The 134275-nt window shown below is 41.5% G+C and overlaps 4 protein-coding genes across 7 annotated transcripts; all 4 read left to right on the forward strand.

The window, feature by feature from the left end:
- The first annotated feature begins 24864 nt into the window (after nt 1-24864).
- Nucleotides 24865-34126, forward strand: LOC115140886 (B-cell receptor CD22-like). The gene is made up of 11 exons (XM_029679330.2): nt 24865-24883; nt 25158-25228; nt 27666-27998; nt 28083-28313; nt 29118-29387; nt 29551-29811; nt 30198-30479; nt 30584-30671; nt 30758-30803; nt 31038-31402; nt 31517-34126. Exons 2-11 carry the CDS (start codon nt 25174-25176, stop codon nt 31581-31583), a joined length of 1998 nt encoding a protein of 665 aa, XP_029535190.1. The 5' UTR covers nt 24865-24883; nt 25158-25173; the 3' UTR covers nt 31584-34126.
- Nucleotides 34127-39097: 4971 nt separating this feature from the next.
- On the forward strand, nt 39098-57741 carry LOC115140887 (serine protease hepsin-like). Its single transcript, XM_029679331.2, has 13 exons — nt 39098-39660; nt 40136-40261; nt 45462-45560; nt 48570-48611; nt 48706-48844; nt 50386-50505; nt 50586-50626; nt 50930-51095; nt 51262-51458; nt 54917-55012; nt 56665-56807; nt 57098-57262; nt 57379-57741. The coding sequence occupies exons 2-13, from the start codon at nt 40243-40245 to the stop codon at nt 57430-57432; spliced, it is 1281 nt and encodes a 426-aa protein (XP_029535191.1). The 5' UTR covers nt 39098-39660; nt 40136-40242; the 3' UTR covers nt 57433-57741.
- A 19691-nt stretch (nt 57742-77432) lies between these two features.
- LOC115140888 (phospholemman-like) lies at nt 77433-93192 on the forward strand. Of its 4 annotated transcripts, none has more exons than XM_065027980.1 (9): nt 77433-77589; nt 78789-78875; nt 85021-85072; nt 85501-85539; nt 85747-85773; nt 85923-85997; nt 86118-86154; nt 86326-86369; nt 92418-93192. In XM_065027980.1, the coding sequence occupies exons 3-9, from the start codon at nt 85039-85041 to the stop codon at nt 92435-92437; spliced, it is 276 nt and encodes a 91-aa protein (XP_064884052.1). In that variant the 5' UTR covers nt 77433-77589; nt 78789-78875; nt 85021-85038; the 3' UTR covers nt 92438-93192. The 4 variants fall into 4 exon arrangements, with proteins under 4 accessions (XP_064884052.1, XP_064884053.1, XP_029535192.1 ...); XM_065027981.1 differs by having other exon boundaries at nt 77434-77589; nt 85504-85539; XM_029679332.2 differs by lacking the exon at nt 78789-78875 and having other exon boundaries at nt 77434-77589.
- A 4122-nt stretch (nt 93193-97314) lies between these two features.
- LOC115140889 (uncharacterized) lies at nt 97315-111779 on the forward strand. Its single transcript, XM_029679337.2, has 2 exons — nt 97315-97899; nt 111123-111779. The coding sequence occupies exons 1-2, from the start codon at nt 97519-97521 to the stop codon at nt 111273-111275; spliced, it is 534 nt and encodes a 177-aa protein (XP_029535197.1). The 5' UTR covers nt 97315-97518; the 3' UTR covers nt 111276-111779.
- The last annotated feature ends 22496 nt before the right edge of the window (nt 111780-134275 follow it).

Genomic DNA, 134275 nt, shown 5'->3' on the forward strand with positions numbered 1-134275 from the left:
GCGTGACAGGAGGTCTACAAAAAAAAATCGGAGATCTTGGCTTTCTTTTGATTTTCCCATGATGTCAAGCAAAGAGGCACCGAGTTTGAAGGTAGGCCTTGAACTACATCCACAGGTACAGCTCCAATTTACTCAAAGTATGTCAATTAGCCTATCAGAATCTTCTAAAACCATGACATAATTTTCTGGAATTTTCCAAGCTGTTTAAAGGCACAGTCAACTTAGTGTATGTAAACTTCTGACCCACTGGAATTGTGATACAGTGAATTATAAGTGAAATAATCTGTCTGTTAACAATTGTTGGAAAAATGACTTGTGTCATGCACAAAGGAGATGTCCTAACCGACTTGCCAAAAATATAGTTTGTTAACAAGAAATGTGTTAAGTGGTTGAAAAACAAGTTTTAATGACTCCAACCTAAGTGTATGTAAACTTCCAACTTCAACTGTATATATTCACAGTATTATGAATGAATTGTGGTTTATTTGGTAGCATTTCGTAGTGTGACTGATTTTACTAATTGCATTAGTACTGTACAAAGTTAGAGTTGCGCTATTTGATAGATTCCCCTGCTCCCCATACCTCTGGCTTCCAGTGGGGAGACCTGAGGTCAACCTACCTCCACCCCCCTCCCCATCTTGTACTTCTGAGTGGGTAGACCTTCCCAGTAGCCTGCCTAGCTCACAAACTAGAATTAGGGTGCCAACTACGCCAAGGTTAATTAACCCACAGTCCCACATGGTCAACTGCTGTGGGCAACTGCTCCGCCCACAACCGTAAGGCTCTCCAGAGGGTAGTGAGGTCTGCTCAACGCATCACCGGGGGCAAACTACCTGCCCTCCAGGACACCTACACCACCCGATGTTACAGGAAGGCCATAAAGATCATCAAGGACAACAACCACCCGAGCCACTGCCTGTTCACCCCGCTATCATCCAGAAGGCGAGGTCAGTACAGGTGCATCAAAGCTGGGACCGAGAGACTGAAAAACAGCTTCTATCTCAAGGCCATCAGACTGTTAAACAGCCACCACTAACATTGAGTGGCTGCTGCCAACACACTGACACTGACACTGACTCAACTCCAGCCACTTTAATAATGGGAATTGATGGGAAATGATGTAAATATATCACTAGCCACTTTAAACAATGCTACCTAATATAATGTTACATACCCTACATTATTCATCTCATATGCATACGTATATACTGTACTCTATATCATCTACTGCATCCTTATGTAATACATGTATCACTAGCCACTTTAACTATGCCACTTTGTTTACATACTCATCTCATATGTATATACTGTACTCGATACCATCTACTGTATCTTGCCTATGCTGCTCTGTACCATCACTCATTCATATATCTTTATGTACATATTCTTTATCCCTTTACACTGTGTATAAGACAGTAGTTTTGGAATTGTTAGTTAGATTACTTGTTGGTTATTACTGCATTGTCGAAACTAGAAGCACAAGCATTTCGCTACACTCACATTAACATCTGCTAACCATGTGTATGTGACAAATAAAATTGGATTTGATTTGATTTGGTGACATGATATCATTAACGTGACGTGCAAATGAGCGAAAGAAAACCGATCACGCAAATATCACCATTCCGAATTTCTTTGTGAGGGCAAGATGCCGCCTGGGCGGCTGTCCATGTCGCTTGTACCTAAATCCGCCACTGGATGTAGTCAATATAACTATTTGTTTTGCACTTTTGAAATCTACAGCGACAGAAATCAGAACATGGGTCATTCTTACAATGTTCTCCCTGTACACCAGGTCAGAACAGTAAGATAAATAAAGGGGGCATATAAGCAGACAATGGAAGCTTTTAGAAGGTCGAGTCATGATGATGTCATTGATCTTATGGTCATAGCTCTAAGAGGCCAGATTTACAATTCCGAGTTGGATGACCATTCAAAAGTTGTTTTCCCAGTTGGAGCTTGTTTATTCATGAATTCCCAGTTGTCTTGAACTCACTGAAGTCAAGTTTTCGCAGTTCCAAGTTGTTTTGAGCATGGCACAAATCATGCTTCATTGACAGCATGCCCAATGTTGAGTGTTTATCATTTTAAACTTGGAAAAGAGCTTCTTAATCCCAGACTTGGGACCAGACAGCCACTCCCCTGAATAGCAGGCTCGTGATTGCTTTCCAATGATTGCAGTTAGCCACTGTCACTGATTCCTTCCAAACCACTCATTGTTGAATTTGTGAATTACGATATGTTTTATCTAGAATTTTTCTTCATTATTTCTCCTCATATGACAAGGATTAAAAATAATTTGACAGTAGATTGTCGACTTGATTCATGATGATGACTGCTAGCTGAGATTTTGAAAGTGTTTATTTTATTTTTATTTAACAGGGCAAGTCAGTTAAGAAAAATTCTTATTTACAATGACAGCCTACACCAGCCAAACCCGGACGACGCTGGCAGAGACAGAGTGAGAGAGAGAAAGAGAGGGAGAATAGAAAGAGAGATTTCCTTGATGTAGTAGGAATATTCCTATATGCCATCATCACGGACTACTGTATTATTTAGAAACCTTTAGTTCCTCTTCCTCTCCACTGCAGCGGTTGGTATCTGCATGAGGAGGAAATCTAACTGAACAGTCTCATTGGCTGCTTTGGTCTCAAACCAATGAGAGGAGGGGAATCCAGCATCAAAGCATACACCCACTATTCCTTATCAAACTGATAAGCGTCTACATGCATACTAGGAAATACATGAATCTGGCTTGTCTTATTTTAGCACAATGTGTTTCTATTGACATGTTTAGCATTTCTCATTCGTGGTTGAGATCAAGTCCATTGGAAAATAATTAAATCAGTCATTTATTTGAACAATCTGCATATATTCTTTATTTGAATGGCAATTTATCCTAGATTGACAAAATCGAAGGGTTATTCAACCCAGACCTTGTAGCCTACTAGCAGCTCTTGTTAGCTTTTCAGGACATGACAGAGCCTCCAGCATAGGATTTGAGCATTTTTTATACAGCTGATTCAGTGTTTCTTTGTCTGTGTGGAAAGGCTATGAAGCCCTCTAGCGTCTGTTTGATACACTTTAATACACTCACCCCATCTAGTGTAAAGCAAGTTCAACTACCATTTTCCTCTGTGTTAGGAGGGCTGAGGAGCGGTCTTGACAAGGACAGCCCATGGAGTCTTTTTAACTTCATTAATTCATTGAAGTCTTAATTAAGACACATGATAATTATCATTGGAAGGTTTGAACTGTATGATTTGAAAATAAGGTGGCATCTGTGTAGCCTATCCCAACTCAGACTTTTTAAAGAATATACAACTTTTTATCAGCAAGTGACCTATGTTCACAATGGCAAATGAACACCCACAACCTCATGTGAATGATTATTTTATAGGTGAACTTTTTCACTAAATAGTCTGAAGGGAAATGTTTCCAATCAAGCTGCTCCATTTCTGCACTACTGTAATGTCAGTCAGATGTGTATACCTGCTGTTTGTAGACAAGGTGGACACAATGATGAGTTATCATTTTTGACTGATGAGAGTGTTACAGCAGGTGAAGGGCCTCAGTAAGTGTTACTGACTCATTCAACATGCTAATCCCTGATTCAGACGGAGGCTGTATCCACTGTAACAAAGACCTTCACTGGTAACACCTTCAGAGGATGGAGAATACAGTGGTTCCTGACGTATGGAAAGACTCTCAGTGAAAGTGTGTGTGAATGTGTGTATATGTGTGTTATTATCTGGGTCAGAGAATGACAGCTTTCCTCTGTACCAGTCCAGCTGCACTCTGACCCTCTTGGGTTTCTGTCTCACGGTTAGGCGATCGAGTCTGTGAACATGTGGCACCATTAGAACATACGTTAAATACCTATCCTTTAAAAACCACACACCCCAGGATCCTCTACACATGCTGAAGTCTCCCTTCCTCCGGCAAGACTCTGTGATCACACCCACGATCCGTCCTGTACTGTCCCCAACCTCATCGTGTGTTCCTGAGTTAAAGCCCTCAGAGGCCAGGACCATTGTATAGTCATCAAATATCTCTGGGTTGTCAGGAAGTTGCAGTATATCACTGTGGTTAGATCATCAGACAAGATTAGATGTACATTTGCAGTGCTGGGGTCAAGAGTCATTGGAACTGACAACACACACATACCATAATTAAATAAAAATTGAGGTAGGGACATAATCTTATTATTCAGCATAAATTTAATTCACTAAGCAAATTTCTTGTTTTCTGTGTTGGAACCTTTTAGTGGCGGTAAAGTTTTATCCCAATTGTATCTAATATTCACTGTATTGAATTATTGCCTGCATCTTCTCCCAGACCCTATAGTGCAGGGTTCTCATGTGCTTTACCACATCGATCAGTCCTCCTGAAACCCTCTCACGGTCCAGCAGTGTGCACTAGGTTCTGGAAGAACAGTCAGGAGTCAGTGGGGTTGGATACAGGACCACTGAGAAGAGAGAGACCGGAGGCAGATCACTTACCTTTCCAAGATGGCCCTGTAGCGCTGCAGAGAAACAAAAGACATGTTTATCCTCTTCTATGGCTCTGATTGTGTCTGAGAGTGATGATCTCTCTCTGCTCATCTCCTCAGTCTTCTCCTTCCATCGTCTGACTCTTCTGCTTCTCTTCCTCCCTTAGTGCAACTATCCTGATCTCTTGCTCTTGTAGGTACAGATGAAGCTTCTCAAACTCCTCCTTCGTCTGCCTCTCTGTGTGCTGAGCCTGGCTCTGGAGATAGCAAATAAGAATGTGTCCATAGTGTCCATAGTAACATCAGTCACCAGTTTATCATCCCTAATTCCACAGGGTAGAAATGTGGCTGTGATCATTCTGTATTCTTACCTTAATGTGCACTGCTGCTTGATCACAGGTCAGTTTAACGTCACTGAAGACATTCAGCTTCTCCTGAAATGAAAAAACATAGAAGTTGGGTGTAAAACATTGGATTATCAAAGACATAAAATGTCACAATTTTGATGTATTGACCGTATTGACTGATTATTTTCAGTCCATGAATAAGTCATACAATGTAAGTTAGTTAAATGGTGAATAGCTGAATGTCACAGGGCTGTTCTGTTCTTTAATCCATTTTACTTGGATCTCTCTTGCTCAGGTGACTCAGGGGTGGAGCTATAAAAAATAGCAGTACAAGGGTCATAGATTTCTGCAGTTATACTCTTCTCTGAATACTTATAATTAGTGTGCTTGGTTCACCATGAATAATACTGTGCTCTTGCATGCTTATTGTTTGCTTTGTAACTATAAACATCAAACCAACTTCAAAATGTGCAGGCTGGCAAAACTACAATCTAACTTTCTGAATTGTAAAGGCCTGCAAGCAGGCAATGGAGTGCATCCGATATATAAAGGAAACAGGGGAGGAGGAGTGGGAGGAGCAGAGAAACCTGTTATTATTCAAAAGGGAAAACTCCTAGCAAGCGCTAGTGAAAGGCAGGAACTGATCATCGTAGAAGGTCCTGTAGATAAGTTTACATGGAGGTAAGATCAATGTATTATTTTGTTTATTCTGGTTAACTTTTTTTAAACTGCAATGTTTCCATTGCAATGTTTCCATTGCACTCCACTAAAAGACATAAGTTGAAATGTTTGTCTCAATTCAGATAATTTGATTGATATGTGTTAGATTTAACTCGGTAAATTCAGATTTTTGAATTGAATGTTTATTTTTTTTGTTCAACTACATTATAAAACATAATTTGGCATCTGTGTAGCATATCCAACTCCAACTTTTTATTAGCCAATCCTATCTTCACAATTGCAAAAAATCCTCATCTATCTACACACAATACCCCATAACGACAAAGCGAAAACATGCTTTTACGTTTTTTTGCAAATGTATAAAAAACAAACAGATATACCTTATTTACATAACTAGTCAGACCCTTTGCTATGGGACTCGAATTTGAGCTCAGGTGCATCCTGTTTCCATTGATCATCCTTGAGATGTTTCTACAACTTGATTGGAGTCCACCTGTGGGAAATTCAATTCATTGTACATGATTTGGAAAGGTACACACCTGCCTATATAAGCTCCCACAGTTGACAGTGCATGTCAGAGCAAAAACCAAGCCATGAGGTCAAATGAATTGTCCATAGAGCTCCGAGACAGGATTGGGTCGAGGCACAGATTTGGCGAAGGGTACCAAAAAGTGTCTGCAGCATTGAAGGTCCCCAAGAACACAGAAGCTTCCATCATTCTTAAATGGAATAAGTTTGGAGCTACCAAGACTCTTCCTAGAGCTGGCCACCCGGCTAAACTGAGGAATCGGGGGAGAAGGGCCTTGCTCAGGGAGGTGACCAAGACCCCGATAGTCACTCTGTCAGAGCTCCAGAGCTCCTCTGTGAAGAAGAGAGAACCTTCCAGAAGGACAACCATCTCTGTAGCACTCCACCAATCAGGCCTTTATGGTAGAGTGGCCAGACGGAAGCCACTCCTCAGTAAAAGGCACATGCCAGCCCGCTTGGAGTTTGCCAAAAGGCACCTAAAGACTCTCAGACCATGAGAAACAAGATTCTCTGGTCAGATAAAACCAAGATTAAAGTCTTTGGCCTGAATGCCAAGTGTCATGTCTTGAGGAAACCTGGCACCATCCCTACAATGAAGCATGGTGGTGGGCAGCATCATGCTGTGGGGATGTTTTCAGTGGCAGGGTCTGGTAGACTAGTCAGTATCGAGGGAAAGATGAACAGAGCAAAGTCCAGAGAGATCCTTGATGAAAACCTACTCCAGAGCTCTCAGGACCTCAGACTGGGGCGTAGGTTCACCTTCTAACAGGAAAATGACCCTAAGCACACAGCTAAGACAACGCAGGAGTAGCTTCGGGACAAGTGTCTGAATGTCCTTGAGTGGCCCAGCTAGAGTCCGAACTTGAACCTGATCAAACATCTCTGGAGAGACCTGAAAATAGCGACGTTCCCCATCCAACCTGACAGAGCAGGAGAGGATCTGCAGAGAAGAAAGGGAGAAACTCACAAAATAGAAACTCACAAATTTCCTATAGGATAGAGGTCAGGACTTTGTGAAGGCCAAACAGTTTCGCACCAAAGTACGTTCATCTCTAGGAGACAGAACGCTTCTCCTTCCTGAGCAGTATGACGGCTGTGTGGTCCAGTGGTGTTTATACTTGCGTATTATTGTTTGTACAGATGAACGTGGTACCTTCAGGTGTTTGGAAAATGCTCCCAAGGCTGAACCAAACTTGTGGAGGTCTACAATTTTTTTCTGAGATCTTGGTTGATTTCTTTTGATTTTCCCATGATGTCAAGCAAAGAGGCATTGAGTTTGAAGGTAGGCCTTGAAATTCATCTACAGGTACACCTCCAATTGACTCAAATTATGTAAATTAACCCATCAGAATCTTCTAAAGCCATGACATCATTTTCTGGAATTTTCCAAGCTGTTCAAAGGCACAGTCAACTTAGTGAATGTAAACTTCTGACCCTCTAAAAAAATGACTTGTGTCATGCACAAAGTAGATGTCCTAACCGACTTGCCAAAACGATAGTTTGTTAACAAGAAATTTGTGGAGTGGTTGAAAAACGAGTTTTAATGACTCCAACCTAAGTGTATGTAAACTTCCAACTTCAACTGTAGGTAACATTGTTTTTACTGAAGCTATATCTGTACAGCATACACTGAGTGACTCAAACATTAGGATCACCTTCCTAATATTGAGTTACACTGCCCCCTTTTTCCCTCAGAACAGTCTCAAGTGCTTTGGGGCATGGACTCTACAAGTTGTCGAAAGCATTCCACAGGGATGCTGGCCCATGTTGACTCCAATGCTTCCTTCCCTCAGTTGTGGCTGGATGTCCTTTGGGTGGTTGACCATTCTTGACACACCTTGGAAACTGTTGAGTGTGAAAAACCCATTAGCGTTGCAGTTCTTGACACAAACCGGTTTGCCTGACATCTATTATCATACCCATTCAAAGACACGTATCTCACCATCTGAATGCCACACATACACAATCCATGTCTCAGTTGTCTCAAACCTTAAAAATCCTTCTTTAAACCATGAGTCTAAGTCCTGTCTATGCCGGTGAGGGTTGAGAGGGGACAAAAGATAGTCCCACCAAAAATCTAAAGGAAGTTTGGTCTGAAATGTCTGTCCTATATCTGAGAGATACATTACATGGTCAAAAGTATGTGGACAGCCCTTCAAATTTGTGGATTTGGCTATCTCAGCCACATTTGCTGAAAGGTGTATAATATCTAGCCCACCGCCATGCAATATCCATAGACAAACATTAATAGTAGAATGGCCAGTACTGAAGAACTCAGTGACTTTCAACATGGCACCTTCATAGTATGCCACCTTTCTAGCAAGTCAGTTCATTAAATGTCTGCCCTGCTAGAGCTGCCCCAGTCAACTGCAAGTGCAGTTATTGTGAAGTGAAAACATCTAAGAGCAACAACATCTTAGCCGTGAAGTGGTAGGCCACACAAGCTCACAGAATGGGACCGCCGAGTGTTGAAGCGCTTAGTGATAACAAATTGTCTTTTGCAACACTAACTAACGAGTTCAAAACTGCCTCTGGAAGCAATGTCAGAACTGTACGTTGGGAGCTTCATGAAATGGGTGTCCATGGCTGAGCAGCCACACACAAGCCTAATATCACCATGGCAATGCCAAGCATCAGCTGTAGTGTTGTAAAGCTTGCCGTCATTTGACTCTGGAGCAGTGGAAGCGCGTTCTCTGGAGTGATGAATCAAGCTTCCCCATCTGGCAGTCCGATGGATGAAACTGGGTTTGGCGAATGCCAGGAGTGTGCTACCCGCCCGAATACATAGTGCCAACTGTAAAGATTGGTGGAGGAGGAATAATGGTCTGGGGCTGTTTTTCATGGTTCGGGCTAGGCCCCTTAGTTCCAGTGAAGGTAAATTAACGCTACAGCATGCAATGACATCCTAGACGATTCTGTGCTTCCAACTTTGTGGCAACAGTTTGGGAAGGCCCTTTCCTGTTTCAGCATGACAATGCCCCCGTGCACAAAGCGAGGTTCATACAAAAATGGTTTGTTGAGATCGGTGTGGAAGAACTTGACTTGAGTCCTGTCCTCAACGCTGACCTCAAATCGCCAAACATCAGTGTCCGACCTCACTAATGCTCTTGTTGCTGAAAGGAAGAAAGTCCCCTCAACAATGTTCCACATCTAGTGGAAAGCTTTCCCAGAAGAGTGGAGGCTGTTGTCTTTTTTTTGGCACTAAACAGTCTTTATAAATACTTACATTCATTTTTTTCAACTGGTACATCCTAGAACAAAACTACTGACAAAACAACAAAACAAAAGTGGAGTCGCAATTCAACGGCTCAGACACGTGACGTATGTGGCAGGGTCTACAGGAAATCACAGACTACAAAAAGAAAACCAGCCATGTCACAGACACTGACATCACGCTTCCAGACAAACTAAACACCTTCTTTGCCCGCTTTGAGGATAATACAGTGCCACAATTGCGGCCCGCTAACAAGGACTGCGTCCACCCCTCTCCTTCTCCATTGCCGACGTGAGTAAAACATTTAAACGTGTTAATCCTCGCAAGGCTGCTGCCCCAGATGGCATCCCTAGCGCGTCCACATAGCATGCGCAGACCAGCTAGCTGGTGTGTTTACGGACATATTCAGTCGCTCCCTATCCCAATCTGCTGTCCCCACATGCTTCAAGATGGCCACCATTGTTACTGTACTCAAGAAGGCAAAGATAACTGAACTAAATGACTACCGCACTCCCTTCTGTCATCATGAAGTGCTTTGAGTGACTAGTCAAGGATCATATCACCTCCGCCTTACCGGCCAGCCTAGACCCACTTCAGTTTACATACCGCTCCAACAGGTCCACAGACAATGCTATCGCCATCACACTGCCCTATCCCATCTGGACAAGAGGAATACCTATGGTTGAATGCTGTTCATTGACTACAGCTCAGCATTCAACACCATAGTACCCTCCAAGCTCGTCATATATCCTTCCTGTTTGGCCCTGTCCGGGGGTGTCCTCGGATGGGGCCACAGTGTCTCCTGACCCCTCCTGTCTCAGCCTCCAGTATTTATGCTGCAGTAGTTTATGTGTCGGGGGGCTAGGGTCAGTTTGTTATATCTGGAGTACTTCTACTGTCCTATTCGGTGTCCTGTGTGAATCTAAGTGTGCATTCTCTAATTCTCTCCTTCTCTCTTTCTTTCTCTCTCTCGGAGGACCTGAGCCCTAGGACCATGCCCCAGGACTACCTGACATGATGACTCCTTGCTGTCCCCAGTCCACCTGGCCATGCTGCTGCTCCAGTTTCAACTGGCCTGGGCCCTAGGACCATGTCCCAGGACTACCTGACATGATGACTCCTTGCTGTCCCCAGTCCACCTGGCCATGCTGCTGCTCCAGTTTCAACTGTTCTGCCTTACTATTATTCGACCATGCTGGTCATTTATGAACATTTGAACATCTTGGCCATGTTCTGTTATAATCTCCACCCGGCACAGCCAGAAGAGGACTGGCCACCCCACATATGCTCTCTCTAATTCTCTCTTTCTTTCTCTCTCTCGGAGGACCTGAGCCCTAGGACCGTGCCCCAGGACTACCTGACATGATGACTCCTTGCTGTCCCCAGTCCACCTGACTGTGCTGCTGCTCCAGTTTCAACTGTTCTGCCTTATTATTATTCGACCATGCTGGTCATTTATGAACATTTGAACATCTTGGCCATGTTCTGTTATAATCTCTACCCGGCACAGCCAGAAGAGGACTGGCCACCCCACATAGCCTGGTTCCTCTCTAGGTTTCTTCCTAGGTTTTGGCCTTTCTAGGGAGTTTTTCCTAGCCACCGTGCTTTTACACCTGCATTGCTTGCTGTTTGGGGTTTTAGGCTTGGTTTCTGTACAGCACTTTGAGATATCAGCTGATGTACGAAGGGCTATATAAATAAATTTGATTTGATTTGATTAAGTTGAAGGAGGCCCTGGGTCCAAACCCCGCCCTGTGCAATTGGGTCCTGGACTTTCTGAAAGGCCGCCCCCAGGTGCTGTAGGAAACAACATCTCCACTTCGCTGACCCTCAACACTGGGGCCCCACAAGGGTGCGTGCTCAGCCCCCTCCTGTACTCCCTGTTCACCCACGACTGCGTGGCCATGCACGCCTCCAACTCAATCATCAAGTTTGCAGACAACACAACAGCAGTGGGTTTGATTACCAACAATGACGAGACAGCCTACAGGGAGGAGGTGAGGGCCCTCGGAGTGTGGTGTCAGGAAAACAACCTCTCACTCAACATCAACAAAACAAAGGAGATGATTGTGGACTTAAGGAAACAGCAGAGGCAGCACCCCCCTATCCACATCAAAGGGAAAGCAGCTGAGAAGATGGAAAGTTTTAAGTTCCTCAGTGTACACATCACAGACAAACTGAAATGGTCCACCCACACAGATAGTGTGGTGAAGAAGGCGCAACGCCTCTCAAGGACATCAGACTGCTATACAGTAATCACTAACTCAGAGAGGCTGCTGCCTACACCGAGACCCAATCACTTGCCACTTTAATAAATGGATCATTATTCACTTTTAACAATGCTACTTTAAATAATGCCACTTTAATAATGTTTACACATTTTACATTACTCATCTCATATGTATATACTATATTTTATACCATCTTGGCTATGCTGCTCTGCCATCGCTCCTCCACATATTTATATGCACATATTCTCATTCACCCCTTTAGATTTGTGTGTATTAGGTAGTTGTTGGGAAATTAGATTGCATGTTAGATATTACTGCACTGTCAGAACTAGTTGCACAAGCATTACGCTACACTCGCATTAACATCTGCTAACCATGTTTATGTGACCAATACAATTTGATTTGGAATTTGACTTGATTTGGACATGAACGTGTTAATGAGAGTCTCACCGTCATATTAATGTGTAGCCCAAACTGTTCGGATGCTACAGACAGAAGTTGGCAGATCAACTGTGCCGACCTCAGACGAGTCCGCTTGTGGCGGCCCTCGAGGAAAACAGAGAACAGAGTCTCTTCTTTCAATAGAGGGGTCATAATAGTTTGTAGGCCAAACCATTCAGACACTACAGACGATTTTGTGAGAAGAACCATTTTTGGATGTCTCAAGGTCTGGCAAACACCGCTCCAGCTCTGTCACCTTTCACCGCAGATGCAGAAGTGTGACATGCGATGGATTGAGATGCATCCAATGCAAAACAAACTGATGTCTCCAGCTTAAACTGAAGGAACATTATTGATTTTTTTTGTATTACCCTAATAGATTTTCTGCTGGGTGCGGATATTGAACTTAGGGTTTCACCTGTCTCCTCCCCTTCATCTACACTGATTAAAATTGATTTAAGAAGGGATCATAGGTTTCACTTGGTCAGTCAGTCATGGGGCGGCAGGGTAGCCTAGTGGTTAGAGCATTGGTCTAGTAACCGAAAGGTTGCAAGTTCAAATCCCCGAGCTGACAAGGTACAAATATGTCATTCTGCCCCTGAACAGGCAGTTAACCCACTGTTCCTAGGATGTCATTGAAAATAAGAATTTGTTCCTAAATGACTTGCCTAGTTAAATAAAGGTAAAAAAAATGGAAAGAGCAGGTATTAATATTCTTAATATTTTGTATACTCAGTGTATAATATAATTACATTGACAATTATCTCTTTTTCATTTTTCTCCTCAAGAAAAGGTTGTGGCTGACCCAGGTACAAGTATGTATCATGATAAACACACATCATATTAAGCATAACATCAGGACTGAGAGACACAATTTCCATATTTTTCACACACTGGGGACCAAAATAATCATATTTCCTGTCATTTTTCACCCATCCCACTCTTGTCGTCCGTCCCCTCTATCAGATAACCCGTCCTGCTACAGGATCGAACCTGGCTCCATGGCTGGCATTATCGCAGCAGATGTGATCCTGACCATTGCCGTTGTCATTGTCACGTACCACTGTGCCAGCCGATGCAGACGTCGAAAAGAGAGGGGTAAAAGTGCCATGTAGGGTTTTTTCACGAACATAATATTTCCCTACTGCTTCCATTGGATCAAGGGCCCCTGCCCTCCGCCCGCTATGAGCAATATTGTATTTATGAAAGTTTAGCTTCCCCCTTTCATTGTCATGGTTCCTGCAAAGATTCTATAGCTTCCCTTTTATCCTCATTCTAGAATTAGAAGGAACTATGAACAGCTCTATACTATTCAAGTTAAACACATAGACTCTGTAACACACGTACTGTTTATTGAGTGCTTGTAAACCATCACCTATTACCATCAGCCAACTGTAAATCACTAATATTCTGTATGTAAGAAAATGTTTGAGAACTCGAATGGTCTCTCTCTCTCTCTCTCTTTCTTTCTCTCTTTCTTTCTCTCTCTCTCTCTCTCTCTCTCTCTCTCTCTCTGTCTCTCATAAAGTCTACATGAATGTCAGGGCAAATGGCAAAACCTGAGAATCCTCAGCAAGCACCATTATACTTATTAGATATATTTGTGTATGCTGTGCAATCTTGTTTTACATCATATTTGTCAATACATTCCAGTGATTTGATTTGAAGTGTCTCATTGAACTGCTATTAACTGCCACCTCCTGGTGAAAACTCAACTCTACACCTTCAGAAGTAAAAAAGAAAAAATCACACTGAAAGTTGTAATTATTTAAAGATTTACTCAAATAAAAAGGTGACACACATACACATATATATTGTGTTGACCCAGTTAATATAGAGATGTACAGGAGGCTCCTAGCCACCATAAGCCTGACTAGAGTATTATGTATGTGTGGTTTAGATGGCTATCTGTCCTGTCTATGTCGCCTATGAGGTCAAATGCTGACTAAGTCAAAGAGGCCCAGAAACTACGCTTGGTTCTCAGATACTTTGTATCTCTGAACCATCTGTCTGCTCAGTGTCCTGTCTATTGATGTTTCTCTTTCTCTCTCATGGTTTTTCTCTTTCTCACACACTGCCCTTGTTGTTTCGTCATGGGTTGAAGGAAGCAGAGTAAAGATGATAACCCATTTGAGAAGCACAATGGAAACAAGTCACAGACGTCTTTGCGTTTATCCTGTAGGATTCTTAATCAAGTGTATCATTTTATAAATGTGGCTTGTTTTTAAAATATCAAATAAACAAAGACAAAATGTAATGTCCAGTTCCATGACAATATAGACAAAAACCTTAAGCATGTAGAAAACAGCCAAAGGAACCTGGGATTTTTTATTTTAATCATAAGTGTAGATTTGAGAGGAAGCAGCATGCTATACAGAGCATTCGGGAAGTATTCAGACCCCTTGACTTTCTCCACAAGATGTTACATTACAGGCATATTCTAAAATTGATTACATTGTTTTTTCCCCTCATCAATCTATACACAATACCCAGTAATGACAAAGCAAAAACAGGTTTTTAGACATGTTTGCAAATGTATTAAAAATGAAAAACTATTCAGACCCTTTTCTCAGTACTTTGTTGAAGCACGTTTGGCAGCGATTACAGCCTCGAGTCTTATTGGGAATAACGCTACAAGCTTGACACATCTCTATTTGGGGAGTTTCTCCCATTCCTCTCTGCAGATCCTCTCAAGCTCTGTCAGGTTAAATGGGGAAAGTTGTTGCACAGTTATTTGCAGGTCTCTCCAGAGATGTTCGATTGGGTTCAAGTCTGGGCTCTGGCTGGGCCACTCAAGGACATTCAGAGACTTGTGCTTAGGGTCATTGTCCTGTTGGAAGGTGAACATTCGCCCAAATCTGAGGTCCTGAGCGCTCTGGTTTTCATCAAGGATCTCTCTGTACTTTTCTCCGTTCATCTTTGCCTTTGACAAGTCTCCCAGTTCCTTCCGCTGAAAAACATCCTCACAGCATGATGCTGCCACCACCATGCTTCACCGTAGGGATGGTGCCAGCTTTCCTCCAGATGTGATGTTTGGCATTCAGGCCAAAGAGTTCAATCTTGTTTCTCATGGTCTGAGAGTCTTTAGGTGCCTTTTGGCAAACTCCAAGCGGGCTGTCACGTTCCTTTTACTGAGGAGTGGCTTCCGTCTGGCCACTCTACCATAAAGGCCTGATTGGTGGAGTGCTGCAGAGATGGTTGTTCTTCTGGAAGGTTCTCTCATCTCCACATAGAAACTCTGGAGCTCTGTCAGAGTGACCGTTGGGTTCTTGGTCACCTTCCTGACTAAGGCCCTTCTCCCCCGATTGCTCAGTTTGGCCGGACAGACAGCTCTGGGAAGAGTCTTGGGGATTCTAAACTTTGTCCATTTAAGAATGAAGGAGACCACTGTGTTATTAGGGATCTTCTATGCTGCAGACATTTTTGGTACCCTTCCCCAGATCTGCGCCTCGACAAAAACAACAACACAGAGTTACACATGGGGTTAACAAATGTACAGTCAATAACACAATAGAAAGTCTATGTACAGTGTGTGCAAATATAGATTAGGTAGGTAAGGCAATAAATAGGCCATAGAGGCTAAATAATTACAATTTAGCATTAACACCGGAGTGATAGATGTGCAGATGATGATGTGCAAGTAGAGATACTGGGGTGCAAAAGAACAAAAAAGATAAAGAACAATATTGGGATGAGGTAAATGGGTGTGCTATTTACAGATGGGCTCTGTACAGGTACAATGATCGTGAAGCTGTTCTGACAGCTGATGCTTAAAGTTAGAGAGGGAGATATAAGTCTCCAGCTTTAGGGATTTTAGCCACCCTTAAGCAGTGAGGTAATGGGAGCCGCTACCTGACCAAAGCCCTGGATAAACCTCCAGTAGTAGTTGGCAAACCCTAAGAACCGCTGCACCTCCTTTACCGTGGTTGGAGTCGGCCAATTACGCACGCCTGAAATACGGTCACTCTCCATCTCCACCCCTGGGGTGGAAAGGCTGTACCCTAGGAAGGAGACGGACTGTTGAAAGAACAGACATTTCGCGCGTGTAGCGGAGTATAGCAGAATGTCGTCGATATACACCACTACACCCTGCCCGCTCAGGTCCCGGAAAATCTTGTCTACAAAGGCCTGGAAGACTGATGGAGCATTCATCAACCCGTACGGCATGACGAGGTACTCATAGTGCCCAAAGGTGGTACTAAATTCCGTCTTCCACTCATCCCCCTCCCGGATACACACCAGATTGTAAGAGCTCCTGAGATCCATTTGGTTACCTGTTCAGGAGTCTTATGGCTTGGGGGTAAAAACTGTTGAGAAGCCTTTTTGTCCTAGACTTGGCACTCCGGTACCGCTTGCCATGCGGTAGTAGAGAGAACAGTCTATAACTGGGGTGGCTGGGGTCTTTGACAATTTTTAGGGCTTTCTTCTGACACTGCCTGGTGTAGAGGTCCTGGGTGGCAGGAAGCTTTGCCCCAGTGATGTACTGGGCCGTACGCACTACTCTCTGAAGTGCCTTGCGGTCGGAGGCCGAGCAATTGCAGTACCAGGCAGTGATGCAACCGGTCAGGATGCTCTCAATGTTGCAGCTGTAGAACCTTTTGAGGATCTCAGGACCCATGCCAAATCTTTTTAATTTCCTGAGAGGGAATAGGCTTTGTCATGCCCTCTTCACGACTGTCTTGGTGTGTTTGGACCAATCTAGTTAGTTTGTTGTTGATGTGCTCAGTGCTCCTTTTCCTGTAGTCCACAATCATCTCCTTAGTCTTGGTTACGTTGAGGGATAGGTTGTTATTCTGGCACCACCCGGCCAGGTCTCTGACCTCCTCCCTATAGGCTGTCTCGTCGTTGTCGGTGATCAGGCCTACCACTGTTGTGTCGTCAGTAAACTTAATGATGGTGTTGGAGTAGTGCCTGGCCATGCAGTCGTGGGTGAACAGGGAGTACAGGAGGGGACTGAGCACGCACCCCTGGGGAGCTCCAGTGTTGAGGATCAGCGTGACAGATGTGTTGCTACCTACCCTCACCACCTGGGGGCGGCCTGTCAGGAAGTCCAGGATCCAGTTGCAGAGGGAGGTGTTTAGTCCCAGGATCCTTAGCTTGGTGATGAACTTTGAGGGTACTATGGTGTTGAACGCTGAGCTGTAGTCAATGAACAGCATTCTCACATAGGTGTTCCTATTGTCCAGGTGGGAAAGGGCAGTGTGGAGTGCAATAGAGATTGCATCATCCGTGGATCTGTTTGGACTGTATGCAAATTGGAGTGAGTCTAGGGTTTCTGGGATAATTGTGTTGATGTGAGCCATGACCAGCCTTTCAAAGCACTTCATGGCTACGGACATGAGTGCTACGGGTCTGTAGTCATTTAGGCAGGTTGCCTTTGTGTTCTTGGGCACAGGGACTGTGGTGGTCTGCTTGAAGCATGTTGGTATTACAGACTTAATCAGGGACATGTTGAAAATGTCAGTGAAGACACCTGCCATTTGGTCAGCACATGCCCGGAGCACACGTCCTGTTAATCTGTCTGGCCCCGCTGCCTTGTGTATATTGACCTGTTTAAAGGTCTTACTCACGTCGGCTACGGAGAGCGTGATCACACAGTCGTCCAGAACAGCTGATGCTCTCATGCATGCCTCAGTGTTGCTTGCCTCGAAGCGAGCATAGAAGTGATTGAGCTCATCTGGGAGGCTCGTGTCACTGGGCAGCTCGCGGCTGTGCTTCCCTTTGTAGTCTGTAATAGTTTGCAAGCCCTGCCACATCCGATGAGCGTCGGAGCCGGTGTAGTATGATTCAATCTTAGCCCTGTATTGACGCTTTGCCTGTTTGATGGTTTGTCGTAGGGCATAGCTGGATTTCTTGTAAGCTTACGGGTTAGAGTCCCGCACCTTGAAAGCGGCAGCTCTACCCTTTAGCTCAGTGCGAATGTTGCCTGTAATCCATGGCTTCTGGTTGGGGTACGTACGTACGGTCACTGTGGGGACGACGTCCTCAATGCACTTATTGATAAAGCCAGTGACTGATGTGGTGTATTCCTCAATGTCATCGAGAGAATCCCGGGAAACATGTTCCAGTCTTTGATAGCAAAGCAGTCCTGTAGTTTAGCATCTGCTTCATCTTACCATTTTTTTATAGACCGAGTCACTGGTGCTTCCTGCTTTAGTTTTAGCTTGTAAGCAGGAATCAGGAGGATAGAGTTGTGGTTGGATTTACCAAATGGAGGGCGAGGGAGGACTTTGTACGCGTCTCTGTGTGTGGAGTACAGGTGATCTAGAATTTTTTCTGACTGAGTGCTGACTGAGTGCGGTCTTAGTGCCAGCATCTGTCTGTGGTGGTAAATAAACAGCCACAAAAAGTATAACTGAGAACTCTCTTGGCAAGTAGTGTGGCCTGCAGTTTATCACAATATACTCAACTTCAGGCGAGCAAAATCTAGAGACTTCCTTAGATTTTGTGCACCGGCGGTTGAATTTTACAAATATGTGCTGTTCTATCCTGCCGGTGCAGCCTGTATCCCGCTAGCTGAATATCCATGTCGTTATTCAGCCACGATTCCGTGAAGCATAAGATATTACAGTTTTTGATGTCCCGTTGGTAGGATATTCGTGATCTTACCTCGTCTAGTTTATTGTCCAATGATTGCACATTGGTGAGTAATATTGACGGTAACGGCAGCTTTCCTAGTTGTCTTCTGCGGGTCCAGACGAGGCATCCGGCTCTTCGTCCTCTGTGTTGCTTCCTTTTGCGAATAATTGGGATGTCTGCCCTGTGGGGTGTTTGGAGAATATCGTGTGAGTCCTGCTTGCTGCTGTTGTTGAAGAAATCTTCATGTAATCCGAGGTAGTGACCACTGTCCTGATATCCAGAAGCTCTTTTCTTCCGTAAGATACGGTTGCCGAAACATTATGTACAAAATAACTGACAAATATCGCAAAAAAACCACAAAATTGCACAATTGGTTAGGAGACCGTAAAACGGCGGTCATCTCCTCCGGCGCCATTTTGCTCTATCTCCCTCCTCTATCTCTCTCCCTCACTCTCTCCCCCTCCTCGCATTCTCCTCTCTCTATCTCCCTCTCTTGCCCTCTCTGTTTTGTCATTTCTCAAAAATCTTTCTGTTTCTCTAAATATTTGTTTAACTTTCATTGTTTCTCTCCCTCCCTCTCTCTCCTCCATCACCTTCACCTTGGCTCCCTGTTGCTCTGCTCCCCTCTTCCCCCCCTTCCCTCCTTCTCCTCTCTCTCTCTCTCTCTCTCTCTCTCTCTCACTCCTCTCTCTGCCCTTGGCTGTCTGTCTGTCTATCCTATTATCCTTTCTCTCTTTCACTCCCTGTCTGTATCCCCTCCATGCCACTATATTTTTTATCCTCTCCCCTATCCCTCTCTCTCCGCTTGCTCCCCCCACCCCACCTCTCCTCTTCTCTCCTCTCTCCCAGATGCCCTTAAGAACACGTCTGTGTTTGCGCAGCCCTCCAGTGTGATCGACGCGGGCCGTCCTCTGACTCTGACCTGCAGCAGCCAGGCCAACCCGGCGGTGGACAACTACACGTTGTTCAGGATCAATGCGGCTGACGCCTGGTAACGCGATCAGGCCCAAGCTACACCTTCGCTGAGGTCAGCCCCGGGGAGAGCGGCCAGTACTACTACAAGGCACGCATCCGTGTCCACAGCTCACCTGTCCTCACTGTCAGGGTCAGAGGTCAGTGGACTGGGCAGGATGGAGGGAGGGTAGAGTAGGAGGTGGGGAGTCTAAACTCAGTGACCCAGATGGCTTCTGTCTGTGTGTTTCTTAATTTATCACTACTGTAAATGTAATGTCTGTCTCACAGACATGTTTGGCAAGACACCGTGTCTAAATGTGTCACTGTATGCCCCTCAGTCTGCCCACTCACTATCCCAGAGTCTTTCTGATTTCAATTCTCTGACCTGTGAGTCATATATGGATAACTTTCACTAACTGTAAAAGGGGAAGAAGAGCTGAACTTTGATATCAGATAACAGAAGTCTAGAGATTTGATAATTGATTCATGGAGCTGACAAAAGCTGGATATTTGACTCTGTCTGTCTTCCTGTCTATGTCTGTCAATCTTTCTGTCCCTCTTTCCTTCGCATCCTTCTTGGCCTTCTCTTTCCTCTCCTTCACTCTCACTGTCATTACCCCAAACATCCTCATTCTCCCCTCTATAATGGTGACTACTGTCAGATTTACTCAGACTGAACCAGTTGTCTCTGATTGGCAAGCAGGCTAAAAGTTATCGCCCTGGCTTCAGCTGTGGGCGTGTCTGCTGGTCTCATCACTCTCACTGTGGCCATCATGATCAGGTGACGCACTACAACCATTATGTGATCAAATAATTAACAAATAATTGTCGTTGGTTGTATTTATATGGATTAACAGAGGCCATCGGTGACAGTTGACACACTGTTCTACGAATCAGTCCAACAGACCCTTCAGCTGAGGACTGGCAAGATGGCCGACATCCCGGTAGGTTGAACAACAACTCCCACTCTGCACCACTAGAGGGAAACACCATGGTCCACTTGTAATAATCAGGTCATGCCATTAGAATTACTCATGATTAGATTCCCATCTTCTTTTGAAAGATCAAAGGTAACAATATGTACTTACACTTTAATGACACTGCACCTACCATGTAAATACATTAGCACCTACCATCATTCGGCCCCATTTTAAACCCAGGTTTGGGTTCTCTCTATTGAAGTGACATCAACACTTCTTCAGTCCTCTCATAGGAATCCCCCTATTTTCTCTGTGTTTGATAGGAGGAGCCAGAGGAGGTGTGTGAGAGGGCCGATCCCTCCATCGTACCCCTGAAGGATGCTCCACGCTGCATAGAGGCAGACAGCATCCTCAACTACAACACCGTGCATTACTCCAGGATCCCCAGGTAACCAGCCATCCTCCATCTCTCACTTCCTCATCATTCTCTTTCTCCTCCTACCCTCTCCCCTTGATCTTCCATTCTTCTTTCCCCCTCTCTCTCCTTTCTACTCACCTTTCTCCTTCTCTCCTCTCCCTTGTATACTTTCTCCTCCCTCTTCTTCTTTCTCCTCCTACCCTCTCCCTTCCTCCTCATGCTTATCCTCTCTCAGTCCTATCCTTCTCTCTTCCTCTTTCTGACATACAGACCAGTGGCATTACCTGTCCCTCCGTCTTTTCTTTCCCAGTCTGGACCAGATTCAAGTTACAAATGTACCACTGGATGGCGATAAAGAGCCAAAAGATGCTGCCAATGTTGTTTCCACTGTCCTGGCCAGACCACACCAGTAGTGGTGCAGGTAAATTAGGGCATATTTTGATGTCACTAATTTATCTCGGCTAATATATGAACAGAGAGTTATATACACCTCACAATCGAATTAAATCATTTGCAATAAGTTCAAGTTTGTCCATAGAGACAATCATATTCTAAATGTGAATTCAGTGACCAACCTCCTATTTTTTTGCGCATACCTTCCAGATGAGAACTGTAGTGTCCTTTGCTCAGTTTATCAGTTGAGTGACATCGCCAGAAAGATCTCTACCATCGACCCCTGAACTGCTTCTGAGCAGGACTGCTCACTCTAAGCCAATTTACTGTTTATCTAACTTACTACAAAGTTAATTTACTAGGAATAGTTCAATTAGGGACTTGTAATTCACTTGGCATTATAAGTGGCATTATAACTAATTTATTAGCATTTAACTATCTCCTCCATAAGATATCCGTAAAATGTAACATACTTTACAAATGAAGTTTGGTATGCATCATCACTCATGCTAGTCTTCTGGAGGATGTGTGTAAATGTGTTACTGATCATATCTTATGTTTAGGGTATGGTTGGTATGTCCCAAATTGCTTGTTGAAATAGCTTGCTGTCAAATAAAAAAATGAAATGAAGAAAAAATGACTAGAGGTATTAAAGAAATATCTATCAGGTTGACACTTGCCCTGCTTATTCTGCTACATTTTTAATTCACACGTGTATAATACACACTTGTATGTGTGTGAAATAGGACAAAGACAAGCACCCAACGAATGATTATTATTATTATCTCTTCAACATACTGAATGTCTCTAAATCACTAAATCTATTCCCTGCTTACATAGAAAAGTTACATGACTTTCCCTGTCAACCTTCAGTCTCAACTCCTGCATTCTGCTTGTGAAATGGTTATTATCACATCAGTCCACGGTATTTGCATGGTCATTTTCTGACCAGTCTCCTTCTGTGGACATGCTCTGTCCATGAGTGAGTGACTGTTCAGTGATCCTGTTTCTTACTATAAACTTTCATGTGTTTCCTTTCATGCAGTTCATTTGTATGTTTACCAATGTTAATGTAGAATAGGATTTCTATTAAGAAATTGAAGCATAGTTCAGTTTATTTCATGTTTGGTGATGATTAAAAAAAACTCAGAAGGGCTAGATGATATAAAAGGTTGTGCTGTCTTATTGACAGCAGGGTTGGGCTCAATTCCATTTGAATTCCACTATATTCCAAATGTTCCTAATTGAAAAGCCTTGAAGATAATTGGAATTGGAATTTCAGTGTACTTCTTGAATTTAAATGGAATTGACCCCAACCCTGATTGACAGAGACAGTTACATCATATTTAAATTAAAACAATGTTGATGCTGCCACCATCATGCTTCACCATAGGGATGGTGCAAGGTTTTCTACAGTATGTTTGATGACTGGCTTTGTTACTGTCTAATGCTGTATAATTCCCTCAACCTGTGGTGTTGCAGTTGTTGGTGTTGCAGTTTGGCCCTTTGAAACAACCAGTGTGATTACTCTCAAGTTGCCAGGTGAATAGAATAAATATTTTTTGTTTGATACTCTATCTTTCTGTGGATGCCAGTATTCCGTTATGAATAAATGAATGATATAAAATGTATATTGTATGTGGCTCATTAGAGATGAACAAGGAACTGATCAGAGGGGATATTTGATATTGGTCTAATGTTATTGTGTTACCTTGATGGTGGAATTTATCAAATTATTTACCTCAAAGGAAAGTCATATATTATATGAGATTACAGAGTAACTCACTCTTTACATCAACAAAAATACAGAAGTGACTGATAGCCTGTTTGTGCACCAGCATGTGTAGAGTATTATCTTTCAAATGAACATATCTGAAGGGAGGGCACACATAGGAATGCTATATTATATTTTCTTACCTTAAAATGGCAAATGGGTACTGTACATATGAGTGTTGTAGATAAGTGTGATAACTGTTTTTTGTTTTGTTGTTTGTGGGTGTAATTGGAGGATGACATTCAACGATACAACACCATAGCTCCATGTGCATTAAGAGGGTCATCAGTGGTGTTTGGATGCACTTACGCCTAACCTCAGACCAGACTATTACAAATACCTTCTTGAAGTTCTGGAGTCAAGAGTGGGACAACTATCTTTGTCTGGCCCAGGAATACAGAGGGTGTAGAATACCTTGGAAATAGAAAGTGTTACGGTTTTCTTCCATCGAAAGAGAGGCGGACCAAAACGCAGCGTGGTACATCTTCAATAAAGATTAAAAAATGAACAATATACAAAAACCGGGGAAAAACCGAAACAGCCCTATCTGGTGTAAACAAACACAGAGACAGCAACAATCACCCACGAAACACTCAAAGAATATGGCTGCCTAAATATGGTTCCCAATCAGAGACAACGATAAACACCTGTCTCTGATTGAGAACCACTCTAGGCAACCATAGACTTACCTAGACTACTTCACTAAACCACAATCCTATAACCTACAAAAAAACCTAGACAAAACACACCACATAAATACCCATATCACACCCTGGCCTGACCAAAATAATAAAGAAAACACAAAATACTAAGGCCAGGGCGTGACAGAAAGCACAACTGCACCTTGAGAATGAATAACCTAATTAGTAGTGATGCAACACAATGCTACTTCAGATTTGAGATGGTTAATGAAAAAAAAGACAACTGCATGGAACAGTACAACATCAGCTTTACTCTGACAGGTCATTTTCATACCAGAAGTAAAGCCCACTCTCATAACACTACTTTATTTTATTTTTATTGATGACTGTTTTTCTTTCTCCTCTCTACAAGGGCTGACAGCTGAAGTTAACCCTGCCACTGTGAGAGAGGGAGAGAAGGTGACACTAACATGTGACACAACCTGTACACTGAGTGACCATCCCACTATTGTCTGGTTCAGGGATGGACACTCAGTACACAACACAGAGTTTCTGGCCAACATTGAGGATTCTGGTAGATACCGATGTGCTGTTCAAGGTCAAGATCTTCTCTCCTCTGCTCCAGTGTCTCTTGAGTTAATACCTGATCTAATTAACATGAGCGCATCATATTATTTGACTCATATTGGAGCAGCTATCTAGGTTCAAAACTCAGCACAAAGGATGTGCTGCTTCTGAAATGTGTTAAGTTAATTGCATTATATTCCAAAGAAAGGTCAATAAAAGGTATGTTATTATTTTCTGTAAAGATAGTAGGATTTTGAAAGAAGTATGTTGATAACATAGTGTTCTCACATATAACAGACCTTGTCTGTTTGTTGTGAATGTCAATGTGCCTGAAAGCAAATTTGAATTTGCCATGACACACGGCAGTGTCTATTTGCTGAGGATGACTATATGTGTTTGCATTGTGGTTACCTTTAGGGGAAGTTAAGCAGTTTGGGTTAGACTGTTGTTAACTGACTTGCCTAGTTACAGAGAGGTTAAATGAAATAAATAAAACATGTTACTGTAACGCCCTTAAATGCAATATAATATATCAGTTGTATAGTAACAGGAAGGGAAATAGCACCAAAAGGCTCAACAGACAAGACATTCTCAGCCCAACTTCTGCATTGTGGTTGTGACATGGTTATTATCACACCTCTCCATGGTATTTATTTGCATGGTCATTTGCTGATCAGTCTCTCTGGACACATTCTGCAGGAGGGTGAGTAGTGTTGTTTGTCTCTGTAGAGTTTCATGTTTTCTTTCCTTTAATTGGTGCAACATTGGTGCACAGTGATGTTCAATCTATCTGTTTAGTGAGAATTTAAAGACAGAATGACTACATCATCTAGAGTTGTGAGAAAACTCTTCCGAGACAGATAAATATTACACCTGTTTTAAGTGAAAACGCTGTTGAAGCTTGTTTCATGATTGACTTTGCTATTAAGTTAAGCAATTCCCTCCCCAATAGAACCCTGTGGTGTTTTTTATTGAAGTGTTGCAGTTGCTGCAATGTGGCTCTTTGAAACAACCAGTGTGATAATGGTGATTACTCTCACGTCGCCAGGTAACCATATTTTTGCTTTGATGCTCTATCATAATGTGGATGTCAACACTGACTTATGATTAATAATTGAGATATGAAATATGTACTACTACTATGTATTGCTCATAGGAGATAAACAGGGAAATACTGCAGAGGGAAGAGGGGATTTGTTATATTGTCATTATTGTCTTACCTTGATAGTGAAATGTACAGTACCAGTCAAATGTTAGGACACACCTACTCATTCAAGGGTTTTTCTTTATTTTTACTATAACACATATGGATTCATGTAGTAACCAAAAAGTGTTAAACAAATCAAAATATATTTTATATTTGAGATTCTTCAAAGTAGCCACCCTTTCTTTGCCTTGATGACAGCTTTGCAAACTCTTGGCATTCTCTCAACCAGCTTCATGAAGTAGTCACCTGGAATGCATTTTAATGAACAGGTGTGCCTTGTTAAAGGTTAATTTGTAGAATTTCTTTCCTTAATGCGTTTGATTCAATCAGTTGTGTTGTGACAAGGTAGGGTGTATCCAGACAATATCCCTAATTGGTCAAATATCAAGTCCATATTATGGCGAGAACAAATCAAATAAGCAAAGAGAAACGACAGTCCATCATTACGGACAAAAATGAAATAGTCAATATGGACAATTTCAAGAACTTTGAAAGTTTCTTCAAGTGCAGTTGCAAAAATCATCAAGCACTATGACGAAACTGGCTCTCATGAGGACTGCCACAGGAAAGGAAGACCAAGAGTTACCTCTGCTGCATAAGATAAATTCATTAGAGTTAACTGCACCTCAGATTGAAGCCCGAATAAATGCTTCACAGAGGTCAAGTAACAGACATCTCAACATCAACTGTTCAGAGGAGACTACGTGAATCAGGCCTTCATGGTCAAATTGCTGAAAAGAAACCACTACTTAAGGACACCAATAAGAAAAAGAGACTTGCTTGGGCCAAGAAACACGAGCAATGGACATCAGACTGGTGGAAATCTGTCCTTTGGTCTGATGAGTCCAAATTTGAAAATGTTGGTTCCAACCACCATGTCTTTGTGAGACGCAGAGTAGGTGAACGGATAATCTCTGCATGTGTGGTTCCCATTGTAAAGCATGGATGAGGAGGTGTGGGGGTGCTTTGCTGGTGACACTGTCAGTGATTTATTTAGAATTCAAGGCACACTTAACTAGCAGGTCTAACACAGCATTCTGCAGCGATACGCCATCCCATCTGGTTCGCGCATAGTTGGTCTATCATTTGTTTTTCAACTGGACAATGACCAAAACAAGCTGTGTAAGGGCTATTTGACGAAGGAGAGTGACGGAGTGCTGCATCAGATGACCTGGCTGCCACAATCACCCGACCTCAAACCAATTGAGATGGTTTGGGATGAGTTGGACCGCAGAGTGAAGGAAAAGCAGCCAACAAGTGCTCAGCATGTGGGAACTCCTTCAGGACTGCATTCCTCATAAAGCTTGTTGATGGAATGCCAAGAGTGTGCAAAGCTGTCATCAAGGCAAAGGGTGGCTACTTTGAAGAATATAAAATATATTTGTTTTAAAACTTTTTGGGTTACTACAGGATTCCATATGTGTTTTTTAATCGTTTTGATGTCTTCACTATTATTCTACAATGTAGAAAATAGTACAAATAAAGAGAAACCCGTGAATGAGTAGGTGTGTCCAAACGTTTGACTGGGTTAGGGTTAGGGTTAGGGTTAGGGTTAACCCTAACCCTACTGTATATTTCTCAAATGACAGGGTTGGGGGTAATTGATTATATTAACAGGACAATGATCACATTTAATCAGTTACATGTAATCTGACACATGTTTTTATGTTATCAGTTACGTTACCAGCTAAAATATTGTAATAATATTACAGATAGTTTAAAAAAAGTAATGGATTACTTTTAAATTCAGAAAGGATTTTTTGTGGAAAAAACAACATTGTGACATCTTTCTGTTTTCTAATGACATTCAATTCAGCATTGAAATAATGGAGAACTTTAAGTTTGTTCCACCTGAACGAGTCTGACCACAAGTCAGGGACCACTATGGTGACAAGGGGAAAACAAGGGGAAAGTAATTCAAAAGTAGTCAGATTATGTTACTGAGTTTTGGTAATCCAAAGGTTATGTAACTGATAACATTTTGGCACAGGTAACAAGTAACTGTACCAGATTCTATTTAGAAAGTAACCTACCCAACCGTGTCAAATTATAAGCCTCAAAGGGAAGGAAAATCTGATCTGAGATTACAGAGCAACTCACTCTTCTAATGAACAAAATACAGAAGTGACTGATTAGCATATCTGAAGGAAGGCCACACACAGGAATGCTATATTTTCCTATACCTTTAAATGGCAAATTGGCACTGTATCTATCAGTGTTGTAGATACATGTGATAACATGAACTCTTCTTTTGTTTTGTTGTTGTTGTTTTTTAAAGGTGATTGTGAGAGAGATTGGATGGTGACTTTCAACAATGCATATCCATGTGCCTTAAAAGGGTCATCAGTGGTGTTTGGATGCAGTTATGACTACCCCTCAGACCAGACTGTAACAAATACCTTCTGGAAGTTCAGGACTCAAACGGATGACACAAATTTCTTTGAGGCCCAGCAATACAGAGACCGTGTAGAATACCTTGGAAATGAAAAACACAACTGCACCTTGAGAATGAATAACCTAATTAGTAGTGATGTAAATTCCTATTTCTTCAGATTTAAGACAACTAATAATGCATGGAGCAGTACAACATCAGTTTCACTAACTCTGACAGGTAATTTTGATACCAGAAGTAAAGCCCACTCTCATGACTCTACAAAACATTTTCAGTATTTATTGTTTTTCTCCTCTCTACAAGGGCTGACAGCTGATGTAAACCCTGCCACTGTGAGAGAGGGAGAGAAGGTGACACTAACATGTAGCACAACCTGTACACTGAGTGACCCTCCCACTATTGTCTGGTTCAGGGATGGACAATCAGTATCAAAAACAGAGTTTCAGGCAAATAGTGAGGATTCTGGTAGATACCGATGTGCTGTTCAAGGTCAATATAATCTCTCCTCTGCTCCAGTGTCTCTTGATGTCCAATGTGAGTTAATACCTGATCTAATTAACATGAGCACATTATATCATTGTATGCATTTTAGCTTAAGGCTGTAACATAACAACGTGGAAAAAGTCAAGGGGTCTGAGTACTTTCCGAATGCACTGTACATTCAAAGCTCTGCATCAAGGATGCGCTGCCTCTGAATGGTGTTCATTTCATTTCATTATATTCATAAGAAAGCTAAAAGATAAGGTTTATTTCCGATAAAATAATAGGATGAATTTTGAAAGACGGATGTACAGTTGAAGTAGGACGTTTACATACACCTTAACAAGACATTTGTTGAGTGGTTGAAAACGAGTTTTAATAATGACTCCTACCTAAGTGCATGTCAACTTCTGGCTTCAACTGTAGATAGCATAGTGTTTTCACATACAACATCCCTTGATCGTTTGATGTGAATGTCAATGTGCTTAATAACAAATTTGCCGTGACACAAGGCAATGTCTATTTCCTGACCGTGGCTGTGTGCATTGTGATTACTTGAAGAGGAAGTTGAGCAGTTTGAGGATGATGTTCATGCTGGTAGGGTATGGTGAGAGCAAATAACACAATGATGGCTACTAACAAAATGCAAAACTGTTCTGAGAACGTTAAAAAAATATATTCTGACCCATTATATTTACTGGAACCACCAATTGGGATGAAAGTTCAGTCTTTTGGTTTTGTGAAGTGCACAGACCTCCAAATGTGTGGTGAGAGGTACTGTAGTAGTGTTGTGGTTCTATACAGAGAAATAAGTTCAGCATCATATAAACACTTGTAACCTTACTCCCTCTCCTACAGATGCTCCAAAGAATGTCACATTGTCGGTCCGTCCATCTGGAGATGTTACTAAGGGTAACTCAGTCACTCTCAACTGCAGCTGCAGTGCAAACCCCCCCGTGTTGGACTACCTCCTGTATAAGGAGAGTGGACAGGGCTTCACCACTGTGGCTGGGAGGCAGACTCACACCTTTTATAACATCCAGCCAGGGGACAGTGGATGGTACTACTGTAATGCCAGCAACAGTATCAACACAGTCAGATCTAATCTAACTACCCTCAATGTTCAATGTGAGTATTGGCAGTTTAATTCGGTGCTAACGAACAGAAGGCCAACGAGTCACTTTGTGATGCCAGTACCTTTTGGATGCAATGTATGCCTTGCTGAGGCTGTGTGAAAGAAAAAAGGCTGTTTTCCACTGATGTACTCGCAGCTATTTGTTTCCACTTGCAGACCCTCCTGAGGACACCTCTGTGTCAGTCAGTCCCTCTGGTCCAGTGGTAGAGGGAAGCTTTGTGAATCTGACCTGTAGCAGCCATGCTAACCCAGCAGTGAGCTACACCTGGTACAGAGTCAATGGGAAAAGCCCTATCCAGTCAGGGACTCAGTTGATACTTGAGAAGGTCTCTCCTGCTAACTCAGGGAGGTATTACTGTAAGGCACAGAACAAACATGGAGCCCTCAACTCATCACTCCTGTTTCTTGATGTTCTGTGTAAGTTAACTGTACATGCTATGTGAGGATGTCCGTTTTATGTGCAAAGTTGTGTTTGCTTTCTTTATAGGGAAGCAGGTTGTTAAAACTGTGTGGTTGCAGTATCTTGGAGTGTAATATCCAAGATATTGCAACAGTTTTTCACTACAATGTAAGCATAACAGATCTGCAGAGTTGGGGTAAATCACAATTAAATTCCTTTCAGTTGAATTAGACATGGAATGTACCATAGGAAAGCAATGCAATCTCAGTCTCACCTGGCATGAATGTAGATGAACTTGACACCAACCCTGTTGGCCAGGACTGTTTGTGTTTGGATTAATCGTTACTAAATATGGAGCAGATATCAAAAGCTAAATTGTTCAATTTTTTTCTGCTTACTTTAGATCCCCCAAGGAACACCTTGGTATCAATCAGTCTCTCTGTCCCACTGTTAGAGGGAAGTTCTGTGAACCTGACCTGCAGCAGCCACGCCAACCCAGCAGTGGAGAACTACACCTGGTTTAAGAAGGATGGAACAGACGCCTCACAGACAGGGTCAGGAGAGGTGTTGAGATTGACTTCTCTTACCTCCTCTGACAGTGGACAGTACTTCTGTGAGGCCAGGAACAGAGAAGGGGCTCACACGTCTACCGTGGTGTTTCTGACCATACAGAGTGCCAATCATGGTGAGTGTAGAGGGAAATGTCCTGTTCTCCTGAATCAATATGTTCTAAATGGGAATTCCCTTGAATGTATTTTTTTCATGTACTGTACCCTGCGTCATTTTCAGCTACAAATACTTTCCAAATAGCAGTTTACATTGGTTCCGCGGCCACAGTTTTCACGGTGATCGTACTTCTTGTGTTCTTATGGATGTGGTAAGTCTAGAAACATCATAATGCATAAGTATGATGGCCTTGTGGTACCTATTTGTCTCACCAAAGAAATGTGGTTTCTTTGACAGGAAGATCCCGTTCAAATTATGTCAAAGGACTGCTGTGGACATAGAGGTGAGTGGAACACAGCATATACACTCTAATTCACAATACCAATAGCATTTCAGTGCAATAGTGTTATATGAAGGTTTGAACACAGTAAGAGTTCATGGTATTTGAACAACATTCAAGCACCAGCTTCCATTCTTCCCCAGTAACATGATACTTAGTTTAACCAAAAGATGAAGGTATGTTGAGGAGTCAGTATTTCAAATGTTTTGTATTTTTTTGACTGATTGCATCTTTCAGGACGATCAAAACTCAGTCTTATCCAGAAAAAGGACCAGTAATGACCCAGCCACACAGGAAACTAGAACAGAGGAACAGGAAAATGCCCTCTATGCCAACGTTCAACTGCCTCCCTCTCACACCCACCACCAAGACAGTTATCTGTACTCTGTGGTCGAGCCACCAGCTCTGCAGAACCCTCCTGAACCTCATTACGCTACCTTTGACTTCCAACAGTTCCACAGCTCCATCGACGAGGCCCAATTCTCCCGATGCCATAAAGAGGATGATGTTGTATACTCCACAGTGAAAGCCATAGAGGCCAACGTGACAGACAACCTCCAGTACGCCAGCATCCATTTCCCCCTCTCCAGTCCTACTGCCAGGTAAGAGTGAACTCACTATCAGTTCAGTCCTTTTCCATATAACCTATTTCTGTAAGTCTGTTTATTTGAAATGTTTGAATATACTCATACAAAAACTCTATTTGCTTTTTGCAGGCTGGAAGAAAGATTAGAGGTGGACCATTCTGTTATCTACTCCACTGTTGCCAAACCAGAAGCCTGAACATATCCTTTCATAATGTTCAATAAACTAAGCTGCATTGGAACGCAAGTTAAGATATGTAAAGTGTGCAATTAATAAGTTGTTATGGTAATAGAGTTACAGTGCCTTCGGAAAGAATTCAGACCCCTTGACTTTTTCCACATTTTGTTACGTTATAGACGTTATTCTAAAATGGACTAAATACATACAAATTCTCAGCAATCTACACACAATACCCCATAATGACAAAGCAAAAACAGGTTTATAGAAATGTCTGCAAATGTATAAAAAATATTAAAAAACAGAAATACCTTATTTACATAAATATTCAAACCCTTTGCTATGAGACTCGAATTTGAGCTCAGGTGCATCCTGTTTCCATTGATCATCCTTGAGAGGTTTCTACAAATTGATTTCTACAACTTCACCTATGGTAAATTCAATTGATTGGACATGATTTGGAAAAGCACACGCCTGTCTATATAAAATCCCACAGTTGACAGTGCATGTCAGAGCAAAAACCAAGCCATGAGATCGAATGAATTGTTTGTAGGGCTCCAAGACAGGATTGTGTCGAGGCACAGATCTGGGGAATGGTACCAAAACCTTTCTACAGCATTGAAGGTCACCAAGAACACAGTGGCCTCCATTATTTTTAAATGGAAGAAGTTTGGAACCACCAAGACTCTTCCTAGAGCTGGCCGCCCCCCGGTCAAACTAAGAAATCGGAGTTCCTCTGTGGCGTATGGAGAACCTTCCAGAAGGACAACCATCTCTGTAGCACTCCACCAATCAGGTCTTTATGGTAGAGGCCAGACGGAAGCCACTCCTCAGTAAAAGGTGCATGACAACCCTCCTGGAGCTTGCCAAAAGCCACCTAAAGTGCTCTCAGACCATGAGAAACAAGATTCTCTGGTCTGATGAAACCAAGATTGAACTCTTTGGCCTGAATGCCAAGAGTAAAATCTGGAGGAAACCTGGCACCATCCATACGGTGAAGCATGGTAATGGCAGCATCATGCTATTGTAACGAGATTCGCCTTCCTCTGACGAGGAGTATGACAGATCGGACCAATGTGCAGCATGGTAAGTGTTCGTATTTTTTTATGAAAAGTCACTGAACACGAAAATACCAAATAACAAAGTGAAAGACAGAAACGAAAAACAAAACAGTTCTGTATGGTGAAAACACAGACAGAAAACAATCCCCCACAACTCAAGTGGGAAAAACAGGCTGCCTAAGTATCGTTCTCAATCAGAGACAACGATTGACAGCTGCCTCTGATTGAGAATCATACCAGGCCAAACACATAGAAAACCAAAACTAGAACAACACATAGAATAGAACACACTGCCAAGACAATGCAGGAGTGGCTTCGGGACAAGTCTCTGTGTGGCCCAGCCAGAGCCCGGACTTGAACCCAATCGAACATCTCTGGAGAGACCTGAAAATAGCTGTGCAGTGATGCTCCCCATCCAACCTGACAGAGCTTGAGAGGATCTGCAGAGAAGAATGGGATAAACTCCCCAAATACATGTGTGCCTAGCTTGTAACATCATACCCAAGAAGACTCGAGGCTGTAATCACTGCCAATGGTGCTTCAACAAAGTACTGAGTAAAGGGTCTGAATACTTATGTAAATGTAATATTCCAGTTCTTTATTTTTAATATTTAATAAACAGTTTTTGCTTTGTCATTATGGTATATTGTTTGTAGATTGGAGAGGGAAAAAATTATTTAATCCATTTTAGAATAAGGCTGTAACGTAACAAAATGTGGAAAATATTTTCCGAAGGCATTGTATATGTCTTGTACTGTACTTGTAATATACAGTATGTGTCTCAGGTGTGTCCATGAGCGTCCATTGCTTGTGCATGTTTCTATCTTGTTAAGACCTCTTAAGGATCAGACCCTTTTTTTCAATTTTCATCTGAAATGACATACACAAATCGAACTGCCTGTAGCTTAGGACCTGAAGCAAGGATATGCATAGTCTTGATACCATTTGAAAGGAAACACTTTGCAGTTTGTGGAAATGTGAAATTAATGTAGGAGAATATAACACTTTAGAAAGACCATTATCGGACTTAGGACTCTAGGTGCAATTAAGATTTTGGCCACTAGATGGCAGAAGTGTATGTGCAAAGTTTTAGACTGATCCAATGAATCATTGCATTCCTGTTCAAAATGTTAAAATGTCTGCCCAAATATGCCTAATTGGTCAATATATACATGTTAAGGTAGATAGCTGTGTACTCTTTAAACAATAGCATGGCATGTTTTCACTGTAATAGCTACTGTAAATTGGACAGTGCAATTAGATTAACACTCATTTAAGCTTTCTGCCCATATAAAATATGTCTATGTCTGGGAAATGTTCTTGTTTCTTACAAAGTCATGCTAATCACATTAGCGCACATCAGCTTAACCGTCCCGAGGGTGGGACACCGACCCGTAGAGTACTTTATTAACCCACTTAAGACACTACTCCTTCTTTCCAATCCTTACATTTTATGGCTCTACAAGAAACTAATAAAGAGGGTAACAGGATACCAAACATGTATTACTCTCTTAAGAGAATCTGTCCTCACCTCCTGGCCTCAACCCCTCTTTCATCTAATACACAGATGTCCATCTGTCTTTCCTGTATCAACACGTCACTCTCCTCTCCTCCATCAAACACATTCCAAAGCCTTCTTGCTTTCCACAGAGAACCCTTAATATTCTCATTTGATTCTATGCTTCTTCTCTATCATTTATTTAATATCTCAATGTTCAAATTGTCAAACCCAAGAACATCAACTGTGCCCCACCCTGTGGGACTTAGACCGCTGCGCCACTCAGAAGCCTATCACAAATTATACACAGGTTCTTCAAGTTTGGGTTGAGTGGCAAAATAAAGAAGTCAACAACAGGTTGCAAGTTCAAAAAATGATATTCCCCTTCATTAGTGAATACAAACTGGATTACTGAGGCCCTCTCAGCCTGGTCAAACAGGAGGTCATAACAGTACATAATTAATTAATAAGTAAGTAAGTAAGTAAATAAGTAGTAATAAGTAATTAATAAAACCAACAAACTAAACAACCAAAAATACAGGTTCTGGTGCAGTCGAGGGGAGATCAAACAAAATATTAATTCAACTTCAATTCAAGATAAATAAACAAGATTCTCTCAAACTTAATCAGATAGTTACAAACTAAACCAGTCACATGGCCACGTCCCTTTTACAATGTGAATCAGAGGCGGTGGGTGGTCACCCAAAGGATGATTCCATACTGACAGTCAAGACCATGTGACTTCCTGCTACAATTCCGCAACTTTTGCATACAGTCGTTGTTGTCGTGGGACATGCCACCATACCATCAGGATTTAAAGTACAATAACTTCTTAATTACAAGAGAGCTCTCAATGTTGTTGCCAACAGCTGGTACTGTACATACAGATATCAATATCACTGTCACTATTACTCAGAGAGTCTTTCAGGAAGTTAATGAGAAAATTGGTAAATATTGACAAACTTTCTGAGGAAGTGTAAGGACACTATGAGAGTCTCTCTGAATCATGTGATAATACTGAAACGAGGAAGCAATGGCTCCTCTCAGAGTGACTCAGAAATGATGATGACATTAACATTCACAGAGATCAGGCTTGTGGTTAGACCTGATCTCTGTGAAGACAAGCTGGTTGTTGACCACAACTTCAACAGCTCTCCTATTCTCATAGGTCAAATAGTTACACACTAAATGTACAGTACCAGTCAAAAGTTTGGGCACACCTATTCATTCAAGGGTTTTTCTTTATATTTACTATTTTCTACATTGTAGAATAATAGTGAAAACATCAACACTATGAAATAACACATATGGAATCATGTTAAACTTAAACATATATTTTATATTTGAGATTCTTCAAAGTAGTCAGCCTTGATGACAGCTTTGCACACTCTTGGCATTTTCTCAACCAGCTTCATGAGGTATGCATTTCACCCGGAATGCATTTCAATTAACAGGTGTGCATTGTTAAAAGTTAATTTGGGAATTTATTTCCTTCTTAATGCGTTTGAGCCAATCAGTTGTGTTGTGACAAGGTAGGGGTGGTACAGAAGATAGCCCTATTTGGTAAAAGACCAAGTCCATATTATGGCAAGAACAGCTGAAATAAGCAAAGAGAAATGACAGTCCATCATTACTTTAAGAAATGAAGGTCAGTCAATCCGGAAAATTTCAAGAACTTTGAAAGTTTCTTCATGTGCAGTCGCAAAAACCATCGAGCACTATGATGAAACTGGCACTCATGAGGACCGCCGCAAGGAAGGAAGACCCAGAGTTACCTCTTCTGCAGAGGATAAGTTAATTAGAGTTACCAGCCTCCGAAATTGCAACCCAAATAAATGCTTCACAGAGTTCAAGTAACAGACACATCTCAACATCAACTGTTAATGAGCGAGCTAGGACGGACGACAGAATTCAGAACATTGGCAGTATACATATCTCCCTGGCATATTACATCATTTATGCAGCAGCATACAATACATTTTTGGACTCACCTTGTTGTGCTGTGCTCACTTGAACAGGAACATGGCACGGCGGTCCTTCGTGGGCAAATTTTTCCTTCAAACTTTGTCATCAAAGTCTGACATTCTCTGGATTTATGGTGCTTTCAAGACAACTGCGTGTGTAGTTCTGTCCTTGAGCTGTTCTTGTCTATTAATGTTAATGTATTATGTCATGTTTCAGGTTTTTTGTGGACCCCAGGAAGAGTAGCTGCTGCTTTTGCAACAGGTAATGGAAATCCTAATAACAAAAACAAAATTCCAACTGGGAACTCAACAACAACAAAAAAGTTGAATCATGATGATGTCAGTGATCTTCGGGTCGTAGCTCTAAAAAGAGGCCTGAGTTCCGGATTTACAATTCCGAGTTCAAAACGTATTTTCCCAATTGTAGCTCGTTTTCCCCCAAGTTCCGAGTTGTCTTGAACTCACTAAAGTCAGATTTTGTAGTTCCGGGTTAACAGTTGTTTTGAGCGCGGAAAAAAATCATGCTTCATTGACAGCATGGCCAATGTTGAAAGGTTATCTTTTAAACTAGGAAAAGAGACCCTTAATCTTAGACTTGGGACCACACAGCCACTTCACTTTATAGCAGACTAATGATTGATTTGCAATGCTTGCAGTTAGCCACTGATTGCTTCCAAACCACTCATTGTTGAATTGGTCAATGAGCACTGATACGTTTTATCTATAATTGACCTTCATATGACAAGGATGGAAAAGGATTTGCCAGTAGATTGCCGACTTGATTCATGATGATGACTGCTTATCTAGCTTGCTAGCTACGATTTTGAAAGTATAATGTTGACATGATCAGTCCAATCAAAGCTACGGTAGATATAATGTGATTTAAAGTAATTTCGTCTGTGGCCAATGTGTTTTTTAACTTAAATTTTACCGTTATTGTACCAGGTAAGTTGACTGAGAACACATTCTCATTTACAGCAACGACCTGGGAGGAAGAATGAGCCAATTGTTAGCTGGGGATGATTAGGTGACCGTGATGGAATGAGGGACAGCGTGGGAATTTAGCCAGGACACCGGGGTTAACACCTCTACTCTTACAATAAGTGCCATGGGATCTTTAGTGACCACAGAGTCAGGACACCCGTTTAACATCCCATCCGAAAGACGGCACACTGCACAATGACCTTGAGCCTTCTTGGATGGGCACTTCTAATGTAAATCTATGGCAGCACCCAAGGTGAATGAATTTTAGAGCTCTCCCCTGTAGATTTTGTGGTGACATAGTGTCCCCATGAGTGACAGAACACTTAGCCAATCACGGCGCAACTAGAGAACATTACCAACCCCTATGCTCTGTATTTTCTGCTGCCTGTCCCACCACCACAGAAAGCACAGAGCTAGGCCGAAAAACACCTGCATTTTGGAGCTGCCTTACTTAGAAAGCAAAAAAGAGACTATGTTTGTATGAGGCTTTATTAACTCAATGCGGCTTTATTAACTCGCCACTGGTCAGTTGCTATCTACATATAATCATTGACCACAAGGCATATTTACACAAAATACTTGTAAAAAAACCAAACATATAATAAGTGCTGTGGTCTTACCTGCCACTAGCAGGGTTACTCCAGGCTGTCCAGGAGACTCCTCCACTGGGTGGTTGGTGATAAAATAGAAGACATATGTCCCACTATCAGACCTCCTCAGATCAGAGATCCTCAAGGAGCAGTTCCTGGTACTCCACTCTGCCCTGGGAGGCTGGCTCAGGGAAGATGCCTTGGCTATGGTACACGTATCTGGGGGTGATGCAGCGGCTCTGGTCCCGGCACCACATCTCAGACAGCACCCTGTAGGGCTGAGGGTAGCCGTAGGAGCAGAGGAAAACCACAGACAAGACGGCCACGGCACACAGGGGAGCGGAGGGAACACACACAGCAGCCTGGGATACAATACTTTGTTTGTCTATTCACATACCATACTAAAAGTGTGCTCCGTATAATAATGATGAATATGATGTCAGTCTTACCTTGCAGGATAAGTGAGAGCAGCCTCCTCCAGCCAGTCTAGAAGACTCCCAAAGCCATCTCTGACACTCCCCCACAACATTATAAGCCTGCAACAAAAAGCCAAGGCACTGTTGCTGGCTTATAATGTCACTGTCACTAAACAAGCCAGAGCCTGTTTTTGGTTCTGTCTATTGAGACCTTGTTTACAATGAGCATCCATTATATGCAGATCTATGCCTTTACCTCTGACCGTTCTGCCTACAGACCTGTCTAGTTCTAATCATATCCCAACCCCCTGTTTGTGTAACAATTGTTAAAGTACTATGTGAATTTCACCAGGTTCATTTATCAATATGTTGTGTTGATTTGTTATGCATGCCTGCATCCTGGGAGAAGGGGAGTGTGTACTTACGTTTTGCCCGGTGTGCTCGTGCTCAAATCATTTTGATGCACTGAGAGAGGTAGGCACGCTTTTTCTGTCTTCAGAAAAGTTTGATTCTTTTAAGTACAAAGTCATACACAGTGTTTTGTTCATGAATAATGATGTATATTTAGAGGTTACTCATAAGTGGATGGTATTGTTAAGATGCACTTGTAATTGTACTTTTTAGGATGATGTCAATATTCTGAATTCAACATGTGGTTAATAGCTAGCTAAGGTATTAGCAGGCTATTGTATGTGTGAACGATGGCTAGCTCCTCGAATGATCCCAGTCCCTCCTATTGTGCATCTGTTGTAGAAAGAGGCGACGATTCTCAGAACATATGTGCTCTACAAATGTTTTATTTCCTTTTGGATGCAGATGCAGGATGCAGAGAGTCAGTTTTGCTTGATTAAAACGACCTGATCTCCAAAGTCCACGTTTATAGTCTCAATCAACCACACACAACGCAGAGTTACAGCGGTGCAGTATAGCACCGGCTACATTTTCACCCTATTGTTTAGACAATAATGTTGCAAGGTCCATTTAAGCTCCTGTGGCATGGTTTAAGCCTAGGACTGGCCTACTCATGCCTCTACTTCAATGCACTTGGGTCTATTGCACCTGGAACATTACCTGAACTTAACACATAAATGTAAAACTAGGAAACGGTATATCAATTGAATGGGTTGTTAGCCTGTGCTCTGCTCTGCAGGTGCCATTTGACCGATATCTCATGACGTCACCTGTACACTACCTTAACGGTTTCTAAAAGGCTATGAGCGCAGATCTGGGAGTTGAACAAGTTGAACTGCTGAGCAGTCATGTTTTTACAGAAAAAACAACCGTGTAAATACGTTGATAGCTACACGTTTTATCTATAGGAAATTATATTTTATTTTCAGTTTTGAACGGAAAACTGTTTTCTTTCGCAGAAGGGGATAAAGTGGGGAACGTTTTCTTTTCGTACTCTTTGTAGCCATACAACCACTTGTCGAACTATTGGGAATATCTATGGTGGAGTATACAGCCTATTCATACTGCTACCCCAGAGGGAACAGTGAGCCTCGAGAGTAATCGCCGAGATTGTAACTTCATTTTTTCTCACGCTTGACTTGACAAGCAGTCGTACACCTGTTGCAAAAGAGAGGTGAGTGCTCTGCGAATGGTGTGGATTTTGAGTAACCTACTACTCTGTAATTTTAAAGCACATTGAGTTGTTTTTGATCATGAACATAGCTATGGTAAAGTAACAGTTACATTCTGTCCAGTGTTCACGTCTAATGGTGATTGTGATGAGTTTCTCGATATGAAAGGTATGTAGGCCTAATCATTCTATGCTGGATGGTAGGCCTGTTGGTAGCTAGCTAGTATGCATACTGGGGAGAAACAGCATATCCTAATTCTGTGGTAAATTACAATATAGCTACCACTCATCAGTAGAGACATGTTTATTACACATTTATTCCATAGAAAAATAACAATTTCCCCTTCAGCCTGGACTATTAGTCAAATCTGCTAAAAACAACTCACTTTGCCCTTTGGTTTATTTAACTTGTTTAACCCACCTCTCTCCAGTCAAAAAGTGTATTAACGTTTATGTTCTGTGCTATCTATTTATACAGGCTGGGGATAAGCCTGGGTGGCAAGTTGACCATCACAGGAGCTGTGAAGCAGGGCTACTCTGAACTTCAGCTACCTCTTTTCATTTTCTACTTTTGAGCTAGAAAACATGACTGAGAAAAAGAATGGTGAGTGTTCCGCACACATCCAGACATTGTGCTTGCCACATTTTTTCCCTCTATATTTGACATCAGAAGAACTCAGTGTTAAAGATTAATAGAACTGGCCACTGCTTGATGTTTGATGGGGTAAACTACCTTTTGTGGTGTCGAGTTTGTGATCTAGATTAGGAACCTTTTAAAAATGTTTTTTTTTCTTTGTACAGTCTGTTTTTGACGATGATCTTGCATATAATTTAGCTTTTATTAAAGTACACACACTCTTAGAAAAAAAGGTGCTGTCCCCATAGGAGAACCTTTTGAAGAACACTTTTTGGTTCCAGGCAGAACCCTATGGGTTCTATGTAGAAACCTTTACCAGAGGATTCTACATGGAACCCAAAAGAGTTCTACCTGGAACCTACATTAAAAGGGTTATCCTATGGGGACAGCCAAACAACCCTTAAGAGTTCAGTGATACTTTATCCATGCGTCTTTAATTCTGTTTAGAAATGTTTTGAGTATTGACAGTTGAAGTCGGAAGTTTACATACACTTAGGTTGGAGTCATTAAAAAATAGTACCGTTTGTAACTGCACATGGGGACAAAGATGGTACTTTTTGGAGAAATGTCCTCTGGTTATTCTGACATTTCACATTCTTCAAATAAAGTGGTGATCTTAACTGACTTAAGACAGGGAATTTTTACTAGGATTAATTGTCAGGAATTGTGAAAAACTGAGTTTAAATGTATTTAGCTAAGGTGTCTGTAAACTTCCGACTTCAACTGTATTATTATCTATTACACAAGGAACCTCTTTTATTATCTAATTGGGGCGTCTAGAGTTCTTTCTGAACGGAGAAAGTTATCTTTCACCATTATCACTCATTTAACAATGTTTACTAAATCCATTGGGTTCCTGCATTCACTTCTCATCTGTCTCTTCAGTTGTAGTGGCAGACCATAGACCTTATTTAACTACTCTCATTCTAACTACTTTACTACTTGAACTACTTTATGACACGGTAATGTCTTGTGTGATTATGTTTATGGAATGACAGATAAGATAAAGGCCCAAGTGTACCTGGCTTGGAACCATATCAGTATTTCTTTGTTATCTAATTATCACTAGTAGTAGGTGATCCTAAGCTATACCTGTATGTACTGGCAAATAATCAAAACAGTGGTAATAACAAGGGTAATCTTGAGTTTAAAATATTTTTTAGACCACAGTTATACTGTTTGCTTTTTACCAGACATAGACATCAGACACAGACATCATTTATTGTGTGGCGTTTCATTTGGAGAATTAAAAATGCTCCTAAGTTCTCAAGCATGGACACTTCCGTGTGTCTTGAGATGGAGATGCTCACCAGGACTCTCTGACAGATTCTATGTTTCAATGTAAAGCCATTGGCAAACCTGAGTCACAATCCAATGAACAACATCTCAGTCTCCTTCTGAGTTGATCCTGTACAGTATAGCTGAAACAGTTATAGCATGACTGGTGATTGTTGTGTTGTCTGGTTTCGTTTTGATCTGGGTTGAGGTGTGGGCTGAGGTGTACAACACTGTGGTCTATCTGTGGTTTAGTTGCTGGAACTGCTGATCTGTGGCATTCCATGACTCATTGATTGTTGTGTGAGACATTTTAGTCACATTTCTGAAACAGGTGTAGCTTTATGAAACAATATTTCTATTGTGAAATTAGGCAGAATACAATCTTCCTGAGAGAGACACAAGGTAACTAGGCCTTTCACCTTATAGAAGTATGTATCTCTCTTCAGCAAAGGAGATGTGTATTTCCCACACACTGGTTGTACTCAGGTAGAGGCTAAAACAATAGCAGGGCTTGTTCTCCAGCTCCAGGCCTATGACTCCAGGATCCACTGGAGTGGGTTTAGGAAATGTGGGGCTTTCTTGGAACCAGCAGCTGTAATACTGGAAGGGAGACTGGCCTGAGATAAAGTCAGCCCTTAGACAAGATCTGGTTATGTCAATAGGATCTGTGGTCCCTTCCTCACCCCTGTCATTACACAGAGTCCTGGGCAGGAACAATAACACATTAATCTACTGATACGGCCTCACAGGACATAGGTGGATGGGTTTTGTGGTTGTAGAACGTTTTTGTTCGAAGTAGAACGTCTCCTGAAAGTCAACAAGGTTGAGAATCGCTTTTGTACAGAGAAGGAATGTTCTAATTTAAATCTGTAGTGCAGGGTTCTGCAATGTGACTGGGTATGAAGGGTTCTGCTCTCTAGACCCTACCTGTTTCAAACAATCAACGAATCATGGTCTTCATGCGTGTTAGTGCTGGGTTGGAACAAAAGCCAGCACACCCACGAGCCAGTGTATCAGGGCTCCAGACTGATATCTGGAAAAGCCCTTGAATCAGCAGTCTATAACATGTGCTCAGTCAGGGTTCTCTGGTGTTGCCATAGGTGACTGCACCAAAACATCTGTTATTGTTTGGAAAAAGTCAATTTTATTATATAATGTACAGTCATCACACTACAGAGCTTCACTATATGTTATGCAGGTCAATTGTGTGTTTTAAAAACCGTACAGTATACAAAAGCCTTCAAATCATTTGTACATCTTCATTTTCACTGTGTTATTAAAGAGCAACAGTACTTGATGTTATTTTTTTAATGCCCTCTCAGTAGAAACCAATGTATCTTATTGTTGATGCATGGTCCACACTGATTGACAGTGGTGAGTAAGGGAGAAAAAACTGGAGGATTTCCCCATCACTCTCTGAAAAGCCATCAGCTGCCTGTAAACTGTGCCCATATCCTGAGGTAGGGAGTACAGACGGCAGACCCCATGGCCTTACAGGACCCCCAGTGTTTTCTCACTGAATTCCAGTCTCCCTCCTTTGTGTGCGATGTTGATTTTCCTCTCTTTTGATTGGCAGAGTATCAGGTTGATGCTTGTTTCCCTGCATAAGGCACAATGGGAAACAGTGTTATGTTGTTGATAAGAGACATGCTCATCCGGCAGACTCTGCTTGTACAGGCAGCTAGGGTGATCCAGGTAGTGGGTGGCAGGTAGCCTAGCGGTTAAGAGCGTTGGTAACCAAAAGGTCGCTAGTTCGAATCCCCGAGCCGACTAAGTAAAACATCTGTCTGTGCCTTTGAGCAAGGCATTTAACCCTAATTGCTCCTGTAAGTCGCTCTGGATAAGAGCGTCTGCTAAATGACTCAAATGTGAAATATAGTGCAACTGTTTGTGTTGTTGGTGTCGAATGGTTGAATGATGTCCTCACTATTGGGCATGTATTGATGCCCAATAGGAGATTAGGAGATTGTTCCTAAGTGTCTGTCAGACTGGTGTATTGCCCACATAGCAAGGGCCACATGACCAGATCAGTAAAATGTCTTGGTCCTATAGCATACATAAAGACTTGTGAATACCTACACAGTAATAACAGACTTATAGACCTGTGTATTACCTACAGAGCATTCTTATAACGTGTGTTAGACCTGAGTTGGATCCACACACAGACAGACAGTGTGTTTCTTTGCACTGAGTCAGGAGCTTATTATGCCTTGCAGTCAGTCAGTGTCTCTGCTGGTCTGCTCTGCTGGTTTGGTCTTGTATGTGGCATGTCTCTACACAGGCTGAAGCTGGCTGGCCAGCCTGCAAGGTTAATGACCACTCCAGAACTTCACTCTCTGCGCCTCAGATACCTGTCTGCAAACACAGCAGATTTACGCATGCTACCTGTGTGTGTGTGTGTGTGTGCGTGTGTGTGTGTGTGGTTTGGTTTTACTATCCTTGTGGGGACCAGAAGTCCTCACAAGGACAGTAAAACAAGTGTGTTTGTGTGTGTGTGCGGCGCATAAGTGTGACTTAAGTTGGAAACAGTGCTTGAATAATCAAGTGTGGCTTTGTTTTGGTTCAACCAAACTTTAACAGTTAGTGACTGGTCAGTTCATGGACCTTTCATCATCATCAGCAATTTAATGCAATGAAATGACCTCTCATTCTGCCCAACCTTGTGTTCTAGCTAGGGACACAGTGACAATTTGTTGGGGCTTGAGATGGCACTGAAATCAAGCTTGCAGTTTGTTTTAGCTCTATGGAAATGGAGCAGACTTTGGACTATTGATCCTATTCATTTGTACTTTTTCAATGTGCCAATTTGCCAGTGTGTTATTATGACACTCTCTCTTCCTTTTTACCTATCTGATTAAAACACTTTCACTTCTTCAAGATGTTCAAATGTTCATAAATGACCAGCAGGGTCAAATAATAATCACAGTGGTTATAGAGGGTGCAACAGGTCAGCACCTCAGGAGTAAATGTCAATCAATCAATCACATTTATTTATAAAGCCCTTTTTACATCAGCAGTCACAAATTGCTTATACAGAAACCGAGTCTAAAACCCCAGAGAGCAAGCAATGCAGATGTAAAAGCATGGTGGCTAGGAAAAACTCCCTAGAAAGGAAGGAACCTAGGAAGAAACCTAGAAAGGAACTAGGCTGTGAGGGGTGGCCTGTCCTCTTCTTGCTGTGCCTAATGGAGATTATAAGAGTACATGGCCATTAAGGCCAGATTGTTCTTCAAGATGTTCAAACGTTCATAGATGACCAGCATGGTCAGTTGTCTTTTCATAGCCGAGCATTGTCGAGACAGCAGGTGTGGTAGAGAGAAAGAGAGAGGGAGAGCGAGGGTCGAAACAGCAGGTCTGGGACAAGGTAGCACGACCGGTGAACAGATCAGGGGTCTATAACCACTGGCAGAACAGCAGAAACTGGATCAGCAGCACAACCAGGTGGACTGGGGACGGGGAATGCCAGGAGTCATCAGGCCCGGTAGTCCTGAGGCATGGGGCTCAGGTCCTCCGGATGGGGAGAGAGAGAGAGATTGAAGAATTAGAGGAAGCCTACTTAAGATCACACAGGGCACTAGATAAGACAGGATAATTACACCAGATAGGACAGACAGACCACCGAAAAAAGCCTGGCACAACGTGATGCACCCCTCCTAGGGACAGAATGGGAGAGTGCGTGTAAGCCAATGACTTAATAGAGTCAGAGGTAGAGAATCCCAGTGAAGAGAGGGGAGCCCGCAAGGCAGAGACAGCAAGGGTGGTTTGTCATTCCAGTGCCTTGCCGTTCACCTTCACACTCCTGGGCCAGACTACTTTCAGTGTGGCGTTGAACGTAATGGTATGTTTTTGTTGTGTGTGTTGTTTTTGTTGTGTGTATTGTCTTTTACAGGAGGCGCGGGGGTGACCTTCCTGACCCCATGTCGCGTGGCGGGCGTGTGTCTGACCGTGGTGCTACTTGGGGGGATTGGAGCTGCTGTCTGGGCTGTAGGTGAGAGACCTCTGCATCTGCTCTCACATAGTAGTGATGTGTACCTTTTGGCAATGAGCAGTGCTTTTGTGGGCAATGTAGTTTTAGTTTTTTCATAGTACAGACAGAGACGAAAGAGGAAGCGAGATATCCCACTCCCTCATTGTTTTCTGTTTGAATGGAAGTCAATTAACTAAGTACACCAGAACCCGTTTCTATCACATTGGTGTCTATGGGAGAGCCACCCCTTTAAGTAGACAGGAACTGAATGGCCGATTAATTAGGGCCGATTTCAAGTTTTCATAGCAATCGGAAATCAGTATTTTTGGGCGGCGATTTCCGATTATATAAAAATAAATATATATTTATAATATTTTTATTTTTTATACCTTTTATTTAACTGGGCAAGTCAGTTAAGAACACATTCTTATGTTCAATGACTGCCTAGGAACTGTGGGTTAACTGCCTTGTTCAGGGGCAGAACGACAGATTTTCACCTTGTCAGCGCAGGGGTTCCAATTTTGCAACCGCACAGTTAACTAGTCCAACGCTCTAACCATTGCACTCCACGAGTAGCCTATCTGTTACGCGAACGCAGTAGAAGCCAAGGTAAATTGCTAGCTAGCATTAAACTTATCTTATAAAAAACAATCAATCATAATCACTAGTTATAACTACTAATCCAGTTTAGCAGGCAATATTAACCAGGTGAAATTGTGTCATTTCTCTTGCGTTCATTGCACACAGAGTCAGGGTATATGCAACTGTTTGGGCTGCCTGGCTCATTGCGAACTAATTTGCCAGAATTTTACGTAATTACTATGACATACATTGAAGGTTGTGCAATGTAACAAGAATATTTAGATTTAGGGATGCCACCCGTTAGATAAAAAAAAATACAGAACGGTTCCGTATTTCACTGAAATAATAAACGTTTTGTTTTCGAAATGATAGTTTCCGGATTCGATCATATTAATGACCAAAGGCTCGTATTTCTGTGTGTTATTATGTTATAATTAAGTCTGATTTGATAGAGCAGTCTGACTGAGCAGCAGCAGGCCCGTAATCATTCATTCAAACAGAACTTTCGTGTGTTTTGCCAGCAGCTCTTCGCAAGCACAGCGCTGTTTATGACTTCAAGCCTATCAGCCGAATGGCTGGTGTAACCAATGTGAAATGGCTAGCTAGTTAGCTGGGTGTGCGCTAATACTGTTTCAAACGTCACTCGCTTTTAGATTTGGAGTAGTTATTCGGCTTTTGTGGAGCGATGGGTAATGATGCTTCAAGTGTGGCTGTTGTCGATGTGTTCCTGGTTCGAGCCCAGGTAGGGGCGAGGAGGGGGACGGAAGCTATACTGTTACACTGGCAATACTATAGTGCCTATAAGAACATCCAATAGTCAAAGGTATATGAAATACAAATGGTATAGAGAGAAATAGTCCTATAAATACTATATTAATTCTTGGAACTCCCTCTCCCGGATCCGGGAGAATTGTCATCAACTGACACTAATTAGCATAACGCAACGGACAAAAAATATTACTAAAAAATATTCATATTCATGAAATCACAAGTGAAATATATTGAAACATAGCTTAGCCTTTTGTTAATCACCCTGTCATCTCAGATTTTGAAATTATGCTTTACAGCCAAAGCAAGACAAGCATTTGTGTAAGTTTATCGATAGCCTAGCATAGCATTATGCCTAGCTAGCAGCAGGCAGCTTGGTCACGAAAAATCAGAAAAGCAATCAAATTAAATCGTTTACCTTTGATGAGCTTTGGATGTTTTCACTCACGAGACTCCCAGTTAGACAGCAAATGTTAATTTTGTTCCATAAAGATTATTTTTATAGCTGAAATACCTCCGTTTGTACTTCACGTTTGGTTGAGAAATCCACCGGAAACTGCGTTCTCGACAACGCTGGAAAATATTCCAATATAGATCCATAATATCGACAGAAACATGGCAAAGTTTTTTATAATCAATCCTCAAGGTGTTTTTCAAATATCTATTCGATAATATATCAACCGGGACAGGTGGCTTCTTAGTAGGAAACAGAGAAACAATGGTCGCATTTGTCTATTACGCACAAAACACTCTGAGAGCCTCCAGCTGACTACTGACGCAATGTTGTCGTTCAGGCTCATTTATCAAAATAAAAGCCTGAAACTATGTATTGTGACACTAGACACATTAGGGAAGCCATAGAAAAAGGAATCTGGTTGATATCCCATTCACTGCTCAATAGGGACGCATAGGAACGCAGAGCTTTCTAAATAAGAGTCCCTTCCTGATTGGATTTTTCTCAGGCTTTCGCCTGCAATATCAGTTCTGTTATACTCACAGACAATATTTTTACAGTTTTGGAAACTTTAGAGTGTTTTCTATCCTAAGCTGTCAATTATATGCATATTCTAGCATCTTGTCCTGGCAAAATAGCCTGTTTACTTTGGGAACGTTATTTTTCAAAAAATGAAAATAGTTTCAAGAGGTATTAACTACAACCTAAAACCTCTTACCTTGGAATATTGAAGTCTCATGTTAAAAAGAACCACCAACTGTCATATGTTCTCATGTTCTGAGCAAGGAACTTAAACGTTAGCTTTTTTACATGACACACATTTTTACATGGCACATATTACTTTCTTCTCCAACACTTTGTTTTTGCATTATTTAAACCAAATTGAACATGTTTCATTATTTATTTGAGGCTAAATTGATTTTATTGATGTTTTATATTAAGTTAAAATAAGTGTTAATTCAGTATTGTTGTAATTGTCATTATTACAAACAAAAAAATCTGAATTTTGGTCCTCCAATAATCGGTATCGGTATCGGCGTTGAAAAATCATAATCGGTCGAACTCTAGTACAGATATTACCAACATTGTTTGATTGCAGTCAGTGGATTTGTTTGCAGTCTCTGTGAGGTTTGCTGTTTCATCAACAGAGTGTGTATGCACTTTACAGTTTTATATTACATGTTGTTGACTTTTGTTTGTTTGTTTGTTTGTTTTTCAAATCCTAGTAACATTTTGTATCAGAGAAGAAGACACAGGATTATATGATGGTAAGTGAGAGGGAAACCACCAAAGCCAACCTCATATCGTCTCTGAATCGATAGAATGGTTTGTTTGATCCAGTATTTCATTTCTCCAACCCAGTCCAGGTGAACTCCAATCCAAGCTCGGACCTACGTCTCCGGGTGTTTGACTCGGCCGAGCGACGGTGGAGACACCTCTGTTCCTCAGAGGCCAACCAGCTCCTGGCCAACATCAGCTGTGAGGAGATGGGCTTTGTCAGGTGAGGAGATTGATGGATTGTGATATGAAAGACTTTAGATTAAATCCCAAAGTGGGAGTCACTATCTACAGCATCATAAAAGGAAAGGGAAGCAGTACCTAGTCAGTTGTACAACTGAATGCACTCAACTGAAATGTGTCTTCCGCATTTAACCCAACCCATCTGAATCAGAGAGGTGTGGGGGGCTGATACCCCTATGCCATGCAAGAAGGCTGCACAGAAAGTGCTCCACCCTTGCCTGGTTGCTAAAATTCTAATGGTTTGCCTAATTTCAGTTTATGTCCACAAAGCAAGCAATGTATAGTTTAGAGAATCTAAACAGCTGTGAAATATATTTTCAAAAACAAAAAAGATTGTATTTTCAGCTGAAAATAAAAGGAGGCGAAAACTAAACTTATGGACAGGAAGTATAAAAAATAGTGCATATAGAATGGATCTACCACTTCTCAGACTTCCTTTCAATGAGAGATCTTTATTTATTTATTTATTTCACCTTTATTTAACCAGGTAGGCAAGTTGAGAACAAGTTCTCATTTCAACTGCGACATGGCCAAGATAAAGCAAAGCAGTTCGACACATATAACAACACAGAGTTACACATGGAGTAAAACAAACATACAGTCAATAATACAGTAGAAAAATAAGTATATATACAATGTGAGCAAATGAGGTGAGATAAGGGAGGTAAAGGCAATAAATAGGCCATGGTGGCGAAGTAAATACAATATAGCAATTAAAACACTGGAATGGTAGATTTGACCGGAGATGAGTGTGCAAAGTAGAAATACTGGGGTGCAAAGGAGCAAAATAAATAAATAAATGCAGTAGGGGAAGCGGTAGTTGTTTGGGCTATTTATAGATGGGCTATGTATAGGTCCAGTGATCTGTGAGTATTTATAGATGGGCTATGTATAGGTCCAGTGATCTGTGAGCTGCTCTGACAGCTGGTGCTTAAAGCTAGTGAGGGAGATAAGTGTTTCCAGTTTCAGAGATTTTTGTAGTTCGTTCCAGTCAATGGCAGCAGAGAACTGGAAGGAGAGGCGGCCAAAGGAGGAATTGGCTTTGGGGTTGACAAGTGAGATATACCCGCTGGAACGCATGCTACGGGTGGGTGCTGCTATGGTGACCAGCGAGCAGAGATAATGCGGGACTTTACCTAGCAGGGTCTTGTAGATGACCTGGAGCCAGTTGGTTTGGCGACGAGTATGAAGCGAGGGCCAGCCAACGAGAGCGTGCAGGTCGCAGTGGTGGGTAGTATATGGGGCTTTGATGACAAAACAGATGGCACTGTGATAGACTGCATCCAATTCGTTGAGTAGGGTGTTGGAGGCTATTTTGTAAATGACATCGCCGAAGTCGAGGATCGGTAAGATGGTCAGTTTTACGAGGGTATGTTTTACCTTACATTGCTATGTGGATTTGGTAGGGTCGCCCAAAAAAGTTATACAACTTCATCTGGTTTAGGCCAGGGATCTTTCAACTGATCTGTCAGTGATAGAAGTCTCTGTAATAAAGAGATGCATGCCTTATGTCCCCTCCAGCGTGGTGAATTACTCTGTGTCCAGTATCCCTGAAGGCAGTAACGACCGTGAGGAGTTCTTCTGTGTCAAAGAGAAGGAGCTGACCTATGGAAAGAAGATCAAAGAGTCTCTATATCCCTGGTCAGACATTCTTATAACACTCATATCTCATAGATGGGTTCCAGGCTGCTGTGTCTGACTGTTGTCGTTTTGTTTTTCAGTGACTGTGAAACTGGCCAGGTCCTAAGTCTGCTTTGTCAAGGTAGGTTCTGCTGAGAGCTTTGGTTTGGTCCTGACACCGTGATACAGTTTTTACACAAAGTGATGAAGAACAACCTGAGAGTTGTACAAGATGGCTTAACTCTCTCTCTCCTGCATCCCCCCATTACCTCTCTCTTTACTCCTCCCTATCTCTCTTTCTCTCCTCCTGTATCTCTCCCTCTCTTACCTCTCTCTTTATTCCTCCCTCCCTATCTCTCTCTGTCTTCTCCCTCCCTCCCTCCCCATCCATATCTCTTTCTCCTCCCTATCCCTCCCTCCCCTCTCTTTCTGTCTGTCTGTCTAGACTGTGGCAGGCGTAGTCTGACAGCGGACCGTATAGTAGGTGGTGTAGATGCTAGGCAGGGTAGCTGGCCGTGGCAGGTCAGTCTGCAGTATGACGGGGTGCACCAGTGTGGAGGCTCCATCATCTCAGACCGCTGGATCGTCAGCGCAGCCCACTGCTTCCCAGAGTAAGCCCTGAATATTTCTCTCCATCTGTCTCCCTCTCTGTCTCTCTGTCTCTCTCTCTCTCTCTCTCTCTCTCTCTCACACACACACACACTGTCTCACTTGCTCTCTCTCTATCTCTTCTCTCGCTTACACACACTTCTTCTCATGGATTCTGTTTGTCCTCAGGAGGAACCGTCAGGTGTCTCGATGGAGGGTGCTACTGGGCTCCATCTACAACAAGCTCACCCATAAGAATGTTAGAGTTCTTGAGGTAAAGACTGTGGTGTACCACAGCAGCTACCTGCCCTTTGTAGACCCCAACATAGACGACAACAGCAGAGACATCGCTGTCCTTGCTCTGGCCCAGCCTCTGCACTTCACAGGTAAACACATCCGGGACCATATTGTTATATTCTTATTATACTGTGATGATTTGTTGTTCTTTTTCAAGGCACATCAGACGAAGCCACAGTGTGCTTAGAGGTAGAATAGGGAGAGAGAGAGGGAGGGAGAGAGAGAGAGAGAGAGAGAAGGGGAGTAGAGAGAAGTGATAAAGCCAGATAGAGATGAGGGACGAGTCACTATGGTAATTCCCTTCTTCAGTGTTCAGGTTTCCAGTCAGACTACCAAACAAAGGCCCTCTTTACTGCCTGCCTGCTGTCCCCTGGACAAAAGACAATGATATCAGAACCGGACAGAATAGTTTGCCCTCTGTTTTACTGTCATTTTTCCTGGAATCGCTGGACGTACATAGAAAAACATTACATTGTTATAATGTGAGAGAGAAAACTCTCTAGGACAGCGTTTCCCAAACCCCAAGGGGTGCACATTTTGTCTTTTGTCTTAACACTATACAGCTGTTTCAAATTATGAAAGCTTTATGATTAGTTGATTATTTGAATCAGCTGTGTAGTGCTAGGGCATTAAACAAAATGTGCATCCCCGATTTTGGGAAACTGATCTAGGATGTAGTTGTTATGCAGTGAACTTCCTGTTGTTTATCAAGGACATATATATTGGGCCTTGTCTGACATCTAGTGTTTGGACTCAGAATTGCAGCTATTCTCATGATAATAACTCACTGGTGGGTAAATTGAGAACATGCAACATCAGCCGCCAAGATGAACATTATCCACAGTGAATACAACACACATGCCCGCAAGGAAACTATCTCAATTTTTGTGCAAGTATATATTTAACCTCTCTGGTACAAGCGTCCCACCTCGACAACAGCCAGTGAATTTCAGCAGCTAGTCACAGAAAACCATACAGCCATTTTCCAGCCAAGGAGAGGGCTCACAAAAGTTTGAAATAGCGATTAAATGAATCACTAACCTTTGATGATCTTCATCAGATGGCACTCACAGGACTTCATGTTACACAATAAATGTGTGTTTTGTTCGATAAAGTTAATCTTTATGTCCAAAAACCTCAGTTGAAATTGGCGCGTTATGTACAGTAATCATTGTCTCAAACATACATCCGGTGAAAATGCAGAGAGCCACGTCAAATTACAGAAATACTCATCATAAGCATTGATTAAAGATACAAGTGTTTAGCATACATTTAAAGATAAAATTCTCCTTAATGCAACCGCTGTGTCAGATTTCAAGAAGGCTTTACGGCGAAAGCACACGACGCGATTATGTTAGGTCAGCGCCTAGCCACAAAAACCATACAGCCATTATCCAACCAAGGTCAGAAATAGCGTTCAAATTAATTACTTACCTTTGATAATCTTCATCTGGTGGCACTCCCAGGTCTCCATGTTAGATAATAAATGTTTGTTTTGTTCGATAATGTACCTCTTTATGTCCAAAAATCTTGCCATAAATAATCAATAATATTTCAACCGGACAAAAGCTACGTCAATAGAGAAGCAGAAACATGAAATGGGCGCTCATGGCTGGAAATTTCCACTGGCATCTCATTGAAAGTGCTGTATCTCCCTCATTTTTCAGAGTAAACGACTGGCCACATGTAGGGGAAGCCATAGAGATCGTGTACTGAGTCCTAAGTCTTTGTATGGTGGATAGGTACTTCCTGGTTGGATCTTCCTCAGGTTTTCGCCTTCCATATCAGTTCTGTTATACTCACAGACATTATTGTAACATTTTTGGAAACTGTATAGTGTTTTCTATCCAAATCAACTAATTATATGCATATCCTAGCTTCTGGGCCTAAGTAGCAGGCAGTTTAATTTGGGCACGCTTTTCATCCAAAATACCGAATGCTGCCCCCTACCCTAGTGAAGTTAAGTATAATTCAATCTCATCTCTCGCTCCCTTCTCTTCACCTTATCATAACCGCCATCGATAACAGACAATACTGTGCAGCTGTATTCATCGACCTGGCCAATGCTTTTGACTCTGTCAACCACCACATTATTATCGGCAGACTCAACAGCCTTGGTTTCTCAAATGACTGCCTCATCTGGTTCACCAACTACTTCTCAGACAGAGTTCAGTGTGTCAAATCGGAGGGCCTGTTGTCCGGACCTCTGGCAGTCTCTATGAGGGTGCCACAGGGTTCAATCCTCAGGCCGACTCTTTTCTCTGTATACATCAATGATGTCGCTCTTGCTGCTGGTGACTCTCTGATCCACCTCTACGCAGACGACACCATTCTGTATACTTTTGGCCCTTCTTTGGACACTATGTTAACTAACCTCCAGACGAGCTTCAATGTCATACAACTCTGCCTGCCCGCCCAGCACCACTACTCTGGACAAACTAGAATGGTCCAAACACACCAAGACAGTCGTGAAGAGGGCACGACAAAGCCTATTCCCCCTCAGGAAACTAAAAAGATTTGGCATGGGTCCTGAGATCCTCAAAAGGTTCTACAGCTGCAACATTGAGAGCATCCTGCTGGTTGCATCACTGTCTGGTACGGTATTGCTCGGCCTCTGACCGCATGGCACTACAAAGGGTAGTGTGTACGGCCCAGTACATCACTGGGGCTAAGCTGCCTGCCATCCAGGAAGGCCCTACAAATTGTCAAAGACCCCAGCCATAGATTGTTCTCTCTACTACCGCATGGCAAGTGGTACCGGAGTGCCAAGTCTAGGACAAAACAGTTTTTACCCCAAAGCAATAAGACTCCTGAACAGGTAATCAAATGGCTACCCGGACTATTTGCATTGTGTACCCTCCCCAAACCCTCTTTTTACGCTGCTGCTACTCTCTGTTTATCATATATGCATAGTCACTTTAACTATACATTCATGTACATACTACCTTAATTGGGCCGACCAACCAGTGCTCCCGCCCATTTGCTAACCGGGCTATCTGCATTGTGTCCCGCCACCCACCAACCCCTCTTTTACGCTACTGCTACTCTCTGTTCATCATATATGCATAGTCACTTTATCCATATCTACATGTACATACTACCTCAATCAGCCTGACTAACCGGTGTCTGTATGTAGCCTCGCTACTTTTATAGCCTCGCAACTGTATATAGCCTGTCTTTTTACTGTTGTTTTATTTCTTTACTTGCCTATTGTTCACCTAACACCTTTTTGCACTATTGGTTAGAGCCTGTAAGTAAGCATTTCAATGTAAGGTCTACCTACACCTGTTGTATTCGGCGTACGTGACAAATAAACTTTGATTTGATTTGAGTGTTTAATTACTATATTGTAATTATTTCGCCACTATGGCTATTTATTACCTATTGACCGTATGTTTGTTTATCCCATGTATTGTTGTTTGTGTTGCACTGCTTTGCTTTATCTTGGCCAGGTCGCAGTTGTAAATGAGAACTTGTTCTCAACTAGCCTACCTGGTTAAATAAAGGTGAAATTAAAAAAATATAATAAACATTCTGTTTTCTGCAGACTACATCCAGCCGGTGTGTTTACCCCACTACGGCCAGCGCCTGATTGACGGCCAGATAGGGACAGTGACAGGCTGGGGAAATGTAGGTTACTATGGTGAGTGACTGTGTTGGCTTCTACATCCTTAAACTTACATCTGGTCCCATAGACAGATACTGTAGGAGCTGGGTTTAAAACGTAATCTGGTCCCAGAGACAGATACTGTAGGAGCTGGGTTTAAAATGTAATCTGGTCTCAGAGACAGATACTGTAGGAGCTGGGTTTAAAACGTAATCTGGTCCCAGAGACAGATACTGTAGGAGCTGGGTTTAAAACGTAATCTGGTCCCAGAGACAGATACTGTAGGAGCTGGGTTTAAAACGTAATCTGGTCCCAGAGACAGATACTGTAGGAGCTGGGTTTAAAACGTAATCTGGTCCCAGAGACAGATACTGTAGGAGCTGGGTTTAAAACGTAATCTGGTCCCAGAGACAGATACTGTAGGAGCTGGGTTTAAAACGTAATCTGGTCCCAGAGACAGATACTGTAGGAGCTGAGTTTAAAACGTAATCTGGTCCCAGAGACAGATACTGTAGGAGCTGGGTTTAAAACTTAATCTGGTCTCAGAGACAGATACTGTAGGAGCTGGGTTTAAAATGTAATCTGGTCTCAGAGACAGATACTGTAGGAGCTGGGTTTAAAACGTAATCTGGTCCCAGAGACAGATACTGTAGGAGCTGGGTTTAAAACGTAATCTGGTATCAGAGACAGATACTGTAGGAGCTGGGTTTAAAACGTAATCTGGTCTCAGAGACAGATACTGTAGGAGCTGGGTTTAAAATGTAATCTGGTCTCAGAGACAGATACTGTAGGAGCTGGGTTTAAAATGTAATCTGGTCTCAGAGACAGATACTGTAGGAGCTGGGTTTAATCGTATTCTGGTCCCAGAGACAGATACTGTAGGAGCTGGGTTTAAAACGTAATCTGGTCCCAGAGACAGATACTGTAGGAGCTGGGTTTAATCGTATTCTGGTCCCAGAGACAGATAGTGTAGGAGCTGGGTTTAAAACATCATCTGGTCCCAGAGACCGATACTGTAGGAGCTGGGTTTAAAACATAATCTGGTCCCAGAGACAGATACTGTAGGAGCTGGGTTTAAAACATAATCTGGTCCCAGAGACCGATACTGTAGGAGCTGGGTTTAAAACATAATCTGGTCCCAGAGACAGATACTGTAGGAGCTGGGTTTAAAACATAATCTGGTCCCAGAGACCGATACTGTAGGAGCTGGGTTTAAAACATAATCTGGTCCCAGAGACAGATACTGTAGGAGCTGGGTTTAAAACATAATCTGGTCCCAGAGACCGATACTGTAGGAGCTGGGTTTAAAATGTCATCTTTTCCCAGAGACAGATAGTGTAGGAGTTGGGTTTAAACCATTATCTGGAACTATGGAAAGACAGTAGGTGTATCATTGTTATCATTGGACAAGACAGCCTCTCCCTATCTCTTTTCTTTCTCTCCCTCCTCTCTCTCGCTGTATGACCTTTGAGTATGTAAATAGGGACAGTGTCATAGTGTGCAGATGTGCCAAGCACTATTGACCAGGAATCGACAATCTTTTGGTCAGATATGGTTGTCGGATCACGCCATCATTAATGTGAATAGAGGGATTAATAGCTTTTCTCCTCTCTCTCTCTCTCTCTCTCTCTATCTCTTTCTATCCCTCTCTCTCGTTCTCTCTATATCTCTCACTCTTTCTCTCTTAGGTACTCTTGCTGACGTTCTTCAGGAGGCTAACGTGCCGATCATCAACGACGCTGTCTGTAACGCCCCTGATTACTATGACAACCAGATTACCACCAGCATGTTCTGTGCTGGCTTTGAGAAGGGTGGTACCGATGCCTGTCAGGTAACCAGCTATAGTGACATCTCATTTCCCTGCCCTGACAGTCAATTAATAAACTTGAACAAAAAATGTCACCTTCCATCCGTATTCTGTCTTCCACTTACAAACATGTCAATTATTGACGTCATCTATTGACATCTGAATGTGTCGGATATGAGCAAGTCTGTACCGTTGCTCTCTATCCAGATTCTAGCTTTTACATGAGAAATTGTTAATATTTATATAATCCATTCACCCAAGTGAGACTGATTTTACAATGTACTGTATGTGAGTGGTTGACTTTCTTATCTCAGGGGGACAGCGGGGGCCCGTTTGTGGCTGAGGACTCCCTGTCCAAGGCCAGCCGCTACCGCCTGCTGGGGGTGGTGAGCTGGGGAACAGGCTGTGCCATGGCCAAGAAGCCTGGCGTCTACACCAGAGTGTCCCGCTTCCTACCCTGGATCTCCTCAGCCATGAGGGTGAGTACAGTACATAGACATACACATGTACGCACACACACACACACACACACGCACACACACACAGATGCACACAGGTGGATGTATAATCTTCTTTTCCTGTCTTATCTTCACAGACGTATCACAATTCACCAGGAGTGCACAAAATGGCGCGTACATGGGAGCACTGACCTTTAAGTATTATCCATTCAGACTTACTGCACTTCACCTGTCCAAAAACCCATCCTATTAGGGGAACCTTGTGCAGAAATTGGATGTATAGGTAAATTCAGCTAGATTACCTGAGGAAACCCTTGATATGATAGCTTGACCAAAGAATAATCAATAGGTGTATGGTCTTGTGAAATGAGAAAGCATCAAATGAAAAGACTTATGGGACTTGCATGACAAAGTCATAGAAAATCACCACTCTGCCAGCCAATGTGCAGATTGTACTGTCATGGGGATTAGTTGATTGTCATTAAAGGTTTTCATTTTTGTATTCAGAGTTTTCTTACAGTTTGACTCTTTTCAGGTGCAACCAACTTATGATACACATCAAGTCTGTGTATCAAAATGTAAGGCTCAAACAGATGTTAAATAACATTCTGGCTGGTTTTGCCGTGAAGTTTCTCCTTTATATGATTCCCTTGAACAAATAATGCCAAAGTTACTGAAGAGATTTTAACACAGACAACATGTAGCTGAAATTCCCTAAGACCTCAAATGTTCGTCACAAATAAAAACATTAGTGTCAGATATTCCGCTCTTGAATTGTCTCTATCCTTTGTTTGTATCACAGATTGCAGTTCAGAGTGACTGTTACCTTCTATAATGATACATGATGTTTCTTAGTTTTGTTTTTGGTGGGGACATGAATTTAGGGACAAGTAAACAGGTGAAATGTAAAGGATCTGTGTAGATTAGAAATTGAGCTGTTGAACGTATGAGATATGCGTAGTTAAATCAGTGTTGTATTTGTTTGGCTTTATTGTAAATATTAGTCACAGATTTTTTTGAAAAGGGATGTTTATTTGTAAGCGATCCATGGATTTCAATCTCAAATGTGCAATAACAACCAGAATGATGTTCTTATTTGCCATTTCAGCTTCACAAGTTACTAGGGATTAACGGTGAACAACACCAAGTCATATAACATATTCATCACAAGATGATGCACTACACTACAGAGATCATACTCAGCTGGGTGTTGTCAGTTAAGGGCCTATTAACTGCTGAGAACCACAACTACCTTATTGGTAGAGAATTAGCTACACAGCAACACGAGAAAAACTCTGTATTGTCTGTTGATCATCATGACTCAATTTGCTGTAGTTTATTGTGATGTAGTTTATCAAGCTTATTTGACGGTCTTTATGCTTTCATTTCCTCGTTTTATATTGTTTGAAGTCGAGTCTCTGCAGATGACTTCAACAGATGTGAATGTATATATATTTTCTGTGAAGAAATTATGAAATTCTTAGTAAGAATGTTATTATTACTGATTTAAACTCTGTTCCTTCTGTAAATGTAAATTGTCTATTGAATATTGTATTGAAATAAAGATTTAATTTAACAAACTGGATGATGTATGTCAAATGTCATCTACAGATATGTGATCTTAATTTGAGCCAGTTTGCTACAGAAGGAAACCAATCCTGAAGCAACAGGAAATATGAATTATGTGGATTATAATTCATGGATATTTTTGTAGTAGTAGATACATTTTCTGTAAGGGAAAATCAAGTCTGAAATTTCAAAGTGGAAATGACAAACTCCAGAAGCCTTTTTCAAGTTGTACATTTCCTTCAAAAGGGTGATCAAATTAAGATCCTACATCTGTACCAGTATTATATTCTGCGGCTAAAGCCTCAGTAAAAAGCCTGTCATTTCCGCAACACATAACACTTTGTATCTGGACACAGTTGTGGAACTGGTTTTATGGAATCTAAACATTCCTGGTTTACAGGAACTGAACTATTCAGACATCCTGAAAGGTGATACTATAAATGGCTCACTATATGATCAGTTCTACAGTCAATGTAATCTAACGTATCATTACATTATTGGGTAACTCTGCATGACCCCTGCCAGGCAACCCCATTAGCCTGTGTATTTTCCCAGACCCAAATGTGCTAGACTTATGTCCACTGGCCATGCAAATACATCTGTTGTTAGTAAACATAAAGGGTTTTTAAAGTACATAAGAACCTTTCACCTTAAAGTCTTTAGCATTAATTGTGAACTGTATACTGTGTGGTATAGTGAGACACTGTCTCTTTTTCCCTTGGTAAAAAGAGGACAATATTGGGTGTCTGCTTTGGAAGTGAAATGTCTTTACTCAAATCACAGGTGTGCTCTGAGAAGCAATGAGAGAGAGAGACACAGAGAGAGAGAGAGAAAGGAAAGGAAATAACCTCATCGCTTTCTATGCTAAATGCGGCCCAGCCCTGCTCAACCTGTTCTCATTATCTTAATTCCCAGGAATCTTTCTTGCAAATCAGTCCAGGGAGTTCATTTGTTTTTCACCATAGATAAAGTTGTTTGTTAATTTGTTTAGGTCGTAGCTCAAGGAGAGTTGTATGTCCTCTCTCTCTCTGTGTTTTCAGGCTGGAATCATTGGCAGCAGCTAGAGTCTCAGGACATGAATGTCCACTGAAGCGAATGTCTTGGAGGGGTTGGTAGAAAGTTGTTTTGTTGATGAAGAGAAGAATAATGTCTGTATGTGGGATGACGGGACCAGGGCTTGGTCTGTCTGTGTTCCTGTTGGCTCTGCTTCATCTTCAATGCTCAGGTAGGACTGACTTGGTTGACCGTTGGGTCTGTCTTGTACATGTAAAGCTACCATATTGTGTTTATTTTAGCCAAGATTGGTTGGGCTCAAGAGCAGCCATGCAGACCTAGAATGTAGACAGAGAGCAATATTTGCAGTGGTGCCTTGGTTTCACTGATGTCCCTTGTATCAGGAAAATACAATCTCAGACCAATTCATATTGGAATAGTCAAACAGTCAAACAACCCTTTTCATGAGAACTAGTGCGCTTTGCCTCCTAGGCAAATGAGGACTAGGCTGTGTCACAAGCTATGACTGATTATGTTGCATTTCTCTCCTTGCTGTCTCTTCTCCCCTCCCATTTCTCTCATTCACTGTACCCATCTCTTCCTAATACCCCATCATCATCCATCCTCCAGCCCTGAACAACTACACTACGCTCCCAAATAACGTATCAGTGGCTGTTGGCAAGCCTGCTGCCTTCCAGTGTGGTGTGTCCCCTCCTCCTAGACAACTCAACTTCACCCTCTATGGTAGCCATAGAAACATAACCCTCATCTGCCCAGGAGACCACACTGAGTATCTGGCTGCCCAGGTGAGTGGCACAGCCTTAGCTTATATTATACCAACCATCCAGGTTACAGGTATTTGCTCTGTACAGGCCTGGATGACGCAGGTGACCTAATTAGCATGACCATTGGTACAGCTGAAATCACTGAGAAATCCATACAGTAGCTCAATTCAGCAGGCCTGTTGGGAGTGCAAAACTATGACTTTCATTGCCTCTTTATTACTTGCTAATTGGAGTCTTTATGCATCACCAGATGAGATAAGATATAATCTCTCCCCCTTCCTCTCTCTCTCTCCTCTCAGTCAATAAAAGGGTACTGTGATAACACAGGTAAGGAGCTCTTTGCAATATGGCTTATCAGTGGGACGTCCCGCTCTGACAACAACACACGTGTGGTATGTGAGAGCTCAGGACGACCACTAGTGGATGGATACCTCTGGGTGTACGGTAAATACATCTCTCTAATACACCTTCCCTGAGCATATGGTATTTGACGTTGTCATCATTAGCTAACCATAATCTCTTTGTCTGTCTGTCTGTCTGTCTTTCCTGTCTATCCTGTCTGTCTATCCCATCTGTCTCTCTATCCTGTTTGTCTGTCTGTCCTCTTCGGATACATTTTCAGAGGACGGCAGTTACTTTGCCACCCTCATTGGCTGCGTCATTGGTGGTTTCTTTGGTATCCTCATCGTCTTTGGTCTGTCATACACTGTGCTCAGGAGATCTGAGAGGTTCCAGCTCTGTTTCAGTAAGTACCTCTCTCCTTCAGCCCTAATAGAGGATGGACCAGAGAATGATGCAGCGTGACGTTCATATGGTTCTCTTCTCTTTTCTGTGTTTGTGTCAACAGGGGGGAAAGATCGTGAAGATGACGTCACCACAATGGTGACAAAGGATTAAACACACACCTTTCACTTATTCAACTTCTTAAAGGTGGCAATTTGTTTTGTTTTTTGCATATGCAGAATTTTGATTGTAATTTCTATTTTGTTTTACTGTTCTATTATTTGCTTATCTAGCAGTATGCAGTATCTGATACTGGCATCAGTTTCCTGTGTTTTTTATCTTATTAAATGTAGCTAAACATAGGAAATTAAACAAAATGTTGCATTTTGAAAACTTCTTACAAAAGTCCCATATATCATATTCTCACCCATAAGCTTTTAGATTTGTTTTGCCTTGGTTTGGTCAGTCGCAGTTCTACTATTTGTCCAACAGAGAGCAGCCATGACAGTACAGAAACTGAAGTTCAATGATGCTGGGATACTACTAAAGCGTTTGATCATGTACTATAATTGTGCGTCTCTGACTCTTCCTCTACTCCGGAATACTGAAGTTTATGTTCCTTTTTTATACTGCGTTTTATAGCTCCATTAATTGTTTTACAGTTATGCTGGCAGCCAGCTAACACCTGTTTTCACTGCATAAACAATAGAGAGCAGGACGTCTGAGTAGCTGTCTAAAGTGTTCCAGTGGAGGATCAGTAGAGGTGGTGCGATGTTGACTCAGCTGGCCTGCTATGCTCTGCTATGACTCTGACACAGACACATCTCACATCACTTCAAATCCCACAATCCCACATTGCTAATTTGTTTAGAATTACATACATTCTCTGAGATGTATTTATATTTTTATGCATGCTCCCCATCTTCAGAGTGGCTTGTCAGAGGATATGAGATGTATTTATATTTTTATGCATGCTCCCCATCTTCAGAGTGGCTTGTCAGAGGATATGGTCAAATGCTCAAAGACCCTTAGATGGTTTGTTTAGTGACAAATATGCCTCCTAACAAGTAAGAGTAGTGTACGTTTTGAGTGTTCCAGCACGAGCGTGCTTGTGTCAGTGCATGCAGGCATACTTACATACCACACTTTTGTTTAAGTCTAAGCTATGCACCGGAGTTGTGTCAGTGATGATGCATTCATATTATATTAATACAGTGTGTTCCATTTGTATTGGGGCAGTGAAACGTGTTGTTTTGGCTCTGTACACTTTGGATTTGAAATGATTCAATGACTATGATGTTAAAGTGCTGACTGTCAGCTTTATTTTGAGGTTATTTTCATCCATATCGGGTGAACCGTTTAGAAATGACAGCACTTTTTGTAAATAGTCCCCCCATTTGGACAAATGCACTTATATGTGTATTAAAGTAGTAGAAAGTTAAGTATTTGGTCCCATATTCATCGCACACAATGACAACATCAAGCTTCTGACTCTACTCATTTATTGAATGCATTGGTTGTTTGTTTTGGTTGTGTTTCAGATTATATTGTGCCCAATAGAAATGAATGGTCAATAATGTATCGTGTCATTTTGGAGTCACTTTAATTGTAAAATAAGAATAAAATATGTTTCTAAACATTTCTGCATTAATGTGGATGCTACCATGATTACGGATAATCCTGAATGAATCGTGAATAATGATGAATGAGAAAGTTACAGACACAATCCATGATTCCTATGTATTGGGCGCAAAATAATCTGAAACACAACCAAAACAAACAGCAAATGCATCCAATAAATGTGTAGAGTCACAAGCTTGATGTAATCATTGTGTGCTATGAATAGGGGACCAAATACTTCACTTCTTACTACTTTAATACACATACAAGTACATTTGTCGTAATACTTTTGGTGCCTTATAACGGGGGAACTATGATGAAAAAGTGCTGTAATTTCTAAATGGTTCACCCGATATGGATAAAAATATCCTCAAATTAAATATGACACTCTGTACGTCAACCTCACAGTCATGATATAATTTAAAATCCAAAGTGCTGGGGTACAGAGCCAAAACAAACCAAAAATGTGTCACTGTCTCAATACTATTTTAAAGAGATGTTGTGCAAAGAAGAGAGCAGGGTTTTTGTAGAGGGAATGTCTTATGTGTGTGTTGTACCTGTGTGTCAGCTTTACTCTTTGGATAGCCCACCCTGACTGTCTCTTGTGTGTGTTGTACCTGTGTGTCAGCTTTACCCTTTGGATAGCCCACCCTGACTGTCTCTTGTGTGTGTTGTACCTGTGTGTCAGCTTTACCCTTTGGATAGCCCACCCTGACTGTCTCTTGTGTGTGTTGTACCTGTGTGTCAGCTTTACCCTTTGGATAGCCCACCCTGACTGTCTCTTGTGTGTGTTGTACCTGTGTGTCAGCTTTACCCTTTGGATAGCCCACCCTGACTGTCTCTTGTGTGTGTTGTACCTGTGTGTCAGCTTGACCCTTTGGATAGCCCACACTGACTGTCTCTTGTGTGAGTTGTACCTGTGTGTCAGCTTTACCCTTTGGATAGCCCACCCTGACTGTCTCTTGTGTGTGTTGTACCTGTGTGTCAGCTTTACCCTTTGGATAGCCCACCCTGACTGTCTCTTGTGTGTGTTGTACCTGTGTGTCAGCTTTACCCTTTGGATAGCCCACCCTGACTGTCTCTTGTGTGTGTTGTACCTGTGTGTCAGCTTTACCCTTTGGATAGCCCACCGACTGTCTCTTGTGTGTGTTGTACCTGTGTGTCAGCTTTACCCTTTGGCTAGCCCACCCTGACTGTCTCTTGTGTGTGTTGTACCTGTGTGTCAGCTTTACCCTTTGGATAGCCCACCCTGACTGTCTCTTGTGTGTGTTGTACCTGTGTGTCAGCTTTACCCTTTGGATAGCCCACCCTGACTGTCTCTTGTGTGTGTTGTACCTGTGTGTCAGCTTTACCCTTTGGATAGCCCACCCTGACTGTCTCTTGTGTGTGTTGTACCTGTGTGTCAGCTTTACCCTTTGGATAGCCCACCCTGACTGTCTCTTGTGTGAGTTGTACCTGTGTGTCAGCTTTACCCTTTGGATAGCCCACCCTGACTGTCTCTTGTGTGTGTTGTACCTGTGTGTCAGCTTTACCCTTTGGATAGCCCACCCTGACTGTCTCTTGTGTGTGTTGTACCTGTGTGTCAGCTTGACCCTTTGGATAGCCTACCCTGACTGTCTCTTGTGTGTGTTGTACCTGTGTGTCAGCTTTACCCTTTGGATAGCCCACCCTGACTGTCTCTTGTGTGTGTTGTACCTGTGTGTCAGCTTTACCCTTTGGATAGCCCACCCTGACTGTCTCTTGTGTGTGTTGTACCTGTGTGTCAGCTTTACCCTTTGGATAGCCCACCCTGACTGTCTCTTGTGTGTGTTGTACCTGTGTGTCAGCTTTACCCTTTGGATAGCCCACCCTGACTGTCTCTTGTGTGTGTTGTACCTGTGTGTCAGCTTTACCCTTTGGATAGCCCACCCTGACTGTCTCTTGTGTGTGTTTGTACATGTGTGTCAGCTTTACCCTTTGGATAGCCCACCCTGACTGTCTCTTGTGTGTGTTGTACCTGTGTGTCAGCTTTACCCTTTGGATAGCCCACCCTGACTGTCTCTTGTGTGTGTTGTACCTGTGTGTCAGCTTTACCCTTTGGTTAGCCCACCTGACTGTCTCTTGTGTGTGTTGTACCTGTGTGTCAGCTTTACCCTTTGGATAGCCCACCCTGACTGTCTCTTGTGTGTGTTGTACCTGTGTGTCAGCTTTACCCTTTGGATAGCCCACCCTGACTGTCTCTTGTGTGTGTTGTACCTGTGTGTCAGCTTTACCCTTTGGATAGCCCACCCTGACTGTCTCTTGTGTGTGTTGTACCTGTGTGTCAGCTTTACCCTTTGGATAGCCCACCCTGACTGTCTCTTGTGTGAGTTGTACCTGTGTGTCAGCTTTACCCTTTGGATAGCCCACCCTGACTGTCTCTTGTGTGTGTTGTACCTGTGTGTCAGCTTTACCCTTTGGATAGCCCACCCTGACTGTCTCTTGTGTGTGTTGTACCTGTGTGTCAGCTTTACCCTTTGGATAGCCCACCCTGACTGTCTCTTGTGTGAGTTGTACCTGTGTGTCAGCTTTACCCTTTGGATAGCCCGCCCTGACTGTCTCTTGTGTGAGTTGTACCTGTGTGTCAGCTTTACCCTTTGGATAGCCCACCCTGACTGTCTCTTGTGTGTGTTGTACCTGTGTGTCAGCTTTACCCTTTGGATAGCCCACCCTGACTGTCTCTTGTGTGTGTTGTACCTGTGTGTCAGCTTTACCCTTTGGATAGCCCACCCTGACTGTCTCTTGTGTGTGTTGTACCTGTGTGTCAGCTTTACCCTTTGGATAGCCCACCCTGACTGTCTCTTGTGTGTGTTGTACCTGTGTGTCAGCTTTACCCTTTGGATAGCCCACCCTGACTGTCTCTTGTGTGAGTCTACGACAACCCTTTCCCTGTGGCCACTGGTTCTGTAGACTATGTAGCTGAGGTATGTGTAAGGTACCCAATTGTCATACTTGAGTAAAAGTAAAGATACTTAACATGAAAGGACTCAAGTAAAAGTGAGTCACCCAGTAAAATCCTACTTGAGTAAAAGTCTAAAGGTATTTGGTTTTAAATATACTTAAGTATCAAAAGTCAATGTAATCTCAAAAATGTACTTAAGTATCAAAAGTCAATGTAATCTCAAAAATGTACTTAAGTATCAAAAGTCAATGTAATCTCAAAAATGTACTTAAGTATCAAAAGTAAAAGTATAAATAATTTCAAATTCCTTTTATAAAGCAAACCAGACGGCACTCATATTTTTATTACATATTTGTTTTACAGATAGCCAGGAGTGCCCTCTTACACTCAGACGTAATTTACAAACAAAGTATTTTTGTTTAGTTGGTCTGCCAGATCAGAGGCAGTACATATGACCAGGAACGTTGTCTTGATAAATGCGTGACTTGGACCATTTTCCTGTACTGCTAAGCATTCAAAATGTAATGAGTACTTTTGAGTGTCGGGGAAAATGTATGGAGTAAAAAGTACATGATTTTCTTTAGGATTGTAGTGAAGTAAAAGTATACATTGTCAAAAATATACATAAATAGTAAAGTAAAGTACAGATACCAAAGACAAAACTATGTAGGTAGTACTTTAAAGTATTTTACATCACTGGGTATGCAGGTATGCAGTCTTCCAATCAATTAGTTTGCACTATATGGTCAGTTTTGAACATTGTGGAAAAGTTGTGTTATCATCAGTAATAAATGTCTTAAAACTATTCTGGTTGCATGGAATGCTGTTGTGCTTGAACGTACAACAATGGAACACACATATGTTGGACACAGTACACACATAGACATGGACAGCACAGAATGGACTTTATCTCACAGTTTTATCAGTCCTTCATGGTGGTAACCACCTCAGTCTCATGTCAGGTCTTCAATATGTCACTGATGGTCCCTCTAACTAGGATATAGTCACTCACATTATTGTATTATCACTTGTGAAGAACTGGATACGTATTGCTCCGCAGATGCCGCGGGGATATAAATAGTCCCAGATAGCAGCACGTCACCATGCCAATAATGTGCAGAGGTTCAGTCATGTGTCCCCTCTGAGGAGCCACCATAGAGGTGTGAGCCTTAGGTTCTTGACTCTGTTGTTCAGTTCACTGTGTTAGCCTTTTTCAAGGCTTTGTGTTTTCATTTACTTTCCACACTACTCCAAATGAGAAGCACATGATCACACAGGCAGGCAGGCAGGAAGACAAAACCTGTTGTTGACAAAGCATGTGACAAATACATTTAAATTTTATTTGTTTTGACAGGCAGAAAGACAGAGAGACAAGAGTGCCACTGACATCACCAGTAGTGAGTTCTGATCTCTGAGCTATGATAGCTGTCTCTTTGAGTTGGGAATAGATGTGGAATATTCCAAAGCATTATATTGTATTTAAGGCATCTCCCTCTCTGTGAGGTGAGCATGATCTCAATCTGACGGTTGTCATGTTTCTTTTTACTCCAAAACTGGCTTGGGAGGGACACTTATAGATCTGTGTGTGATTTTCTATACAGTTGTCATTTATGTATAACAATAGAGCCATATGGACAAGGTGCACTATATATACTAAAGTACATGGACACCCCTTTAAATGTGTGCATTCGGCTATTTCAGCCACAGGTGTATAAAATCTCCATACACAAACATTGGCAGTAGAATGGTCTTATTGAAGAGCTCAGTGACTTTTAGCATGGTACCGTCATAGGATGCCACCTTTCCAAAAAGTCAGTTAGTCAAAGTGTTGTTATTGCGAAGTGGAAATGTATAGGATAAACAACGGCTCGAAGTGATAGGTCCCACAAGCTTACAGAACAGGATGCAGAGTGCTGAAGCATGTAAAAATCGGCTGTCCTTGGTTGCAACACTCATTACCGAGTTCCAAACTGCCTCTCAAAGCAATGTCAGCACAAGAACTGTTCGCCGGGAGCTTCATGAAATGGGTTTCCATGGCCGAGCAGCCGCACACAAGCCTAACATTACCATGCGTAATGCCAAGCGTTAGTTGGAGTGGTGTAACGCTCACCGCCATTGAACTCTGGGGCAGTGTAAACACGTTCTCTGGAGAGAATAATCACGCTTCACCATCTGGCAATCCGACGGACGAATCTGGGCTTGGCAGCTGCCAGGAGAACGCTACCTGCCCCAATGCATAGTGCCAACTGTAAAGTTTGGTGGAGGAGGATTAATGGTCTGGGGCTGTTTTTCATGGTTTGGGCTAGGCCCCTTAGTTCCAGTGAAGGGAAATCGTAACACTACAGCATGCAATTACATTCTAGATAATTCTGTGCTTCCAACTTTGTGGCAACAGTTTGAGGAAGGCCCTTTCCTGTTTCACCATGATAATGACCCTGTGCACAAAGCGAGGTCCTTACAAAAATGGTTTGTCGAGATCGATGTGGAAGAAATTGACTGGCCTGCACAGAGCCCTGACCTCAACCCCATCGAACATCTTTGGGATGAATTGGAACGCCGACAGAGAGCCAGGCCTAATCGCCCAATATCAGTGCTCGACTTCACTAATGCTCTTGTTGCTGAATGGAAGCAAGTCCCCACAGCAATGTTCCAACATCTAGTGGAAAGCCTTCCCAGAAGAGTGGAGGCTGTTATAACAGCAAAGAAGTGCTGCAAGGTATACTGGTAACACGGTAATATTATGATACTTATAATACCAACATTTTAGAATACTGTAGTACATTTTCATATGATACTACCGAATTTTTAAACCTACCGATATAAAAAAAACACTGCTAGCGCCTGTTATGAAATGTTTGTGAAGTCAGTTTTGCTTCTAAACTTTCATGTGCATATCAGCGGGGATGCAGACCCAAACTCTGGTGAGTGGTATCTTGTTAGATGTGTTACATTGGAGCTGCGCACAAAGCAAGCAATGTTAATATGGAAGTTCACTGTCATGCAGCCTCTGGGCGTCAGAGGGGAAATGGAGCACGCGACAGGCATGTCGGCAGCTTTACAGCAAAGAAAACGGCTTGTCTCTAGCCTAAACTGTTAAGAGAAGATACATTTTTTAAATATAATTTAACAAACTAATCCCGGTCGCTAATTATTAGTTTGATAACAAATGACGTTGTTCAGTCATGTTACCTAGCTAGCTAACAACGTGCTAACTTGCCAGTAGGTTTAGGCAAATTTGACTGGCACAGGAAGAAAGGAAAAGGGTCTGCTACTCATGAGATGTGTTTCAAAAGGTAGGGTTCATATTGGCCTAATGGAAGCCTAAACTATAAACACAATCAATGTATTTCTGGTGCTCCTTAAATGATGTTTGGTGCCTAATGTTTTAAAAGTTGAGAGCAGAGTGCCTACAGTGCATTCGGAAAGTATTCAGACCCCTTGTCACGCTTGTCAAAAGGAGTAGACCATGGCGCAGCGTGCGTAGAGTTCCACATATTTTAATTAATATAAACTCACCAGACAAACAAAAAAGCACAAACGAGGAAATGTGAAGCTACTGGTGTGCACACAGGCAACTAACTGTAGACAAGATCCCACAAACACAATGGGGAAAATGGCTACCTAAATATGATCCCCAATCAGAGACAACGATAAACTGCATCTGATTAGGAACCATATCAAGCCACCATAGAAATACAATTCACCTAGATGACCCACCCTAGTCACTATCACACCCCAACCAACATAGAGAATAAACAGCTTTCTATGGTCAGGGCGTGACACCCCTTCACTTTTTCCACATTTTGTTACATTACAGCCTTAGTCTAAAATGGATTAAATAAATAAAAATCCTCATACATCTACACACAATACCCCATAATGCAAATGTATACAAAATAAAACACAGAAATACCTTATTTGCATAAGCATTCAGACCCTTTGCTATGAGACTCGAAATTGAGTTCAGATACTGTACATCCTGTTTCCGTTGATCATCCTTGAGATTTTTCTACAACTTGATTGGATTCCACCTGTGGTAAATTCAATTGATTGGACATGATTTGGAAAGGCACCTGTCTATATACAGGTCCCACAGTTGACAGTGCAGTCAGGGCAAAAACCAAGCTATTAGGTGGAAGGAATTGTCCGTAGAGCTCAGAGACAGGATTGTGTTGAGGCACAGATTTGGGGAAGGATACTAAAACATTTCTGCAGCATTTTAGGTCCCCAAGAACACAGTGGCCCCCATCATTCTTTAATAGAAGAAGTTTGGAACCGCCAGGATTCTTCTTCGAGCTGGCCGCCCAGCCAAACTGAGCAATCAGGAGAGAAGGGCCTTGGTCAGGTAGGTGACCAAGAGCCCGATGGTCACTCTGACAGAGCTCCAGAGTTCCTCTGTGGAGATGAGAGAACCTTCCAGAAGGACAACCATCTCTGCAGCACTCCACCAATCAGGCCTTTATGGTAGAGAGGCCAGACAGAAGCCACTCCTCAATAAAATACACATGACAGCCTGCTTGGAGTTTGCCAAAAGGCACCTAAAGGACTCTCAGACCATGAGAAACAAGATTGTCTGGTCCGGTGTAACCAAGATTGAACACTTAGGCCTGAATGCCAACCATAACATCTGGAGGAAACCAGGCACCGCTCATCCCCTGGCCAATACCATCCCAACGGTCAAGCATGTTGGTGTCAGCATCATGCTGTGGGGATGTTTTTCAGCAGCAGGGACTGGGAGACTAGTCAGGATTGAGTCAGGATCGAGGAAAAGACGAATGGAGCAAAATACAGAGAGGTCCTTGATGAAAACCTGCTCTTTAGACTGGGGCGAAGGTTCACCTTCCAACAGGATAATGACCCTAAGCACAAAGTGAAGACAACGCAGGAGTGGCTTCAGGACAAGTCTCTGAATGTCCTTGAGTGGCCCAGCCAGAGCCCGGACTTGAACCCGATCGAACATCTCTGGAGAGACCTGAAGATAGCTGTACAGCGAATCTCCCCTTCCAACCTGACAGAGCTTGAGAGGATCTGCAGTGAAGAATGGGACAAACTCCCCAAATACAGGTGTACCAAGCTTGTAGTGTCATACCCAAGAAGACTCGAGAAGGTAATCACTGCCTAAGGTGCTTTAGCAAAGTACTGAGTAAAGAGTCTGAATACTTATATAAATATGATATTTCAGTTATTTGTAATAAATTTGCACACAAAAAATATTTGTTTTTGCTATGTCATTATGGGGTGTGTAGATTGATGAGGGAAAAAACAATTTAATCAATTTTAGAATATGGCTGTAATGTAACAAAATGTGGGAAAAGTGAAGGGGTCTGAATACTGCGCTGTATATGTGTTTGTGTGAGAGAGAGTGATGTGTGTGTGTTTATGAGAGTGAGGGAGACAGAGTGTGTGAGGAAGGGAGGGAGAGTGTGTGTGCGTTAACTGAAGAGTAAAGAAGGTTTCATGTAGTGTTTTCACCTTACTGACTCTGACATGCAGATCATTATGCATGTTTATTCCTTCCTCCCCATTCCTCCAGCCAAATCACAGGTAGGGCTCCTCCAGCCAAATCATAGGTAGGGCTCCTCCAGCCAAATCACAGGTAGGGCTCCTCCAGCCAAATCACAGGTAGGGCTCCTCCAGCCAAATCACAGGTAGGGCTTTGTGAATAGGAGTGAATCAGCCATTCTATGCAGTATTCTATTATACACTAAAAAGTGTGAAGTTAAATTCAATGTTTTGTATTGAGTAGCAGTGTGAATTTCAGTGACAGGTTTTTGGAGAACGTTTAGAAGACGTGAACAAGCGTCCCGGGGGCTGTGCAAAAAGGATGCTATGCCACAGATTTTTTTTCCACCGTGGGAAAAAAAAATATATATATATTTTTTTTACCTTTATTTAACTAGGCAAGTCAGTTCAAAATAAATTATTGTTTACAATGACGGCCTACACCGGCCAAACCCGGACTATATTTGTTTTGAACTGACTTGCCTAGTTAAAGAAAGGTTAAATAACATAAAATAAAAAGATTGTGCGCCGCTCTATGGGACTCTCAATCACGGACATTTGTGAAACAACCTGGATTCCAACCAGGGTGTCTGTAGTGAAGCCTCTAGCACTGAGATGCAGTGCCTTAGACTTCTGCGCCGCTCTATGGGACTCTCAATCACAGACAGTTGTGAAACAACCTGGATTCCAACCAGGGTGTCTGTAGTGAAGCCTCTAGCACTGAGATGCAGTGCCTTAGACTTCTGCGCCGCTCTATGGGACTCTCAATCACAGACAGTTGTGAAACAACCTGGATTCCAACCAGGGTGTCTGTAGTGAAGCCTCTAGCACTGAGATGCAGTGCCTTAGACTTCTGCGCCGCTCTATGGGACTCTCAATCACAGACAGTTGTGAAACAACCTGGATTCCAACCAGGGTGTCTGTAGTGAAGCCTCTAGCACTGAGATGCAGTGCCTTAGACTTCTGCGCCGCTCTATGGGACTCTCAATCACAGACAGTTGTGAAACAACCTGGATTCCAACCAGGGTGTCTGTAGTGAAGCCTCTAGCACTGAGATGCAGTGCCTTAGACTTCTGCGCCGCTCTATGGGACTCTCAATCACAGACAGTTGTGAAACAACCTGGATTCCAACCAGGGTGTCTGTAGTGAAGCCTCTAGCACTGAGATGCAGTGCCTTAGACTTCTGCGCCACTCTATGGGACTCTCAATCACAGACAGTTGTGAAACAACCTGGATTCCAACCAGGGTGTCTGTAGTGAAGCCTCTAGCACTGAGATGCAGTGCCTTAGACTTCTGCGCCGCTCTATGGGACTCTCAATCACAGACAGTTGTGAAACAACCTGGATTCCAACCAGGGTGTCTGTAGTGAAGCCTCTAGCACTGAGATGCAGTGCCTTAGACTTCTGCGCCGCTCTATGGGACTCTCAATCACAGACAGTTGTGAAACAACCTGGATTCCAACCAGGGTGTCTGTAGTGAAGCCTCTAGCACTGAGATGCAGTGCCTTAGACTTCTGCGCCGCTCTATGGGACTCTCAATCACAGACAGTTGTGAAACAACCTGGATTCCAACCAGGGTGTCTGTAGTGAAGCCTCTAGCACTGAGATGCAGTGCCTTAGACTTCTGCGCCACTCGGGTGCCTGAGTGGCATCGTAATACTTGGCCGGGTATCGTATCGTTTGTAAAATGTTGATATCGTGACGAGCCTACAGCAAAGGGGTGACCAACTCCAAGTTAATGCCCATGATTTTGGAATGAGAGGTTCAACGAGCATACTTTTGGTCATGTAGTGTATCTCTATTCGAGGGAACCTATTAGACTGCATTGATTCAATACATTCTGGCCAAAGGCTACTCCTGTTAATACTGTGTTGTGTGTTGGCCTTTTGTATTACCCATATAGCATTTTTTAACATCCGTTTATCAAAGAGACTACAAAAATATTTAGATTTTTCTCACTCCTATTTCAGACAATGCTAAAATTTGGGACGGTACATAATGTCTCTCTGTGTCCTTTTAGAATGTCCTCTTAGAATGTCCTCTTAGAATGACATTGAAAGGTTACTGGACTGGAAGGAAACTTCCTGGATTAATGTATCTCACTGTGGCATTCAAATATTTCAAGGACGCCCCAAATCCATTTCTCTCCAGCTCAAACCGTATGCTTCTCTAGCATTCATTCTGCTTATCAGTAGGTCATGCACAAAGTCTAATATAACTGACCATAAAGCGAATACACCGAAAGAGATCCAATGAAATAGTGATCAGTATGAGAGCTCAGTAGGTCTTGGTATGGCAACTCAGTACCTCGTCCCACCCAGTGTTTTTAACCCTGAACAGAAGGGCACAGGCCTGTGTTTGGGTCACAACAGTGCACCTGGATGCACCACACACATTCTGCACACGGGATCTCATCGTCCTATAGTGTGTTTTAGGTGACAACAAAAAGGAGGGGCTATTCCTCAAGGTAAAAGGAAAGAGTAAAGACTAGGTATGTGAAGTCAGCAGGACGACCTGAGCTACCCAGCAGACATCCTCAGACCCCTTGCCAAGACAGACCTCGTTCTCAGGTAAGAAGGGGATTCACTGGCTTTCCCAGGCCCTGTTTTACAACCATCTGTGTTGTTATGATCACATACACATCCATAGGGTGGGGTGTTGCTAAAGCACCATTAGGTTCTGAAGATTGTATGGATGTAATGGTGATTTTTGTATATATTTAAAATAGTCAATGTAAAATCACTTTGTAAAGTCAATATATTCTCAGTTGGTTGAGCTAGGTTGGTGTGTTCCCTGCAAAAGGCAGTTGTCAGGCAGTAAATATATGGATAGGTATCCTTGACCTTGAGGGATGACATGCTGATCAGCATGGTGACCTTCACTACTATTAGTCTGCAACAGGGAAAATGGCATTCTGGGCATATTGGAATATATATTGTACTATATATACTATATATTGGGATATATAGTACAATACGAATGGAAATATTCTGTTTCCCTCTATAAGTTCAAATGTATGTGTTATGTTTCAGTGTATGAATGCTCTAAGTGAATGCTCTGACGTGAACTATACACATAATAGTATTTCGACATAGGACTAATTCCCATCATTGTCAGTTGGAGTTGAGAGATAGAGTCATCTACGACCACATCTTACTGTGTATGAGGGCATTAGAAAACTAGAAAACTCATTCTAAAAAATCTGATAGGAAAAGTTGGATTACTAGCATTGACCTGGTCTTCAAATGGTGGAATTGTCTATTGTAAAACAAACTCGTTTTTACCAGAATGAAGGAGATGGGTGTCGTATTTCTATATTTCCAAAACATTGCAGTGTAAACACCAGTGAGTGACCAAGGTCGAGCCAAGGGTGTCCTGAGGCCTGTGGCGTCCGCCCCACATTTCCTCCCTCAGCTGTTTTCTGTCCAAACACCCACAATGCCCTCCTGCTGCGTCCCGGTGTCTGTCTCACACCATAAGGACATTCTGCCCCTTTATCCTCACTGTGTTTGAGAACAAGAATGGGACTGTGCAGGAGGGAAACATAGACACAATGGTTTTAATGATATTAGTTCATTATAGATCATACTAGTATAATCATACAGTATAATCCCTCTTCAGCTAGGAATAACAAGGGTTAATTCAAGATGGTGTTCAATTCTAGGAATGACCCCAATGGTTATTGGTATGTCAAATCAAACCTTATTTATCACATCCGTCGAATACTACTTACAGTGAAATGCTTAAAAATACCTTAAAAAAGTAACAAATAAAGTAACAAATAATCAAAGCACAGCAGTACCAATACAATAGTGAGGCTGTATACAGGGTGTACTGGTACAGAGTCAATGTGCGGGGGCACCGGTTAGTCAAGGTAATTGAGGTAATATGTACATGTAGGTAGAGTTATTAAAGTGACTACGGTATGCATAGATAATAACAAAGAGTAGCAGCAATGTAAAATAGGGGGCTGTTGTGAGTTGTGAGATTGTGAGATGTTATGCTGTTATAATAGATGCCTTTTCTCATTTTGCTCCCAGTCAGGTTGTGTACAAGATGGGCCAATTCTCAGTTCTGGTTTTGCTGACAGGTAAATCAGACATTTTCATGATAAAGATGCATGGGGTAATGCAACAGATCAATTCTGCAAAATGAAATAAATATTATTAAAGATTTTATGGACATTAGTATGGAAAGCTACAGTGGGAACTACAAATCTGTGATACGACAGACAAGTTCTGCTTTGTCTTAGAAGAATATTACAGGACTGTTTTGTTGCACTTGACATTTTGTGACCTTTTGTGTCCTTCCAAGAAAGGATTGTTGACCTTGACCCTTAACATGATCAAAACTACATATACACTTAGATCTATCCACCAAATGACAAACGTTTTTAAAATGTTTCTTCTTTTTCTCTCCTAGTTCTCTGTGCATTCTTCCAGGAAACTGAAGCAAGTAAGACACATCTGCTTTAGTGTTGTCTCTAGTTATCTGGCGGGTTGGTCAAAACTTGCTCTTTGTTAGACTCATCTGCTTTAGTGTTGTCTCTAGTTGTCTGACGGGTTGGTCAAAACTTGCTCTTTGTTAGACTCATCTGTTTTTCATGAGGTTCTTGTTTTCAGGTGACTGTAAATGAGAACTAACTATTTTCAGCAGATTTGATCACTGTCACTTAAACCAGAGTCACACACTGTGCAGCCAGTCAGAGCAACATGTGTTTTATTTGCTTGAGGTTAATTTTCTGTTCTCCCTTTCTCTCCTCCCCCCTCTCTCGTCTGCAGATCCATTTGTTTACAGTAAGTAGCTCATTCCTCTACACTCATTCAAATGGAACTGATAAATCACCACCAACAAACCAAATGAACGTAGTGGTATGTAAGTGGCCATATTCTTATTGGATATGAAATGACATGAGCACATCAGAAATATGCTTCTGACATTGGATGAATCATTGCACCTGTGTGATTCTTAGCTGTTGAATGTTGAATTTCCCAGACTATGAGAGACTACGAATTGGAGGCCTGATCATTGCAGGCTTGCTTGTAGTAGGTGGCTTGTTTGTCCTACTTAGTAAGTACACATAGTCCAATTACTAATACGTTCTTACATTATGAATGTAACTCAAGAGGATAGACTCACACTTTGTCAGTGTTTGTAGTAACATCTCATTATTCTCTCTTCAGATCCCAAATGCACTAGAAAGAACAAGTAAGAGCCTATTTTATATCCATGTCTTTATAAACCCTTTACTAGGCCTACATAAATGCTTCACAAATAGTTTATACTGCATAAGAAATGTCCTTTCATTTGATTGTTACACTGTACTGTTGTTATGTGTGTGTAATATTTTAAAAAAAATATTGTTTCTGTCTCCATTTTTTATTTTCTTTCTCCAACAACAAAAGAAAATCTGAAGATGACACAAGTGAACTCTAAGCATCTCTAAAGGATGGAATCTGGCTAACTGGTTGCTGTTATTCTAATGATGAAGATTCGGGGGTGGGAATGGGGCAGGGCTCTGGCCATGACAATGTAATGACACCTGAATGGATGTGAGAGCGGATGAAGGGTGGGCCACAATGCATCTATTTACTGTTTTGTTTCTTTATTGGCTCAAATATATGAGTTTATTTGCAGGTGTTTTACGGTGGTAGTGAGATGTATGATCGAACAACTGAAATACATTTCATTTAGCTATAGGCCCTGGGCATTATAGTCAAACAGAGTTGTATTGAGCTAAAACGATTAGCCTTCAATTGTTTGTGCAAATTCGTATTAATGAAAAGCCAAATAAATACCATTGTTAGAAGTAAACAACATGTTAAACTGTTTGTGTTCAGAGATGTGCACTGTGCATGCTCTCACGATACAATATGTAACCAAAGCAGGTACTGTACACAACTATTTAGAATATATTGATGTGATAATGTTCGATGTGGTACCTTCCATATCACCGTTGTTACATGTTGTTGCTATATTTGTTATAGCAACAACAGGTCATTGAAAGCAACCAATGACAAACAAATTATAAAATCCTCCTCCTCTCCAGCGCATGCAACTTCAATTTAAACTCAGCCTATTTTCAAGCTGAGCAAACCTGTTGAGCGTCAGTGAAAAAGGGTGTTGGCGTCTGTCTGACTCAAGAGTACGTTCGTCTATTGTGTGTCGCTCCATGCCCGACATTTCCTTTTTTTCCCCCCTACACACATCTCCATTTGGGTTTAACGCGTGTCGGAGGTAAGTTTGAATTTTCTAACAATTAGAGTTCGACTGAATGTTCAGCTGTAGTTTCATCAAAAGTATGAGTATGTTAACCGTTATTAATTCTATTTATTTCAAGAAAAGAATAGGCTAATCTTATTTTAAGTCATTTCTAAAATGTTGCTTAGCGCATCTTTGACCAAGACAAACGTATCACTCTATATGTTCTAGTAGTAGTAGCCGATCCCTAGTAAGACCTTAAAATATATGTAATTCCTTTATAAGGCATATCCTTTTCTCTATAGGCATATATTCTTTTCTTTCCTGGCAAGAGTTGCTCAGATTTGGGAAAAAGTTGAGTAGCCTAACTAAAATACTCCAAAGGGTACAGTCTTTATTAGGATATTAATTATGTTTATAGAACAAAGATCGAACCTGCATGTAATGTAGTTTCAGGTTGTAGCCTACAGTATAGGCCTATGCGAGACAGACAGAACGAGCGCATATGAGCCAGAGCCATGTGCAAGTATTATAGTGTTTCTGCGTCACGCAGATGTATTTGTTAACCTGCTTTTATGAATTCAGTTATTTACTCGGGCTGTTCTATAACAGTGTTCTGGATGTTGTTTGTAATATTCAAACAAAACGTCCATAACCTATAGGCCTAAAGCAACATTTTGGCCATCGGCAACTTTTCTTCTCCTTTCTATTCCGTTTAGCAAGGGTGTCCAGGCAGTCTTCTAAACGAGGGAGGACCCAATTAAATCCGCGTGATATTCAGTATTTTATCTGGCGCTCATGGAAAACAACGGAACATGTGGTCCTTCCTTTATTGTATTCAATACATTTTTCTAGAGCCAGATTGTTAATGTCTGTGGTGCTCATCATCCAGCTGTGCTTTGATGGGTGGAGGGGTGGTCAGGCTTAATGATGCGATACTAATGTTACATGTCCTCTCCCATTAGCACTTCTTTTTTTTACTGGATCAGAATATTCAGTATTTTATCAAATTAATGTGGCAAGATAATATGTTTGGGACTGGTAGACTAGTTGGTGTGCTGGCCTTCTGTAATGGAAAATGCATCAGTGTACATGCCCCTGTGTGTGGGGAATTACATTTGAATGACCAATTCTGTTCAACAGCTTGGTGGTACCCTTCACACACTATTATGCCAACCCAAACCATAGGCTACCGTGCTGGCTTGGATATTTTATTTTCACATTGTCCTTTTCAGCATGGCTCCTGCAACTATGGTGATGCGTAACCAGGCCAACACAGTACAGCATGGTTCAGTTATGTTCTGCTCACTAGTGTGACATGGGTAAGCTAATAGACATTTTGAAATGGTATGGATGATTGATCAGTAGACAGACATGCCATTATGAAATTGCTGTTCTATTTCAAGTCTGATACAAAAAGTGCCTGTCCCAAGTCTCCTGTAGGCTATGCTTATGGATCTGTGAGAACAGGGGTCTGGGGTTCTGGTACAGTGCAAACAGCTCAGCTGATAAGAAGCCTGATAAGAGCTGTTATCCTGGACTGATCTTTATTCACTGTGGTTACTCCAGCACAGTGCTGTTGCTAAGGTGATTGATACTGACAGACGGACTTAAAAACTGACATATAAATGTTATCTCACACTCAAAAGCTAAACGTATTCTACGGCCTTCAGTGGGTCGCCTACTGCCGGCTCTAATCATACACAATGTTTGTCTAGACCTCAAATACAGATGAGCAACGTTCAAAAGTGAGGCCCTTCGAGAGACTGCCTTATTATAAATGAGAGATTCACTGTGATCACAGAGTGTGACGCTTATTTATTCTGTGAGACATGTCAAATCACAAGAGATGATAGGTAAGCTATGGTTCTATTTTTCCGCAGTTTAAAGCTCATTTGACTCAGATTCAGATAATTAGGGTTCATCACACATTCACCATAGCAACACCACCACTCTTCACTTCAGATATATGAATAGCTTATTTCAAGGCCTCACTGCCTCAGAAGCACAGCAAAGCAACACCAAGGTCTTTCCCTTGAAGGGAAGGCCGCATGACTTCTTTAAACAGTGGAGCTGCTGTTGCTGCTATTGTTGACCTTGTGGCTGTGGGTAGGAGGGATGAGTCATGGCTATAGTATGCCACGTCCCCCCTCTCCATTGAGCAGCCAGAGGAACACATTGCCCTGCTTTGCTCCTGCAACTACTTCTTCAGCAAACACTAACAACAAGTAGTGGCTTCAATAGCCATCTATGGCTGACTGACAGAAAAACAACACTCTGTATGAGAAAATATCGACTACAGTTTACCCAGCTAACTTAAAACGTTCACAGAAATGTCTGGTACTCGTTTCTGTCTGGTTCGGTTTTGGTTGTGAGACAGCTTGGAAGAATGGACCCATAACATTTTTAATCTCAATTCTGACAGCATGAAAGAAATAGGTTAAATATCACATATTCTTTATTCCAGATGTAATATGAATACATACATGCACTACTGTATTGCTCTATCACAGTCCCTTACCACATTAGAATGGTTTCCCAGTGTGTGTGTGTTCCTATTACATCTCAACGGGTGCTGCCTATTCTCAGCGGCATGTTTTGTTCCAAAATTAGCTGCACACTAGATTCCTGTGTCCAGGCACCAATTCCTCTATGAGCCAGCCCATGGCCAGATCCCAGATCCTCTCTATGGGGGAGCAAAGAGTGAACCTGTATGAGTATGGAGAGGTGACTGGGTCATAGTGGGAGAAGTACACACACATCTAGACTCACCCACAGGACATGCTCAGCTGTCATTGAAGCTTTGCTCCTCAACCTGACAATCTTTCAGTGGTATTTTTGTATTTATTTAACTAGGCAAGTCAGTTAAGACCAAATTCTTATTTACAATGACGGCCTACCCCAGCCCGGATGATGCTGGGCCAATTGTGATACAGCCTGGAATTGAACCAGGGTCTGTAATGGCACCTTTAGCACTGAGATGCAGTGCCTTAGACCGCTGCACCACTCGGGAGCCCATATTGTGTGATTTGAAAAGACAAACTTTCCTGTTCCGAGGCCTCATGGAACTCTTAGATAAGTCATATGGCAGTGGACTCAACTGGCATTACGTCTCTGCCTCTGTAGTGGGGGAAACTTGATCTCCAGTCCTTGGTCTCCAATCCTCCTCATGTTGGTAGGCAGAGTGAATAGAGGGAAAAGAGAATAATAGAAGAGACTTCACAAACACAAAGAAAACCAAAAAATCCTAGATTTAATCAATTTCACAAGTAACTTTACACAAGTCATTTCCGGTAGTGCTAGGACGTCGTGACTGATTGAGATGGCCAGGTGGAATGACAGGAAATTAGGGAAAAAGAAAGGGAGTGAGTGTGAATAAGGGAGTAAGCACAGGTGTAATGAGTGAATGTGGGGGGGACTGGTGTGGGTGTGTACTCATCGTAAGTTTAGACAAGACCCTATTGTGAATGAGCAGGTTAGTGAGTGAAGTGGGATAACAGGAGGGCAGTGCAAGGCGAAGAGATAGGGGTGAACCGAGTCGTACTGTTACCACACAACGGACGATTCTTTCTTAGCTTCAGGCATTCAGTGGCAGGGAGGCCTGGTCTCCAGGGTGAATCTGCCTGGTGGGGAACTGAGGGGATGGCTAAGCACGATCCCACAGCGCTGCCTAGCATTGTCTTGAACAGACAACCAAGAGCCCTACACTTTGCTACATAAATCTCACAAGGTCGGCCGCCTCCACCCTTTGCTAACATTTACTCTGTAATATGATTCCCAACTTGAAAACGTGGAAAGAAAGAACCCCGGGAGAGTCTACCTCTCTCCCTGTATTGAATCGTAAACCATCCACGACCGATATTTTGGAGGGCTTCCCGCTTCTTGCATTCCCTCTCCCTCACCAAAATTGCTGGGGAGATGGAGGGTGCGCTTGGAAAGAAACCAGGGAGGGATTTTTTCCCTGGTTGCTGCCAAATGCCAAATAGTATGACACTGCTATAAGATAGAGGGAGGCTCTTTGTTTTAGCTGTGTGTTTATTATTTTTTTTATTTTACTAGGCAAATTCTTATTTTCAATGACAGCCTAGGAACAGTGGGTTAACTGCCTGTTCAGGGGCAGAATGACAGATTTGTACCTTGTCAGCTCGGGGATTTGAACTTGCAACCTTTCGGTTACTAGTCCAACGCTCTAACCACTAGGCTACCCTGCCGCCGTGTTATTGTAAAAGCTGTATTGTTGTTGTAGGATCTGTAGTGTTGTTATGGGATCTGCAGTGTTGTTATGGGAGCTGTAGAGTTGTTATAGGAGCTGTAGTGTTGTTATAGGAGCTGTAGTGTTGTTATAGGATCTGCAGTGTTGTTATGGGAGCTGTAGAGTTGTTATAGGAGCTGTAGTGTTGTTATAGGAGCTGTAGTGTTGTTATAGGAGCTGTAGTGTTGTTATAGGATCTGTAGTGTTGTTATGGGAGCTGTAGTGTTGTTATAGGATCTGTAATGTTGTTATAGGAGCTGTAGTTTTGTTATAGGAGTTGTAGTGTTGTTATAGGAGTTGTAGTGTTGTTATAGGATATGTAGTGTTGTTATAGGAGTTGTAGTGTTGTTATAGGAGCTGTAGTGTTGTTATATGAGCTGTAGTGTTGTTATAGGAGCTGTAGTGTTGTTATGGGAGCAGTAGTGTTGTTATAGCATCTGTAGTGTTGTTATAGGATCTGTAGTGTTGTTATGGGAGCTGTAGTGTTGTTATAGGATCTGTAATGTTGTTATAGGAGCTGTAGTTTTGTTATAGGAGTTGTAATGTTGTTATAGGAGCTGTAGTGTTGTTATAGGATCTGTAATGTTGTTATAGGAGCTGTAGTTTTGTTATAGGAGTTGTAATGTTGTTATAGGAGCTGTAGTGTTGTTATATGAGCTGTAGTGTTGTTATGGGATCTTTAATGTTGTTATAGGAGCTGTAGTTTTGTTATAGGAGTTGTAATGTTGTTATAGGATCTGTAGTGTTGTTATAGAAGCTGTAGTGTTGTTATTGGATCTGTAGTGTTGTTATAGGAGCTGTAGTGTTGTTATAGAAGCTGTAGTGTTTTTATAGGATATGTAGTGTTGTTACAGGAGTTGTACTGTTGTTATATGAGCTGTAGTGTTGTTATAGCATCTGTAGTGTAGTTATGGGAGCTGTAGTGTTGTTATAGAAGCTGTAGTGTTGTTGTAGGAGCTGTAGTGTTGTTACAGAAGCTGTAGTGTTGTTGTAGGATATGTAGTGTTGTTATAGGAGCTGTAGTGTTGTTATAGGAGCTGTAGTGTTGTTATAGGAGCTGTAGTGTTGTTATAGGAGCTGTAGTGTTGTTATAGCATCTGTAGTGTTGTTATGGGAGCTGTAGTGTTGTTATAGGAGCTGTACTGTTGTTATAGGAGCTGTAGTGTTGTTATAGCATCTGTAGTGTTGTTATGGGAGCTGTAGTGTTGTTATAGAAGCTGTAGTGTTGTTATAGGAGCTGTAGTGTTGTTACATAAGCTGTAGTGTTGTTGTAGGATATGTAGTGTTGTTATAGGAGCTGTAGTGTTGTTATAGGAGCTGTAGTGTTGTTATGGGAGCTGTAGTGTTGTTATAGCATCTGTAGTGTAGTTATGGGAGCTGTAGTGTTGTTATAGAAGCTGTAGTGTTGTTATAGGAGCTGTAGTGTTGTTACAGAAGCTGTAGTGTTGTTGTAGGATATGTAGTGTTGTTATAGGAGCTGTAGTGCTGTTATAGGAGCTGCCTTTACAAAACTTTACCATGGTAGTACAATGACAAAATAGTAGTTGTAGTTTTTTAATTATACTACCATGGCAGGAAAATACCAAGTGACCAAAAACAAAGTAATTTATGGTACTCACGTATTGTAACATTTACTACTCGCTATGCAATGGCAAAGTGTAAGCCTATTACACTGTTAAACCCCTTTTAGCTCATAGTGAAAAACCACAACACACATGGTCTAGTAGTGTAGTGTACCCTCTTAAACCCTGGAACCTGGATAGGATATAGTGAGAAGAATAATTGGAGTCTGAATCCTTGAAGATTGTATCTGGTGCTTGTCCAGTATGTGGCTGGTGGCGTACACCACATGACGGAAAATAAATGTAGCCTTATCATGAGCAGAAACCAAAGGGGAGCGTGAGACAGTTGTGACATAAGGGATTTAGCTACCAAATCTCCTCAAGACTCCATTCCTGTCCAAATCAGTATCCAGCCCTTCCATGACCATCATGTTAGGCAGAGTATGATCAAAGAAGGCCAAACCCCTGGAACTCTGCTCAAGCCCCAGCATGTTTGTTATGTGGTTCCCATTGTCTCTCTTTCCCTCATGGATACTTTAGAAACCTGTTTGTAGGTTGTTGTAAGTGTGTGGTTGCTGATGGGTGAGGTGATTTCCTCTCTTTGTCTTTTATTCATAAGGTGTGATGGAAAATCACTGGGGTCTAGTTACTTTATGTTTTGGTGCTGGAGCCATGCTCAATGATCCAGCATTTTCTCCCTTGTGGATTTTCTACTTCTTTATATAATTTGACAGTTATATGATTATAAAGACATTAATACCCAAAATATATATTGAACAAGTTTGACACTCTGACCATTATTTGCGTTGTTTGTTTCTATGTTTTGTTTGGTCAGGGTGTGATATGAGTGGGCATTCTATGTTGCATGTCTAGTTAGTCTGTTTCTATGTGTTTTGGCCTGATATGGTTCTCAATCAGTGGCAGGTGTTTGTCGTTGTCTCTGATTGGGAACCATATTTAGGTAGCCTGTTTTGTATTGTGGTTCGTGGGTTATTGTCTATGTTATGTTGCTTGTTAGCACAGTGTTTCTTTAGCAGTCTAGTTAGTGTACTTTGTGGTTTTTCTGTCTTTTCATTAAATCATGCATTCACACCACGCTGTGCCACGTCTACTCAATACGACGATCGTGACACAAGGAATAGCTGAAACATAATTAGGTTTGAAGGTTTGGCATGAGATGAAGCAAAGCACTCTGGGCAACATTCAAGATCACATGGGTTACGCTGCTTAGAAGCCATTTTGTACAAATCTAAATCAAATATGGGACTCCAGGGGAAAGCTAAATGTTGTGTCGGGTTTCTGTTGATATTGTAACTGGTGTGAGCCAGTTTTGGACACTGTATGAGCTGCCATTAGCTTCCCGGGTTTGAAAAGGTATAATCAAGTCAAATAGGTAGTGGGACAAGGGTAATTTAATTCTAACAAGTGGAGGCTTGATCAGACAATCAAGCGAGTACATTGTTTTTCTTCATTTTGAGCAGCAGAGCTCTTGCTTATGTGGGTGTGAAAAGGGCAGGGAGGATGAGTGCCAATTTGCTAGGGTGCACTGCAGTCATAATGCTCAGCTACTTTATCATATAAAGTCAGCCTAATATTATAATATGATCATATTATTATGCCATTACTCAATTGTTTATGTTCTGTCTTCTCCAGGTGAAAGAGAGTTTGAAGATGGCAAATATCTCTGCTTTGATTTTATTGACATGTGAGTGGAAGGTCTTAAAGACCAATCATACACACCTATTAATATCACCACTTCCTGCTTAGGTTTTCCCCAAAGCTACCATCTCTGTTCATCTTGTTTTGCCCAGTCTTCACTCACAACTCTGGCTCAGTATTCAGAACAGTAGATACTACTGTATGTTTTGAGTGAGAGAGAGAATATGTTTATGTAATGGTATGAAATACATATGGTTATGGATATGAATAGTATACCAATCTAGAACTAAATAGAGGAAGGATAGATTCATTGACCTTTTCCAGTGCTATTCAAGGTCAAAGCCGTTGAGAGACCACTAAAGTTACAAGTGCACTTGTCACAGGGACGGAAAGCTGACTTGTTTGGGACATTGTTGGGATGCCATGTTGTCAATGCATTATGCTGTGTGCTTACCATTGTGTGTCTTCTGTTAGCAGTTACTTCCCTTGTGTTCGCAGAGGAGCAGAAAGAAAGTATGTAACTGACAATACAGTTTTATTACTCTAAATCTTTTGACATGCATTAATATGGTCTCCAGATAAATCATTGATTCACAAATTAAAGTAGGCCATTTGCTATTTGCCCATTTTGAGGTTGGTTGCATTCCAGTTCTTTGTATTATTTTTGAAGGTGTCTAGATGCTGTATAAACTGACCTTTGTCATGTTTTTGCCCCTACAGTGGAGGAGGAGGATCCATTTACCTTTGGTGAGCAGAGAGATACATCTTTTAGAACACTCAACAACTCAACATTCCTGGCTTACTGTGTATGATTAATGCTTTTTTCCTTTCACTCTCTCTCCCATTATTCTCTCTCCTGCTTTCTCTCTCCCCGTCTCTCTCTCTCTCTCTCTCAGATTATCACAGGCTACGTGTTGGGGGGTTGATCCTGGCAGCAGTTCTGTGTCTGATCGGCATCACCATCCTCTTCAGTAAGACTCCATCACATAAACACATACATACTCACACACAGTGACACAGTCAGAGCATGTATTTACACATGCTCACATTAACATAGGACACAGATTACCTTGTGACCCTTCTTATAACAGGTGGACACTGCAGATGCAAGTTCAACCAAGACAAAAGGTAAATGATCTCTCATATCAGTGCATGCTCAGATCAGTCCAGATCAGGGCACACTCTTTGTGTGAAACTGTACGTTTCAGGTAGGTGTATGTGTGTGTGTGTTATGTAGCTAGGTGTCGTAATGTATAATGAAATGTAGTGTGAGTTGACACGCTGGTTTTCTCTCTGCAGGAGGAGGTCAGGAAGCAACGCCGCCCAGCCACTCAACGACCAAGGTCTGTTCCCCTGACCTCTCAATCTCCTCTCTGATTGGCCCACACTTTACACTGGATGATTCCTAGTCATCTGGATACATAAGTCTTGGCTAGGAATATAATGAACATATATAACTGACTGGCATGTTTGAGTGATCATTACAAAATATCCTCTTCAAGAAAAAGGATTAGAAATCCGTTAACCTATTCAGCGTCTCACAAAGACACGTGGCTGGAACCAAAAATCTCATATTTGGACTCATCAGACCAAAGGACAGATTTCCACCGGTCTAATGTACATTGCTCATGTTTCTTGGCCCAAGCAAGTATCTTATTATTATTGATGTCCTTTAGTAGTGGTTTCTTTGCAGCAATTCGACCATGAATGCCTGATTCACGCAGTCTACTCTGAACATTTGATGTTGATGTTACTTGAACTCTGTGAAGCATTTATTTGGGCTGGAATTTCTGAGTCTGGTAATTCTAATGAACTTATGGGTCTTCCTTTCCTGTGGCGGTCTTCATGAGAGCCAGTTTCATCATAGCTCTTGATGGTTTTTGCGACTGCACTTGAAGAAGCTTTCAAAGTTCTTGAAATGTGAGAATGTAGTGTCGTTCCAAAAAGTGATCAAATTCAACATCTACTCACAGACTCCAACCTTGACTTTCTCTGCCTCTCAGAGACATGGCTCCATAAACACTCTCCATATGCTGCTTTGATTGTGCCTGGCTACAATGTTTTCAGGAGAGACAGGATTGAAGGAAGAGGAGGGGGTGTGATGATTTACATTAAAGAACATATCCGATGTAAACAAATTGAGTGGTCATGTGATAATGAACTAGAATGTATCGGCCTGAACGTTACACTGTCTCCCCAAATGTCTTTTACCCTCATTGGAATGTATAGGCCACCTTCCACCAAAAGTGTGTTTTTTGATCAGTTTAATACCATGCTTAGGGAATGTGATTTTGGGAAAGAGGTCATCTTAATGGGAGATTTTAACATTAATTATGAAGACAAGTGTTGTAGGAAAACCCTCAAACGGATCACTAATACCTTTGACCTTACACAGCTAGTTAAAGGGCCAACCAGGGTGACTTGTTGCTCTAAAACACAGATTGATTTGGTGTTCAGTAATAAACCAGAGAGAGTGACTAAATCATTCAATATGGTAACTGGGCTGTCTGATCATAATCTGACACTTATAGCCAGAAAGCTGTCTAAGAGCAGGTTTAACCTCTCTACTGTTCGAAAGCCGGATCAACTCAGAATACCTAAGTGAATTAAACTATTTTGAAAACGCAATTAAGGGAATAAACTGGAATGATCTCTTGTCCTATACAGACGTGGAAGCTGATAGTCAGGTTTTTCTATCCACAATCCAGACTACAATAAATGGCTTCCTAAAGAAAATCAAATCCAAACCTGGCCAAAAGAGCACTCTTCCTTGGCTAAATGGAGAAATCTGGAAATTGATGAAAGAACGAGATTATGCTCTAAAAATAGCACTAAAATCTAAATTAGAGCATGACAGACGTAGGTTTACCATGTTGAGAAATAAGGTGATGAAAGAAATCAGACAGGCCAAGGCAAACTTTTTTATTAACATAATTGGTGAAGCAAAGGGAAATTCTAAATTGATATGGGAGAATCTAAAAAAGTTAACAGGGAAAGACCATAGTAACACTGCAAAAAGATTAGAAATCATGGTGAATAACAATCTAACACAGGATGCAGTCGAAATAGCAATAGCCTTCAATTCCTACTTTATTGACTCTGTCAGGGTACTGACACAGAACCCCTCCACTGGTTTCTTGGGCTCAGTGCTAGTGAATGACACTCAACCTGTCTTCATCATAAGGGAGGTTTCTGAGTCAAAGGTGAACAAGGTGATTAGCTCACTAAAGAACTCTAAAGCCAAAGATGTGTTTGGGATGGACTCTACCTTTCTTAAAAACTACAAGGAGTCACTCATTGGCCCCATTACTACGGTCACCAACACATCTATTGGTCTCGGTGTGTTTCCAAGGGTATGGAAGTCGGCCATAATAACGGCCATCTTTAAATCAGGCGACCCTGCTGACGTGAGTAACTACAGGCCCATTAGTATAATACCTGTGGTGTCAAAGGTTGTTAAAGTGTGTAGCAGAACAACTGATTGCCCACCTCAACAACAGCCCCTTCACATTACACTCCATGCAGTTTGGCTTCAGAGTGAAACACTCCACAGAAACGGCCAACTGCTTTCTTCTGGAAAAAGTCCAAGATGGACAAAGGGGGTGCTGTTGGGGCTGTGTTTCTGGACCTAAGGAAGGCTTTTGATACTGTTAACCATGAGATTCTCATCACAAAATTGTCCAAGTTCAACTTTTCCCCTGATGCCTTGAGATGGATGAAATCATACCTTGTGAAGGCAGAACTCAGAGTGAGCAATGAGCTGTCGCCCACTCGTAGCTATGATGTGGGCGTGCCCCAAGGGTCAATACTGGGGCCCCTCCTGTTCAGCCTGTACATTAATGATCTGCCTTCTGTCTGTACTGGGTCTAAAGTTCAAATGTATGCAGATGATACAGTGATATATGTGCATGCAAAGAGCAAACAACAAGCTGCACAAGAACTCACTACTGTAATGGTCCAGGTTACAAAGTGGCTCAGTGACTCGTGTTTGCATCTCAATGTGAAAAAAACTGTTTGCATGTTCTTCACAAAGAGGGCAACAGATGCTACTGAGCCAGATGTCTATGTGCCAGGGGAGAAGCTCCAGGTGGTATCAGATTTTAAGTACCTTGGCATCATACTTGATTCCAACCTCTCTTTTAAAAAGCATGTGAAAAAGGTAATTCAAATAACCAAATTCAACCTAGCTAATTTCCGATTTATACGAAATTGTTTGACTACAGAGGTAGCAAAACTGTACTTCAAATCTATGATACTCCCCCACTTAACATACTGCTTGACTAGTTGGGCCCAAGCTTGCTGTACAACATTAAAACCTATTCAGTCTGTCTACAAACAGGCTCTCAAAGTGCTTGATAGGAAGCCCAATAGCCATCATCATTGTCACATCCTTAGAAAGCATGAGCTCTTGAGTTGGGAAAATCTTGTGCAATACACCGACGCATGTCTTGTATTCAAGATCCTTAATGGCCTGGCTCCCCCTCCACTCAATATTTTTGTTAAACAGAAAACCCAGACATATGGCAGCAGATCCACAAGGTCTGCCATGAGAGGTGACTGTATAGTTCACCTTTAGTAAATCTGCATTCTCTGTGAGAGCTTCCCATGTCTGGAATACATCAGACACACATAACTGCACCACATATCACACTTTCACAAAATGCTTGAAGACATGGCTAAAGGTCAATCAGATTTGTGAACATGGTCCCTAGCTGTGTGTTGCCGCTCTCCATGTTGTCTGTTGTCTGTAGCTTGTGAGGTGTGGAAACACTTTGTTGCTTTTATGAATTTTGTCTTGCTGCTTTTTGTTCTATGTTGCTCTGTCTGTATGCTATGTCTTGCTTGTCCTATGTTGCTATTGTCTATATTGTAATTGTTTTTAATAACCTGCCCAGGGACTGCGGTTGAAAATTAGCCGGCTGGCTAAAACCGGCACTTTTACTGAAACGTTGATTAATGTGCACTGTCCCTGTAAAAATAAACTCAAACTCAAACTCGGAGAGAGAGAGATCACCAGATGGTGCTGCATGGTTTTGACAAAATAGTATTGGTTGCACCTTCATCACTTCAGCCACGTCATTGCCATTGTTATCAGTGTTCCACAGATGCCTCAGCCACATTGGTATCCAAAAGTAGAACGGGGGCTAATGACTGTTTCGCTCAGTGATGTAGTCGAGTCACTAAACCTTGAGTCCGAATCGAGCACCCTGTGTAGTGGCAAGAGGAATTTAGTAAATAAATTGTTTTCTTTCTGTGTCACCAAATGTCTGCATATACTGTAGGCTAATTGTAATGTACCAGTGCCACATTCAGTTGCAAAACGTTCTCGAATGTTGCAGATAGAAATTCCATGAATAGAGCCAACGTTATTCCTTATTCAACATGTCAGAGGCATGTTTGTTCTACATAGCATATTTCTATCTGAACATTCCAAAATGTTGCATCCTGCTGAATGCGCCCCAAATTGTCCATCAATGCAGGATCGAAAGAAAAAAACGTAGCGCCGTGATTATGGGTCATATCTTTTGAATGATAAGGGCTAGAATCAAGCCGTTTCTCTGAGGAAAAAAAGGGAGATTTGGCTACAGAACCTGGCTATGAAATGCAGTGGTGTCACGACTTCTACCGAAGTCGATGCCTCTCCTTGTTCGGGCGGTGTTCAGCGGTCGACGTCGACGGTCTTCTAGCCATCGCCGATCCATTTTTCATTTTCCATTTGTTTTGTCTCGTTTTCCCACACACCTGGTTCTCATTTCCCTCATTATGTGTTGTGTATTTAACCCTCTGTTTCCCCCATGTCTTTGTGTGGTATTGTTAATTGTAAGTGCTTGTGCACATTTTGTTTGACTGGTGCGGGTCGGGTTATTGTGCCCATATTTTGTATTTCTTATGCCATTGGTTTTACTATTAAACTGCCCTGGCTATTATCAAGTTCTGCTCTCCCTGCCACCAGATACGCACCCCTTACAAGTGGGGAAAGTGGGAGGGCTGAGCGAGACTACAAATTCAAAGACAGCCTACTTTTCTATACTCAAGGGAGAGAAAAACATAGCTAGACTTGTTTTACTATTAAAACATAGCTAGACTGTTGTTTTACTATTACATTCAATGCTGCTGTTGTTTTTAATTTTGCAAAGCAGCTTGTGTTTCTTACCAGGCAAAGGGTAGCTAACTAGAAGTGGTGGTGACTGGCTAGCTACGGGGAAGCAAGAGTATCGCCTGTAGGGTTGAGTGCTATCCACATTTTCATATCGTCAATCCGTCCTTCTTTCACCCTGGGATTTACGGTATTACCGTCTTAGTCAACAAGGGGCCATTAAAATGCAACAACAACAATAAATACACAAGTAATAGTCATTTCCATGGAGGCTGATATGCTAGATATGCTAATGAGTGCAAGCAAAAATAAACTAAATGCAAAGACAGGCAATCCAGTTCATGAAGTTATACATATATAGGTAGTAGCTACTGAATGTCCTTTTTGGTGAGTTTGGACATTTACAAGCAAATGTCAACGAGAAATTGTGCAAATAAATTCAGTTTTGACGCTTTCTCTAGAGCACCATGTCTACACGCTGTGTCTGTGTGGAGTCGTTAGGGCCACGGCCTGTCTGCCTGCTCTGCTCGGAGAAAAGGGCAGAGGAGCAGACTGAGGCTGCCGAGAACAGAGAGGAGAACACATGCTAGGAAATGAAGATAGCAGTGACAGCTGTATAGATAACTCATCCAAAGCGCTTTGACTTCTCAAACACAGTAGAAAGCACTATATGATGCCCCGTCTCCTTCAGCCAGTTATTTGGCTTACTAGCAAGTTAAACCAAATAAACAGCTGGACTCACCTGCTCCCGCTTTCTCCCGTTGTGCTATTTACAAACAAACACGTGACTGGCTCATCTGTTCATAATGTAAAATAATATAACACGTGAAATGAAGAACGCAATCTGCTTCATCTCCTAATGTATTGCACAAGTTGACTGCAGGTATTTACTTAAAAAGTAGCTACAAATATTACAACTCATTGAAAAACTTGTATAGGCCGGAGCGGAGATTGTCTGCCCACACTCATCGCTTGCTCCCCTGTAGCTCACCAGCTGATGTAGGCTGGGCGAGGCACATCCTTCCCACTGCTGAACAGAACTGCACTGTGCATCTGTGCTGCTAATATTAATTGTGCTTATCATCAAAAAACTCTTAATCTCTCATAAAACTCTTGTCCAGTCCAGAACTATAGCCATGGCTGTCACTGTTTTGCCTCTGATCTGGGGACATGGAGGACATGATCATTATGGCTGCCCAACGGAGAGCTGTATGTCTGTGTTATCTCACATGGCTTGGTAATGAATGCCTTTTAATGATTCCAGATATCAAGTAATCTTTCTTTCTGTCCACAGCTCGGGCCAGTGAGTGCTAGGAACCAAACTCCCACCTGGCAGCAGGTCAAATCGACTTCCTGGTTCTGCATCAATCAAGAGATGGAAATTGATGGGTGGAGTTGGCTTGTTTTTTGTCCAATGGAGGTTGTTTTTTAGAGAGTGGTGCTGTCTTCCCAAGAGGGAGGTGGTACTGTGCCATTGGAGATCAGAGGTGTGCTGCTTTTACCTGTGTTGCTGTTCTCCCTTCCGCACATTACTCCTGTTTCTGCTCCACCCAATATTCACACTGTAACTCACCACCAGCAAGCACACGCAGACAGACAAAGCAGGACACGATTTTTCCCCAAGTTCTTTGTATTTAAACAGATAACCAAAATATACTGTGTCTGTAAAATAGGTACCGGTAAGCCATAAACTATTATAATGTCAATAACTATTCACACACCTTTATCTTGATTATTCCTATATTAACTTTTTAGTTGAATGTAGAAAAGTGCACTGGTCTATGCCGTAGAATCTGTTGTATGATAAATGCAATGTTTTTTTAATAGTACAGAATATTAAAATTATTTCAATAAGCTGATGATATAGTTTTGATTGAGTGTTTGCCACCAAAACAACTTTAATGTTATTTTAGTTTGTTAGATACCACACAAACAATTACTGTCCCTGAAGAGGGTTTTCTCCCCAATTGGCTTTTAGTGAGTCACGGTCTACATTGAGATAGATGTTTCTTGGCAAATGAATAGATGGTGTCTATGTTTGTAATTCAAATTAAAAGAGTTACCTTTTATGACTGTGTCCAATGTTACATTACATTATACAAATAGATGCTGAATCTCTAAATAAAATAAGTCTGATAGGCTCCTCAAATGTAAATACTGCAAATACCTTTCTCTCTTTGATGTAAGGCCCATGTCCTGTGGTTCAAATAGACTTCTACATCGCCATCTACTGGATTACATGAGACACTGCAAAAAGACTGGTACAGTGTTTCTCAAATGCATACAAGCATTTCTTTGAAAAATATTTTTCAAAACAGTGTTCACAAGACACTAACAACTCTGTGGCCTTTGCAAAACAGTAAAATAATTTTTAAAATGTAGTTGCCTTCTCAAACATACATTCATCAAATTTACACTGACTACAAAAATGTAGGAATACCAGCTCTTTCCATGAAATAGACTGACCAGATGAAGGCTATGATCCCTTATTGATGTGACTTGTTAAATCCACCTCAATCAGGGGTTAAATAACCATTTTTAAGCCTTGAGAATTGAGACATGGGATTGTGTGTGTGAGCCATTCAGGGGGTGAATGAGCCAGACATAATATGCAAGTGCCTTTGAACGGGGTATGGTAGTAAGTGCCAGGTGCACCGGCTTGTATCAAGGACTGCAACGTTTTTCATGTTCAACAGTTTCCCATGTGTATCAAGAATGATCCACCAGCCAACTTGACACAACTGTGGGAAGCATTGGAGTCAACATGGGCCAACATCCTGGTGGAATGCTTTCGACACCTTTTAGAGTCCATGCCCCGACGAATTGAGGCTGTTCTGAGGGCAAAAGGGAGTGGGAGGTGAAACTCAATAGTAGGAAAGTATTGTTAATGTTTTGTACACTCATTGTAGATACATTTCAACACAGATCCCTTGTATGCGATTGAGAAAAACTAAGATCATCTGGACTGCATATGGAAACAGTCCTTTACAATATGAACCATACGGTCTATGGTATGAACACCAGCTTATGTCAATATTTTAAAAGTGAAAGTGTGTCAAGGTCATAAATACCTCCAGCACAATTAAGTATGTCCTTGCCAGTTTCCGAGCTACAGTCCAAATCCAAAACTCTACTCACAGGCATTCTACCTTGAACAGAGTATGGCAATGATAACAAAATCACCTTATCATGGGTTACAGTGTATTCAGAAGTGGTCATGGCGGGTCATGTGTTGCCATGGTAACTGAGATATGAGAGTCAGCTGATACGGGCTGTAGAATTAAATTTGTGGAGAGTGTATCATTGTATGATACAACCAGAAGGTCACAGAGGGTGTGAATTAGACAAGAAGAAACAAGCTGAAGAAGAGCATTAGACCTACACATTTTTTTGCAAGAGTAGTTTGCCCGGACCCATATTGAGCATACTCCTGGACTGAATACTCACTTTGGAAACTCAGTTGACCATGCTGTTTAGTCCAGAAGTAGACTTAATTTGGGTCCGGGAGACAGGCCCCGCATGTATTATTTGTATTTCCAATGCTCAATTCCATTTCTTCAAACAATGTGATAAGAGTGAGTCAATACAGTTACATACTCTACATATACAATATACAAAAGTATGTGGGCACCCCTTTAAATTAGTGGATTTGGCTGTTTTAGCCACATCCATTGCTGACCGGTGTATAAAATCAAGCACACAGCCATGCAATCTCCATACACAAACATTGGCAGTCGAATGACCTTTCTGAAGAGCTAAGTGACCTTTAACATGGCACCGTTATAGGATTCCACCTTTCCAACCTTTCCAAATTTCGGCCCTGCTAGAGCTGCCCCGGTCAACTGTAAGAGCTGTTATTGTGAAGTGGAAATGTCTAGGAGAAACAATGGCTCAGCTGCGAATTAGTAGGCCTCACAAGCTCACAGAATAGGACCGCCGAGTGTTGAACCATGAAGCTGGTAAAAATGTCCTTGGTTGCAACACTCATTACCGAGTTCAAAATTGCCTCTGGAAGCAATGTCTGCACAATAATTGTTTGTCGGGAACTTCATGAAATGTGTTTCTATGGCCAAACAGCCGCGCAAGCCTAACATCACCATGTGCAATGCCAAGCATCGGCTGGAGTGGTGTAAAGCTCGCCTCCATTGGACTCTGGAGCAGTGGAAACGTGTTCTCTGGAGTGATGAATCACGCTTCACCATCTGGCAGTCCGACGGACAAATCTGGGCTTGGTGGATGCCAGGAGAACGCTACATGCCCCAATGCATAGTGCCAACTGTAAAGTTTGGTGGTGGAGGAATAATGGTCTGGGGCTGTTTTTCATGGTTTGGGCTAAGCCCCTTAGTTCCAGTGAGGGGAAATCTTAACGCTACAGCATACAATGACATTCTAGATGATTCTGTGCTTCCAACTTTGTGGCAACAGTTTGGGGAAGGCCCTTTCCTGCTGCATCATGACAATGGCCTTGTGAACAAAGAAATACCTCACGAGGCTTCTTCTCTCTAAGCTGAGACCTTGAAACTGAGATATATTTCAAAACAAGCTCTGGGCGTACTGCCAAATTGCAGCTACTGATAGTGAGGATGTGTACAGTCAACCACTTGCATGAACACATAAATTGGTTTATAGAACAGCCGTGAATAGAACACAGAAATTAGTTATAAGAAAAGCACAAACATAAAAATGTCCATGACAGTTACTTAAGACAAAGACGAAAGTGGGTTGGTTGTTCGGGGTGGATGAGTGGACGTATAAGTTTGCGAGTTTGAACCTTGTCAGCATTTCAGATAATTAGCCATTTTTCAACTACTTACTACGTTTTAACTACTTTGCAACTACTTATCATGTTAGTTAACCATTCCCCTAACCTTAACTCTTTAACCTAACTCCTTAATTTAACCTTAACCCTAACCCCTAATCCTAACCCCTAGTTTAGCTAATGTTAGCCAGCTAGCTAACGTTAGCCACCTACATAGAATTTGTAACATATCATACATTTGGCAATTTTTTTAACATATAGTACGTTTAGCAAATTCGTAACATACTCTATATTTTGCAATTTCGTAAGATAAAATTTGAATTGTAATTCGTAACATATCATATGAAATGAGTGATGGACATCCACAAATTAATACATACCATACAAAACGCAACATATCATACGGAGTGTTTCGGATTTACTTGCAGAATAATAGGAAATGCTCTGAGACCAGGTTGGACCATAAAAGGCCTGGACCATAATGACTGAACACAGCCACACCACATTTTTTTCAAACTTAGCAGGCAGGCAGGCCGGACCTACCTTAATGGCCGGCTTGACCTATCTTTCTGGCCGGCTTGCCGGACTTACCTGCCTAGCCAGCGGGCCAGACCTACTTACTTGGCCGGTTGACCGGACCTACCTACCTGGCCGACCGACTGGTCCCATTAGGCTGGATGACCGACTGGTTTCATCTGGCCCTCCGTCCTATCCTATCTGGCCAGCAGGCCGACTGGACCTATTTGGCCGGCCGACTGGATCTGTCTATTTATGTTACATTATTTTGTTGTATTATCATAATGTTACATGGTCTTGTTGCATTGTTATTTATGTTACATTATATTGTTACATTATAATTTGTTACATTGTCTTGCTATTTCATCAATATATTACATTATCTTCTTACATTATCGATGCTACATTATCTTGTTGTGTTATTGTTTGTTACATTATCTTGTTATATTATCATTATGGTACATCATCTTGTTACATTATCATATATGTTACATTATCTTATTGCCTTGTCCTTTGTTACATTATCTTTGTTACTTTTTCTTCTTCTTCTTCAATCAACAGACTGCTGTTTTTTCCTGTGTTCACTTACCATAAACAAATACTTTAAGCATCACTTTTGATATAGTTTTACCTTATTACAGTATCAAATATATCGTTTTTCATCATAACAAATAAAAATAGGTATTTAAATATCTTGCACTGAACAGTCTTCAATAACTACAATAATTCATTGTGACTGTTACTCATGTAGTTCATAATATCACCAGGGGGTTGCGCACAACTCCTATCCAGGCGACGGTACCTCTGCATTAGATGGACAGCATTTCTGCCTGACTGCTGGACTTGTTATTTGACTCCAGTTAGCTACTCAGTCTTTCCCCTCCCCTAACCCTTCCCTGTCTCACCCACACAGGCCTACTCTAAACATAATGAGCTGCCAGGGACGGACAGGGGAGGGGGAGAGAAAACGTAATTGCTTGCTTTACACAGCTTGTAGGCAGGCAGACCGTTTAGGCAGAGAGACACAGAAGAACACTTGGAGAGATTGAGAGGAGGCACAACATTTTAAAAAGAGAGAAGTAAGATAAAAGGGAAACAAATCACCAACAGCGCAAAAAAAATGGATCCCAACAAGATGCCAAACGCCCCACCACCAGGCTGGAACCCAGATGAGAAGTCTGGGATGGGACAACCAGCTCCTCCACCCTACCAGGACCACCCCCAGTACCCCAACACAGGATACCCTGTACCAGCAGGCTACCCCGCCAATCCCCAGGGATACGCACCACCGCCCCAGTATGGAGGAGCTCCTGGGGCCCCTTACGGCCAGCCATACCCCCAGGGAGAGTACCCCCAGTCCACCGTCACAGTCCAGCCTACGGTGTTTGTGACCCGTGGAGCTCTGCCTTACCCTCTGCCAGACTACCTGGGCTACTCCATTTTCACCATGCTGTGCTGCTGCCTGCCACTGGGCATCGCTGCACTTATCTACTCCATCTCGGTGAGTGGGACTTTTATTGCTGTTTTAAGAGTATTCAAATGTAATGTAGACTAATGTGTTTCCAGTAGAGATGTATCCCAAATAATTCACAGAACATACCTTTTTTCATTTTGTAGAGTAGTCAGTAGTGTATTTCTCACTCTAGTCTTTCTTTAGCATTATCCAAGAAACCCAGTTACCGGTTTTGTTTAAATAACGGTCTCTCTCTCTCTCTCTCTCTCTCTCTCTACTTGGTGGAAGGCTGCATAGCTGGGGAGAGGAACATGTTTGTGATAGTTTTGGCCTTACACTGTGGGTGTCTCACAGTCTTGAGTTCTGTTTTGAATAAGGTCCTCGGGATATGGTGGTTTGGGGGGATCGGGGGAGGGGAGATGGGGCACGAAGTGGGAATTGGGGAGAGTGTGTGTAAGAAAGGGAGGGACCCTTCCCGGAATATGGGTGGTTAAAAATGGGTGGTTAAATACGGGTGGTTAAACATGCGGATGACTTGACTGTGTGAGTGACGTAAGAGGAGGTGGTATTCAAAATGTAAAAGGTATACTGGGCTTATCAAATCGCAAAAGAAAAAAGCAGAACTCCAACATCCCTCCCCCTTGTCCTTTGCCAAACCCCACCCTCGAATGGACAGCCACACTGAGAAGAGGGGTAGGAAAGGGCTGGAAACCCTGAGCTATCCCTAAAAGCCCCAAGCCAATTTCAATTTAAGGGGCTTTATTGGCATGGGAAACATATGTTTACATTGCCAAAGCAAGTTAAATAGATAATAAACAAAATGTAAATAAACAAAAAATGTACAGTGAACATTACACTTCCAAAAGTTCCAAAAGAATAAAGACATTTCAAATGTCATTATGTCTATATACAGTGTTGTAATGATGTGCAAATAGTTAAAGTACAAAAGGGAAAATAAATCAAATGTAAACATAGGTTGTATTTACAATGGTGTTTGTTTTTCACTGGTTGCGCTTTTCTTTTGGCAACAGGTCACAAATCCTGCCTCTCTGATTGCACACTGTGATATTTCACAGATTGCACACTGTGGATTTGTTATCGAATTCCTGTGGGTCTGTGTAATCTGACGGAAATATGTGTCTCTAATATGGTCATACATTTGGCAGGAGGTTAGGATGTGCAGCTCAGTTTCCACCTCCTTTTGTGGGCAGAATGCACATTGCAAGTCTCTTTACTTACTTACTGGGATTACAAATGCAGCATATCAGGATGGACAGCTAATTGTTGACCGGGTATGACTCATATAGATCAATGTGGGTAATGGAGGAAACATCCGGGTCAAAGCCTGGTAAAGAGAGAAAGGAGGTTGACCTCTAAGATGTTATTATGGGCATCTTTATTTCGCAATGAGACAGTGGCTTTTTATCAAGTATCAAAACCCAGTGGATGACTTCTAATGTAATAACTACATCAACTGAGGTTGATCAATGTGCTGGTGAATTGACTTCATCCACATCCATCATAGACATAATCACTCAGTAAAGTTCCTCCTCTCCTGGGCAAGTCAAGGGCTATTATATACTGTAAAATATTTCATATTTGTACTTCATATCAGCAACTATTTTTTTTACCAGAAAGGTGAGATGTTAACATTTCTTTGAGTATGTAGGATTACTAGTTATTGTTTATAGCCCTCTCATGATAAATAATTACTTTTGGGGATGATGTAGATTACATTTTCGATTACATTTAACTGGTTTTAATAAAGGCCAAATGACATTTTCAATAAATCTGATTTTATATATAAATAAAGACTTGCTAAAAGTGAAAATATTCTGCATTTTGACACATTTTGAGACGTCCTTCTGTGCATTTTAACCCACTGGGGGGGCAGGGTAGCCTAGTGGTTAGAGCGTTGGACTAGTAACCGGAAAGTTGTAAGTTCAAACCCCTGAGCTGGCAAGGTCCAATTCTGTTGTTCTGCCCCTGAACAGGCAGTTAACCTGCTGTTCCTAGGCTGTCATTGAAAATAAGAATTTGTTCTTAACTGACTTGCTTAGTTAAATAAAGGTAAAAAAAAAAAAATCCACCTGTATCACCATGAACTATTTTGTTACTTTCACAATGTCATTTCTGTAGTTTATTATTTATTTTGTGATTAGTGGTTCATTTTAAGGGGAAAAACAACAACATGTCCCTCATTTAAAGGTCAACCCTGCTGAACTGAACTCTCGTGTTAATATGGTGAAATTATTCATTTTTAAATATTATTTTCAAAAGAAACACTGAACATTATTATTAATAATGTAAAAGCAGGTAAGCTGGTTCTACTTTTTTGGCTATTTTCTGGTGTTTTGTGGTAGAAACTGAGTGGGTTGAGCATAACAGGTCAAACCTGTTACACATTGATAGACAGGCTAGACATGTTTTCACAATAATAATAAACAGTGTGAAGCTTGCATTCAATTGCCCCCCGTTGAACACAACAAACTTCCATCTCCCCTGTAACAAGGGAATTTATGGCTGATCAGCAGTGTTGCGATCATACCTGTCGGCACTTAAAGTATATTAATAGGAACTGTTAGCAGTTGATGTTATTCTTCAATTACACAGACCCCAAAGCAAATCAGGGGGAGAAAATATATATTTATTCAAAGAGAACACATCATAGTTGTTATGCTATAAAGTAGATGACAGATGTTCCTTCTTCACTGGCCTGAGAGATTCTCCACAGAACGAAGAGACAGGGTGTAACCTATAACCCAACCTTAGCCTGTGGTTGACCAATTAGAATTCCTTGCAGTAAAATTGGATCAATGGCCAAATAACAAGTATCTTGTTTCAGGCTCAATGTATAGACAATTCGGACCAATTAAAACTTGCCACATGTAGCTATGAGTCCCGGACTGAAATTCCTCTCGTGTATCTGACCCATGAATCAATGATTCCCTATTACATAAAAACAACTATTTCCATTGATCGTTAATTCCCTCTTGACCTTTAGTCCTATGCCTTGTGTATTTATCTTAAAATATTCTTACAGCACTTACAATAGCATTTAAAATAAAATAACCTAGAGGTGAGAAAATAGTTATTTAACTAGGCAAGTCAGTTAAGAACAAATTCTTATTTTCAATGACAGCCTAGGAACAGTGGGTTAACTGCCTGTTCAGGGGCAGAACGACAGATTTGTAACTTGTCAGCTTGGGGATTTGAACTTGTAACCTCGCGGTTAATAGTCCAACGCTCTAACCAGGCTACCCTGCCTGATGAAGTCTCGGTGTGCTTGACAATGGGAGCGGAAGTAGGCGTGACCGCACCCAGTTCAGGCCTGGAGGAGATATACGGTAATGGGTGAGTGGTGTATTATCTCGCTAAGAGGCTACTTGACGCTCTGCCAGGAAGCTTGGCATGACTATCCCACACCGAGCCCTTCCCACCCTGCCTCAGTTGCGACAAGCTGCTAGTTGCCAGTGTTTGGCTTGGCACTGCGTACAGAGGTGACAAACCAGACTGCAAACACAGTTTTCTTTTCTGTGTCTCCAAGTCAGCAGCACTGTCTGACTGGCACATAGACTTAATGCCCACTCACATATAGTACACCACCAGCCAATCTTGGGGTGGCAGGTAGCCTAGTGGTTGGAGCATTGGACTAGAAACTGAAAGTTTGCAAGATCAATTCCCTGAGCTATTGTTCTGCTCCTGAACAAGGCAGTTAACCCACTGTTCCTAGGCTGTCATTGAAAATAAGAATTTGTTCTTAACTGACTTGCCTAGTTAAATAAAGTTTCAAATAAAATCTTAAAACTAAACTTCCCAGACAGGGAGAGATACAAAGGAGTTAAGTATCTAGGAAAATGTATGTTCTAAAAAATTTGTTACAGTACATTGCTTTTTCCTCAAAATAAATGGAGTTATGTCCTGTATGGGAAAGCTTATTATGACTTCCTATTTCCTGCCGACTACTGTTGTGGAAATGATTCCCTTGGAATACATACAGTGCATTTGGAAAGTATTCAGACCCCTTAACTTTTTCCATATTTTGTTATATTATAGCGTCATTCTAAAAATAAAAAAAATCCCCATCAGTCTACACACAATAACCCAAAACAGATTTTTTGAATTTTTTGCGAATTTATTACAAATAAAAAAACTGAAATATCACATTTACATAAGTATTCAGACCCTTTACTCAGTCCTTTGTTGAAGCACTGTTGGCAGTGCTTACAGCCTCGAATCTTCTTGGGTGTGATGCTACAAGCTTGACACAACCGCATTTGGGGAGTTTCTCCCATTCTTCTCTGCAGATCCTCTCAAGCTCTGTCAGATTGGATGAGGAGCGTTGCTGCACAGCTATTTTCAGGTCTCTGCAGAGATATTTGATCGGGTTCAAGTCCGGGCTCTGGCCGGGCCACTCAAGGACATTCAGAGACTTGTCCCAAAGCTACTCCTGCATTGTCTTGGCTGTGTGCTCATGGTCGTTGTCCTGTTGGAAGGTGAACCTTTGCCTCAGTCTGAGGTATTGAGCCCTCTGGAGCAGGTTTTCATCAAGGATCTCTCTGTACTTTGCTCCATTCATCTTTCCCTCGATCCTGACTAGTCTCCCAGTCCCTGCCACTGATAAAACACCCCCACAGCATGATGCTACTGACACCATGCTTCAGCGTAGGGATTGTGATAGCTTTCCTCAAGATGTGACGCTTGGCATTCAGGCCAAATAGTTCAATCTTGGTTTCATCAGACCAGAGAATCTTGTTTCTTATGGTGTGAGAGTCCTTTAGGTGCCTTTTGGCAAACTCCAAGAGGGCTGTCATGTCCCTTTTACTGGCCACTCTACCATAAAGGCATGATTGGTGGAGTGCTGCAGAGATGGTTGTCCTTCTGGAAGATTCTCTCATCTCCACAGAGGAGCTCTGGAGCTCTGTCAGAGTGAACATCGGGTTCTTGGTCACCTCCCTGACCTAGGCCCTTCTCTCCCGATTGTTCAGTTTGGCCGGGTGGACAGTTCTAGGACGAGTCTTGGTGGTTCCAAACTTCTTCCATTTAAGAATGATGGAGGCCACTGTGTTCTCAGGGCCCTCATTGCTGCAGAAATGTTTTGGTACCCTTACCCAGATCTGTGCCTGGACACAATCTTGTCTTGGAACTCTACATACAATTCCTTTGACCTTGTGGATTGGTTTTTGCTCTGACATGCACTGTCAACTTTGTGAAGTGACTATGCATAGATAATAACAGAGATTAGCAGTGGGGTAAAGGGTGGGGTGGGCAGTGCAAATAGTCTGGATAGCCATTTGATTAGATGTTCAGGAGTCTAATGGCTTGAGGGTAGAACCTGTTTAGATGCCTCTTGGACCTAGACTTGGCGCTCCGGTACTGCTTGCCATGCGGTAGCAGAGAGAACAGTCTACGACTGGTGTGGCTGGAGTCTTTGACACTTTTTAGGGCCTTCCTCTGACACCGCCTGGTATAGAGGTCCTGGATGGCAGGAAGCTTGGCCCCAGTGATGTACTGGGCCATATGCACTACCCTCTGTAGTGCCTTGCGGTCGGAGGCCGAGCAGTTGCCTTACCAGGCGGTGATACAACTCTCGATGGTGCAGCTGTAGAACCTTTTGAGGATCTCAGGACCCATGCCAAATCTTTTCAGTCTCCTGAGGGGGAATAGGTTTTGTTGTGCCCTCTTCACATCTTGGTGTGCTTGGACCATGTTAGTTTGTTGGTGATGTGGACACCAAGGCACTTAAGCTCTCAACCTCCCCCCACTACAGCCCATTGATGAGAATGGGGGCGTGCTTGATCCTCCTTTTCCTGTAGTCCACAGTCATCTCCTTATTTAATCAATTTTAGAATAAGGCTGCAATGTAACTAAATGTGGAAAAAGTGAAGGGGTCTGAATATTTGCCGAATGCATTGTTGGTTAGTTGCATTCCCTATTTTATTGAGTTTGGATTGTTTTAGGTTAGTTCGAGATCTATACAGGATATTGTTATGTCGTGATTTATAGGACTTTCCACATTTCAGCGTGTTTTTCCTGGCCTAACACACGAGAGGGGGAGTAGCATTGTGTTTGGGATCTGTTGTGTTTGGGATTTTCGCCAGGTTGTCTGGGATGGGTAGGAGGAAGGGAAAAGGCCTGTTGGAGGGTCAATAGGGGTACAGGCCAGGGGAGGGGAGGACAACAGGAATCTGCCTCTTGGCAATTCAACATTCACACAGTGGGGCCTTTCTAATATGGCGGACAAGAGGGCATAATCAGAGAGCATAAAGAAGCTATTGTGTCTGTGTGCTTGTGCTTGTGCTGTGTGTGTGTGTGTGTGTGTGTGTGTGTGTGTGTGTGTGTGTGTGTGTGTGTGTGTGTGTGTGCGTGCGTGCTCATGCGTGTGTGCTCGTGCTTGTGTGCATGTGTGGTTGCCTGTGTGTGTGCTCGTCTGTGTGTGTGCTCGCCTGTGTGTGTGCTCGTGCGTGGTTGTGTGTCTGTGCTCGTGCTTGTGTGTGGTTGCGTGTCTGTGGCCGGAAGTGTTTTAGATTTGTGTCTGTGTGTCGCAGGCTGTGTGTTTTCCAGTCAGTAGGTTTTGAAATGATTTAGAGTGATTTGCCATAAAATACGGACAGGACAATGAACATATCCTTTTTAGAGATTGTACACAATTTCCTGGCAATTGTCTTCAAAAGGGGTTGCTTGTCTATTGTTTCCCTTGTCAAGTTTCAAGTACATTTAGTAATCCATTACACCTATTTTCCTGTCTTCTTAACATTCTGAAGAAAACGGTGCTTACACAGTTATTATTTGAATATTATTTATACTGTACTCTGGCAATATCAGATAATGATTACACACACTAACTCTATTAACACCAGTTGCTAGGATACCCCAGCCTCCTTTTATGAAGCTGCCCCTGTCTGGGTCCCATGGGTTGTTGGGAATGAATAGGGTCATTACCACAGGTCCAAGTAGGATGTTGCTTATGCTGTTGGTATTTGCTCTAAACCCTGAACTTCATTGTGAATGTTATCTTTATTTTGACTGTCACGATATGTTGAGAATAGTACTTCAATATTTGGCCATGTCTGCGATAAAGCTGTTTTTTCAGACATCCATTTATGACATATTATTTATTATCTGTTATCTTTTAGGCTCTGTTTTTTAGTGTTTAACGTCACCGAGTGCACTTTGAGGAAACAGAGATGCAGAAAATAAGTTATAGTGGCCATGCCTTAGACTAGAAAAACATAAACAATCATGGCCCCAACAACTAACAAATCTATGAATTTGAAACATTTTCGAACACAGCTCCTTTGTAAGCAGGACCGTTAGTGGCATGAATCCGCCATGTGTTAAGCTGAACCTACAAGCAACATGCGGTGAAAAGGGAAAGTGGCTGAAAATTAGGTAATTTAAGGGAGAATCATTTAATGGAGGGCTCAGATGCACCAAACACCACAACGTCTGTGTTCCACTCCCAGTAATTACACAATTAATACAGTCCACACTCCAAAATTTTCTGTCATATTTTAGGTGAAGTGTAGAGACACAGCTGTCAATGAAAATAGCAACAGCATTGTTTCAGTTAACCCTTTGATAGCCCCTTTATCTATCAACATATTGCTTATACACAGGCATCCCTCTTATCCCCATTACTGACAGTACCCTACTCTACCCTCACGTACGTACTGTATATTAGGTAGAATATGGTAGAGTTTGTTTTTGGTCTACTCTTGTAAGTATTCCTTCATTGATTATATCTTAGTGGAATAAGAAAGGATGTAGTTACTAATCTAACGCACTTCTTCTGTACATCGCACTGTAATGTACAATTTACCTTATTTTAGCGCCCCAAAAACATAATACTTCCAGATCAACTTTAATAGGAATACCATTCTAAGCACAATTTCTCCCGTTTCCAGTTTCCAGCCAAATCAATGACGAGACATTCATGTTGCCCGTCTCTGCATGATTGAAGAAGGCAATGAGCTCCGTCGGGTCTTTTTTTAAATGACGGGTGGGGAAGCGAAACCTACTGCGGGATAGGGGAAAGGGGGAGATAAACTGTGTGCGGAAACAGATTTCTTCACCCGATCTGTCCAACTTATCACCTCTAAAATGTAAATGAAACACTATAAAGAATGTATATAATATGTCATTACATACAGTACAGTTGAAGTCGGAAGTTTACATACACTTACGTTGGAGTCATTAAAACTCGTTTTTTAACCACTCCACAAATTTCTTGTTAACAAACTATAGTTTTGGCCAGTCGGTTAGGACATCTACTTTGTGCATGTTTACATACAGATTATTTCACTTAAAATTCACTGTATCACAATTCCAGTTGGTCAGAAGTTTACATACACTAAATTGACTGTGCCTTTAAACAGCTTGGAAAATTCCAGAAAATGATGTCATGGCTTTAGATGCTTGTGATTAGGCTAATTGACATAATTTGAGTCAATTGCAGGTGTACCTGTGGATGTATTTCAAGGCCTACATTCAAACTCAGTGCCTCCTTGCTCGACATCATGGGAAAATCAAAAGAAATCAGCCAAGACCTAAAAAAAAATGTGTAGACCTCCACAAGTCTGGTTCATGATTGGGAGCAATATCCAAACGCCTGAAGGTACCACGTTCATCTGTACAAACAATAGTGCGCAAGTATAAACACCATTGGACCATGCAGCCGTCATACTGCTCAGGAAGGAGACGCGTTCTGTCTCCTAGAGATGAACGTACTTTAGTGCGAAAAGTGCAAATCAATCTCAGAGCAACAGCAAAGGACCTTGTGAAGATACTGGACGAAACAGGTACAAAAGTATCTATATCCACAGTAAAACGAGTCCTATATCGACACAACCTGAAGGCTGCTCAGCAAGGAAGAAGCCATTGCTCCAAAACCACCAAAAAAAGGTCAACTGCACATGGAGACAAAGACCGTACTTTTTGGAGAAATGTCCTGTGGTCTGATGAAACAAAAATAGAAATGTTTGGCCATAATGACCATCGTTATGTTTGGAGGAAAAAGGGGGAGGCTTGCAAGCCGAAGAACATCATCCCAACCATGAAGCAGGGGGGTGGCAGCATCATGTTGTGGGGGTGCTTTGCTGCAGGAGGGACTGGTGCACTACACAAAATAGATGGCATCACGTGGAAGGAAAATTCTGTGGATATATCAAATCAAATGTATTTATATATTGAAGCAACATCTCAATACATCAGTCAGGAAGGTAAAGCTTGGTCGCAAATGGATCTTCCAAATGGACAATGACCTCAAGCATACTTCCAAAGTTGTGGCAACATGGCTTAGGGACAACAAAGTCAAGGTAATGGAGTGTCCATCACAAAGCCCTGACCTCAATCCGATAGAAACTTTGTGGGCAGAACTGAAAAAGCATGTGTAAGCAAGGAGGCCTACAAACCTGACTCAGTTACACCAGCTCTGTCAGGAGGAATGGGCCAAAATTCACCCAACTTATTGTGGGAAGCTTGTGGAAGGCTACCCGAAACACTTGACCCAAGTTGAACAATTTAAAGGGAAAGCTACCTAAGTAAGTGTATGTAAACGTCTGACCCACTGGGAATGTGATGAAAGAAATAAAAGTTGAAATAAATGATTCTCTCTACTATTATTCTGACATTTCACATTCTTAAAATAAAGTGGTGATCTCAAATGACCTAAGACAGGGCATTTTTACTAGGATTAAATGTCAGGAATTGTGAAACTGAGTTTAAATGTATTTGGCTAAGGTGTATGTTAACTTCTGACTTAAACTGTACCTATTTAAAGGTTTGTGTCGAATTTGAATCTGTTTTTTAGGTCGGCGCTAAAGTTATCTTCAGAACTTAACAGCGGCTGTCGCGGCTTTTAAGAGGCATGATGGCTTGCAGTAATGACGCAAAAAATGTATGCATTCCGTTGTACAATTGACTAGGCATCCCCCTTACCCTGTCCCTGTCCCTTTCTTATTTTTAAACTGCGAGAGAAGCGCTACACCTGGTGGAGAGAAGCTGTAAGACACAGAATGAGTTGCTTTATGCGTGCTGTATGTTACGCCATGACACGTCACAATTTAACGTACAGTGTCGGAGAGGTCAGTTTTTTTTTCAACTTTACTCCAATACTATCGGGTCATTACTAGGTCAATCAAAGCTTTAATAGAAACATAGTTCACACCCCAGATTTTGATGCCAACACAGTCACGACAGTCCCATTAGTTTTCATTGCAGCCTCGTTTGAATGCCGCTGTTGCGCAAACTTGTACGGAATGGGGTTAGTCAACAGTACCATCCAGGAAACCAGATTAGCTCTATCCAAATAGCTCTGTTTAGCTTAGCATTTTAACTGTCCATAACTGTCCATTTTTTTTTGCATTTCAACTTAACATTTCAACAAAACAAATGTTAGCTGACTTACTTGTATGTCTATTAATTCAACATAAGTAGCTAAGTGGTTGCTAAATGCTTACCTAGCTAGCTTGCTCTTATTATCATAGCATGTTGCTGCTAGTTTGCTACATTTGACTCTTCGCTTCAAGTCAGGAGACTAGTTGTATCTAAGAGATGTTGTCACATTTGTCTGACTACTGTATCACAAATATTTCAAAACATTACAACTTTTATTTACAAGAAGCTCAGTTCAAACCTCCTCCATGTTTTCAAGATGTGCATCTGTTAAACTCCGCCCATTGACCTTTTAGAAACCCATCGTATTTGTTCTTCCCTAAACCAATCAGATTCTTTCTGCCTTTAGAACAAAGTTGACTACACTTTGACAACCTTCTCTTCACTCACAGACAAGAGCAAAAATCTGTTGACAGTGTAAATCAATAGTGGTCCCGTGTGGCTAAATTGGTAGAGCATGGCACTTGCAATGCCAGGGTTCTGGGCTTGATTCCCACGGGGAACCAGTACGAAGTCGCTCTAGATTGTCTGCTAAACGACCCCAAAAAATATAAATGCTCACTGGGTTGCTCAGTGAATGGCCCATTCACCAGTATTTCTGTACTGTCACTGAGAAGGCCCTTCATGTCGCAGAGATTAGAAAGACAGACTCCGTTAATGATCTGATTCTGTTCGATCTTGGGATTTTCTCACATATCAAGCATCTCACATCCTGCCCCTCCCTCTCCATGAGGTCACACAGAAACCCCAATACAATGTGTTCAGTTGTACATCCTCCACATATACAATTCATAAAATGTTCACTTTGTCATCCCATTGCACTCCCCACATTGCTTAGAACAAATCCCAGATTGCAGATACAGTATTTATAAAAGAGGAGAATAACCACTCCTCAGTTACTTGTTCAGAATATTTTATTTGGAATTTAGTTGCTATTGAATGTAATGTGGTTTTCAAGGAGCCTGGTCCAACAGATTATATTATGATGAGTCATATGAGCAATATGCTGCAGTGCTGATAGAGGCCCGTGGGGAAATCAGGAATGGAGTATTATGTGGGTAAGTGAATAGAATCAAGCTTCCAGTAGGTTTCTGGGTCCTCATTTATATACCGTGCATACATTCAAAATATATCCCAAAATGTGCGTGTGCCAGTTTTATATATATATTTTTTAAACTAGACTTGAGAATGTACTTACCTCCCTGCAAACTTTATACCATTCATACTTACATCTGCTGGTGGTTGAAATATTATATTGCAAGCTTGCAAGTGAGTATTTTGTGTGAATGGGGTATAAACAAAAATCAACCGGAAAACATATTAACAAGAATGCAACTATTTGCCATCAGTGAGGAGAGCGAAAACATGTCATATTTTTAGAATCCAAAATAATTAGACGTAGGAATATTTTTCCTATTTATTTTATTTTCATAACCATTGCAGAATATACAGTATTCCAGAATATACAGTGTTCCAGAATATACAGTATCCCTCACCTTTTCTGGCTGTGATGGGTTCATATTCCATATAACAAATGGCCAAGCACATCTCTCATGTAATTGGACGTAGTAGCCTAGTAAATGGATAGGCTATATGTATTTCAAGTTTTGCAATATCATGGCAAGCAGAGCATATAGACAGACAGATGGGATGGAGGAAATCTTGTGAACCTCAAGGAAATGGAAGAAAACCGTTTGGTGGAGTGCCCAGATAATTATTCAAGACACGCGAGTACACAGACCCTCAGAAACACAACAACTGTCCACTGTTAAGAGATCCAATGAGCCCTTCTCCTCTAGCTAGCCGTGTAGAAACAATTATGATCCAGCTGTGAGTAATCAGGAGAAGGGTTTACAATAGCAGGCAGGCCTTCTCACGCCACACTAACCTAAATCAACACAGACCCTCTCTGCCTAAACCTTAAGTCAACCCTAGCCCTGCTGTGGAAGCCAACTCACATATTTCACCAGAGGACAGAAACAGATGGAGGCCATGTTAACAACGTCATGTGACTAGGGGAAGGTTGATTCAATTGAGACTTGAGTAAGTTGATGTTGAGTGGGAGGGCATGTTGTTCTTTTTAAACATGGACTAAAGAGTAGGTATTTTGGTGCCTGTTGTTTGTGTTTTATAGGGACTTCCTGTTTGTCACAAGACTCTTCCTGATTTGGAGCCAGAAAGTAATCCAAGACCACATATGACACACACATGCTGTTCAAAATTTGCTGAGAAATTTACTGTTGCTTAGTGTGTGACTCATACTGACTGGTAGGCAGCTACTCCGAGATGTCTATAGTGTAAAGTCCATGGCAAGGAGTGATGAGTCAAAGACACTGAGACTTCAGTTAGTTGACTGAAAGTTTAGCATTGCCTGTCAAACCTTGTTCTTCCCCCAAGAGAAAACATAACAGGTGTCAAAATGTGTCTCACAATATAGCCCCATTCCTAAGACTGTAACTAGGGGAGAGAGCTACAAGAGTGAATCTGGCACACAGGTACAGTTGGTGCTCCATCCACAGCTGTTTCAACTTAGTGCTGCTTGGGGTGTGGCCACAGGAACTTAGTGTTCAAGTTGTTATATCATCACTAGTAGGTATTAATATGATCTATTGTAGATGTTCTACAGTGAGATAGAAAAATGTCTCTCTGCTTTTTATTTTCTGACTTAGTTGGCATGTTGGCTAAGCATTGTGTTTGTGAATGAATACTGCTTCTCCTGAAATAACTCAAATCAAATAAGAGCATGGCCCTAAATCATCGTTGAACTCTCTCTGTTGAAGTCTCTCTCTCACTCTCTTTCCTGAATGATGATTACAACAATTACAACTCTCCCTCCCTCCTTTCCTTCCTTCCTTCCTTCCCCCCTCTGCTCTCAGACTCGAGACGCCAACAACCAGGGTCACCAGCAGGTTGCTGAGAGGAGTTCTCGTCTAGCACGGATACTGAACCACTCCGCCCTGGGTATCGGCATCACCGTCATCATCCTGTACATCGTCTACGTCGTCATCCTGGCCAAAAATATCCACTGATCTGACACATAAACACCGGCTAGCACCACAGCCACCGCTTCTCTCAACCCCAGCCCCCAAAATCAGCCTGATCTTGACCACATACAGTAGGTGCCAGTTACAGGCACTTTCCAAAGAGATACATAATGCTGTTTATTCATCAATGCTTTTTAAAAAACTATATATCTAATGACTTGCTTTTTTTAAATACCTGCAGACAGGATAGTTTAAATTGTTAATTAATTTGTCTGTTTAATTTGAATTTTAATATACATAAATAAACAACAAATGATGGATACTGATAGTTTTTTGGACTATTTCTAATAAATGTCTAAAGGATAGTGTATGTGTATTCACTGTGTATGGATAAGTCATATCAGAGTTTAGAGACACATTTGACAATGTTATGAGAATGCATCAGAAAGAGACTATTCTTAAAGTCTGAGAGGATATGTATTACTTGATGTCAATACACAGAGTGCCAGTAAGGTTACCACTCACATGAATAAACATTTTGCAACTCAATGTCAAACATTTACTTCTTGTTGTACAAATGTATGAATTTGCTCAATTCATTGTTCTGTGCTGTCAGCAATGGCACAAGCAATACTCAACTCAACTTATTTTGGACAACCGTGGAGACTAAGACCTAGATTCAAACTGTGGCACAGAAGATCCTCTGTATAGCACAATTTAAATTTAAAGGTCATTTACGATTTAGTCAACATGGCCTTCCACTCTGCAGATGTAATCCAACCCTAGAAGTAAAAAGAAATTGCAGAGCTGTTCCAGTTTGGCCTTACAGTTGATTAATTTGGTGAAATGTTCACACTATTCCATGTAATTTATAGTCACATATTGCCAGATTATGTATATCACTCTCGATATTAGGTATATATTTTATTTTAGTATATATTCAGTGACTCTCACCTCTTCTATTTACCAAGGGGTTGTACTTGTCCCTTCTCTAAAGTGTGTAGTTGTTGGAAAAAGTGTTGACCTTGTATCATGTATTTTTGTTTGTGAAAACACAAAAGAAGAGACCATTATAAGAATGCAGATATGTAAACCAATTTTCTTTTCAAATAAAGTTCAAAGGGTAAATAAATCACACACTGATTTCAGACAAATTTAGATCAAAAGCCTTTTGACTGGCAGCAGGCTACAGCTAATAATCCACTTCCAAGTCCAATTGATGAACAACAAAAAAGCATGATTAATCTTAACACTGAACATTTCTCTCTTTACCCTCTGATTTATGTATATTAACATTTGTATTATATACAGTACCAGTCAAGTTTCTTTATTTTGACTATTTTCTCCATTTTAGAATTAATAGTGAAGACACAAAAACTATGAAATAACACATATACAGTATATCCATGTAGTAACCAAAAAGGTGCTAAACAAATCAAAATATATTTTAGATTTTAGATTCTTCAAAGTAGCCACCCTTTGCCTTGATGACAGCTTTGCACACTCTTGGCATTCTCTCAACCAGCTTCACCTGGAATCATTTTCCAACAGTCTTGAAGGAGTTCCCACATATGCTGAGCACTTGTTGGTTTATTTTCCTTCACTCTGCGGTCCAACGCATCCCAAACCATCTCAATTGGGTTGAGATCAGGTGATTGTGGAGGCCAGGTCATCTGAAGCAGCACTCCATCACTCTCCTTCTTAGTCAAATATCCCTTACACAGCCTGGAGGTGTGTATTTGGACTCATATCGTGTAGAAATTACAAGATTGTTATAATACTGTTATTGCATCGAATGGTTGTTTTATGCATCAGAATAGGGTTGGAACTCTTTTGTGTCTGTGTGAACTGAGAGGAGCTTCTGAGATTTAACTCTAGCAACTGATTAATGATGGTCTTGTCCTCTCTCGGAGCTTGCATTCCATAGAATGAATTGATGTTTCTGTACTATGAAGTACCAGGGACGAGATCAGAGCCTTGTCTTAGGGGCCAAACTCTGTACAACAAGAACAGTCTTCATAGCAAATACTATCTAGCTGGGTGATACTCCTTTCTCATTTATCAAGTCTCACCTTGTGACCCATTCCACACATCCGTTGTTTGTCATGTAGACTAAGGGGGTGTATCTTTGCTATAAAAGGTGTTTGTATTCTTTGTCTCAGGGATCTCAACAAAGCATCTAAGAGTGGTTTGTCGACCAGCCATCGTTATTGCAGAGTACTCACATAATTCACTTGAGTGTGGGGTGTGACATGCTTTCCTTATTAATAAGTGAATACAGATTTAGATTAAGTATAACTCTGACTTGTTTGTCTCTCCTCATTCGATAATACAGACATGAACCTCTACACTCATCAGACCAAAGGACAGATTTCCACTGGTCTAATGTCCCTTTGCTCGTGTTTCTTGGCCCAAGCAAGTTTCTTCTTCTTATTAGTGTCCTTTAGTAGTCGTTTCTTTGCAGCAATTTGACCATGAAGGCCTGATTCACACACTCTCTCTGAACAGTTGATGTTGAGATGTGTCTGTTACTTGAACTCTGTGAAGCTTTTATTTGGGCTGCAATTTCAGAGGCAGCTAACTCTGATGAACTTATCCTCTGCAGCAGAGGTAACTCTGGGTCTTCCTTTCCTGTGGCGGTCCTCATGCGAGCCTGTTTCATCATAGCTCTTGATGGTTTTTGAGAATGCACTTGAATGAACTTTCAAAGTTCTTGAAATGTTCCGCATTGACTGACCTTCATGTCTTAAAGTAACGATGGACTCTCATTTCTCTTTGCTTATTTGAGCCGTTCTTGCCATAATATTGAATTGGTATTTTACCAAATAGGGCTATCATCTGTATACAACCCCTAACTTGTCACAACACAACTGATTGGCACAAATTCATTAAGACGGAACAAAATTCCACAAATTAACTTTCAACAAGGCACACTTGTTAACTGAAATGCATTACAGGTGACTACCTCATGATGCTGGTTGAGAGAATGCCAAGAGTTTGCAAACATTTACATTTACATTTAAGTCATTTAGCAGACGCTCTTATCCAGAGCGACTTACAAATTGGAAAGCCGTCATCAATGCAAAGTGTGGCTACTTTGAAGAATCTCAAATATAAAATATATTTAGATTTGTTTAACACTTTTTTTCGTTACTACATGATTCAATATGTGTTATTTTGTATTTATTTGTCTTCATTATTTTTCTACAATGTAGAAAACAGATTAACTGTTTTCTACAGAGAATTATTAAACTCAAGTTGCAAACACACAAACACTTTAGTTTAAATGTTTTCAAAACATTTCTGCACTGGGCCTTCACTAGTCTTGTATTAGCAGACAAATATAGACGTTTTCAGTGCAGGCAATTTACCCTTATTGGAGGTTACATGTAATTGGATCTTTGAAGTAGTCTATTAGCCTACATTGTTGTGTGATTCATTTCAAGGACACTTGTTTAGGTCAAGACTCTTTAGCCATTGTATAGCCTACTGATGTAACATGAGAGACTGAATGTAAGGCTGACATAAGAACACATCAGCTGTTATTACAACCTATATAATCATGTTATTTCTTTGTAGGTACCTACCGGTGTATTCTCTTAATCATCTTTTACCCAAACGTTTTAGAGTGGACCAGATTTTGATAGTGGCTTGATAGTGGCTTTAGGTCTTAGTAGTCTTTTATTGCATCTTAGTGAAGTGACGTGGAAACAACGTTGATTCAACCAGTTTTTGCCTAGTGGGTTGCCAGTTGACAATGTGGGAGCATTTTGATTTACAACCTCTGCCTTACATGCAGTTTACGCTGAGAGTTGTGTGGTAAGAATAACCAAAAAGTGGAACTTGTCCTCTAAACCAATAAAGGTAAGATTGCACTTATTTGATGGAATGAGGAAATGAGCGTGTGTCTGTGGTTCCTTCGTGAATAATTAACAACATTGCCCACATGCATGATAGCTCTTCCTTCCAACAGTTCAATGTATGGCCACTATTCTCTTTCCTATTTAGTAAGGTGCATTATTTGTATTGAACTGTTCATCTCAGTAGAATGTAAATGTACATTCTTAGAAGAAAGGGTTCCAAAAGGGTTCTTTGGCTGTGCCCCAACAGCATAACCCTTTTTGGTTCCAGGTAGAACTATTTTGGGTTTCATGTAGACCGTCTGTGGAAAGGGTTCTACATAGAACTCAAAAGGGTTAATTTGTAAGTGCCTAATTAACGTACCCTGTTCCACGGCTCAATTTACCCCATACCCGGGGTAAATTGTGCCAAGAGACCAATTTTTTGGACAAGCTATTTCCAGGGATACACAACATCCTAAAATATATTTAAATATCTATTAGAAAGAATACTATATTTTCCTTGATGGAGTGATGCCGAATGTAAAAAATGTCTCAACTTACCCCACTCGCCCCAACAAACCCAACCTCTGCAACCTTTGAACCTCATGAAACCCAAAGTGCAAGACCTTGTTTTTATATTTGAATCATTACATATAGGCTGATAACGTTTTTTATATATATATATAAAGATTTAACAGAGTCAATACGTTGATGCAATGTAATTACCCTGTTTATATTTCCCTATCGATGAGCTTTTTGAGGAATCAATGTCCAAAAAACATCAGTGTTCATCAGCAGTTTGAATAAGGATGAATTTTTGAAAAGCTTATGATAAGTAACACTGGCCCTCACTCTTCATTTAATACGAACCATCTGCATTATAACACCCACATGTTTATTACACAGACAGGTTATACATGGCTGCTTATTGTACTTGAAGCAGTGAGACAGCATGCAGGTTTCACAATCTCGTTAATGATCCTCTAAATGTTTCCTCCGAGTGGCTAGCAGGAAATGCAGTATTTTACTACTTCACTTGTTACTGTGAGCAGACTTCCCGGCTTTCACTGAGAATGACCGTTAAAAGCAATAATTGTAAAACAATAACAGTACACAGTAAGTGCTGCTGTATCTATCCTTGGCTACTGATTTACCTAGATTATTTACTAGCATAGATGTTGCTTACCAGAAATGTCATGTTTATATTTTAGGCCTACTGAAAATCCCTCAACTTAGTATACTAGGTCTGCCGAGTGTCGCAGCGGTTTAAGGCACTGCATCTCAGTGCAAGAGGCGACACTACAGTCCCTGGTTTGATTCCAGGCTGTATTACATTCGGCCGTGATTGGGAGTCCTGCACAATTGGCCCAGCATCGTCCGGGTTTGGCCGGGGTAGGCCGTCAATGTAAATAAGAATTTGTTCTTAACTGACTTGCCAAGTTAAATAAAGTTTAAATAAAATAAATAAAACAAATGAAAGTATAGGGGTACACAAATGCTATTTGTGAAGGTTCGGTCACACAAGTTTAAAGGTGGCAAAGATCCAGATGGATATTGTTATTTATTGGAGTGACACAAACATTACAACAAAATCAAAAGTAAGTTGAGTTTGTTATTATTTTTTTATTTTTTTACCTGCAGTCCGTATTGACCCCATTCTGGATCACAGTCCGGCTATTGAGTATTTCTGGCCTAGGTCAAAATCTAAATATCTAAATGAGTTATGTTACAGATATTTGTATTATCTCTTGAAAATAACATACTGTCTGAGAAATCAGTACTACATGAACCACTGTTTTGAGACAGTGCCACATGACCTGCAAAATGGCGTTGATAAAGATGGAAGCTTCGCTTCTAGTCCTTAGGAAACTGTGCAGTATTTTTTTTTATTTTTATGTATTATTTCTTACATTGTTAGCCCAGAAAACAACCGGGAATAACTATTGGATATCAGACAGACGTCAACTTACCAGCACAACCAGCACCACGACCAGAAATACAACTTTCCCAAAGCGGATCCTTTGTCTGCACCTCCCAGGGCATTTGAACTGATTCCAAAGGCTGACCCAAAACAACGCCGCCGGAGGAGAGGATCCCGGAGTGGATGTCAAGTGAGGCTTCGGATGTACGCACACCACCCACCGTTTCCGAGTATATTACTCAATAATGTCCAGTCCCTAGATAAAAAAAGTTTACGAGATTTGGGCAAGGGTTGCTTTCCAGAGAGACATCAGGGATTGTAATATACTCTGTTTCACAGAAACATGGCTCTATTGGGATATACTGTCGGAGTCAGTATGTTATTTGAATGGACAAAAATGTGCTTTTCTTTCAAAAACAAGGACATTTCTAAGTGACCCCAAACGTTTGAACGGTAGTGTATATATTCTTATCCCTTTCCTTTACAAGAGTGTGTGTATTAGGTGTTGTTGTGGAATTTGTACATTTCGGTGTTCCTCAAGGTTCCGTTTTAGGACCACTATTGTTTTCACTATACATTTTACCTCTTGGGGATGTTATTCAAAAACATAATGTTAACTTTCACTGCTATGCGGATGACACACAGCTGTACATTTCAATGAAACATGGTGAAGCCCCAAAATTGCCCTTGCTAGAAGCATGTGTTTCAGACATAAGGAAGTGGATGGCTGCAAATGTTCTACTTTTAAACTCAGATAAAACAGAGATGCTTGTTCTAGGTCCAAAAAGATCTTCTGTTGAATCTGACAATCTTAATGGTTGTACAGTCGTCTCAAATAAAACTGTGAAGGACCTCGGCGTTACTCTGGACCCTGATCTCTCTTTTGAAGAACATATCAAGACCATTTCAAGGACAGCTTTTTTCCATCTACGTAACATTGCAAAAATCAGAAACTTTCTGTCCAAAAATGATGCAGAAAAATTAATCCATGCTTTTGTCACTTCTAGGTTAGACTACTGCAATGCTCTACTTTCCGGCTACCCGGATAAAGCACTAAATAAACTTCAGTTAGTGCTAAATACGGCTGCTAGAATCCTGACTAGAACCAAAAAATGTGATCATATTACTCCAGTGCTAGCCTCCCTACACTGGCTTCCTGTCAAAGCAAGGGCTGATTTCAAGGTTTTACTGCTAACCTACAAAGCATTACATGGGCTTGCTTCTACCTATCTCTCTGATTTGGTCCTGCCGTACATACCTACGCGTACGCTACGGTCACAAGACGCAGGCCTCCTAATTGTCCCTAGAATTTCTAAGCAAACGGCTGGAGGCAGGGCTTTCTCCTATAGAGCTCCATTTTTATGGAACGGTCTGCCTACCCATGTCAGAGACGCAAACTCGGTCTCAACCTTTAAGTCTTTAAATGAAGACTCATCTCTTCAGTGGGTCATATGATTGAGTGTAGTCTGGCCCAGGAGTGGGAAGGTGAACGGAAAGGCTCTGGAGCAACGAACCGCCCTTGCTGTCTCTGCCTGGCCGGTTCCCCTCTTTCCACTGGGATTCTCTGCCTCTAACCCTATTACAGGGGCTGAGTCACTGGCTTACTGGGGCTCTCTCATGCCGTCCCTGGAAGGGGTGCGTCACCTGAGTGGGTTGATTCATTGATGTGGTCATCCTGTCTGGGTTGGCGCCCCCCCTTGGGTTGTGCCATGGCGGAGATCTTTGTGGGCTATACTCAGCCTTGTCCCAGGATGGTAAGTTGGTGGTTGAAGATATCCCTCTAGTGGTGTGGGGGCTGTGCTTTGGCAAAGTGGGTGGGGTTATATCCTTCCTGTTTGGCCCTGTCCGGGGGTGTCCTCGGATGGGGCCACAGTGTCTCCTGACCCCTCCTGTCTCAGCCTCCAGTATTTATGCTGCAGTAGTTTATGTGTCGGGGGGCTAGGGTCAGTTTGTTATATCTGGAGTACTTCTCCTGTCCTATTCGGTGTCCTGTGTGAATCTAAGTGTGCGTTTTCTAATTCTCTCCTTCTCTCTTTCTTTCTCTCTCTCGGAGGACCTGAGCCCTAGGACCATGCCCCAGGACTACCTGACATGATGACTCCTTGCTGTCCCCAGTCCACCTGGCCGTGCTGCTGCTCCAGTTTCAACTGTTCTGCCTTATTATTATTCGACCATGCTGGTCATTTATGAACATTTGAACATCTTGGCCATGTTCTGTTATAATCTCCACCCGGCATAGCCAGAAGAGGACTGGCCACCCCACATATGCTCTCTCTAATTCTCTCTTTCTTTCTCTCTCTCGGAGGACCTGCGCCCTAGGACCATGCCCCAGGACTACCTGACATGATGACTCCTTGCTGTCCCCAGTCCACCTGACCGTGCTGCTGCTCCAGTTTCAACTGTTCTGCCTTATTATTATTCGACCATGCTGGTCATTTATGAACATTTGAACATCTTGGCCATGTTCTGTTATAATCTCCACCCGGCACAGCCAGAAGAGGACTGGCCACCCCACGTAGCCTGGCTCCTCTCTAGGTTTCTTCCTAGGTTTTGGCCTTTCTAGGGAGTTTTTCCTAGCCACCGCGCTTCTACACCTGCATTGCTTGCTGTTTGGGGTTTTAGGCTGGGTTTCTGTACAGCACTTTGAGATATCAGCTGATGTACGAAGGGCTATATAAATACATTTGATTTGATTTGTTAGATATCAGGTTTTGTTGTGGAATTGTTAGATATTACCTGTTAGATACTGCTGCACTGTCGGATCTAGAAGCATAAGCATTTCGCTACACTCAAAATAACATCTGCTAACCATGTGTATGTGACCAATAAAATTTGATTTGATTTGAACCAAAAAGGAGAACCAAAACTTTATTTATTAACTTGACTCCGTCCAGGATTTCCAGACTTTCATAATTATCCACAACACAATTTATGATACACAGCATCAATGCCAGTAAGTCTGCTCACATGAAAGTCCATTGGCCTGCTTTGGATGGGGGGGTGTCCTGGTTTATCAGTGTTGCCTTCTGTTGGTTAGTGTAGGCAACTGTATAGCTTAGTTTGCCAGGCTTACAGTATGTAGAAGACGGCTAGGAGCAATACTTACTGCAATAATACTAACTACATTAACAAGGAGTGAAAGAGTATTTGATGGTAATAAAGACTTACGTTTTTTAATACCTTCAGACTGGCTAGTTTAAGCCATTGATTCTCTTACCCGTTTAATTGTACATTTAATATAAATAAATAAACACAAAATTATGGACACTAATTGTATTTTGGAATATTTATAATATTAGTCTTAATAAGGATGTGTATGTTTATTCAACGTGTGTGGATAAGTCATATCAGAGTTTAGAGACAGACAGTGTTGGAAAACGTACCAATTGTCATACTTGAGTAAAAGTAAAGATACCTTAATAGAAAATGACTCAAGAAAATGTGAAAGTCACCCAGTAAAATTCTACTTGAGTAAAAGTCTGATAGTATTTGCTTTTAAATATATTTCAGTATCAAAAGTAAATGTATAAATCATTTCAAATTCCTTATATTAAGCAGGGATGCTTAATATTCCTTATATGACCAGGGATGTTATCTTGATAAGTGCGTGAATTGGACCATGTTCCTGCTAAGCATTCAAAATGTAACAAGCACTTTTGAGTGTCAGGGAAAATGTATGGAGTAAAATGTTCATCATTGTTTTTAGGAATGTGGAGGAGTAAAAATAAAAGTTGTACAATACCCCAAAAAACTACTTAAGTAGTACTTTAAAGTATTTTTACTTAAGTACTTTACACCACTGGAGACAGATTTGACAATGTTATGAGAATGCAGGTGAAAGAGACCATTCTTAAAGTCTTAGAAGACATGTATTCCTGGATGTCAATACACAGAGTGCCAGTAAGGCTACCACTCACAAGAGTAAACAATTTACAACACAATGTCAAATATTTAGTTTTTGTTACACAAATGTCTCAATATCCTCAATTCAGTGTTCTGTGCTGTCAGCAATGCCACAAGCAATATTCAATTCAACTCATTTTTGGACAACCGTGGAGACTAAGGCCTACATTCAATCTGTAACAGGGAAGATCCATTGTAAAGCACGATTGAAATTTAAAGGTAATTTCTGATTGAGTCGACATATGAAACATTTACCGCAAATGCTGTCTCCATATGCAAAAGGAACATTTCTTTTTTCCTTTTGGTACAGATTGAATCTAGCTCTTGAAGTAAAAAGCAATTGCAGCACTGTTCCAGTTTGTCCTTAAATTGATTCATAGTGTAAAAATGTCCACACTATCAATGTAATTTATAGTCACACATTGCCAGATTATGTATATGTCATGACTTTGGCCTCTTTGAGTATAGCAACCCCATCCCCCTCTCCCTGCCTCCCCCTTGCCTCCTTCAACTAGGCTGCTGTGGTCAGAGGTCGTAAATTCCTGAGAAGACCTCATGGACACACAGTTATAGAGAGTCGTTTTTCATGGAGGCAAAGGAAATCCTTCCACCTCACAGAACTTGAGATACGAACCAATTTCATGTTCCGGAGAAAGTGTAAAAGATCGGTGAAGAATCAAGCTACGAACTGGTCCGTTTGTCACAACTTGGGAAGCTCATGGGAGACGGTGTGGCCACATTACCATAACGCTGTTTATATAATAGACCCAGAGATAAGGTTTACATCTAATTGTAGTATTAGATGAATGAGTGAGTATGATACTGTTTACACAATTTTACAATGTGATTTTGGACTGTTTAATGAAGGAAAACTCAAAAAAGGGAATTGGATTTGAACTAAATCAGAGGACCGCCCCTGAGCCCAGTTAAGGTCAGACATCCTGGGACTGCCCTTTTCTGCCATTCGAATAAAACCCAACTTTGAGAAATTTTCACCAGACCATGTTTATCTCCATTAGGAGGGGGACAAAGGTTGCAGACCATTGCTGAATCTTTTAACCATACTACGTGGTTAAACTCTTAGACTATCGATACCAACAGAATGAGAACAAGTCTTTGATATTAATTACTAGTCTGCACCTGGGAATTTGGTATCATTGAACGCGAAGAACGACAACCGCCGAAACAACCATTTTGTAACGAATGTCACTTTGAACTATCCCCTCTAACCAAAACAGAGAGAGAGAGAGAGAGAGAGAGAGAGAGAGAGAGGGAGAGAGACGGACAATTCTACGAAAGACACAGACTTTTCACCAGCGATCAAGACGACACACTGAGCGTAAATATATACATTGATTGCAATTGTTCCCGAATGAGTGAGCGTTCATGTGTAAAGGATTAGCATTTTAATTGTTATAATTATCACTCTGTCGTGACTTCTTAGTCGACCCCCTATTTCCCCTTTTTCTAACAAGCCGCCATGCCGGTTCAGCCCACTAGGGCACATTTTCCTATCATTTCATGTAACCACATTTACCATGTTTGTTTGTTTAGTTTGTTTATGCATTTCTGTGAATTACTTAATTAGTAATAAATAAATGATCTAAGACAATTTATGTATGGATAACTCATAGTGAAGACTGGGTTCGTGCAGATAACCAACAATTTACGACGTTTGAAATGAGACTAACATGAGGTAAAATAAATAAATCGTTAATCAGAAGACTATTGATCAGATATAAAAATATCTGAAAGGTTATATTGGGAAATTATAACTGTGTAATCTGAAAACGTTCCTTGGTGCCCCGACTTCCTAATTAATTACAGTTACATGATTATTCAGTTTAATCGCGTAATACTAATTACAGGAATCTTTGATAAAAACCGAGTCTTCGATTTGATGAACGTAAAGACACGACATATACCACTGTATATGATAGATATCTACTTTATTTTACTATGTATTCAGTGTTTGCTCACCTCTTCTATTTATCAAGGAGATGTACTTTATCTTTCTCTAAAGTGCATAGTTGTTGGAAAAAAGTTTTGCCTTGTATCATGTATGTTTGTTTGTGAAAACACAATAAGAAGAGGCCATTATGTCACACCCTGATCTGTTTCACCTGTCTTTGTGCTTGTCTCAACCCCCGTTCAGGTGTCACCCATCTAACCCATTATCCCCTGTGTATTTATACCTGTGTTCTCTGTTTGTCTGTTGCCAGTTCATCTTGTCTCATCAAGCCTACCAGCGGTTTTCCCCATACTCCTGTTTTCTCTCTAGTCCCTGTTTTCTAGTTTTCCCGGTTTTGACCATTCTGCCTACTCTGACCATGAGCCTGCCTGCCATTCTGTACCTTTCGGACTCTGCTCTGGATTACTGACCTGCCCTTGACATGTCGTTTGCCTGCCCAATGTTTTTGTAATAAATGTGTGTCACTTCAAACTGTCTGCATCTGGGTTTTATGCTGAGGCCTGATACATTTTAAGAATACAGATATGTAAAGCAAATGTGTTTTAAAATAAAGTTCAAAGGGTAAATAAATCACACACTCTCATTTCAGACACATTTAGATCAATTAATAATCCACCTCCAAGTCCAACTGATCAACTAAAAAAGCATGATTAATCTTAAAACGGAACATTTCTCTCTTTAACCTCTGATTTATGTATATTAGCAATTGTATTAAATATACAGTACCAGTCAAAAGTTTGGACACACCTGCTCATTCAAGGGTTTTTCTTTATTTTTGCTACTTTCTACATTGTTGAATAACAGTGAATACATAACAACTATGAAATAAAAAATATGGAATTATTTAACAAACAAAAAAGTGTTAAAGAAATCAAAATATATTTTTGAGATTCTTCAAAGTAGCCATCCTTTGCCTTGATGACAGCTTTGTACACTCTTGGCATTCTCTCAACCAGCTTCATTAGGCAGTCACCTGGAATGCTTTTCCAACAGTCTTAAAGGAGTTCCCACATATGCTGGTCACTTGTTGGCTGCTTTTCCTTCACTGCGGTCCAACTTATCCCAAACCATCTCAATTAGGTTGAGGTTGGGTTATTGTGGAGGCCAGGTGATCTGAAGCAGCACCCCATCACTCTCATTATTGGTCAAATAGCCCTTACACAGCCTGAAGGTGTGTTTGGGGTCAGTGTCCTGTCAAAAAAAAAAAATCCCTCTAAGCGCAAACCAGATACAATGGTGTATCGCTGTAGAATGCTATCTAAGTTTGCCTTGAATTCTAAATAAATCGCAGACAGTGGCACCAGCAAATCAGCCCCACACCATCACACCTCCTCCACCATGCTTCACGGTGGGATCCACACATGCGGAGATCATCCGTTCACCTACTCAACATCTCACAAAGACACGGCGGTTAGAACCCAAAATCTCAAATTTGGACTCATCAGACCAGCAAGTCTTTTCTTCTCATTGGTGTTCTTTAGTAGTGGTTTCTCTGCAGAAACTTGACCATGAAGGTCTGATTCACGCAGTCTCCTCTGAACAGATGTTGAGATGTGTCTGTTACTTGAACCCTGTGAAGCATTTATTTAGGCTGCAGTCTGAGGTGCAGTTAACTCTGGTGAATTTATCTTCTGCAGAATAGGTAACTCTGGGTCTTCCTTTCCTGTGACGGTCCTCATGAGAGATAGTTTCATCATAGTGCTTGATTGTTTTTGCGACTGCACTTGAAGAAATGTTCAAAGTTCTTGTAACTGTCCGGAATGACTGACCTTCATATCTTAAAGTAATGATGGGGTGTCATTTCCCTTTGCTTATTTAAGCTGTTCTTGCCATAATATGGACTTGGTCTTTTACCAAATAGGGCTATCTTCTGTATACCACCCCTACCTTGTCACAACAGAACTGACTGGCTCAAACGCATTAATTCTTGAAGCTAGGGGGCAGAATTTTCACTTTTGGATAAATAGCGTGCCCAATTTCAACTTCCTGCTACTCATGCCAAGAATATAAGATATGCATATCGGTCATAGATTTGGATAGAAAACACTCTGAAGTTTCTAAAACTGTTTGAATCATGTCTGTGAGTATAACAGAACTTATGTAGCAGGCAAAACCCAGAGGACTAACTGTTCAGAATTCTTATTTTTTTTCCCCGAATCGTCTTTGCCATGGGATATTTCATAGGGCCCTATTTTCAGTTCCTACCGCTTCCACTGGATGTCACCAGTCTTTGGAATTTGGTTGAGGTTATTCCTTTGTGTAATGAAGAAGTAGGCCAACTCGGAACTGGGGACACTTTTGTGAGTTGCGCAAGACGTGAAAAGCAGCGCTGGTTTGTTTTCTTCCTGTATTGAATACAGATTGCCCCGTCTACAATTTGATCGATTATTCACGTTTAAAAATACCTAACGTTGTATTACAAAAGTAGTTTGAAATATTTTGGCAAAGTTTATAGGCAACTTTTTAAATATGTTGTAGTGACGTTGCGTTTTGTAAGCTGTTTTTTTCTGGATCAAATGCGCTTTATAAATGGACATTTTGGATATATATGGACGGAATTAATCAAACAAAAGGACCAATTGTGATGTTTATGGGACATATTGGAGTGCCAACAAAAGAAGCTTGTCAAAGGTAATGCATGTTTTAAATTTTATTTCAGCGTTTTGTGTAGCGCCTGCAGGGTTGAAATATGTTAGCTCCTTTGTTCACTGCTGGTGCAGATGGTGCAGGCTATCAGATAATTGCTTCTTATGCTTTTGCCCGAAAAATCTGACATGTTGGCTGGATTCACAATGAGTGTAACTTTAATTGAGTATCTTACATGTGTGATTTAATGAAAGTTTGAATTTTGTAGCATTTTATTTGAATCTGGCGCTCTGCATTTCCCCTGGCAATTGGCCAGTTGAGACATTTGTGTCCCGCCTATCCCTAAGAGGTTTTAAGAAGGAAAGAAATTCCACATATTAACTTTGCACAAGGCACACCTGTTAATTGAAATGCATTCCAGGTGACTACCTCATGATGCTGGTTGAGAGAATGCCAATAAAACATATTTAGATTTGTTTAACACTCTTTTGGTTACTACATGTATGTGTTATTTCATAGTTTTGACGTCTTCAATATTATTCTACAATGGAGAAAATAGTCCAAATAAAGAATAACCCTGGAATGAGTAGGTGTTCTAAAACTTTTGACCGGTAGTGTACTCATTCCAGGGTTTTTCTTGTATTATTTTCTACATTGTACAATAATTTAGAAGACTATGGAAAAGCATTCCTCATGAAGTTCGGAGAATGTTTAGAGTGTGGAAAGCTGTCCTTAAGGCAAAGGATGGCTACTTTGAATAATCTAAAATATAACAGATATTTTTTCTCCCTTTTTATGGTATTGTTAGTAGTTACTGTCTTGTCTCATCGCTACAACTCCCGTACAGGCTCAGGAGAGACGAAGGTCAAGAGCCATGGGTCCTCCGAAACACAACCCAACCAAGCCACACTGCTTCTTAACACAGCGCGCATCCAACCCGGAAGCCAGCCGCACCAATGGGTCGGAGGACACACCATACACCTAGCGACCTGATCAGCGTGCACTTGCCCGGCCCGACACAAGAGTCGCTAGTGCGCGATGAGACAAGGATATCCCTACCGGCCAAACCCTCCCTAACCCGGATGAGGCTAGGCCAATTGTGCGTCACCCCATGGACCTCCCTGTCACGGCCGGCTGCGACAGAGCCTGGGCTCGAACCCAGAGTCTCTGGTGGCACAGCTACCATTGCAATGCAGTGCCTTAGACCACCCAGGAGGCCATAACATAGATTTGGATTTGTTTAACACTTTTTTGGTTACTCCATGATTCCTTGTGTGTTTTTTCATAGTTTTGATGTCTTCAGTATTATTCTACAATGTAGAAAATAGTACAAAATAAAGGAAAACCCTTGAATGAGTAGGTGTGGCCAAACTTTTGACTGGTACTGTGTATATATTAATTTTATTTTATTTAACCTTTATTTAACTAGTTAAGTCAGTTAAGAACAAATGCTTATTTACAAATGGCAAAAGGCCTCCTGCAGGGACGGGGGCCTGGGATAAAAAAATATTTATATATAATTGAATACCCTCAACAGAATACCATCAGACGAGACTCGTGAGAGGAGCTATAGAAGGACGGGCTCATTATAAAAGCTGGAATGGACTCAATGGAATGGAGTCAAATATGTTGTTTCAATGTGTTTGGTACCATTCCATTGATTCCATACCAGCCATTACAATGATCCTGTCCTCCTGTAGCTCCTCCCACCAGCCTCCTCTGAGGTACATCTATGTTTTTTTTTTTACATTCTTCCACTAATCATGTTCTGCTGTGTATGTGAAAGCCTTGCCAAACCAAGCAAGAATGGGACTGTGGCAGAGGGTGAAGTAAGTTCTTAAAATATGTAAATATTGAAAATATTTTTCATGGTTGTTGGCTGAAAGTTATTCTTCACATTTTGACTCTTCAACCCCGGACTGTCTTATCTCATTACGCACACCTGGTTCCTATTCCCCCTGATTAGCCTGTTACTAACTGTGCCCTCTGTTCCCATTGTCCATGTCGATTATTAATCCATGTCCATTGGTCTTGTGAGTGAGTACCTGTGCTCTGTGATATTGGCTTTCATGCTACGTTTACTGTACATTGTATTACGGTTTACATATGGTGCACTTGTTGTTACAGGTCTAATCCCATGTATTGTTGTTACGGGTCTCATCCCGTGTATTGTTGTTACGGGTCTCGTCCCGTGTATTGTTAATACGGGTCTCGTCCCGTGTATTGTTAATACGGGTCTCGTCCCGTGTATTGTTAATACGGGTCTCGTCCCGTGTATTGTTAATACGGGTCTCGTCCCGTGTATTGTTAATACGGGTCTCGTCCCGTGTATTGTTAATACGGGTCTCGTCCCGTGTATTGTTGTTACGGGTCTCGTCCCGTGTATTGTTAATACGGGTCTCGTCCCGTGTATTGTTAATACGGGTCTCGTCCCGTGTATTGTTAATACGGGTCTCGTCCCGTGTATTGTTGTTACGGGTCTCGTCCTGTGTATTTATTAGAGGTTTACACCTCGCTCTTTGGTTTGAGTTACAGCCCTGTGCGATATATATATACATACTGTAACGGTCTTCTTCCTCCTCTGACGAGGAGTAGTAGGAAGGATCGGAGGACCAATGCGCAGCGTGGTAAGTGTCCATATTGATCATTTATTATCATGAACACAAAAACAAAATAACGAGAACGAACGAAACGAAACAGTCCTGTACGGTGAATACACAAAACAGAAAACAATCACCCACAAATCAAGGGTGAAAACAGGCTGCCTAAGTATGGTTCTCAATCAGGGACAAGGATTGACAGCTGCCTCTGATTGAGAACGATACCAGGCCAAACACAGAAATACCAACTCAGAAAAAGAAAACAAACATAGAAACACAGAAAAACAAACATAGACAACCCACCCAACTCACGCCCTGACCACACTAAAACAAAGACATAACAAAAGAACTAAGGTCAGAACGTGACACATACAGTTGAAATCGGAAGTTTATATGCACTTAGTTTGGAGTCATTAAAACTTAGTTTTTCAACCACTCCACAAATTTCTTGTTAACAAACTATAGTTTTGGCAAGTCGGTTGGGAAATCTATTTTGTGCTTGACACAAGTAATTTTTCCAACAATTGTTTACAGACAGATTATTTAACTTATAATTCATTGTATCACAATTCCAGTGGGTCAGAACGTTTACATACACTAAGTTGACTGTGCCTTTAAACAGCTTGGAAAATTCCCCAAAATTATGTAATGTCTTTAGAAGCTTCTGATAGGCTAATTGACATCATTTGAGTCCATTGGAGGTGTACCTGTGGATGTATTTCAAGGCCTACCTTCAAACTCAGTGCCTCTCTGCTTGACATCATGGGAAAATCCAAATAAATCAGCCAAGATCTCAGAATAAAATTGTAGACCTCCACAAGTCTGGTTCATCCTTGGGAGCAATTTCCAAACACCTGAAGGTACCATGTTCATCTGTACAAACAATAGTACACAAGTATAAACACCATGGGACCACGCAGCCGTCATACCGCTCAGGAAGGAGACGCGTTCTGTCTCCTAGAGATGAACGTACTGTGATGCGAAAAGTTTAAATCTTTTTTGAGGACACAGGTACAAAAGTATCTATATCCACAGTAAAACAAGTCCTATATCGACATAACCTGAAAGGCCACTCAGCAAGGAAGAAGCCACTGCTCCAAAACTGCCATAAAAATGCCAGACTACGTATTGCAACTGCACATGGGTACAAGGATCGTACTTCTTGGAGAAATCTCCTCTGGTCTGATGAAACAAAAATAGAACTGTTAAGCCATAATGACCATCGTTATGTTTGGAGGAAACAGGGGGAGGCTTGCAAGCCGAAGAGCACCATCCCATCCGTGAAGCACGGGGGTGGCAGCATCATGTTGTGGTGGTGCTTCACAAAATAGATGGCTTTATGAGGAAGGAAAATGATGTGATATGTTGAAGCAACATCTCAAGACATCAGTTAAAGCTTGGTCGCAAATGGGTCTTCCAAATCAACATTGACCCCAAGCATACTTCCAAAGTTGTGGCAAAATGGCTTAAGGACAACAAAGTCAAGGTATTGGAGTGGAAATCACAAAGCCCTGACCTTAATCCTATTGAAAATTTGTGGGCTTAACCGAAAGTGTGTGCGCGCAAGGAGGCCTACAAACCTGACTCAGTTACACCAACTCTGTCTGGAGGAATGGGCCAAAAGTCTCCCAACTTATTGTAGGAAGCTTGTGGAAGGCTACCTAAAACGTTTGACCCAAGTTAAAGGCAATGCTACCAAATACTAATTCTCTTTACTAATATTCTGACATTTCACATTCTTAAAATAGTGGTGATCCTAACTGACCTAAGACAGGGAATTTTTACTAGGATTAAATGTCAGGAATTGTGAAACTGAGTTTAAATGTATTTGGCTAAGGTATATGTAAACTTCCGACTTCAACTGTATATACAGGTATATGTGTTTGTTTTCGGCTTCGTCCCCATCAATGTCATGATGTACGCTATTTTTGTGTATCAAATATACAACGTAGCTACTGTCGTTTCAATTTACAGTGAATATTGCATTTATTGGATGATAATTTTATGGCCAATCTGTGTCATTAATTTGACTCTTCAAATGATTTAGATTATGAAAGTTATTGATTGTGCATAGGGTAGTACTTCCATGACATTATTAAGAATCCACTAAACCCCACCATCTTTACCACAGGTCTTTGCCATGATGTTTGGAAATGTAGGAATACAGTATCATTTTTTTCTTTATACCTTTATCTGCTATGTATAAATCCCCACATACAGTATACTGTAGGTGTACCAGCTCTAAATTCTTCCCGTACTGGAGTTTACTTGTAATTTGATATTTTGAAATATTATTAGCCTTCATTGTTGTGTTGTTCATGTCAAGGACATCAGTTTAGGTCAAGACTCTTCAGCCAGTGTATAGCCTACTGATGTTTTTTATTACATTTTTTATTTCACCTTTATTTAACCAGGTAGGCCAGTTGAACAAGTTCTCATTTACAACTGCGACCTGGCCAAGGTAAAGCAAAGCAGTGCCACATGAGAGACTGAAAACATGGCTGATATAATAACACATCAGCCGTTTGACTCCTCTATTAGAACCAACATACTCATGTTATTTCGTTGCCGGTACCTGCCAGTGTATTCTCTTAACCATCTTTTACCCATTACATTTTTGAGTGGCTTGACATTTAGCTCTTAGTATTTGGTTTTATGTTCCATTGCGCCTTGCATGATCAAAGTCTTTACATCCTTTGCCTGTCTGTTATTTCAGATGCACCTGTGCAAACAAATGTGATGGGAAGTCCACAACACAGTTGACAGTTGACATTGTGGGAAGCATTGTGACCTACATCTTCTGTTTGCACACAGGATATTCTGAGAGTGGTGTGGTTAGAACTACTAAAACGCTGAACTTGTCCTCTCGTAAATCAGTAACGGAAGGTGAGATTGCACGTATCTGAGTAAATGAGCATGCACGTATGGTTCCTTTGTGAATTAATTAACAACATCGTCCACGTGCTCGATTCCTCTTCCTCTCCACAGTTCAATGTATGGCCACTATTTTCTTTCCTATATTTTAGTATGGTGCGGTATTGGTATTGAACAGTTCATCTCATTAGAATGTAAACGTATTTGAGAGCGAGTCACTTTTAAGATTCAGCCGCCACAGGTTTCCTGCTGGCGCCACACCTCATTATGCAGAAAGACGCCTCATTACCATACTGAAGTGGATACAAAGTAGGGGAGAGTGGGGAAGTTGAGCAAAAGGGATCATTTGAACCACCCTTTTTCTCAGATACCATACACAAAATGAATCATTTGACCAAATATTTAGGATGAGGCCATCATTTCATGGAGTCTATGAAGGAAGAAAACCACACGGAAAAAGTTGTAAGCAATTTAGGTTAAAAAATGTAACGGATTTTCACCAAGTTAATGTCACACCCTGACCATAGTTTGCTTTGTATGTTTCTATGTTTTGTTTGGTCAGGGTGTGATCTGAGTGGGCATTCTATGTTGTGTGTCTAGTTTGTCTGTTTCTGTGTTTGGCCTGATATGGTTCTCAATCAGAGGCAGGTGTTCCAATCTCTGATTGGGAACCATATTTAGGTAGCCTGTTTGGTGTTGGGTTTTGTGGGTGATTGTTTCCTGTCTTTGTTGCACCAGATAGGACTGTTTCGGTTTTCCACGTTTGTTGTTTTGTATTATGTTCATGTTTAGTTGTCTTATTAAAAAACATGAACTTCAACCACACTGCATTTTGGTCCGCCTCTCCTTCCCAGGAAGAATCCCGTTACAGTCAAATGAATATATTGTGTGAGGTTTCATGTTGCTTGTATCTAAACCAAAGCAAGTCATTTTACTATTATTAAATACATCAGTTGGAGTCTCTATAAGTTTCCTTGTAGCTGTGTGCCTTGGTTGAGCCAATGGCAATTGATCATATTAAAGTTTTTTTCCCCCAGACATAATGCAAGGCATTATCGCTGGGATGCAAGGTAACAACAGGGCCTAGTCTATGTTACAAGTGTTAAACGAAAGTACAAAGTGTTTGTTTGGTGTTATGCCTGTGTTAAAATATGCTCAATATTGATTTTAAAACAAAAATTGATCGTGATTGTGTTGAATTGTGTTTGGGAAATATAGATAGACATGGTTTGAAAAGGTATTGGTAATATTTAATTCAATACATAAATGTGTAGGTTGCTAAACATACCCTGTCCCACGGCTCAACTTACCCCATACCTGGGCTAACTTGTGCCAAGAGACTACTTTTTGGGGGGACAAGCTATGTTTACATTCATTTTGATCATTTCCAGGGATATACAACATCCTGAAGTATATGTAGATATCTTTGTTACAAAGAATACTATATTTCACTTGATGGAGTGATGCTGAATGTAAAAAAAATGGCTTACCCCACTCTCCCCTACAAATGCTACCTCTGCAACGCTTGAACCTCATGAAACCCAAAAAGCAATATCCTGTTTTTATGTTATAATCCTTCCATGTAGGCTGAAAACGTTTGTTTTGTTACGATTGAACAGAGTTTACCCTGTTTATATTTCCCTATCCATGAGCACTCTTCATTTAATACGAACCATCTGCGTTATAACACTGACATGTTTATTACACAGACAGGTTATACATGGCTGCTTATTGTACTTGAAGCAGTGTGACAGCATGCAGGTTTCGCAATCTCGTTAATGGTCCACTAAATGTTTCCTCTGAGTGGCTAGAAGGAAATGCAGTATTTGACTACTTCAACACAGTATAATGACAGTATATCAACCAGTTACTGTGAACAGACATCTCACTTTCACTAAGAATGACAATACTTGTAAAACAATGAGAGTAACCAGTAACCTCTGCTGTATTTATCTTTGGTTCCTGATTTATGTCGTTTAGGATGTTAGTTTGACTAGCATAGATTTAACTTACCAGAAATGACATTTTATATTGTAGGCCTACTGAAAATCCCTCAACTTGTTAACCCAGGTTAGGGGTTCTCAAATACTATTTGTGAAAGTCCGGTTACACAAATTTGATAGGTGGCAAAAGGTCCGGCTGGATATTGTTATTTATCAGAGTGACTCAAACGTTACAACAAAATCAAGACTAAGTTGAAAGCCCAATGGAGTTCCTTAAACATTATGATTACATTTTTTTTCAGGACCCACGGTCCGTATTGACCCCGTGGAGTATGCCTGGAAAATACAGAAGGAAAATCATATCTAAAATTAGAAGTTCTATTACAGATAACTGGATTATCTCTTGAAAATAACGTACTGCTTGAGAAATCTGTGCTCTACGAACTGAACCAAAAAGGAGTACTAAAACTTAACGCTAGGAAACAAACACAGCGTCAATGCCAGTAAGTCTGCTCACCCACATTTAGTCTATTTACACACAAAGCCACACAGTATCAAAACCAGTAAGTCTTGCTCAGGGGGTGCAATGCATCCACATGAGAGAGTCCATTGGTCTGCTTTGGATGAGGGGTGTGTCCTGGTTTGCCAGTGACTCCTTGCTGCCACCTTTTGGTTTGTGTAGACAACTGTATAGCTTAGCTTGCCAGGCTCATGTAGAAGACATATGGCTAGAAACAATACTCACTACAATAATACTAACTACAGTAACAGGGAGGAAAATAGTATTTGAGAGTAACAAAGACCCCCCCCCCCCCACACACACACACACACCAATATGCTCTCTCTAACCTTATTGTTCTGTAGGAGAAAGGAAGTGCAACTTGAAAAGTGGAACATGACATGACAGACATGAGGTTAAAACCGCTTGTAGAGGTTAACTGAGGCTACTGTGTACTGTATGTGTCCACTCTTTCTCTCTCTCTCTCTCTTATTACCTCTCTCTCTGTCTCTGTCTATCTGTATCTCTCTGTCTATCTGTGTCTCTGTCTCAATTCAAAGGGCTTTATTGGCATGGAAAACAACTTTACAATGTCAAAGCAAGTGGAACGGATAAACAAAAGTGAAACAAAATCAGAAATGACCAGTTAACATTACACTCACAAAAGATTAAAAATAATAGAGACATTTCAAATGTTTTATGTACAGTGTTGTAACAATGGGGATACAGTCTCTCTCTCTCAGTTAGAGATAACACAACCTCTGTAATCAGATAGCAGGACAAAGTGCCTGGTGGACTAACGAACTCAGGCCCAGGTCCTACTGTAAATCTATTTACCCACAGTAGGCTAAAGGAACCACTGTAGGCCTGCATGGGAGGTGTCACTACCACCTTAGCCAGGATAT

Source organism: Oncorhynchus nerka, linkage group LG14 (genome assembly GCF_034236695.1).
Source record: "Oncorhynchus nerka isolate Pitt River linkage group LG14, Oner_Uvic_2.0, whole genome shotgun sequence".
Classification (NCBI taxonomy): domain Eukaryota; kingdom Metazoa; phylum Chordata; class Actinopteri; order Salmoniformes; family Salmonidae; genus Oncorhynchus; species Oncorhynchus nerka.

Bases quoted from the DNA above. Each gene is read 5' to 3' on its own strand.
- LOC115140886 (XM_029679330.2), top strand. From the start codon at position 25,174: ATGTGGCTCTTTGAAACAACCAGTGTGATAATGGTGATTACTCTCACG. The intron at 25,229-27,665 runs GTAACCATATTT...TGTTTTTTAAAG, and splicing joins GATTACTCTCACGTCGCCAG to GTGATTGTGAGAGAGATTGG. The intron at 31,403-31,516 runs GTAAGAGTGAAC...TGCTTTTTGCAG, and splicing joins CTCTCCAGTCCTACTGCCAG to GCTGGAAGAAAGATTAGAGG.
- LOC115140888 (XM_065027980.1), top strand. From the start codon at position 85,039: ATGGCAAATATCTCTGCTTTGATTTTATTGACAT. The intron at 85,073-85,500 runs GTGAGTGGAAGG...GTCTTCTGTTAG, and splicing joins TGCTTTGATTTTATTGACAT to CAGTTACTTCCCTTGTGTTC. The intron at 86,155-86,325 runs GTAAATGATCTC...TTCTCTCTGCAG, and splicing joins AAGTTCAACCAAGACAAAAG to GAGGAGGTCAGGAAGCAACG.
- LOC115140889 (XM_029679337.2), top strand. From the start codon at position 97,519: ATGGATCCCAACAAGATGCCAAACGCCCCACCACCAGGCTGGAACCCA. The intron at 97,900-111,122 runs GTGAGTGGGACT...CTCTGCTCTCAG, and splicing joins CACTTATCTACTCCATCTCG to ACTCGAGACGCCAACAACCA.
- LOC115140887 (XM_029679331.2), top strand. The intron at 55,013-56,664 runs GTGAGTGACTGT...TTTCTCTCTTAG, and splicing joins GGGAAATGTAGGTTACTATG to GTACTCTTGCTGACGTTCTT. The intron at 57,263-57,378 runs GTGAGTACAGTA...TTATCTTCACAG, and splicing joins GGATCTCCTCAGCCATGAGG to ACGTATCACAATTCACCAGG.